This window comes from Macaca mulatta, chromosome 4, assembly GCF_049350105.2.
Source record: "Macaca mulatta isolate MMU2019108-1 chromosome 4, T2T-MMU8v2.0, whole genome shotgun sequence".
Taxonomy (NCBI): Eukaryota; Metazoa; Chordata; class Mammalia; order Primates; family Cercopithecidae; genus Macaca; species Macaca mulatta.
The window spans coordinates 171,544,616-171,688,794 of NC_133409.1; the positions used below are offsets into that span (position 1 = coordinate 171,544,616).

General features: G+C 38.4%; 2 protein-coding genes, 2 long non-coding RNA genes and 1 other non-coding gene across 7 annotated transcripts; 4 read left to right on the top strand and 1 right to left on the bottom strand.

Moving 5' to 3' along the window:
- Nucleotides 1-4,224: 4,224 nt before the first annotated feature.
- Nucleotides 4,225-43,284, bottom strand: TMEM170B (transmembrane protein 170B). 3 transcript variants are annotated; one of them, XR_013416008.1, is made up of 4 exons: nt 42,619-43,240; nt 34,778-34,970; nt 17,128-17,298; nt 4,225-7,603 (listed from the first exon to the last, which is right to left on the bottom strand). XR_013416008.1 is itself a non-coding variant. In NM_001261045.1 (3 exon segments), coding segments are annotated over 3 exon segments (399 nt in total). In that variant the 5' UTR covers nt 42,716-42,720; the 3' UTR covers nt 7,283-7,472.
- On the top strand, nt 43,215-72,769 carry LOC144340568 (uncharacterized). The gene is made up of 3 exons (XM_078000957.1): nt 43,215-43,706; nt 72,230-72,296; nt 72,695-72,769. The coding sequence occupies exons 1-2, from the start codon at nt 43,345-43,347 to the stop codon at nt 72,243-72,245; spliced, it is 378 nt and encodes a 125-aa protein (XP_077857083.1). The 5' UTR covers nt 43,215-43,344; the 3' UTR covers nt 72,246-72,296; nt 72,695-72,769.
- Nucleotides 72,770-77,637: 4,868 nt separating this feature from the next.
- On the top strand, nt 77,638-77,801 carry LOC114677934 (U1 spliceosomal RNA). Its single transcript, XR_003729349.1, has one exon. It is a non-coding gene; the product is annotated as a U1 spliceosomal RNA (small nuclear RNA).
- A 29,113-nt stretch (nt 77,802-106,914) lies between these two features.
- On the top strand, nt 106,915-111,108 carry LOC144340569 (uncharacterized). The gene is made up of 2 exons (XR_013416821.1): nt 106,915-107,121; nt 107,880-111,108. It is a non-coding gene; the product is annotated as an uncharacterized LOC144340569 (long non-coding RNA).
- A 6,793-nt stretch (nt 111,109-117,901) lies between these two features.
- Nucleotides 117,902-121,488, top strand: LOC144340570 (uncharacterized). The gene is made up of 2 exons (XR_013416822.1): nt 117,902-117,975; nt 120,913-121,488. It is a non-coding gene; the product is annotated as an uncharacterized LOC144340570 (long non-coding RNA).
- The last annotated feature ends 22,691 nt before the right edge of the window (nt 121,489-144,179 follow it).

The window sequence follows — 144,179 nt, forward strand, 5'->3', positions numbered from 1 at the left end:
GAAATAAAAAATTGCTTATATAAAATTAAAAATCAATAATATACAATATTTACAGCTTGTTAGGTATTATATATAAACATAGTTTTTAAAATAATCCTTCAAAATTAAACTGTTTTATGTAAACATGCAGTACACATACTCATACAGTGTAGTTTATAGTCTTAACTGAAGGGGAAATTGTGTTCACATAACACAGGGTACTTCATCAAATATGCCTTTGTTTTTGTATGTTACCCCTCCAACATTTATTCTCCTGTCTTTAAGCTTCACAGTACATTTAGTATTTCTATAGTAAAAATAAATCCCTGATGGTAAACATATTTCTAAAGGTTAAAGTGTGTGCCCTGTACTACAGTATAAAACTAACACTGTTCACTAGAATCTCTAGTTTACAACAAAACTAAATTTTAAAGTCTCACACTTAATTTCTTAACTACATTTTTTTTTCCATTTCATACTTGGAAAAAGAAAAAATAGAGAAAAATACCACATCATGAAAATATAGTGAAAGTAGCTGTCATCTGTCACAGTCAATGACTAAGTAACTGATTTACATTGAACCATATGAAGTTAGTAGCTACTATTTGTTAGGCTTTCTAAACTTTGAATTCCCAGTCACGGGTGATGTGTACCTAGCCAGCTCACTGGTGCCAATCCTGAATCTTGCTAAATCCACTTTGCACAAGTATCTTAACTTTCAAGGCACTAAGGCTTCATTTAGCTTTTAAAATCTGCCTGTGATTTACTAAATGACTCATCAGTGGTCTGAGAGTTAACACAATTTGAAAGTGAGACTTTTAATACCTGTCAGGTAAACTACATTTTTGCTATTTAAATAGACATTTTAGCTAGTTAACTTTCAAGATCAAGTTGATTCCCTCATCTCAGAATAACTAGAGTCAGGGGCTAATATTTACGGTAGAATCCTACGAATTTTGGAGGGCTAAAACAAAAAATATTGTTAATTTCCTATTTGTTCATCTAAATGCGTGGAGCTTAAGTCTGAATATGTGTATTGGTGAGAGGGCCAAATCTTTTTAAAAAAATTCTTCCATTGTAAATGCATCCAATATCACAAACATTAAGAAGGTGTTAACAGTTAGACTATCAACTCATCTGCTATTAAATCATTTTTATGATGATTTACTCAACAAGTGCCACTATGTTGCTTTCTGTGGAGAAAACTTTAAAATGTTCCATTCCAAAACTACTTAACAATGATGTGTCAATACTTTAAAAACAAGAGAAGCTTCATCATCAGTAGTCCTCTCGAGTTAACACTCATTTAAACAGGGCTCTAAAAAAAGTGATTTCTGCTTAATTCAGCAAGACAGAATAAAATTTTTAAAGTGATTTTTAGTAACTACCGATTTATATTTAAGAGAAAAAGTGTTACAGTTACGGGACTCAGATGATTGATGATGCACCGCAATGCTGCTTTCTGTGTATTTGTGTCAAACTGCTTTTCGGTTTCAGTTATCCACCTAAATCCATTCCCAAAAAGGGTAGAGTCACGTTACTACCAAGAGTAGATATATGTGGGTGCAGTACATAATCTTAAAAACATATGTATGAGGTTCATGCTCTGCTGACTTGCCTAAGTATTTACTTTTCAGTAAGATTAGAGCTGCACAACCGTAGGTGTTAATATTCTTTCCTAAATCAGCTCCTTGGATTCTATCAAAAAACTGTACATATGTTTAAACTATAACATATGACATCTGTATGGAAAGAGGAGGAAGATTTTTAGGAAACTGCTAAATTTGTTCTCAAAATCAGGGAAGAGTTATTATGTAAGTTCAATATATGTGCCATAAATGTAAAGAATGTGAAAACAACTTCTCTAAACTCAGGGGAAGAGATGATTATAGTTCATAGCTCACTCAGAAATGCGAGTGTTTCCACTAATTTAAAAGTATTATCTGATATATCTCCACGTTTACTGAAAATACTTCAGATATTAAGCATTATTTACCCCAAATTCACGGATACATTTTTAGATAACTAATTCAGCAACCTCCTTAACACTGTACTGCCTACACAGAACAGAGCTCCTTAAGCAAGAAGAACAAACCTATCACCACACACACACAAAATGTAATACAATTTCAAAATGCACGGTGGTCAGTGAAGCCTCACATATAAACACAGCATGTGTAAACATGCAGTATACATACTCATCCAGTATAGTTTCTAGTCCTAACAAAAGCGTGGAAATTGTGTTTCACAGGATGTAGGGTGCTTCGTCAAATATGTTTTTGTTTCTGTGCGTTATGTCTCTAAATGCTATAATTTTTAATCAAATAATATCCATTTTATCCTGAAGAGTCTTCTTCCAAGATGTTATAACAAGGACGGGAAGTTAAGAAAGATTATAAAACCATTTGATTATTGGTCCATTTTAACAATTAAGAGTTTCACCCCTGATTATTAAAAGAAATAGTAATTTACCCAGTTACCCAAAAAGTGTTACCAAATCTCTCTGCAATGGAAATCTGCTAGAATTTCTTCAGTAATTTTCCTCGTCCTTCACATCTTAAAAACAAATAATGACTGCAGAGATTCTGATTGAGACTGAGAGAAAAATCTGTAGTGTCAAGAGTGAAGTGGTTTGAGAATATTTCAGAAATTGCTCCAGGCATTTTGTTACTCCTTGAATTATATAATGAACATAAATTTAATATAATTGTACTTAAAGTTAAAAAAAAAAAAAGGGGCTGGGTGCGGTGGCTCACGCCTGTAATCCCAGCACTTTGGGAAGCCGAGGTGGGCGGATTCCTTGAGGTCGGGAGTTTGAGACCAGCCTGACTAACATAGAGAAACCCTGTCTCTATTAAAAATACAAAATTAGTCAGGCATGGTGGTGCGTGCCTGTAGTCCCAGCTACTTGGGAGGCTGAGGCAGGAGAATGGCGTGAACCCTAGAGGCGGAGCTTGCAATGAGCCGAGATCGCGCCACCGCACTCCAGCCTGGGCGACAGCGCGAGACTCCATCTCAAAAAAAAAAAAAAAAAGAAACAAAAAAACAGCTAGGGCTTAAGCACCCTTGGCCAGTGGAAGAAAGGACTTGGTAGACACTGAATATCATTCTATTTTTCTACAGAATTAGAACTACACTGTAGAGCCAAAGGCCCAGGGCCAGCAGAAGAAAAAGACATATAGAAGACAGAAGGGTTATATATCGCTCTTACTTTTCAAGAAGAATAATTAGCTAATAGCAGAAAGTCAATGAATCAACATGGCTGAATGAATCCAAGGGAAGTGAGTGGGATTAGGTAAAGGAGTCAAGGCTGGCTACCTCTCTACCTTTGTCCTATTTTAAGCAGTGGTCAACAGAACTCCTAATTTAATCCTCCTTGCACTGGCCATTTCTGCCACCACCAATTCACAAAAGGTTCTTAAAGATCTGCTGATTTTAAAAAGAAAAGGTGAAAAGGAGATGAAGCAAGATTATAAGAGAACGTTTTTAGTTTCTTTCCTAAAGTATATGTAGGGAAAATAGAGAAATGAAAGAAAATTGATGAATTTTACAAAACAACATATTCAATTGGTAATGCAATTGCAAAATATAATTTTAAAAAAATTCTAGAGACTATCAATTGATCATTTACTGTCAAATACATACTGCTTTGCCATTCATAAACAATCTCACATAACCCTCACAATAACTACATGAGGTATTAGTCACATTTTACAGAGTATGAACTGAGGCTCAGAGAGGTTAAGTGATTCACTCAAGGTCAAAAAGTTGACAAGTGACGGAGTCTTAATTCAATCTGTGTTGCTGGCTTGGAGTCTAGTATTCTCTTCACTATGTCACAGCCGTGATATCTCAGTTATGGAAATTCTATTTAGTGGATGAACCAGGAAAATGAGAATTTGGAGAGACAAAACCGGCTAACTCTCAACTAAAATCAGGAAGCAAAATGTTGTCCCACACTTTTTAGGATTTAAAATCATCTTGCTAGCTCTTGGTGGACTCAAGGTAAAGAATTCCACCTTGGTAATTCTTGTACTCCTTACTAGAGAAAACACTTGGTAGAGCACTTTACATAGTGGATCCACAAAAAGTGTTTACAAAAGAGAATTATTTGGTGTATGAGTGGCAGCCTAGGTACATCAATGTGGCAGCTGCACTTTCTTCATTAGAGGTTTTTTAAAGACCTTTTCCACAACATTCTGTGATTTCAAATTATCCCGTTCCTTATATCACAAATACAAGATATAGAGGCCAACTCATTTCTTTATTTCTCTCATTTAAAGTACAAACAAAACCCAACCCTTATACTTTTTCGAGCAGTGAAATGTATGCTGCAAATACTAAGAAAGTATATTGGGTAACAAACTGTAACACTGTTTGGTAAACATTAAGATCTAAAGAATAATTCAGCTACAGGCCCTGAAGAGAGCCATCATTTAGGACTCTGTTTATCCTAAGCAAGGTAGGGTATTACCTTGGAACTGTCTCATGGGGAAGACTACTAGTTCTCCTTCTTTTAAAGTTTTAAGCATTATTTGTAGTTTATTTGGGGCCTCCTGACTAGCTGTCAACTATGGGCATTTTTAATCAGTATGTTAAACAATAATTAGTTTGGACATGTAGGAGTTCTTTCTTTGGGGAGAAACAATTATTTTCTGTAAACAATATTTTATTAAACACTTTTTAAATAAAGGAGTGTCCACTATAGAGGATCCTCCCTCCCTTCCTGCATTTGTCACGAAGAAAATGTACTGCTAAATCATATATAAATTTTAACAAAGTATATAACCCAAATACATCAATAAGGGCTTTTGTCATGTCCCAAACAAGGGTCTCCAGCTCTATTAAATGAAGAAAATTTTCCCAAAATTCAAAATTCTCAAACATCCTCAAAGCTATTTAAAAGATCATTACACTGAACAAATTTTCCACTAGAACATGAAAGTGTTCATTGAAAAAAAGCTTTCCAAGTAGACTGTATTCATATATAGCAGCTCTCTATATATGTATATAATGATATATATGTGTGTGTATATATATCATTAAACATTTCTTGTGTCTGTAGGAAAGCTACTAACTTTTAAAAAATCTCAGCATATAAATAGCTATTAAGACAATTCATAAACTCACACTATTCAACTGCATCTCAAAACATCAAAAGAGTGACAGTTGCACAAAATCTCCATGGAAATAACTGAAAACAGCAAAGGAAACAAAAATAACCCCTAAAATTGAAAGTATATACATACACACACAATTCATAATGTAAAGCAACTTGATAATGAGATAACTGCAGGACACTCTACAAACCATTAACCATTCAATTATACTTTCATTCTAGAGTAAAAACAAGAGTTTAAATCTCTTTGGTCCACACATTAGTACATTTAATGTACCCAAGTTATTTTCTCGTTAATTTTGGATTATGAATCGTGCTCCATATTACTTTACCATGATAACTTTCTTAAATCATAAAATAACCATATGTTAAAGTAAGTATTCCTTCTGTAGATCTGAAACAATTTCCACATGCTATTGGTAATTCCTCTAGAAGAATATGAATGCTTTAAATTATTCACAGAATAGCCAAAGTAAAGGAAGAACACAATTCAAGTCTGGCAGAAAAGAAAAAATCAGATCGACTTGGAAAAGTTATGCCTATATTTAATTTGTAAAAACAACAGGAATATAAAGAACACATGAAAACAATTTCAGGCTTGTACATAATAAAAATAATCCATTTTAAGATTTACTTCAAAGATCCATGCATAGTTGCTTATTATTTTTTTTAAACAAATTTCCAAGCCAGTGTTAGTAAATCCCCTAAATTGGCTTCCATACTGGGAAAAGTACTGCCTCTCCAACTTCTCATTGATAAGTTGTGGATATATTCTGCGTCTGGCTAGAGAAAAAGTGGTACGGGTAACAAAGTTCTTAAATTTGAATGGAATATAACCAAGGCCTACCTTTACAGCAAATTGGATTAAACAGCAAGGCTACCAGGTTATTTTTTGATTATCCTTAACTTTAACATTCTCTGCAATGTCTCCTTTGAGTTAGCACATTATAACTGTATCTGTTGCCAAAAAAAATCTCATTAGGAGACCAGTTCAACCCTACTTCCTATACTGTTACAATTACGTATTGCCAGAACCTCTTAAAATGTTTTATATAAAGGGCATTTCCACTTTTAACATACACCCTCACAGATTCTTCTAGTAAACTTAAATCATAACTTCCTATCATAAATCAAGAACTGAATAACTGAAATGAATTACTCAAATACACGTTCAGTACTGTATTGATATGCTGAGACTAACTGCCAAATTTTAAAATTACCTACTATATTTCCCAGTTTTCACTTAGCAAAATTATGATGTTGCCACATGTCCAAAGTAAAAGTTTATTACTCTTCCTGTATAACTTACTTGTTACTTATATCTACAAATGAGGTCTTTATTTCCAGAGCCTAATTTAGGCCACTCTCTAAAAACAGTTAATACTCCAGAATGAAAGACTGTTTATGTTTTGTCAAAAATCAAGATATATGCAACACGTAATATAATCCCACTGAGATACTAGTTATAAAGATGTTTTGTCCGTGAGATACAAGGCAAAAACTTTCTTTAGAAGGGTCAAAGAATGCAACATGCATTTCAGACTTTTTTCTTACAAAATTTTTAAGAAAATTTTCAAATTACATTTTTATGACACACAAACTACAATCAATGTGTATGACCCTTCAAGTTTCTGAATTTGTATAAACAGAATATGTATGCGTGAGGGAAGCTATTAAAAGGGTGTTAAGTTAGTGAAAGTATGCACCCTATAGAGCTACTCTGAGTTCTTAAAACGGTTGAGCTAGTCTTCAGTTAAGAAGACTTATCATCCACATCAATTAAATAACAATAATACCTAAACATATTGAAGCCCTAAATCCCAGAAACGCGCAACATTAAAAACCAAATAATTTCTCTCATATTAAAGAATTCAGTATTTAGCACTCATACGGGATTTAGTGTTACGGAACAAAAATCTTAGTACATTACCTGAATTCATGTCAAATATGTTCACAGCACTCAGCTACATCTACGCTTGCAAATTGTCACATGATCAATGTTAACAAAAAGAAAAGAGTTTGGCACATATATCAATACCTCGAAACGTCCCTGTAACTTAACACAACACTGTTAGGAACGATGATTTCAACACCAATGTTAACCTGATAGGCAGCTAAACAAGGTGCTTTTTCTTGTAACTTTACATAGTGTCTTAATGCACCTTGCCTGAGACAGAGGCACATAAGGTGCAGTGCGGTAGTGCAATCACTTGAACACCAGAGGGCAATCTTTCCACACAGCTCAAGGTCTTCCTTATGCTTTGACCTGCTCAGTCCACATTCTTGCACAATTTCACTTCCACTTGTTAACGCCGTTTTCAGGGAATCTATACATCTGTTTCCTTATGTGAAGTAAGACATTCCCACAGAAACCTCAAAGTGTAGCGAGGATCCTTGAAAAGGAGATGATTAATGTCAGTACAGTCTGTCCAACGCCCCATACCAGCGCTTCCAAAGGGGCCATGTTCTTCCCAGCTACTCTGTAAATGCCCGCTACTGCTGCACCTAAAGAGAAACGGGAGAAAAATGAAGGGACAGTCACTCGTTTTATAACACACTGCATGCTGCACCTTAAGAGCTCTTTTCATTTCATCAAAACTTAAGTCATCGTATTTTTTCATTTTATCCACTTTCTATGAGAAACTTTCCCTGTGACTGGTGAAAGTTACACCTTACCATAATACACTTAGCCACTTATTTGAAAAACAGACTTTTCTATTGAACCAAAAGATATGTATTTATGGTATATGCTCCATACTTGATAATAAATACATTCATAAAAATAATTCATTATTGCAACCTCTCACCTGGGCATTCAATTAGCTATACCTCTGTAGCATTTTTGTAAACATACAACATAACATACTGATACTTACAAATGATAATGCAGAAAAATAACATAATTTAATGTAATTTCTAAATTAATATTTTAATATTAAAGGTATCTTTTTTGAATAATATGAATTCTTAAATGTCATGTAAAATATAATACCTGACTAATCCATCTCACAATTCTCACAATCTACCATATAAAATAGTTCATTGCTTTTTAAATAAACCATCCAACTCTAAGTTATCTGGAGACTAGTATCTTGATGTCTAATAAGAATAGAAAATGAACTTGACATCTATTCTAGTGAGGTTCCTTAGGTAACGTACACTTCCAAGAACGGGAGAATCTCAGCATATGAGGAACCTCAGTGCCCATCTGATTCAACATCTGATCTTCACAGACCATCCACAATGATGTGGTATCTAAGTGGCTAACTTTAAAAGCACATTTAGGAACCAAAAAGGAGGAACCATTTAAATTATAATACGCCATCTCACAGATGCAGATGGCCTGAAAACTATTTTTCTAGCAAAACTGTCTATATATCCTAAAATGGTTAGATAAAAGAACATAAGAAAAAGAAAAGAAGTTATCTGAAGATACTGAATTGACAATTACAATTAAGACTGAAACCTAGTCATGAAAATTCGAATATAATTTTTACTTGTCAACTTAGAAAAAAATTAGCTAAAGATTAATTCTTTGTACTTCACCCAAAATCTTCCAAATAAAAGTTATTGTATTGCTTTGTAAGAGATGCAAACAGGAAAAAAAAATTATTAACCTAAGTCAAGGACTTTCATATACATGTTTTAAAATAAAAGGAAATTAAAATAGTGTACTTACCATATACTATGTATTTTGCTAGGAACTTTAAAAATATTTTCATATTTAAATATCATACCACCCCCTCAGTATTATAATCTAATTTAAAGATGAAAGAAACAGAGGTTCAGAGAGGTTCAGTTACTAGCCCCAGGAAATACAGCAAGTACAAGAGCTGGGATTTTTCAATCCAGGTTAGTATGGCTATAAATCCCAAAATCATTCTATCACTTCATATTTATACTAAGTGAAAATGAGAACAAAGAATTCAGAAAATGATAAAGTAGCTAATAAGCATCTCAAAACTCCTAGTAGCACCAACATTTACTTAATCAAACAATAAAATCACTTGTATAATTGGTCACATATCCAAATTGTAGAACTGGATGACATTCTTTAAAAATATTAAGTATCCTACAACTTTGTTATCAGAAATTATGTTAAAATAAATTAGAGTAATACTCTTTCTCTTTGGATGCATCCTAGATTTATGTGACTATCTTCCATTTTAAAAACCACCATTTGGCCTCCATCCCTCTGATACTGTTTTCAATCAGGATACACAAGAAGGGGAAAATCAAAGCAATTACTAGCTCAGGCTGCCACGAAATGGAAAACAAATGTATCAATTCAAACGTTACATGCTTACATAAGGTGAGGAGCATGGGTTCTGGAGCTAGACTCCTGGATTAAAATCCAAGCTCCACTACTTAGCAACTGTGTTACACTGGGCAATCACTTAGCCTCCCATGCCTTGCTTCCTCAACTGTAAAATGGGTGGGCATGAAGATTAAGAGATGACACTTGTCAAGTGCTTAAAATAGTGGATGATCCTAGTATGTACTCAACAAATTTTGGCTAGCAGTTGTCATAGTAGTAAAGGATAAAGATAATTCCAATCAGTGATTCAGCATTCAATAAATGGTGTTGGAACGACTGGTAGCCATTTCAGAAAAATAAATTTAGGTCCCTGCTTCACACCATTCCCGAAATAAATTTCAGATGGATTAAATAACTAAATGTTAAAAACAAAAGTACATATCTAAACTTTAAAATGTAAGATAATTATATTTATGATCCTAGGAAAAGAGATCTTCTTAAGACCACAAAAAAATAGTAAAACCCATACAGGTTTCACATCAAGGAACAGACTGGAAAGTATTTGCTATATGCAAAACAAACTGATGATTAGTATTTAGAAGATAAACACACACATACGCATGCATAAACACATAATCAATACAGCACTTTTGTAACCAAACAAAAACAAATGTCCACCATCAGTTGGAGATAAACTATATGAAGTCCACACCATGAACCCATCCAATTTCAAAAGGAAAATATAGATCTGTATGAACTGAAATAAAAATAACTTAGACATATCATCTATGTAACAAAGAAAATAAAACATAAAACAATACGTATTCTCTACTAGTACATACATACATATGTATGTGTGTATGTATGCATGTATGTATGTAAATATGTATGAGTGAATGTAATGCATCAACAAATATCTGGTGGATATATACCAAACTGAAAATAGGGCTTGCTTGTGAGAAAAGCACTAGTTTGAGAGTGTTGGTCAAAAGGGACTTTGCTTTATCTACAATGTTTTCAGTTTTATATAATGAATATAATCATATATTACTCACGTAATAAAATTTTTTAAATCTAACTTAACTTCTATACCTAACTTGCCTGAAATGTCCCTAAAATTCCAAGAAACTTTCATCTTAAATGTCAGGATATGAAAGATATTTCATTTTAAATGCCAGGATATCTTTCAATCCTATTTTTCAAACAAAAATATTGGTATATAATGAAAAAGTTAAATAAATTCTTGATTTAAAAAAGCAGGGCACAAATATATCATGGAATATAATAAGAAATAACTATATTCCTTGTATGCAGCTATAACTTATTCATTTTCACTGCCATACAGAATTCCAAGTATGAATATACCACAATTTATTTATCCATTCTGTGGCCAACAACATTACTTTGTTTTCAGTCCCTTACAATCACAAACGCTGCTCCTGTTCTTGTCCACGACCCCTAGCACACACATGCAATTAAGAGTTTCTCCATGATCCACGGGTAAAACCGGAATTGCTCAGCCCTGTGGTATGGGCCTTTTCCACTTGACTAGATAGTGCCAAATTATTTTTCCAAATTAGTTGTACCAATGTATATTTCAGTTACTCCATATCCTCAGAGGCAGGTGATATCCATTTTTTTTTTTATTTTTTTGCCAATCTAGTGAGTAAGACATATTATCTATCTGATTAATTTATAAATCCTTGGCAATTAATGTGATTAAGTTTCTCTTCACATATAATTAACCATTAGGATTTCTACTTCTAGGAAATGCTTAAGTCCTTTATTCATTTTTCTACTGGGTTGTCTTTTTACTTAAGTCACAGGGTTTTTTAAAAATATATAGTCTAGATATTAATCTTTTGACAATTATATGAAGTTATATATTGTTTTAACAAGTATCCAGTTTGTTCTTTAGTTTTCACTCTCCTTAGGGTGTCTTGCTGAACAACAGCTAGCTGAAAGAATACATTAAGATCTTTATTTTCATGGTGATATGAGGCTATAATATATGCAGGCATTTAAAGAAGTGGGATAGGGTGCTTGAAATAAATAATACATGTGGATCTGCCACTATGAACAGTGGCCAACACAATCAATTAGACATAAGGGAAGATCCCAAATGAAGTGGAGAAAGCAATACTGCCAAGATGACTTGAAGGTGAGTAAAAGATACAAAACTACAAGGATGAAGAGGAATAGAAGAGTCAACAGTAGACAGAAAACACTGATACACAATATAAAAGTGCCTGCAAATGGGCATTCCAATAAAAAGTGATGTGATCTGCCCTGCGTATTTCCTGACAGAAAGCAAATGATAGCCTGTAGTCCTAGCGACTCAGGAGGCTGAGTTGGGAGGATCACTGGAGCTCCGAAGTTCAAGGGTACAGTGAGGTATGAGTGTGCCACCGCACTCCAGCCTGGGCAGCAGAGCCAGACCCTATCTCTAAAATGGAAAAAGAAAAAAAAAAGCAAGCATATCATAAAGGTTAAGTGTGAAGAGACATAAAGAGCTATGGGTAGAAAAACAGAAAAAAAATAGAACAAGGATAAGGGAATAATTAGTTTTAATAATATGTTCATTCTATCCGTTTGCACAGTTAGATCGAGGTTGGCAAACTACAATCCACAAATCTGGCCCACCCACCTATTTTGTACAGCATGTAGGCTAAGAATAGTTTTCACATTTTTAAAGTGATTTTCTAAAATCCAGAGAATAACATTATATGATACATGAAAATTATATGAAATTCTGATTGTAGTATTCATCAATAATGTTTTCTTGAAATACAGCTGCACTCATTTCTGACATTGAATTATCTTTTGCATCCCAAGAACAGCAGTTCCTAAGGTTCTGGTGTAGTCCTCATCTTGTTCAGCAACAAGATTCCACTGACCTCTGCAAATAAGCTGTGCACAGCTTTTATTCTATTTTCTGCAGTAACTTGGATCAAATATGAACTAGTTGTTCTTGAAAGTTTGGTAGAATTCTCCTGTAAACCCCTTTGGGCCTGGAGTTTTTTTGGAAGAAGGGTCTGTAATATTGCAATTGGCAAAAATAATTATTTTCCTATTCACATTTTCTCTATTTCCACTTATGTCAATTTTGACATTTTATATTTAGGTACAGCTGTTCATAAAACTATTTTATTATTATAATTCTCTATCTTCATTACTGAGATTTAGTTATTTCTTCTATTATGCTCTGTATTTTACTCTTCTGCCTTAATCCTTTTTTCTTAGTTTGCCAGCAGTCTATTCATCTTATCTCTCCAAAGAACCAGTTTTTTGTTAATCTTTCATAAACCTGACTTACAAAGCTTAATAGTATTTCTCCACACCAATAAAACTAAACAATGTAATCAAAAGATATCCATGCACAATAGCCGTAACAGGTGTTTAGGAATTAACTTAATAAAAAACATACAAACTTCCTATTGAGAAAAGCATTTTTAAACTCTAATAAGAGACATAAAAGATGATCTCAATAAATGGAGATACACTACATGTTCCTGGGTGATATAATATGCCAATTCTTCCCAAATTATCCTCTATATTCAGTTAAATCCTAATAAAAATCATTATCATACTTTTTGAGTGACCCATAGACACAGTCTAAAATTTATATGAAAGAATAAAGCTCCATCAATAGCTATAAACTTTGAGAAAGGAAAGCAACAAGAGGGACCTATTCCTGACAGATATTAAGATATACCACAAAACTACTGGGATAAAAAAAAGTGACCCTTCTATAAGAATAGACAAAAAAAAAAAACCAATGAATCAGAATAGAGTTCAGAGACAGATCCCTGTACTTTGAGAATGTAATATACAATAAAGGTAGCACTACAAATCAGTAAGGAAATGATGATTTTTTTAAGTGTATGGTATGATAAAAACTGATTTACTATATGGCAGTGGGGGAAAAAACCACATAGAATCCTATCTAATACCTAAAACAAAGGTAGACTCTATATGGAGGATAAATTATGGCCTGAATGCCCGATGCCTTTTTTGTAAATGGAAATAAAGTTTTACTGAAACAGGCCATGTGCATTACTGAAACAGGCCATGTGCATTCATCTACGTATGTCTATGGCTGCTTTTGCACTACCTTGGCAGAACTCAATAATGTGACAGAGACCAGTAGCCTGAGAAATCTAAAATATTTATTACTTGGCCCTTTACAAAAATGTTTGCCAATTCCTGCTACAGGCGAATTAAAGACCTTAATACAAAAGGAAAAACTGTAAAATTAATGGAAGAAAATATATCAGAATATCTTTTGGCACTGGTATGGAGGATAACTTCTTTAATAAAATCTTTATGAACCGTAAGGCAAAAACTCTTTAAGCTGATCACATCGAAATCAAGGATTTCTGCTCTGTAAATGATATCATGGATGAAGGTAACTGATAAAAGACTGAGATAAATTATTTGCAAAGTCCAAAACCAGAGGTCAATATCTCTAATATATAAAAATATCTGTAATTTAAAAAGGAAACAAGAATACCAAAAGAAAACCACAGAATATAAAGAAGTCATCTGTAGAAAAGAAAACCTAAATATATAATAAACATAGGAAGAGATGCTCAAACTCATTAATAATCACAGAAATGCAAATTAAACCAACAATGAGAACTTACTTTACACCTTTAGACTGGCTAAAATTAAACAGCTAAAATTAGACATTATATAGAAACAAGTTTCTCCCAATTCTGGTATTAACTAAAAATACTATATGAAAAATCACTCTGGTTTCAAAATAAAATTTAAGAAGTAGCAAAATATAATGAACATGTAACTATATTCAGTCAGCAGCATCTTATTGAATATAGATATTTGGCAATCAATAACTAAACTGAAGATACAGCTATGAGTGCACTAGTATTCATAACTTGTATTAAGAAAATAAATATCACTACTCACATTGGCTAGTTTTCCTAACTCACCTGTTTGCAGGTCAGATAATTAGCCAGAAAAAAATTAAATGTTTTATTGCTAATACACACACAAATTTTTACTTGAAATTGTGTCAGACTTATATTTTTAAGGATTTAAAAATATAACACTGCAGTTTCTAAAATCACTGGCTTACTTTATTCTTGACTGAATTGCAAATGGGTTACATATACACACATATCATCAGAGATAAATGGAAGAATTCAATTTCTCATGCTCTCTTTAAAGTTTTACAGTAATATATGCAAATAAATACATATATATACACACACATACCACTTAAACTTCCAAACAAGCTGCTCCTTCTTCCTTCTCCTCTGTTAATGGTTCCACAATTACAACAGTGGCCATGTCAAAAACTCCTGGCAGCCCCTTTCATATCTCTTTGTTATGCCACCACAATTAATAACTAATTCAGATTTTTTGTCCTTTGTATAGTTCTCACATTAACTCCTTCCTTCCCAACCTATGGCCATTATTGTAGTTCAGAACCTGGCCTCAAGTATAGATTACAGTTAATGCCTCTTAATTCCTCTTCCTTCCTCTTTATTCTCTCTCCCTATCCCCTCTTCTTTATTTCCTTTCCTCCCTCTCTTCCTCTCTCACTCCTCCTATCCATCCAACCTATATGTTTTGAGTATAAATTATGCTCTAGGTACCGTTTTATTTTTCGGGATCGAGCAGTGATGAAGACAGACCAGGTCCCTGCTCTTTCAGGGTTTTCTCTTGCTTCTATACATTAATTCTGTATTCAATTATAAAACAAAATTTACCACTGAACTGCTTTGTCCCTTGCCAACTGCATTCAAAAATATCCATTTGTTTTCCATGACCTGCAGGATAAAAGCCCAAACTTCCCAGACAGCTTTCCAAGGCCCTCTGGAATCTGGCTCTGTTCTACCTTTCCTATGTGCTTTAGCTAAACCTGAGTACCTGTTTAAAACCCTGTCTATGACAAAGCATATGAGGTACCATTCATATCATCAAATTATAGGTTGAATGCAGAAACAACAAAAGCAATTATAAAAACTTAACACAAGATAACACAGAAAAAAACAGCAACTGAAGAATAAGAAAACAGACTCCTCCCCATTTCCCACAAGTATTTTATGGTTGCCTTATTAGTGCCTAGGACATACCCAGGGGCATGGGAGCAGGGCTCTCCTCTCAAGACAAAGGATGTCAATCACTCTGGAAAGGATAAAGAAGGGAATCCCTTGCATCATAAAGATAAGGTTGCCTTCTTATCTCTGAGGCAAGAATCAACTAGAAAGGAAGAAGAAACTGTCAGAGAGTCCCAAAACAGATTCAGTGGTAGCAGTGAGCTGACCCTAACATATGGGAATAGGCCAGATGTGAAGGGCAACAGACACTTGTACTCTGCACTGGCAGTCACAGAACCGATAGCAGCACAGAGTGGCACCCGGTTTCTGGCACAACCACACTAAGCAAGCAGATGTGGCACACTCCAGTCTCAACAGGGTGTACACCTAAGCTCTGCTCAACCAGCAGCTGTAGAAATTGTTACACTAGGTAAGTTGTCAGCAGTGGAGCAGGAGAGGAATGTCAGGTGACCATCAGGTGATGGTCCAGCAGTTGTCACACTAAAATAATTGGTCACAGGCACCAGGGAAAGGCAATTTTCCAAAGGATAAAAACACTTGAAACTGGTAACCAGTAGCTTCCAATGAAACCTCAGGAAATGGGTAAATGGGCTCGAGCATGTGCATTAAGACAAAATGGTAGAGTATGAGCTTCGGGGGCATTCCACTGGAAAAGGGAAGAAAGCCTCAGATGAGCATGAATACAACTTCTTAAACACACTGCGCATGCTCGCCTCCCAAGTGTAAGGAGGGCACCGCACATGCGGGTGGCTCACCCTAAAGGAAGAACGAAGGAAAAGGGGTGCAAGACACTGGAAATGGGCCAGCAAGTCATAGGACCAAGGTTAAATGGGTCACTTGACCTCCAAAGTGCCCGCCTGGGTCTCTTCCAAGTGTACTTTCCTTTCTTTCCTGCTCTAAAGCTTTGAAATTCCACTCCTGCTCTGAAACTTGCCTCGGTCTCTTTTTCTGTCTTACACCCCTCAGTCAAATTATTTCTTCTGAGGAGGCAAGAACTGAGGCTGCTGCAGACCTGTCTGGATTTGCTACTGGTAACTTGGATACCTTCTGCTGATAACAAAACCATAACTAATTCTTTGAAGTCAGGCTGGAGTTTGGGCCTAAGTACAGTGTTAAGCAGAGAAGGCCAGAGGGGATGAACCTGAAAACTTGTCTGAAAAAGCTCATGAGGCAGCACAGCAGGGAACCTGCAAAGCACTAGAGGACACTCTAGCACAGCTTATTTCTAGTAGGCCATAATAATGTGTGCATAAGAAGAAAGTGCAATTTTGTTGTGTAGTCACAGGCAGATGACAGTAAGGACCTCAGGGCTATACTTCTGCTTACGATAATTATCACTGACATATTTTCATGCCTTTCCTTTTTCCTAGAAAGTGAGCAACTTTAAAGCAGAAACTATAATGACTGTGAATTTTCCCACTGAACTGCCTTGCCTCTTGCCAACTGTTATGAATTTTTCTATTTCCCACAAAACCTTGTAAAAGGACTCTTCACATTGCAGAATTACAACTATCTGTTCAGTGAATAAATCAGCTCATCTTTATCTTCTAGGTGGAGTGTGTTAAGTGTTGACAAATAATCTACATAAAATATCTCACTAATGTTACATGTATAATAAGAATACAGCTACCAAAATGGTAAGTGCATACAAACTTACATCCTCAGACAAAACAAAATCAACTTACTGGTAATCATCGCTCCAGTTACAGAAGCCAGAAATCCAATGCTGACTGCAATGACAGAGATGACTCTTCCCTGCCTATGCCTCTGCAGCATCACAAACATCAACACTCCTGCAGCACCATGGACAAACAGAGAAGAGAAGAGAGCCCAGAGGAAGATCCAGTACCACATCTCTGAAAGGAAAAGCAAAGTGTTAATCATCTGTTGAAACACAACTTAGAAAATTCAGTTTAACAAATAGTGAGCACCTATGGTTTGGGAGGTTACATGACATAATACATAGAAAAATGCCTCACACCATGCCTGACACAAGCAGCACGGAATACATTATAAGGTTTACCATCATTGCTGACGCCTGATGGGGAAATATTCCTCCTATGGCTTCAAAAGGTTAATACTATATTCTAATTTTTTCTAAATGTCCCTATTATATAGCTATCATCCATCAATTTCATATTAAACCTCTGATATATGTGTAAACTTCTTAGGATAAATTATAAAAGTTAATTCCTATTTGAAATAGAACCTTTTATTTTCTACCCTAAATAACAGTGTTAAGAATGTTTTTAACTACCTTCTAATTCTAATTCAAATCATTCCAGAAATCAGTCAATTATTTTTACCTTTTATTTTTAAGAATTTCAGGCATTTTCTCCTTGTGGCCCTGACCTTGGTATACTAAAAAATCAGTCAGATTTAAAAAAAAAATCATTTGCCTCTAGTCATCTTAGTGTTCCTTACCAAGAACTTTTCAAGCTCCAATATTATCTCCCCAGTGTGACCTCAATCGACTGTTCACTGACATCTCAGCTTAGAGACAGTGGACAAGCGCACTTTTCATTCGCTCTCCCACACTCATTCCCTTTCCTTCTGGCCACCTGACTGCCTCCCAGTCACTCCATATAGTTTCCACAGATGTCCCTGCACTGACTCCTTCTCCCTGACCATACTGTAGTGAGGTATGAAAGAAAGGCAAGTGATCCAAGCTGGGCCAATCGTCCCCTTCCCCTGGGACTTCTGGATTGGGGTCAACTGAGCGTCCTTGCTCTTTGGGTAGCTAAAGCTGAAAGGCTCACAATTTGTGACGTTACTTCATCATCGCAGGATGAAAGCCACAGTACAAAAAGAAAAAGATTCATCAAAGACAAGAGAGAATCAAGTCCCGTAATGAGTTATTTCTAAGGCCCTGACACATTACCATCCTTAGATTCAATGTCACATCCCAGTTCCCTTGTAATAAAATCCCTCTTTTTACTTAAACTATTCAGGTAAGGATTCTTTCACTGATACCTGAAAGAGCTGACTCTAAAATATTTAGATGTTACCTTGAGGGTCATCCTTGATATGCAAACATTCCATAATACAAAGTATCTCATCTGTGATTTGGGCTAGGTAGTCACTATCAATTGTAAAAGAAAAGTCAATAAAATAGTCATTAATAGAATTAAAATGGATGAATCAAAACCTATGTATCTAAATATCGTTAAATATGGATATACACTGTTGGTAGGAATGTAAAATGATACAGCTGCTGTGGAAAATAGTATGGAGGCTCCTCAAGAAGTTAAAAACAAAACTACCATATGATCCAACAATTCCACTTTCTGGGTATATACCCAAAAGAACTAAAAGCAGAATCTCAAAGAGATATTGGCACACCCATGTTTATCAGTATTATTCACAATAGCCAAGAGGTGACAGCAACTCAAGAGTCCCTGAATGGATAAACAAAACACAGTACACATACAATGGAAAAATTACTGAGTTTTAAAAGGGAAGGAAGGAAATCCTGTCACATGCTACAACATGAATGAACCTTGAGGACATTATGCTAAGTGAAATAAACCATCACAAATGAATACCATATGATTTTTTTTTTTTTTTTTTTTTGAGGCAGAGTCTTGCTCCATCACCCAGGCTGGAGTGTGGTGGCGTGACCATAGCTCACTGCAGCTTCCATCTCCTGGGATCAAGTGATCCTCCTGCCTCAGTCTTCCCAGTAGCTACAACTACACATGTGGGCCATAAAAATATTTTTTGTACAGACAGGATGTGCCCGTGTTGCCCAGACTGATCTAGAACTCCTGGCCTCAAGTAATTCTCCTGCCTCAGCCTCGCAAAGTGCTGGAATTACAGGCGAGAACCACCACACCTGGCCTCAAGTTGTAACCTTTAAAATCAACCAGTAACCATAACCAGTGAAGTGGCTTTCTACTGGTGTCTAAATGGGAGTCGTTTCTGGGACTATGCCTTTAACTTGTGGGACTGGATGCTAACACCACCAGGTAGATGTCAGAACTAAATTGAACTGTAGGACACCCAGTTGGTATCCTAAATTGCTTGGTGTGGGAAAAAAAAACCACACATCACTTGTCACAGAAGTGATCTGTGTGAGGGTGGAGAAAACACTGAGTGCCTTTTTTTGGGGTGGAGGGGGCCTGCAATAGAGTGATCTCAGCTCACTGCAACCTCCACTTCCTGGGTTCAAGCGATTCTCCTGCCTCAGCCTCCCAAGTAGCTGGGATTACAGGTGCCCGTCACCATGCCTGGCTAATTTTTGTATTTTTAGTAGAGAGAGGGTTTCACCATGTTAGCCAGGCTGGTCTCGAACTCCTGACCTCAGGTGATTCGCGCGCCTCAGCCTCCCAAAGTGCCAGGATTACAGGTGTGAGCCACCACGACCAGCCAACAGTGAGTGTGTTTCCTCAGATATGTTTTTACCAATTTTTTTAAAAAGGTAAAAAATTTAAAAGCATGGATATAAATTTGAAAAATAATTAGGTCAAGACCACAAATGACTAAGAATTTTAAAACAAAACAAAAACTCCTTAAAAAGGAAGGAGGGTATGGTTATTAAAAAGCAACTGAGCGATCTCTGTGGTAATGGATTTCTTCTTTGACTACAGTGGTGGATATACATGTAAGTGATACAATTGTATAGAACTAAATACATATAGAGAAGAGTACAAGTGTACATGAAATACTAGCAAAACCTGGATAAGGTTGGTGGATTGCATCCATGTCAATATCCTGGTTGATATATTATACTGTGGATTTCTGAGATGTTCCTATTGGGCAAACTGGATAAAGAGTACATAAGCTCTCTACGTGTTGGTTCTTACAACTGCGATTCTTACAATCTCAAAATAAAAAGTTTAATTTTAAAAAACGAAAGAGGGAATAGAAAGATTTTTTTAAAAATCAGCTTTACCCTGCCAAATTCTTAAGAATTGGCACATAGAATGGACTCAGGCAATTTGAAATTATTTCAAAGAAGAGACATCTGATATATTTTATAGTGTGTGTTAAGCTACCATGCATGCTTCTCAATGGCATAAGAGATAGAAGCTAGTGATTACAGAAAAATAGACAGTGTTTGCCTTTTAGAGGCTTTTCTCTTCCAGCATTCAGGCAAACAGTATTTCAGACCATCACTCTCAAACACATGGCTTCAATTTATAATAAATACATTAAAATTTAAAAACCCCAACTTGCTCAGAAGATAATTGCATATTGAAAGATACAGTTTTCCTAAGTGAACCTAATAAAGTAAAAATATAAGGGAGTATAATATGGGGGTGTATATTTTCATCAAGGGAGCTCTTTTCTCAATTTACCCTGAGACAAGGAAAGGCTCTGCAACAACCACAGACTCTTCAGTACAAAAGTCAACAATCCACCTTGTACCTCGAGCCCATTTAAAAAGTTCTTATAATACAATTAGAGGAAATAATTTATTGACTATATTTAACACTATGAACAGGAGATTATCTGACATTATAAAAAAAGTAGTGTTGTTTGACTACTGAATATGTAGCTATGATCTCAACAATAAATCTACCTAATAGAAGGCAAAGTAAAATTTCAGTTTAATGTTTTATAAAAACCAAAGGCATAAAAATAATCATAAAATTAAAACAGAATCTTAAATGGTCCTCCAATGACCAGTCCAGGATTATTCCTTCATCAGACTCAACATCAACAAAGTACCCTAATGTCAGATTTACTTTTACATTTCTTTCTCTTTTAAAAAATCATACTCTTTATGATGGAAAAAATGGACTACCTTGAGAATATTTACAGTTATGTTAGGTTTTGTGTTATTACTATTATTTTGAATTACCTGACAGATCAACATAACCTCCTGAGTGAACAGGGCCTCTAAAGATTTTGATCAACTCTGGATAAGCAAGACTGTCGAAAGCCCAATCACTATTGGCAAATACATGAAACCTACTGGATTAGTTCAGGTGAAGAGAACTGCAGGATCCTAAGGACTAGAGCAAAAGCAGATGCCTAAGATCCTGGGAAGAAGAACACCTAGTAAAAAGACAGGAGTGGACTATCACAGCCTTTCCTTAAACTGTCTATGCTAAAGTGAACACCCAGAGGCTCACAGTTTTCTCTCTCCACCCGTACCCCACCTCATCCAAGCTTCTAGCAAATGGGTGACAATGAGGGGAGGAAGCCAGAGAGACTCTGCTAGTGCTGAAAAAAACACAAAACAAACATTTAAAAAATGTAATACACAAAACAACAGAAACGTTGAAACATCCCATGCCTACAATCACCATGATTCTCTGGAAGGGAATATCCCTTCTTTCTGAACATATCTCAGAAATTCCTTTTGTAACAATTCCCCACTCAAGACTATCTACAATCCTCACCTTAGACTAATTTTGTCTGGATTGTTGCAGTGCGTTACCTTTTGGTGGGGTGAAAGGCAGCAGAGTTATGATCTGTTCCAGCCTCCAAACAATACTAGAAATAGCTCTGCTCCCAATCTGTAACTTTCATCAGCTCTGGTTGCCAAGCCACTAAAAAATTATCTTCTGTGCTTTTGTTTTTAATCCTTCAACAACATTATTTATGAGAAATGAATTTCTCTAGATGTCTAAAATATACTGAGTAAAAACAAGTTAAAGAATGGTACGTATTGTATAATCCTATTTGTTTAAAAAAGTACATTTTCATATCTGTACAGAAAACGTATAATCAAATGGAAGAATACCTAACAATGGCTATCTTTTAGAGATAAGATATGAGATGAACGATACTATTTTATACATTATTTACTATTTTAAACAACCAGTCTGAAATATTTTACACACATTTTTACTGCAAATATAATATTTTTAGAAATTAGCTTTTCATTTTTTTTTTTTTTTTTTTAAAGAGATAGCAGTCTTGCTGTGTTGCCCAGGCTGAACTCAAACTCCTGGGCTCGAATGATTCTCCTGTCTCAGTCTCCTGAGTAGCTGGTACTACAGGCATGTACAACCATGCCTGGCTCTCATTCTATTCTTATCAAAGGAGAAGATGCTCTACTACACTAATAACCATTAGTTATCTACTACACTAATAACCATTAGTGTAGTAGAGCATCTAATACACTTGGGCTGCTCATGAGAACGACTGCATACTGGGTATGCAGTAGAGACAGAAATCACTACTCTAGGATAAAGTTACATAAGAGGTATTTTTTTAAAACTCCAAAAGTCATTAAAACAACAAAACCTATCTCATGAGACTAATTATTTTTTTAATCCTCAAAAATACAGAGAATCCAACTTCTCTACTAAAAGTCATTAGCAAGTCAATACTGAACACTTACTGTATACTAAACATTCTAGAAATCAAGCTGAAAATACCATTTATATATCTCATATATATTATTTCTTTATACCACAACTTTCTTTATAGAAATGCTCCATATTATATATTTAAATAATCTGTGTCCAAATTGGGTTATTTCAAGCTTTTTGTTATACCAGCAAATCCAGTGTAGAACTTGCTCCCATTTTCTAACAGCAATGACTTCTGAATCTGGGGACACGTCCCACATAGGGGATTAGACTCTCAGAGAGATGATACATTTACAATTTGAAAAAGTGTAATATAGATGAAGGGGTGGCAACATATAGCCCATGAGCCACATCTAGCCTACCACCTGACTCTGCACAGTCTTTGAGAACGGTTTTTAGATTTGAAATGATTTTTTAAAATCAAGAAGCTGGGCACAGTAGCTCACTCCTGTAATCCCAGCAGTTTGAGAGACTGAGGCAGGAGGGCTGCTTGAGCCCAGGAGTTCAAGACCAGCATGAGGCCCTATCTCTACAAAAAAATAAAAAAATTAGCCAGGCATGATGGTGCGCTCCTGTGGTCCTCACTACTCAGGAGGCTGAGACGGGAGAATCACTTGAGCCCAGGAGGTCAAGGCTGCAGCAGTGACCCATGAGCATACTACCACACCACAGCTGGGTGACAGAGTGAAACCCCATCTCAAAAAAAAAAAAAAAAGAAAAGAAAAGAAAAGAAAAGAAAAGAAAAGAAAAAATATATATAGAGAACAATAATTTGTGACATGTAAAAATCAGAGGAAACTCAAATTTCAGTGTTCATAAAGTTTTATTGGAACAGACACACTCATTCATAGTAGTCTATGACTACTTTCAAGCTACAATGGCAGAGCTGAGTAATTGTGACAGAGACTATATGGCCCATGAAGCCAAAAATATTAATATTTACTACATTTTCTATTTAAGTAAAATAAAATACTACTGCTAAAAGCAGAATACTGCATTTACAGAAAAAGTTTGCTGACTCCTGGGCTGGGCTTGGCTGTCCCATCCCCCATTGAAAATTACAGTCAAGGTGGTTTCATATATTAGGAAGAGTTGGCACTTTGAGTGTTCAATTAATGATATTTCAATTACATATGTTCTAATTCTTCAGTTTCTACAGAGTACAGTATGCAGGTTATGCTATGGGGTACATAGCCCTGTGCAAGGATGTGGGTTGTCAAGAAAGGTCCCAAGAAGAGTCATCACCACACATGAATTTTTAAAAAATTAACAAGATTTAAACAAATTAGATAATCACGTTGAAGGTGCAGTAAGAGTGGGGAGTGGGAGGTGGGACTTGGCTGTGTGCTGGAGTTCCCTGGGAGAGCCTAAAATAAATGATGCCTTGATACCACTTGCAGACATTCTGATTTAATTGGTTTAGGATGTAGCTTGGGCACTGGAATTTTTGAAAGTTTCCCAATTTTAAACGTTTCTTATGCTCCTGTATAGCCAAGAATGAGAAACCACTCCTCTAAAACACAATGTTCAAATCATGAAATTGTATATAATAGAGAATATGAAATTGCAAGAACTCTGGGTTTGACTAAAATCAAAAAATATGGAAAGATGAGGCTGTAAATTACAGTGGTATGAATTTCTCTAGATGTCTAAAAAACACTGAGTAAAAACAAGTCAAAATTACTCTGGCTAGAGCCAGTAATTTTGGCGAAGAAAGAGGAGAGGCTTATAGACCATACAGAATGAAGAATTTTGGTGAAAACTGAAGACCATGAGGACCCAATAAAGGCTTAAATAAAGAAGTTATAGAATCATATCTCCTTTTAAAAAGATGACTCTGGTAGATATGGAAAAGTGGGACTGGATGGAGATGAGAGACTATAAGAATATTTCAAGAGTACAAAGAGATTAGCCAGGTGTGGTGGCAGAAGCCCATAGTCCCAGCTACTCAGGAGGCTGAGGCAGGAGGATTGCTTGAGCCCAGCAGTTTGAGGCTGCAGTGAGCTATGATCGTGCCACTGCACTCCAGCCTGGGCAATGGAGAGAGACCCTGTCACTATTTAAAAAAAAAGTAATGATAATAAATGAGTAAATAATAACAATTTTAAAGAGTACAAAGATAAATTAAGGCCTGGATTTCTGTACTGGACTTGGGATTGAAAATAATTTCAGAAATATTTAGAACTTGCAGATGGCCTGGATGATAGAGATGAGGGAGGTGTGATGTCTGGCCTCCCAGATTTCTTGTGTGAACACCTGGATAAATGATAATTCCATTAGGTTTGGGAGTATAAAAACGTACGTTTAGTCCATCTACCAAACAGTTCAAACGTTGGTGAGAAGCAAGCAGTAAAGAAACTAAAAGTAGGAAAATAACAAGTACAAAAATGTGAAGATTACCTGCACAATTACATTACTGACCATGTTCTAAAAATATCTAAATTTCTTTTTAAAATTATTTTATTTTTTTAATTTCTGGGGTACATATGCAGGATGTGCATGTTTGTTACATAGGTAAACGTGTGCCATGGTGGTCTGCTATACCTAACAACCCATCACCTAGGTATTAAGCCCAGCATGCATTAATTTCAGGTTTGTAGTGTCCCTGATTTTTTCTTAAATCCATGATTTTGTTGAATTTAAAATCTATGATTACTAAAACAGTTCAGTTATTCTATTTAAATTTTAATATAAAAAGTTGCAAAAAAGTCACTCCCATCCAATGAGAAAAAGATAAAATTATAAAATCATAACTTTTCCTTAGCTCATTAGTGAGGTGAGGATGCAAAAGAGTGGGGGACACGTGTTACCTGGTAAAGCTCAAGAGCAGGCAGTGGGCAACATACAAGTGTGTAAGAAGAAATCCGCTACAATTTTTACAGATTGTTAAAGACCAAGCATGGGTTAACATACCAGCCTTGAGTTAATGACACAAGTAACACACACAAATGCACACTCGCTTGCAAGTGCTTTTCCACAGGTCTCTACTGGGTGCTCCCTGGAAAGACTGGATCATAGGCCGGGACTGGAGAGAGCCACCACTGGCAGTGTAGGCCTGCGGGAAGTGACACTGGCTGCTGCGGAAACAGAAATCTTGCTTCTTGCGACCCTTCTCTTATTCAAGGCAAAAGTCTTAGCCATTAGGGGAGGGCAGCAAATCCTGTCACCCTAAAGGGACAGGCAAAGCTATAACAGAACTCCAGTTCAGGGAAGGGGAGAAGAATAAACCCTCTATTCCTGGGGGAAAAGCAGAAAACCATCCAGGATCCAGGACCCAATTCCAAGCAGAGGTCTGTTACTGCTGATGGAAGAACGGGAAACTCCTGCCTAAGAACAATCACGAATGTAAGAAGAGTTTGGCCACCATGGTTCAGAAAGGCAGGAATGCTGACAAAGCTCCCCACTTCCTGAGATCCCCATACACAGAGCATGCCTAACACAAAAACAGGACAGCTCCCCTCAGGAGCCCAGCAGCAAGTAACAAGCATCAGCATTCCACCACTGGGGGAGGCCCCTTCTGAGGCACAGTTGTGAACAAATGGCTAAAAGCTACAATGGAGCATGGCCACCGAGAATAACCCTGCAGTACAGAGCTCCCACCCTAAACACAAGGCAACAACAGCAACCTTCAGAGAATGTGAAGCGTGCGGTGCGCTGAAGGTAACCACAACCACTAAATTCAAATTCGGCTCAACTCTGAAGTAGATTAAATCAACTGTCACACTACTGGTCTAACAGAAGCAACAGACCATCTCCAGACATAAACACTATGTACCTCAGTCTTTAGTGAGATTTTTCAATTAAAAAATTATAAGAAGCACTCAAAAACAGGAAAAACAACTCACTGTTGAGAGATAAAGCAATCTATAGAACCAGAGTCAGAGATGGCCCAGTTTGTAGAATAACCAGACATGGACTTTATAATAATTATTGTTAATACGTTAACGTCTCTAGGGGAAGAAGCACACAACACACAGGAACAGATGGGGAATCTCAGTAGAGATGGAAATTCTAAGAGCCAAATGAAAATGCCAGAAGTTTAGAGAAAAAGATATGGAACAATTTCAAATGGTTTAACATATATGTAATTGGGGTCCAGAATAAGAAAGAGACAATGGAGAAGAAAAGACACCTGAAGGGAAAGTGGCTAAAAATTTTCCAAAAATAATAAAAGTCATCAAACCACAAATCCAAGACTCTCACAGAATCCTAAGCAAGATAAATACCTCCCACTTCCAAGAACCAAAAAACAACAAAACAAAAATAAACCACACATACACCTAGACACATCATAGTGAAATGAGTGAAAACCAAAGATAAAGGGAAAATACTGAGGGTAGTCAGAGGTTAAAAGACATGTTACAAACGGTGGAACAAATATAAAAAGTAAAGGAAACTTCTCGTCAGAAACTTCTGAGCCAGAAGACAATAGAGTGACATCTTTAAAATATTGAAAGGGGAAAAAAAACTATAAAGCCAGAAATGTATATCCAACAGAAATGTCTTTCAAAACTAAAGGTGAAATGAACATTTATTTGTCAGAAAGAAAAAAGCTCGGAGAATCAACTGTCAGAAGATCTATGCTACAAAATATATTGAAGGAAGCTCCTTAGACAGGATTATGATACCAGATGCAAACTTTACACCAAGAAATAATCAACAAAGAAGGCTAAAATGAAGGTAAACATAAAAGACATTTTCTTCTTATTTTTAATCTAACGTTTCAACCAGATTTAAAAATAAATTGTATTTATCAACTGCAACCACATTTAATACATAAGGTAAAGCTACTGTAGATATTTAATAGTTTTCTACTTTTGCCTCTTGAGAGCAGAAATACTAGCTTTTAAACTTAATTATGACACCTTCACAAGAGCTGCTTTAACATAGTGCCCATCTTAAAATTCATGGCGATACTGTTTATTACCCACTTAAACTATAATACCCTTTTGCTTGCTAATTATATAATTTCAAACTGTAAATAACAATAGCCATAATTAAATAGAAGACGATCCTTAGAAAAACAGGTTTTTAACTAAAACCAATCAAAATATCATTTGCTTTAAAGAAATAAGGTTAAAGCTATTTAAAATAGTTCAAAAATTGCTCTATATTTAAGCCACAGCACTATCTTCCTAAAAGATGCCATTCAATTTGTTCTTCCCCATAACTGATTAACTGAATAATTAATCAATTATAATTCCAGTGATTTTTACTCAGATAAAAAGTGTCAAAATCTGAAGCTAGTATGAAATTATAACAGTAACTATACAAATGGTTTTAATTGTTATTGTGTGCCCTCAAGCATCTTAAATTATATGTATCATACAAAAAAATATTTTTTTTGATTCATGGTTTTTTGAATCACTGACCTAAAAAATCTTCTCAATGAAGAATAAAATGTTTTACAATCTCATGATATAATATTTCCATGGGATATTTATACTAAGTACTGAACATTAAACTTTTTACACCGATGAGCATAACTTGTAATGAAATTCTCAATATAATACATTCCTGAAACTAAATATAAATAGGTGACCAAATGAATGACAGATCAGGAAATACAAGCATAACCAGGAAAACTGCAAATAATGCAAAGTAAAGTCACAGTAATCACACCTTAAATATCATTCTGACTAATTGTAAGGAAGTAATTATGCTGTACTGGGATTAAAAGAGAGAGAGAGAGAATTTCATAACTGGAAGGAATCTTTAAATATTGAATCAAGTTTCCTAAACCATATTTCAAGAAGGCCTAAGTCTAAGAGGTCAGAGGTGTTCAGAGAGCAAAGATTTTCTTGGTTCTAAACCTTACCCTACAAATAAGTATATTAAAAGTCTGAAGAAGTCCCACTTGAAAAAGAAAGTTGCTTAACTTGAAAGATTAAAGAAACAAGTTTATGTACAAATGCATACATTTTTCTTAACTCCTAGTAAAACTTCTAAACTTTTTTTCTTAACTCATAACATTTCTAGATCAGCTCTCCTTTAATCAATATGAAAACTGTTTACATTAGATAGTATTATAAGTGAGGAAACAGGCCTGGGAAATACATGACTTTCAAGGATTCTATTACTTCTTTAAAATCTTTATTTTTAGGAAAAAAAAAAAAATAGCGGAACTCCAATTACCCAAGAAGGGAGGTGGAAATTCCAATAGCTGCTCACCTAACATTTTTACATAAACATTTTTAACGTTTGATTCTCCCATATACTTCAGATTTAATATAACTAAAATGTTTAGAATTTTTAAGATACAGTAGACCCTTGAACAACACAGGTTTGCACTGCACGAGTCTGCATACATGTGGAATTTTTTTTTTCAATTAAACATGGAGCAAAAATACTCTCAGGATGCAAAACCCGCCTACAGGCAGGGTCGACTTTTCACATCCAGGGGTCCTGCAGGGCCACTGCAGGAGTTTGGTATACGCAGTGGTCCTAGAATCAATCCTCCATATATACGCTGAGACCAAAATAGACACCTCTTTATCAACTAAGACTGACCCTAAGATTAAGGAAGCAAAGTTACCTACAGGTCAAGGGTTCAGGGCCCAGGTGGCATGGCAAATTTCTAAAGTCCTATGGCTCTAAACTCCCTGACAATAGGAGCTATCAGACCACCCCTAACTGGTTTACAACCCAGACCACAACTCTGATTAGACACAGGACCAGCCTTACAAACATTCTTTTCTGATAAGCAATTGTAGACCTTAAGCCAGTCTCTAACAGTTACAGCATGCCATAGAGACTGCGCACAGACTGCCTTTGCGTCCCATAGTTCACCTTTTGACGTAGTCAAATTCTACCTTATTTTAATGCTAAAACCTTGCCCCAAAGTTAACACAGAATGTATGTTACACGTTTACCCACTGAGCATGCACTCAGCTCCTCTCATAAATATGTATAGCTTTTCCCCCAAACCTGCTGAATATGTATGACTATATTGTGTAACACAAACTGAGAGGCAACAAAACCCAACTCAACTTCCCTTCTATGAAGAGACAGTGTCTTCTGCACATGCACATGCACATGGCAGAGACTGTCTCCTCCTGGTTTGCAAATTGATACTGCTGATAAAACTATCCTTTCTACTACTCAGCCAGCCCAGGGGTCTTTTGGATGACAATACTGAGGGATAACTGTATTATAATTTAATAAGGATAATTTTCTATGGCTAATACCACATACAAATGAAGAAAACATTCTCAAAAGATAAATTTAATATAATCTGTTAAATGACAGTCACTTTTTTAAACAACTGGGTTATTATATGCTCTTAGAAATAAGTGAGTCATTTATACTGAATTTTAGTAAGTCTCAATCGCCCATATTGACTATTATACACCATAAGATAGCTATAAGTCTGTTATAAAAAAAACTTTTTTTAAAATCGGGTGTTCAAAACCCCTAAGCTCTCAATAACAAAATCTCCTCAAGAGTTGGTTTACAATGCAGCATCCTAGGCCTTGTTCTAAGATCCTAATTCCACATATATCGACTGGAGCCACGGATCTGTATGAAAAGTTCCAGGTGATTCTGATACGTAGGCCTGGAAACCACGACAGATTCAAGTAATTCATGGGTAGGGAGTGATAGAAGGAAAAAACTGTATAATGAAAATCCAGTTTCATGTTACTGATGAAAACATCTTTGCTATCCAAGGCACCCAAGAGCAGCAACATAATCATGTCCTGGTAGTACCAACCCACAGGCAGTTCACATCTCCTGCCTCTCTACCCTCCCAGAAACAGGTTCCTCCTCCACCCCCTACCTCTTCTTGTGCTGTCTTCACAATTCCATTGCCTGGTTCTTCTGAACTCAACAAGCCACAAAAGAACTACTCAATCTAAAGGTTAGCTTCTCCAGATCACTGAGCTCCTTACTGATGACTGACATTTTCACTTCTGTTCATCAGTGTTTACCACAGAGACTGGCATATAACTCATAATCAAGAAATATCAGGATTAATCCTTGAAAATGCTAGACTGTGCTATTTAAACATGATTCTACCTATCAAGACAGCTTTTTGCTTTTCTAACCACCTTGTTTTTACAGACACTTCATCCCCTCACCTGCTATGATGTCCCTAGTCTTCCCTTAGCCTCATTCCTTTCTCCCCATACCCACCTTTAACACTGTCTTAGCCAGTGTTGAGCAGGCCCCCAGGAGTCCCCACCACACCCTTGTGCAGTCTGCTCGCACAATGTTCCAGAGCTGGTCTGCGTATGACCAACAGAATACAGCAGACAGGATGGTGTATCACTTCCAAGATTAGGCTATCAAAGACTGTGGCTTCCATTTTGGTTTCTCTTCCTGTGTGTTTGTATTCATGTGTGTGTGATCTCTCACTCTGAAAAAACCATGTTGTGAGTAGCCCTGTGGAGAAGGCCTCCCACCGCCTGCCAAGAGCCACAGGAATGCACCTGGGAGCTGACCCCCCAGCCCCAGGTAAGTCTGCAGAGAATGCAGTAGTCCTGGCTGACAGCCTGACTGGACACAGTAAGACCCTGAGCCAGAACCAGCATTCCTGACCATCGGAGACTGTATGAGAAAATAAATGTGTCTTGTGTTAAGCTGCTGAATTTGGGGGTAATGTCATTCAGCAATAGATAACTAATACGAAGATGTGTAAGTTAATACTCAAGAATATAAGCTTCTTGCAAATAGTTACCATGTATTTATCTTTGTATCTCTGACATCACCATGTCCACTGTAAAGTTACTCAAATGTTTGCTCAACTGGACTGACAGTGGGAATTTTTCAAGTCACGGCTTACATACTCTGTAAGCAAGGGCAAAATATTCTCTGCCTGTTTCCTCACTTTTAAAAACCGAATTAATAATAGTGTCTACCTTGTGGGATTATTGTGAGGCTCAAATGAAATAATACATGTAACATTCTTAGAACAATGCCCAACATATTAAAAGGTGTTAAAGAAATGTTAACTACTAAAAGTAAAATTTCTAAGAAGGAAATCACTTTCGTTCCTTAGTACTGAAACCCTGGGTATATATTTTTTTATATAAGAATCATAAAATCTGTCAGGGTAAAGTGTTGGTTTAAAAAAAAAAAAAAAAAGATGTGGCTGGGCACAGTGGCTCACGCCTGTAATCCCAGTACTTTGGGAGGCTGAAGCGGGTGGATCACCTAAGGTCAGGAGTTTGAGACCTGCCTGACCAACATGGTGAAATCACATCTCTATTAAAAATACAAAAAATTAGCCGGCCATGGTGGTGTGCACCTGTAATCTCAGCTACTCAGGAGGCTGAAGCAGGAGAATCACTTGAACCCAGGAGGCACAGGTTGCAGTGAGCCAAGATTGCGCCACGGTACTCCAGCCTGGGTGACAAAGCGAGACTCCGCTTCAAAAAAAAAGAAGAAATTATATAAGCCATGGCAGGATTATGAAAAAAAATTAGAGGCAGGGTACAGTGGATCGTGCCTGTAATCCTAGCATTTTGGGAGGCCAAGGCGGGCAGACTGCTTGAGTCTGGGAGTTTGAGACCAGCCTGGGAAACACAGTGAGACCCCGTCTTTATTTCTAAAAAGTTAGAAAACCTGATGTACATGTAAGTATATGGGATAACATATCAAATGAAGGGGAGTAATGGAGTATGTTAATAAGCTAATGTTAATTGATCTAGTAACCTACATTCCTCAAAACTATTTTCATTTTTTTCAAGTCCTACTACAACAAGTAGACAAATGCTCTTAGATTATATTCCATGATTATCATAACACAAGCAGCTGGACTCCAGTTAGAAATTGTGTTCTTCCTATTTGCATAAAGTTTGATGAAAAAAGTCTTTTTCTTTCAAGGCTTAATCTACTTAGCTAAAGTCAGGAAATGGAATGTGACAGTCTAATGAGGCGTCCTTTAAATGTGTTGCTACTGCCACTGTTTATTCTATGATTATTTTATTGTGCATGTAGTCATTAAAAACATAAAATTAACTTATCACACTTGATATAATCACATATATTAAATAATAAATTATATGCTCACTTTATAGAAAATTAGATGCATGCAAAATGCTTTATAAAGTGTCTGATACATAGTGAGGGTTCAATAAATATAGCCACCAGTAGAATTATTCATCTGATACTATAGTAAGTTCAACATGCTACACTCTCTGGGCTCTCCTCTTACCTCTGACCACTCTTAATTCCAATTTCCTTCCTTAGTTTCAATTCCTTGTCCCCATCCCTACCTCCTCCCTCTTCTGTTTAGGTTTCTTTTCCATAGAAAATATATCCCTAGAAATTGTGACTCCTCTTCATGAACTATCTTACTTTCTTAGACCTTCCTTTCAATCACTAAGCAAAGATAAATATATTTTATTATCATAGTTAATATTAAAGAATCAAAATTATAACTCAAGCAGTCCCAATACTTATCCAGAAAATGGTTCAGATCTAAGAAATGTCATGTGGACCTTGCACTTGGTATTGCTAGAGGATATGAATTTATGATTCAAAAATAATGAGACAGAAATTAAGAAAATAAAAACTTAATGACAAATGGTAAAAACAAAAAACAATCTCTAATGACAATTTTGGTTTTTAAAAATTATAGCATCTTCATTCTCAATAAGATATACAGGTAAGCCTCCTAAGAAGTTAAATCCTATGAAGGACATATCATACTGGTACTTATTAATTGACTCTGTACCATCAAGGGTAAGGACTTTTCACATTTTTTTTTAAAAGTAAAATGGAGGTCTGACACAAATACTGAAAAGTAGCACATATCTTTAGGGCTACCTTTACAAAACATAAATAAACTCTAAGTAGACATTTGAGGTAACTTTACCTACTTAAACTCACCTCCTATAATAGGGCATCGAGGAAGAGGAACTTAACCTAATGGTAAGCTAGAATACAGAGTAACCCCGAGAGAAGCATGCCTGCTTGGGAATACTACTGAAGGAAGGTGCTGACTATACCAGTATGAATGTGAACAATTCCAAATACATATACCAAATATTCACTTTCTTTTATTTTTTTCTTTTGACTGACACTAAATATTAAAACAAAAACGGCTTAGCAACTATAATGCCTCAAAGGGAACTCTAATGTAGTATGTATATGTGCATGTGTATACACATCCTAAATATACATATATACAATACAATACTCCCCGTTTATCTGCAGTTTCACTTTCTGCAATTACAGTTACCCACTATTGACTGTTGTCTGAAAATAGATGAGTATAGTACAACACAGTATTTTGAGAGCGAGACCATATTCATATAACTTTTATTACAGTATATTGCTATATTGCTCTATTTTATTATTGTTGTTGTTAATCTCTGACTCTGCCTAAGTTCTAAGTTAAACTTTATCATAGGTATACACGTGTAGGAAAAAACAGTACAGGCATGTGTTGCTTAAGGACGGGGATACATTCTGAGAAATGTGTCATTTGGCCATGTCATTATTGTACAAACATTATACAGTGTACTTACACAAACCTGGATGGTAGAGCCCAACATATATTCCTTTGAGGCTATACGGTCTAGCCTATTGCTCCTAGGCAACAAACCTGTATAGCATGTTACTTTACTGAATACTGCAGGCAATTGTAAGCCAATGGGAAGCATTTGTGTCTCTAAACATAAAAAAGGTTCAGTACAAATATGGCATAAAAGATTAACAAATGGGATATCTGTATGGGGAAGTTACCATGAATGGAGCTTGCAGGCCTGGAAGCTGCTCCAGGTGAAACTGTGAGTGAATGTGAAGGCCTCGGATGGACATTATCGTACACTGCTGTAGACTTTATAAACACTATGCACAGGCTACACTGAATTTACTTTTAAAATATTTTTTGTACTTCAATAATTAACCTTAGCTTACTGTAACTTTTTTACTTTATAAACTTTTAAGTTTTAACTTTTTAACTCTTTTCTAATCACATTTAGCTTAAAACACAAATATATTGTACAGCTGTATGAAAAATACTTTATATTCTTATTTTATAAGCTTTTTTCTACTTCTAAAACAAAAAAAATTTTTGTTAAAAACTAAGACCCAAACAGACATATTAGCCGAGGCCTACCACAGGGTCAGGATCATCAACATCACTGTCTTCCACCTCCACACCTTGTCTCGTGGAAAGTCTTCTGGGGCAATGACAGGCAGGGAGCTGTCATCTCCTAAGGTAACAATGTCTTCTTGTGGAATTGCTCCTGAAGGATCCGCCTGAGGCTGTTTTACAGTTTTGGGTTTTTTTTGGTAAGTAGGGGTACATTCTAAAATAACAATTAAAAATCTAGTAAATATATAAACCAGTAACACAATTGTTTGTTACCAAGTATTATGTACTGTACATAACTACATATGCTCTACTTTTATACAACAGGCAGTACAGTAGGTCTGTTGACACCAGCATCACTATAAACATGTGAGTAATGTGTTGCACTATGACATTAGGACGGCCATGATCTCAGTAGGTGATAGAATTTTTTTAGCTCCATTCTGAAATTATGGGACCATCATCATATGAGGTCCTTCTTTGACTGGAAAGTTACATGGCACATGACTGTATATATGCAGTTCAGAAATATCCATGGTTTCAGGCATCCACTGGGGGTTTTAGAACATATTGCCCTTGAATAAAGGGGACTACTACTAGTACTACTACTACTACCACACACACACACACACACACACACACAGAGAGAGAGAGAGAGAGAGAGAGAAAGCCTTTTAACCTTCATTCCAGGTTGAATTCCCAGCCTCCCAATGCTTATTACCAATAAAAAGAAGGGAACACCTGCCCCCACATTGGCTGCTGACACTGGGAGAGACCAGCCTGAAGCAGCCCTCATCTTTTTCCCACGGAGCAATTATCCCTTTCCTAACACCAGCCAAGTTTTGTATTTATACTGGGGTTTACAGACCCTGCCCTTTTCTAAATAAAAATTCTTCTCTAAACTCTTAGCAACCAAATTTGGGTCAGAACACTAAGATGGAAGCCAAAATAGTTAAAGAAAATAAAAGTAAAGCAAAAAAAAAAAAAAAAAATTAATTGTAGATTTTTTAAAAGTCTAGTTACCTAAAAAACTGTATATACAATATTGACTCTCGTTTTAGATTGGGGTTGGGAATTTAGAACATATTCAAAGAAAATCTATTTGAGAAAGAAAGGAAGCTATTTATCTCTCTACTTTAGAAGCATATAACTGATACAGTTAAACAATTTAGGAATCTTGTGAAAAACGCACTTAAAGAAGTGATATATACAGAAAGATAATTTTGGCAATAGTTATTAAGTGATAGATATGGGGTTTCGAGGGATTAATATGCTCGATATGGAATCCCCATACAAGTGTCTCCAAGGTAGAGGAAATAAATAGCAGGCTGAACTTGGTGGGAGTTCTAAAACTGGCTAGATGATAAATATGGATCACTAGCTTTTACAAAGGCAATGGCAACTTAAAATTTAGAAAGCCTAATGTATTACATTTTCCAGTATATTTCATTTTCTGGACAAATTAGTTCCATTCATACATATTCAGGCTCGCTGATGCAAATACTTACCAGGGTACCCTTAAGTACAGGATGAATATCCCTTATCTGAAATGCTTGAGACCAGAAGGATTTCAGACTTCAGATTTCGGAATATTTTCATGCGATTTACTGATTCAGCATTCCTAACTTGAAAATCTGAAATCTGAAATGTTCTAGTATTTCCTTTGAGTGTCATGTTGGTGCTCAAAAAGTTTAGGGTTTTGGAGCATTTTGAATTTCGAAATTTCAGATTAGGAATGTTCAACCTGTACTGTAATATTTATTCTCTCTTGACCTGCCTGAGTTAACAAGCTATGTAGGAGAACAAGGAAAGGCAGAGAACAAATGGCCAGGAAACTCTGGTTCCAGTCCTGCCTCTGTCATTAAATAACTGATCTCAGCCATGTCACTTCACTGATGGAGTGATTATTTCAATATTTCTGAAATTAAGTCAGAGTTCTGGCTGTAAAATGTTAAGATGTTTGTAGTTCTCATGATTACTTTTTAAGAATTTATTTTTGTTAATGTGGTACATAAACAAGACTACTTTCTAGCGGTCAGTCTCCAAGATAAAAAGGTCAGTATATTTTCCCACTTCACCCATTGGGATAATACAAAAAGTGAAGAATCACATCACATCTCTTTGTTTGTACATGGGAAAAAAACACTAGTGACAGCATATTTTCCTTTCATTTGGTATTTAATTAACCAGAATGCCTATTAAGCAAATTTGTGCAAATCCTTCACACAGTTATTTCTTAAATCCAAGTAGCCCTGGTTCTACACTACGCTCCTTTCTCTTAGTTTCATTTCCAAGTTTATAATGATGATAAAAATGCCTTCTGACTTAACAGTATGTGTTATCATATTATGAAAAAAGATAATGACTTTTTCATTTATTAGCTATCAGATCTAAGCAAGTTACTCTTTGCTTCAGTATCTGAATCTGTAAAATAAGAATAATCTCTCTCAGGAATAATACACTCTCTCAGGAATAATAGTACAGAAAACTACACTCAATAAGCATTTGCATGTTTTAAAGGTATGTATAAAAACGATTTACGGCCGGGCGCGGTGGCTCACACCTGTAATCCCAGCACTTTGGGAGGCTGAGGCGGGCGGATCATGAGGTCAGGAGATCGAGACCATCCTGGCAAAAACGGTGAAACCCCGTCTCTACTATAAATACAAAAAAATTAGCCAGGCATGGTGGCGGGCACCTGTAGTCCCAGCTTCTAGGGAGGCTGAGGCAGGAGAATGGTGTGAACCTGGGAGGCGGCAGAGCTTGCAGTGAGCGGAGATCGCGCCACTGCACTCCAGCCTGGGCCACAGAGCCAGACATCGTCTCAAAAAAAAAACAAAAAAACAAAAACAAAACAAAACAAAAAAAACGATTTATACGAGTTGCTTAACACTTCATTCCTCTTAAACAGCATATTCACTCCAAGAGATGCAGCTGAGCAACAATGCAATGTAGAATGTTTAAATCATACAACTGTTAAAATTTTTAAAATTCACCTCAATAAACACGTATTTATCATTTATTATGTACCAGGTACTATAATGCTAGGGTATAAGAATTCAAAGGTGAGGCAATGGATGGACCCTCAAAAAGCTCACAGTCTAGAATCGATAAATACAAATTATAACGTAATTGAAAAACATAAAAAAGGTATGTACAAAGAGCAGAAGCAGCAAGATAAAGCAAGAAACTCATTTTGCTTGAAGAAAGTAAGGAGGAAGTAGCTGAAGTAGCATGGTAAAGAAGAAAGAGGAGTCTAGAGGCAAAGACTTGGGTCTAAAGCCCAGCTCAGTCATATACTGGCTATAAGATTTGGGACAATTTAATTTACCTCTCTGAGTTTCCTTTTAAATGTACTTTGAAGAGTTACTCTGAAAATTAGAAATAATATATGTAAAGTGCCTAACACATAGTGGTCATTCAACAAATGACAGATGTTTCAGAAGTTGTGTTTACTTGCCTCTTTTTAGTAGACTAAATTGTAAATGGCACTGTAGGCAGCATCTGTTAACTAATGATTAAGATACACATGGGATCACTAAGGTCACTAGCATGGAGAAAGCCACAATGAATCCTATCAGAATATTACCACTTACAGACTGCCACTGTTGAGATGTGGTTCCTAACATGTTGTACACTCAACCACTAGTGAAACATATTTCTAATCTGGTTTTTTCTGCATTTTTACTCTGACGCCTAGAATTTTACATATTCAGACAATAGTTATTTCCTAGTAGAGGTTCCCATGTTCCTCGGTCCCACCGCAGTCCAAGTTTGGGATGTTCGGCATATCCTTTATGAAATGGCAAGGTCCAATGAGCAACTGGCAAGTATTAAGATCATATTGAAAGACAACTGGAGCTAACCTTGGATGAATAACTACAATTATCAGCTTCATGGCTGACTTGTGGAACTGGCGGCAATTATAATCATTAGAATCTTACTTATTTAAAAATATTGTTGAAGCTGGCCAGGAGTTAAGTTACATTTACATTTACTCTATGGCTCCCAAAGCTAACTTTCTCTAAAAGCCCTTTGATGAGCTAAGCCAGTGACTAACATCTACAGGCATACCTTGTTTTATTGTACTTCACTTTATTTTGGCTTTTACAAATGGTAACTTTGAGGCTACCCTGTGTCAAGCAAGTCTATCAGTACCATTTTTCCAACAGCAGGTGCTCACTTGGTGTCACATTTTGATAATTCTCACAATATTTCAAATTTTATTATTGTATCTGTTATAGGGATCTGTGATAAGTGATCTTTGATGTTACTATTGTAATTGTCTGGGGGTGCGACAAACTGCGCCCATATAAGACAGGGAACTTACTCGATAAATCTTGTGTGTCTTCTCACTGCTCCACCAGCCAGCCATTCCCCAGTCTCTCTCCCTCTTCTCAGGCTTCCCTATTCCCTGAGATACAGTATTGAAATCAGGCCAGCTAATAACCCTACATTGGCCTCTAAGTGTTCAAGTGAAAAACAGAGTCAGATATCTCACTTTAAATCAAATGCTAGAGATGATAAAGCTTAGTGAGGAAGGCTCGTTCAAACATAAGTTAGGCTAAAAGCTAGGCCTCTTGTACCAAACAGCCAAGTTGCAAATGCAAAGAAAAGTTCTTAAAGGAAATTAAAAGTGTTACACTAGTGAACACACAAATGATAAGAAAGCAAAACAGACTGCTCTCAGATATGAAGAAAGTTTGAGTGGTCTAAATAGAAGACGAAACCAGCTACAACACTCCCTTAAGCCAAAGCCTCATCCACAAAAAGGCCCCAACTCTCTTCAATTCCGTGAGGAAGCTGCAAAAGAAAGTTTGATACTAGCAGATGTCGGATCTTGAGATTTAACAAAAGACACCTCTATATCATAAAAGTGCCAGATGAAGCAGCAAATGCTGACGTAGAAGCACAAATTATCCAGATGATCTAGCTAACTGATGAAGGTGGCTACCCCAAACAACAGATATTCCATGTAGATGAAACAGTCTTATATCAGAAGAAGATGCCATTTAGGACTTGCATAGTTAGAGAGAAGTCAATGCCTGACTTCAAAGCTTCAAAGGACAGGCTGACTCTTTTTAGGAGCTAATGCAGCTGGTGACTTTATATTAAAGCCAACGCTCATTTACCATTCTCGCGCCCTTGAGAATTAAGCTAAATCTACTCTGGCTGCACCCTATAAATGAAACAAAAAAGCCTGGATGACAGTACATCAGTTTATAGCATGGCCCACTGAATATGTGAAGCCCGCTGTTGAAAACTGCTCAGAAAAAAAGATTCCTTTCATTCTAATGAGTATTTTCTTCACTGACAATGTACCTGGTCAACCAAGAGCTGTGATGGAGATGTCCAACTAGATCAATGTTGTTTTCATGCCTGCTAATACAACATTCATTCTGCAGACCATGGATCAAAGTGATTCTGACTTTCTAGTCTTATTATTTAAGAAACACACTGTGTAAGAAAGCTAAAACTGCCAGAGATAGTGATTCCTCTGATGGATCTGAGCAAAGGAAATTGAAAACCTTTTGGAAAGGAGTCACCATTCTACGTGCCATTAAGAACAATCGTGACTCATGAGAAGAGGTCCAAATATCAACTTTCATAGGAGTTGGAAAGCAATTAACTCCATTCCTCATGGATGACTTTGAGGGGATCAATACTTCAGTGGAGGAAGTAACCACAGGTGTAGTTGAAATAGCAAGATAACTACAATTAGAAGTGGAGTCTGAAGATGTGACTGAATTGCTGCAATCTCATGATAAAGTTTGAATGGATGAGGAGTTGCTTCTTAGGGATGAGCAAAGAAAGTGGTTTCTTGAGATGGAATCTACTATTGGTGAAGATTATGTGAACACCAGTGAAATGACAACAAAGGATTTAGACTATTACATAAACTCGGTGGATAAAGCCGCAGCAGGGTTTGAAAGGATTGACTCCAATTCTGAAAGTTCTACTGTGGGTAAAATGCTATCAAACAGCATCCCATGCTACAGAGAAATCTTTCATGAAAGGAAGAGTCTATTGCTCTTCCTTAGTGGCAAACTTCATTGTTTTAAGACACTGCTGTCATCCCAATCTCCAGCAATCATCACCTTGATCAGTCAGCAGTCATTAACACAAAGGCAAGATCCTCCACCAGGAAAAAGGTAACATCCTTGCTGAAGACTCAGATGATCATTAGCATTTTTCAGCAATAAAGTATTTTTAAATTAACGTCTGTACTTTTTTTTCAAACAATGCTATTGCACATTTAAAGACTACAGGTAAAATGTAACTTTTACATGCACTAGGAAAACAAAAAATTCATTTGACTCACTTTATTGCAATATTTGCTTTCTTGCAGTGTTCTGGAACTAAACCTGCAATATTTCCAAGGTATGCCTGCACGAATATATGTTAAGTCCCTACTTTTCATTTGACTTCAACAAAAATTGGTACAGTTCAAATACCAAACAGTGGATAAATGCAAGAAAAATCAGAAGTAAGATAAAGCAGTCTACTTCGAAATTCAATTGAATCATGAGATGATCTTTATGTCCATTTAGTTTTCCAGAATTATAACAATATGCTCCTTACCGGCAATCAACACGTACAGTCAGTCTGTTTCAAGTTAAATAACCACAGCTTAAAAGTGAGGATAGCATCAAGCAATCCAGAATCTACTTTAACTGTATAGTTTCTATTCAAAGAAACCAGTGTCCTTCAAGTTGTCTTTTGTGGTATATAATTCCATAAAATTTTCTTCTATGAATGTATTCTATACCATGCCAGACTTTATATCTGTTATATATGTGAACACATGTTATATTTGTAAAATACTCATAACACTCTTAACCAGTTTGACAAAATGCATTTTGAAATACTAACGTTCTATTGAAATTAACTGCCTTACACATTTTCAAGAATTAAATCCTGAGTATGTTTTTAAGAATTTTTTTTCTCTGAAAAGCAGGCACTGAGGAGTCACCAAATCGCAACTGAATCTCTTTCTCGTAAATTCTACTTTAGAGAATAATTTTTAAATTCGGAACTCAACGTATAACGTAAGCATTTCCACACAACAAAACCAGAAGTTTCTTCATAAAGCAAATCTACAGACTGAATAAAAATATTGTGTGTATTATCACCCACTTTTACAAACAGAAATTGATGTTGTAAGGCCAATTCCTGACAGCCTTAATAAATGAACGGAAATACACAAAATTATCAAAAGTCTCAGAAGCAGCAGCTGGAGGCCTGAGGGAAAGAGACAGACAGACAAAAGGAAATGGGAGGAGAAGGAGATATATGAAGCTAACATGCTTAGACTGCACTAGACCTTAGCTCAGCCCCGATCCACTGTAATTTGCTCAGTTATCTACATCGCCCAAAAAAATTAGCGGTTGAAAAGCAAATCGACCATTGTGGGCAGTGATTTTAGGTCCTACATTTGGCTTGAGACTTGCCAGAAAGAAAAAGAGCTAAATCAGAAAAAGATGTAAATAGCAAGAAGCGATGTGTGTGGAAGGGGGAGGGGAAGAGGGTAATGGAATAAAAGCGAACCGCGCTCAAGTCTCAGCACTAAAGCTACTCCGCGCTTACTACAGAGGCCGGGCCGCCGCCGGGAGCTCTCCCAGTGCAGGGCAGGAGCGGGGGTCGCGGATGCTCACCCCGCGACTCAGGGAAGGGGGTGGCGGGCGCCGGCGCCCCCAGGACACGCGCGGAGTGGCTCCAATTAACACCTTCCTCGCCGTGACCTGGAGCTCCGAGCGGGGCGCGCACGGGGGTGGGGCGGCGAGGAGTGTGTCCCCTCCCCGGGAAGGAGAAGACAGGAGCGGGGAGGACCGCATCCCCGTCACCAGCCCAGGCGCGTCAATTACCCGTGAGGTTCCTCAGCACCGTCCCGTGGGCCCAGAGGCTCAGGACCTGCTGCACCGACAGGTTGATCATGGAGTGGTCGCCCCCCTCCGCCTTCATCTTCCCCGAGGGGCGCCCGCCGCACTCTCCTCGGGTGCCGGGCGGCGGCGGCGGCGGCTGCGAGGCTTGGGGGGCGGCGGCGGGTGCGCGGCTCCTCCAGGCCGCCGCCGCCGGTGGAGGCTGCGGGACGCCGGGCCGGGCGCTGCTGCTGCTGCAGCCGGAGGTCCTCCGTGGGGCGGCCGCTCAGCGAGTCTCCCAGGCAGCCCCCTCCCCGCCGGGGAGACATTGAGGACGGCGGACGGAGGAGGGAGGGGAGGGGGCCGGGCGCCGTCCCCGCGCGGCCGGACTCGGGGCGGAGGAGGCCGCCGCCGCGCCCTCTCAGGGGCAGCGCCGCGCCGCGGGGGCCGGACACGCGAGGAGGCCGAGGTCACGCCGGGAGGCCGGTGCTGACGGGCAGCCGGCAGGTGCAGCCCCCGACAGGGCCCAGCTCATCGCCGCCGGAGGACGAAGAGACGCGGGACCGGCCGGAGGCTGCGGCAGCACCTGCCGCCCGCCTGCCCGCCCTCGGGTCGCCGACACTCGAGGAACCGCCCCCTCCACCCGCAGCCGGCGGCGGGCCGCTCGTGCGCGCGCGCGCGCGCCTCTCAGCGCCGGTCCCTCCTCCCCTACCCGCCCCGGAGCCGCTGCGCATGCTCACTCCCCCGCTCCCCGCGACCCGCCGCCCTCCGACAGCCAGTCGGCCCCAAAGCCCTCCTTCTCGTTCTCCCCTCGCGCTCCAGCTCGCGTGGCTGACAGCGCCGAGCGTCGGCCCGCAGTGGGGCGGAGGGAAGTGCGGTCTACGTCACTGGCGCCACCGCCGGGCCTTACTGCTGATTGGGCGCTCCAAGGGAACCGCCTCCACACCCCCCACCCCCGGACCCCGGGCGCGCGCCCTGGGAGACCTGGAGACCTGGAGCCCTCGCCCTGGCCCTGCTGGGTGCGCGCTGTGCGGGCGGCGTGGGCGGTGCGGGCGGTGCAGGAGCCCGCGCTGCAGGGGCAGCCCTGACCCAAGGTGGGGTTGCTGAACTCGGTGAGGTGGATGCTGTGACAGTTCACATTTTTGCCTTAAAATGTAATGCTTTTGGTAAAGATGCTTACGTGTAACTTTTTAAAAGGTATAAATATCTCAGCATTTAGATGTATTAATTTGCGGGGTTTTTTTTCTGAGCCTGAATCGAATGACCTGGATAGGTCACTTACTTGCAGAATGCGTGTTAAAACCCCTAAAACACAAATAGACCCGCGTTATCATTCTGCTAATCCCTCTTCCCGCAGCAAGAACTTGGGCCTCCCAGGGTTCCAGGACCTGACATTACCTGTTTACTCCAGGCTCAGCAGGTGTCCTAATCCTCACGGCCATCGCCGGCTCTAGTCCCCCGCTTTTTTGGTGGTAGTATTCTTTTATCTAAATTGTGCCTGTTATTTTTTTCCCTCGAATTTAAACTCGACCTCTCTCCCCATCATTTGCTGTCTTTCTTCATGTCCAGCGTTAGCCAGAGAAGCATCTAAAATCCTACTACAAGTTAAACTCCTCGAAATGTGAAACTTTAAAAAATAAAGATTTAAGTTTTAGCAATAACACAAATATGCAGTAGCCAGCCCCTCCCCCCACCTTTTTTCAACCCTTCTGCCATCTGGATAAAGAAAAATTTACAAAGAGAAGTGAAGAAATACCTGCTATAGCTAAATCATCAAATATATTTGACAAAGCACTGAAGGGTTGAATTACCTGTCAAATGGTGCTCTTGGTGGTCACTTTAAAATAATATTTACCTACACACATTTATTTATTTATTTGTATTTTCTTTTTGATGTCACAACATAAGAGAAATTTTTGCACCATTAATAGGAATTGAGCCAAAACTCATAATGTAGAATTTATCTTCCTCCTAGAATTTAGACTTAATTAGATCTATTAAGATTACAGAATATCAAACCTAAAAGAGGCTTTAACATTTTTTATAGTTTTATTTTACAGATAGGGAAACGGATTCTGTGAATTAAGTGACTTGACAGAGATGACAGCACTTCAGAGCCCAGTTTCTGAATTCCTGGTCTATTATTCTTTCTAGCAACCCCATTATCTTTCTTAACCCACTATTAACTCCCTCACCTTAAGATTCTCGATGGGGAAGTGCAGGTTACCTAATAATATTCTTAAGGGACTTGGCATTACATAATTACTGATGTTAGGGAATGTGACCACATTCAGTGAAGGGTTCACAGCAAACTCCCTGAGCAGGGACTCATTAAACTCTCATATCAGAAACCTTTAGTTAGTTTAAGTTCTTCAGATTGCACACTGTTATTTAAAACACAGTAGCATGCAGTGAAAATATTCAGAACTTGGGACAGTGCCTGGCACGTGTACCACAAATATTTGTTGAATGAATCACTGAGTGATCTTCATAGAAAATTAAGCATTGTTCCTGTTCTGAATAAATATTTTTTACAGAATCCAAGTGTTCATGTCAGGAAATGAGAAAAACACAGCAATGAAGCCTCAAGTCAGTAATGTTCTTTGCTACCCAACAACTTCTCCCCTGCTGTTCAGTTCAATTTAATTGGCGTCTATATTTTTTTGGCATCTACTATCTGTAATGTTCTGTGCAAGGTGTTATCTGTAAGATTTGAAGATAAGGTCTCTACTCTCTAGGCTATTTAACTCAGGTTTGCGTTGATAAAGGTAATGATCTTGGATAAAGGTAAAGAATCTTAAAGTTGGAAGCTTATATCCTTAAGAGAATTAGACATTTTCCCAACAGCCAGAGTTATGAAACCCAAAACTGAGTTAATACAAATGAAAGTTATGGAATTTATTTCCTACAGATTTTTGATACTGAATAATACGCCAATTCAGGAATGGTTTAGTCACCATCCTGTTGGAAATCAGGGAACACCCCAAGTGAATCCAAAAATTTCCTTTCAACTCTGTGCCCTTCAGCATGAAACAATTCACAAATGTAGTTCATAAACCAAAATTCCTGGTTTATTTCTCACACATAGGTGAGGGAACACACATTAGCCTTAGTCATTTTAAAAACTGTCCAGAGACAACCTAGAGGAAAGCTCTTAAAATCAATTAAAATATAAAATGATATTGATCCTTTGAGAAAAACATTTTCAGGTATCTTTTCAGCAGCACCCCACTCTACTGGTATCAACTTACCGTATTAGTCCATTTTCACGCTGCAGATAAAGACATACCTAAGACTGGGCAATTTATAAAGATAGAGATTTAATTGGACTTACGGTTCCATGTGACTGATGAAGCCTCACAATCATGGTGGAAGGCAAGGAGGAGCAAGTCTCGTCTTACATGGATGGCAGCAGGCAAAGAGAGAATGAGGAAGATGCAAAAGTGGAAACCCCTGATAAAACCATAAAGAGTCAATATCATTCCTCCCCTGGCCCCTGCCAAACCTGATGTCCTCACATTTCAAAATCAATCATGCCTTCACTACAGTCCCCCAAGGTCTTAAGTCATTTCAGCATTAACTCAAAAGTCCACAGTCCAAATTCTCATCTGAACCGAGGCAAGTCCCTTCCGCCTATGAGCATGTAAAATCGAAAGCAAGTTAGTTACTTCCTACATACAATGGTGATACAGGCATTGGATAAATACAGCCATTCAGAATGGGATACATTGGCCAAAACAAAGGGGCTACAGGCCCCGTGCAAGTCCAAAATCTAGATTGATTCAGCCTGATTCAGCTCAGTCCAGCTCCACGGGTCTTCTTATTTCATACCTGAGGCTGAGGAAGATGTCACGCTCTGAGTATGTGCCATTCTCATGGTATAGGGCTGGAACCAGGACTATAATGGGACACTGGCCTTGCTTGCAAGTCTTGATAACAGACTCTGAAACACTCTGTTATCAAGATAAATAATACACTAATGTAATATTTTTAAAAATAAAAATTCATGCAAAAATCCATGATTAATGAAATACCAAAATTGTAAATAAACACAGAATCTGACCCTGCACTTGCAAGACCTTGTCTCACCCATCTCATCCTTATCACAGCTCTGGCATGAAAAAGAGGGGCAGGGCTAAACTACACAGGTGCACTTAAAGTTCATGCTTAGATATGGGGTCCATGTCACATACATGTCACATGTCCACATTCCCTTGTTTGAAGCAAATTGCATAGTTAAGCCCCTAAGTGAATGGGATAAAAAAGTATATTCTGCCTACAGAGAAGGATGGAAAGAATGAATGGGAAGGGGCAACAAATGATAGTGAACAAATAATGCAGTCTAACACAGGCTGAGTGAGGTAAAGTCTTCTACAAATAATATATTTCAGCGTATATTTCTGTGTACTTTTTGTAGTTTGCGCTTTATGAATTTTGATTCTATGTGTTTTAGTGAACACATATGTATGTAAGATTTATGATTTTGTTTTTTTAAATTAAAAATATATTAATTTCCATTATAAAACGCTTTTAAACTTTAGGTGAATCTTGTCTGATGTTAACGTCCTGAGTCCTGCTTTCTGTTTGTATTTGCCTGGCATGTATTTTTCCATTCTTTTTCAACTTTTGAATAATTTTGTTATAGGAGTTTGACATCGTAATCCAATATGAAATTTCTAATTTAATAGAACTTCTAGATAATTTCGAGTCATTGATATGATAAATATGTGGTATTACTTGTATCATAGTTATATTATTCTTTCTATTTTTGTTGCTTCTTTTAAAAAGGTATTTCATGGGTATGGTTTGTGTTTCCTTTGTTTATGTGTTCCTTATAATTTGAAAGGATTGATTTGGTTTTTATATTTTATAGTAATCTCTGTTACCATAACCAATACACACTTTGTCCTCTGTTTAGAATGTATCTAGTGACCATTCACTCTCAGCAATCCTAAAATCATATGACTCCACTTCCTTATAACCTGCTCTTCCTCCCCTTCTCCATCAGATTATAATACAGTATATATTTTTTTCTATTTCTTACTTCTACAGCTAACCTACCTAAGTTTTAATCCTGATTTTATTGCTTTACCAGGAGTGAATATTCAACATTCAGGAGTTACTTAACCTCTGTAACTTTCGGTTTTCTCCTCTGTAAAATGTGAACTATAATGTTCCATTATATGTATAATACACATGTTATGCATTATAGATAGTGTATATTTAATTATAATATTTCCTTGAGATATTTTGAGGATCAAAGTACTTAGTATTTAAGTGCTTAGAGTGGAGTCTGGAGCAGTAAATACTCAATGAATACTAGTTTTTATTACTGTAACATTTAAATGTTAATAGATTTTTTAGAACTGTATGGGAATGGCAATCTTCTAAATAATTATTTGTTTTAAAGAACAAGCAGAAAGAACTTGTGAAGGATTCTCTTGATGGGCAAGAATCTACCTCTTTCCCACCTTTTTTTTTTTTTTTTTTTTTTAAGAGTGATGAATTCATATGACTGTAAACTCTCATGATATGACATGTGATCAGTGAAAAGTCTCCACCGACCCCTGACCCCCAGCCACTTAGGTCCATGCTGCCTGGGAGTTACTTGCCCTTCCTGGGCCATAACACTGTTTCCTTTAGTAAAAGTGTAGAAAGTGATGTTTGGGCATGAAGAAATAATTTAATGTAGGATGGAAACTGTAGTATTAATAGAAGGTAAGTGATAAAATAAAGAATACAGGAGAAATGCAAGTTTAGTGACAAATGTCCATTAAAAATAGCCCTATTCTGCTCCCAAACCTAGACCGTTTACACAATATTGGTAAGAAAATGGGTTTTAGGGGCTCCCAACTGTATGCAGCATTTTAGTTAGGGAAAGAGTATTAGTCAGGATTCTCCCAGAGAAACAGAACCAATAGGTTGCATATGTATAGAAAGACATTTATTATGAGGAATTGGCTCACATGATTACGAGACTGACAGGACCCAGTATCTGCAGGGTGAGTTGGCAAGCTGGCAACCAAGGAGAGCCAATGGTATAGTTCCAGTCTGAGACTGCATGCCTGAGAACCAGGAGAGCCAATGTTTCCATTCAAAGACAGGGAAGAATTCTCCCTTACTTGGGGGAGCCTTTTTACTCTATTCAGGTCTTCAGCTGACTGGATGAGCCCCACCCACATGAGGGAAGGCAGTCTGCTTTATTTCATCCACCAATGTAAAATTACTCTCACCTAAAAACACCCTCACAGAAACACCCCAAATAATGTTTGACGAAATAACTGGATATTCCACGGCCCAGTCATGTCGACACATAAAATTAACCATAATTCTATTTAACACACAAAATTAACCATCTGAGAAATTCAGGAGATTTGAAGACACCTGGGTTATACAGTATGTTCAACAAGGCATGACCCTCCTATTATTGAAAGAAGCCTTGAAACGAGAAGTGGAGTTGTCATGAACAGCTTGAAAACCATCGTTTATTTAACACTTTCTATCTTTCATATACCAATCTATAAACTGTTAACCGTCACAACACACTTTTAAGGTTGTGCTGCTATTAGCTTCACTTTTCAAATAAGGAAATTGTGACTCTGAGCAGCCAGTAACCTGCCAAGGTCACATAGCCCAATACTGTCTGAATCCAAATCCCCAAAATTTAACCATTACTTCCTCAATTTGCCCCTTGTTTTAATAAGACTTCTGAGGCTCAAAACTTACAGGAACTTTAGATCTGCTTGTTGAATGACTTTTGAGGCAGAGATATTCACTGTTCACTAAAATCTCTTCTTCCTGGGCATACAACCTGATACATTTCCCAGCCACCCTTGCAGGGAAGTATGGCCTTGGAACGTGCCCAGATGTGATGTGTGCCACTTCCATGCCTGGCATATCAAAACCTCTTTTAACTGTTGCTCCATACTCTTATTACTTTTCTGACTCATTGGGATGGTGACACTCCAGTATTTTTGAAAGTCACATATCAAAGATGTCAAAGCCAAAGATATCAGCCTGGGTTCTTGAAAGAGTGCATAGAACAGGACACGGAACCCCCAGCTGATCTGGAATCCCCTTTGAACTTCCTTAGTATAGAGCTTATAAAAGAAAATAAAATTTTAAGACCCTGTGAATTTATTATGCCAACAGGGAAGGTAAGCCCTGGAGACTGAGTCATGTCACCTGTTTGGAATTCTGCTTCTTAGGTTGTAGCTTAACTCTCTTCCTCATTGTTCTTGTTCTGTAAATGACTAAGAGAGCCCAGAGCCCAGATCTTCCCTTCCAATCACTGATCTTTGTTATAGATTAGCTGCCTCCTTTATTGTCCTGTGTCTAACTTAGACCAGATGGTGCTCAAGACCCCATAACAGTTACATCTTCCATGTGGAATGTTAAATGTACCTTTCCCAAGGGAAAAAGACCACCTTTTGCTAATCAGATCATTGTAACTATGCATTAAAGCTTAGATAACTTCTACACTTTGGAACACTGGGTTCCGTTCTTTGGAATCTGTACTTCCCAGGTGGGCCATCCCCACATTGTACTTGAACACACTCTCCTTAAACTAGATTTTGACCATTTTGATTATTTTAGATTAGCAAGCTATTGTATTTTGGGACTTTTCCTTCAGTGGTTTAGCTTCCCTAATCAGTATTCCAATACTGCTCTGATAAGAATGCATTATTTTGTATTCCAGGTTTCCAGTGATTCTATTTTTGAAGTCAGTTGGTGAATTCAGCTTACTAATCAAAGCTAGATGATCCAAATTTTCTATAGACACAAACAATTTGAGCATATCTTGTCTATCCACAAAATCCTGCCACCTTGCAACTGGCAAAGGCTGTTTCCTAGAGAATTCATCCACACTACCTTTCTTCACTTATATGACTTTCTAAGTTTTTATATAATGTACATAATAAATGTTACTCCAACACCCTTCTCCATATTAAAGTTCTGTCCAATTGGGTACCTAACCCAATCCATCATAAATTGAATTCAACTAGAAATATTAGTTGCATTAAAAAAATTGAAACTCTGAAAGTAAATTTTCCCAATGGTCTTTTTTTCTTTCTTTTTTAAAATTATTTTTTAATTTTTTAATTATTATGAATACATATTACAATTATTTTTAAATTAAATTTTAATTTTTAAATTATGGGTACATAATAATTGTATTGATGGTGTACATGTGAGTTTCGATACAGGCATACCATTGATCATGACCAAATCAGAGTAATTGGGATATCCTTAGTCTCAAGAATTCATTATTTCTTCGTGTTAGGAACATTTCGATATCACTCTTTCAGTTATTTTAAAACATACAATACATTTTTGTTAACTATGGTCACCCTATTTTGCTACAGAATACTAGCTCTTACTCATTTGATCAAACTATAATTTTTGTGCCTGTTAACCATTCATTCTTTATCTTTTTTTTTTTTTTGAGATGGAGTTTCACTCTTGTCACCCAGGCTGCAGTGCAGTGGTATGAACTTGGCTCATTGCAACCTCCGCCTCCCAGGTTCAAGTGATTCTCCTGCCTCAACCTCCCAAGTAGCTGGGATTACAGGCATGTACCACCATGCCCAGCTAATTTTTGTATTTTTGGTAGAGACGGGGTTTCACCATGTTGGCCAGCCTGGTCTCAAACTCCTGACCTCAAGTGATCTGCCTGCCTTGGCCTCCCAAAGTGCTGGAATTACAGGCTTAAGCCACCAGACCCGGCCTGGTAACCATCATTCTAATCTTTATCTGCACGCATTTAATTATTTAATTTTTAGCTCCCACATATGAGTGAGAACATGTGACATTTGTCTTCTGTGCCTGGCTTATTTCACTTCACATGTCTTCCAGTTCTATCCTAGTTGTTACAAGTGACAAGATTTGATTCTTTTTTATGGCTGAATAATATTCCATCGTGTATATGCATCATATTTTCTTTATCCATTCATCCATTGATAGACCCTTAGGGTGATTCCATATCTTGGCCATTATGAATAGTGCTGCAACAAACATGGGAGTGCAGATATCTTGTCAATGCTTCATGAAAAGCATTCCTTTGGAAATATACCAAGCAGTGGGATTGCTGGATCATATGGTAATTCTATTGTTAGTTTTTTGAGGAAACTTAATGCTATTCTCCACAGTGGCTGTACTAATATACTTTCCCACCGATAGTGTACAAGTGTTCCCCTTTATCTGCATCCTCCCCCAGCATTCATTATTGCTTGTCTTTTGGGTAAAAGCCATTTTAACTGGTGTGAGATGATATCTCGTTGTAGTTTTGGTTTGCATGTAACTGATGATTAGTGATGTTGAGCATTTTTTCACATACCTGTTGCCCATTTATATGTCTTCTTTTGAGGAATGTCTATTCAGATCTCTTGCCCATTTTAAAATCAGATTATTAGACTTTTTTCTTATTGAGTTGTTTGAGCTCCTTATAAATTGTGCTTATTAATTCCTTGCCAGATGAGTAGTTTGCACATATTTCTCCCATTTTGTGGGTTGTCTCTTAACTTTATTGATTGTTTCCTTTGCTGTGCAGAAGCTTTTTAGCATGATGGGATCCCAGTTGTCCATTTTTGCTTTAGTTGCCAGTGTTTTTGAGGTATAGCTCAAGAAATCTTTGCCCAGATCAATGTCTTAGAACATTTCCCTGATGTTTTCTTTTAGTAATTTCATAGTTTGAGGTCCTAATTAAATTTAAGTCTTTAATCTGTTTTGATTTGATCTTTGTATGTGGTGAGAGATAAGGGTCTAGTTTCATTCTTTTGCATATGGATATCCAGTTTTTCCAGCGCCATTTATTGAAGAGACTTTCCTTCCCCCAATGTATGTTTTTGGCACCTTTGTCAAAAATGAGTTCACTCTAAATGCAGGGATTAATTTCTGGGTTCTGTATTCTCTTCCATTGGTCTGTGTGTCGGTTTTTATGCCAGTACCAGACTGTTCGGGTTCCTATAGCTTTGTAGTATTAATATAATTTGAAATCAGGTAATATGATTTCTCCAGTTGTGTTCTTTTTGCTCAGGAGAGCTTTGTCTATTTAGGGCTTTTTGTGGTTCTATATAAATCTTAGGATTTTTTTCCTATTTCTGTGATGAATATTGAATAGTCATTTTTTTATGCCTTCTTAGATAACTTTTTCAAGCTCATATTGTAAATATCTGGGTTAATTGGGAAACTAATGACAATATCTGGCCTATTGTAAAAGTATGAGATTGAATACAAATTTGTAATTTTTATCACTTTCATTTCATTATACTAATTATGTGTGTTAAAAAATAGAATACTTTTTTCCTACCCTCGAAGACCTTAGTATCTATTTAAGGGAGAATAAAAGATACATTAGAAACAATAAAGAAATAGGTAACAAACAGTTACTGAGAACAGATGTATATATGTATATGTATCATATCAAATATATTTATATAATACTAATAAATATATTTGCATTCTATAATCCATATCACATTATAATTGAACATATTGTATGCAATATATATAATATGTATGTATTATGTTTTATTTGTATAATGTATATAGTCATGCATCACTTAATGAGGATTCTTTCTGGGAAATGCATCATTAGTCAATTTTGTCATTGTGTGAACATGGTGGAGTGTATTTACACAAATCTAGATAGTATAGCCTACTTCACACCTAGGCTAGATGGTACAGCCTATAGCTCCTACGCTACAAACCTGTACAGCAGGTTACTGTACTGAATACCGCAGGCAATTGTAACATAATGGGAAGTATTTGTGCATCTAAACACATCTAAATTTAGAAAAGGTACAGTCGCAATACGGCATAAAAGATAAAAATTGGTAGAACTCTATAGGGCACTTACCATGAATGAAGCTTGTAGGATTGGAAGTTGCTATGGCTGAGTCAGTGGGTGAGTGGTGAGTGAGTGTGAAGGCCCAGGACCTTACTGTACACTAGTATAGACTCTATACACACTGCACTCTTAGGCTACCTTAAATTTATTTTAAAAATGTTTCTACAATGATAAATTAGTCTTAGATTACAGTAACAATTTTACTATATAAACTTTTAAATTTTAAAAATGTTCTGACTTTTTGTAATAACACTTAGTTTAAAACACAAACATATTTACAGCTATACAAAAATATTTTCATTATTTCTGTCCCTTTTCCATAAGCTTTTTTCTGTTTGCAAAACTTTTTTTTTTTTTTTTTTTTTACCTTTTAGATTCTTTTGTTAAAAACTAAAACACAAACATACGCATTAGCCTAGGCCTAAACAGGGTCAGGCTCATCAATATCACTGTCTTCTGCATCCACATCTTGTGGCATGGACAGTCTTCGGGGGCAGTAACATGCATGGAGCTGTCATGTCCTATGGTAACAATGCCTTCTTCTGGAATCCCCCTGAAGGACTTACCTGAGGCTGTTTTATATTAACTTTTTTCTTTTTTTGAGACAGAGTTTCACTCTGTGGCCCAGGCTAGAGTGCAATGGTGCAATCTCGGTTCACCGCAACCTCCATCTCCCGAGTTCAAGCAGTTCTCCTGCCTCAGCCTCCCAAGTAGCTGGGATTATAGGCGCCCACCACCACACCTGCCTAATTTTTTGTATTTAGTAGAGACGGGGTTTCACCATGTTGGCCACGCTGGTCTCGAACTCCTGACCTCAGGTGATCCACCGGCCTCGGCCTCCCAAAGTGCTGGGATTACAAGCATGAGGCACCGCACATGGCCCATAGTTCTTTATTATCATTCTTTAAATACAATTGTGTATTATATGTAATTGTATGTGTTCTACTTTGATATGACTGGCTCTAGGGGAGGTTTGTTTACATCAGCATCACCATAAACACATAAATAATGCATTGTGCTATGACATTAGGATGTCTACAATGTCATTAAGCGATAGGAATTTTTCAGCTCCATTATAATCTTATGGAACCACTGCCATATAAATGGTCCATTGTTGACCAAAATGTCATTATACAATGCATGACTATGTATTATATGTAATATATATGTATTATTATTTGTATTATAATATATATGTGTGTGTATATATATAGCACATATAATGTGTTTACTCAGCAAATGTATTACATTTATTACATAATATATATAACATATATGTGTGTACTCATAATATATATATAAATGTGTACCCAGTCACTGATATATATATTGCACAAATGCTTAGGGAATTATACAAATAGAATAAGATGAATGGCCTTCCTCATAGCCATGGTCATGTCACCTAATTTCCAGTTTGAAAAAATGCTTGTGTCAGCTAGAGCAGACTGTCAACCATCTTGGTTTCTTCATCTTTCCAGATGACCAGAGGAGTTTAAGACAGTTGTAAAAGTCAAATTAACAAATATCTCTTGAGTAAGACACTGAGTTAGGCAATGGCTGAATAGATGTCATCTTTCAAAATTAGGCCAAGGGTTGCATGTAAGCCAACAAGTTGCACAACAAAATGTGACTTCCTGCCTGCAACCAAGGAGGGTTGCTTGCTTCTGAGTCTGGCTGCCAAGGGAGCTTCCCCTTTAATTTCAACTTCCTTATATTCGTCCTGGATTTTCAACATCCAAAGTGCAGTTTAGTATTTTATTGTAAAACACAATACATAAAATACAGTAGAAGGATGAATAAAGATTTTAATTGACTCCAAGGTGAAGATTAGGCCCTGACAAATTCCTGGTCCATGTGTAAAGAGAGGCCCATTTAAAGGATCTCATTGCTAAGAGAGCAGATCTTATGTTAGGTTCTTATCAAAGTTAAAAAAAAAAATCTCATTGTGATTTAGTTAATGACCTTCTTTTCTCTTTCTCTGGAACCTTTGGAAAAGTTACTTAAAGAGAAGACAAAAAGGCCCTTTTGCCTTTTGCCCATCTTCCTTTCCTTCTGAAAGTTCGAACATGGTGTGAATAGATAATTAAACATTTTTGAATTATTGTTTATTCCTTTCTATTCTTTGTAAACCTTTGAAAAGCAAGACCATTTCCTTCTCATATATACTGAGGTCTAAAATATAAGGAAAATAATAAATCCGTGAGTTTAAATTGATCACTTACTTTGAAATTACTGAGTAGACGTCCACCCCTTAAAATAGAAATACACTCCTTGAAAGTCTTATTATTGCTCCAGTCAGAGTAGCCTGTTAGGGCTGTTAATGACTGCAGAAAGATTTATGTATAATACATAACTTCAAAAAACTTATATTGAAAAGCTTGCCTAGTTTGAAGTCATTGGGAATTTAAGCCAACAAGGTTGATTTTCCATTTAAAATCAGAATTTCGTTTTTCATATTTGGGTATTTTAAAACAGCTTTGATAAATATTTGGTCCATTTTTTAAAAAGCCCTCAATGGTGTGAATGTGTATAAAGTGAGGGTAGATTCGGTGTTTGGATATAGTCAGAAGTTGTTTGGTGTTGTGTCAGTTTAGTGACCAGCCTGGGAAATAGTTATTTTGATCAAAACTGAGGTGTGTCTTAAGAGGTAAAACCTTTGAGTAATTCACAACCTGGTTTTGAAGAAAATTTCAAAAATGTTTGAGCTAGGCCGGGCGCAGTGCCTCAAGCCTGTAATCCCAGCACGTTGGGAAGCCGAAGCGGGTGGATCACAAGGTCAGGAGTTTGAGACCAGCCTGGCCAATATGGGGAAACCCCGTCTCTACTAAAAATATAAAAAAATTAGCCAGGAGTGGTGGCAGACGCCTGTACTCCCAGCTACTCGGGAGACTGAGGCAGGAGAATCGCTTGAACCCAGGAGGCAGAGGTTGTAGTGAGCCGAGATCGGCCATTGCACTCCAGCCTGGGAGACAGAGCGAGACTCCATCTCAAAAAAAAAACTATTTGAGCTAATGGTAACAACATTAGAATAAGAGTCATACCTTCCAGAGTGTCTTCTCTGAAGGGTAATATCAACTGGGAATTATAAATGATACAAATGTGACTATAAAGTAAAATACTAACTAACTAAAAATATTTTACTTCACAGTCACATCTCTTGAAATCTTTCATTTGCACCAGATTTGGTCTTTGATAAAGATATCATATCATCTCCAAATTTTTTAGCTATTTTCCTCTCCTTGGAGATCTTATTTATTTTCTGTGTTTAAATATACACGAATAACTCCTATTAAAAGAGAAACAAAATCAAAAACAACATTTACTTTATTGTTTACCTGACTCATCTAAGATCACTTTTTCCTTTCCCCTACAATAAAAATTCTTCAAAGAATAACACAGTATATTGCCAACATTTAACTGAGTTCCCTTTTTTCCCTGGTGATGGGGGTCCTGCTCTGTTGCCCGGGCTGGTCTCGAACTCCTGGCCTCAAGCAGTCCTCCTGCCTCTGCCTTCCTAGTGGTTGGGATTACAGGTGTGAGCCACCGCACCTGGCTTTAACTGAGTTCTTTCTATGGGGCAGACACTGTGCTAAGCATTTTTCATGTTATATTCAGCCTGCCTATGAGCAAAGTGTTATTCTCCTTACTTTAAGGATGAGTATATTAGTTTCCTGATGCTGCCATAATAAAATACTATAAACTGGTGGCTTACAATAGCAGAAATTTATTTTCTCATAGTCCTAGAGGCTAGTAGTCCAAAATCAAGGTGTTGGCAGGCCCCCTCTGAAGCCTCAAGGGGAGACTGTGTTCCATGCTTTTTTCTTAGTTTCTGGTGTTGCCAGCAGTCCTTAGCGTTCCTTGTCTTGCAACTGCATAACCTCAGTCTCTACCTCTGTCATCACATTGAGTGTCTTCCCTGTGCATGTCTCTCTCCGTGTCTCTCTCTTCTTCTTATAAGGACACCAGTCATATGGATTATGGAGCCACCCTTCTCCATTATAACCTCATTTTAACTAGCTATGTCTGTAATGACCCTACTGCGAAATAAGGTCACATTCTGATCTGGGAAGACATGAATTTGGGGGACCACATTCAACCCAGTGCACTGGGACTTAGATAAACTTCTACCTGTTAAGTTGTGCAGTTTGGGTGGAATCAGGATTCAGGTACTGTGGCCATCAGAGCCTGTCATCATAACTGCTTCACTATGTGACCTGACCACTGGCCCATCGCCTTTCCTCCTTCATCCATGTGATGCCGTTTCCAGTCCCAGATTGCCATTGAAACTCTTCTCCCAAAGGACCTCACCTTCTGGATCATCTGATTTCTTCCTGCCCTGGTGGTGACATCCTCCTCCTTAGCAGTCTGCTCCCTTGGTTCTCTGGCCACACTCTGAGCCTTATACTCCAGACCGAGTGTTCCCTCTTGCGCTTGCTCATCTTACTTAGCCTATGTCCTAAATGTGGGTGCTTCCCAACTCACATTTCTCTGTCCTTCCCTTCACATTCTTTCTTTCTGAAATCTCTTCCATTCTCAGTTTCAGTTGTAACTGCTATGCCATTGGCTCCCTCATCTATGTCAGTCTGTTTCTGCCTGCTGCCCTCTCCCCTAATCTCTAGCCCCATACCTTTAAACTCCTGTTGGACAAGAAGTCCTACCATCATCTGTAGCCCAGCATGCTCAAGCCAGGTATTTTTCTTCCTTGAAAAGCTTTCATCCTGTCTCACCATGTGCACTGACACACATGTCCTGGCCCAAATCTTTGCCGTCTCATGGAAGGAACACTACAGCAATGCCCTAGTTAACTGACTTAATGCCAGTCTCCACCCTTCCGGTGTGTCTTGCATAACCTTGACCAACTAATCTCTCTAAACCCAATTATTGTTATTCCCTGTGCTCAGCCATTCCCTGTGTTCTGCTGCTTCATGTTTACACTCCTCTGACATCTCTTTATCCACCATCTTCACCTAGTATAATTTCCCATGGCTTCAACATGCACTTGTAGTCTAGTTAGGCATTGCTTCTCTGCAAAACTGAGCATATTCTCATTTCTATGCTTTGACTTATGTTATCCACTTGACCTTTTATCCTCTCCAATCTTACCTCTTCCATCAGGCCCTGGATCAAATCTCACCTCCTCTAGGCAGTTCTCTCTGACCATTTCAGGTTTTATTCATTTCAGTGGAGCCTCAAGGAAAGAATAACAGAAAAGTAGTCAGAAATGCAGGATGGACTTGCTCTCTCTGTGTCCTCTGTTCTTGGCTTCTATGTTTATATTTGCTCCATCTTTCTCTCTCTCATCTCAGAACTTCTAAAAATCAGCATACACATTACTCTGAGCTGTCCTGTTTTATTAATTGTTGCTTTATGTCTCTTCTCAACTATTTTATCAGACAAATGAGGGCAAAGGCCACAACTCATCTTTTTTTCCTTAATACCTATACCACCTAACACGATATTGAATATGTATTAAACAGTTTTCACTTAATTTACTTAATAAAATTTCACTTCTTACAGAAGTGCCAAAAAGCTGTTTCCGAAACCTAATGTGTTCTAGACACTAGTTTTCTAAGCCAAAAATATTTCACCGAAGGTAGACAGAGTCTGTAATGTGAAATGTGAAGATAATTTCCTCAATTGTATAAGCAAAAATTAGTTTTCAGGATATTTTAGAGTTGTGTTAATTCTCTGCTATCTTCAGTTTTCTAGAAAAATCCTTAAAGCTATAATAAACAATATAAATTATATTGGTAATACTGGAAAATTTTTATTCAGCAATGTTAGTGAATGTTATTCTTTTTGTCTTAATCACTAAATATATGTCACATACATTTATGCTGAACCCATGCCAAATTTCTGAAAATGGAACTCATTGACATTCAAAAGACAAAAAATACTCAAGTGCTTCATTCCAACAGTGTTGAAACTATTGTCTATATTGTAAATAATAGGCAAACAAAACCTGATTTCTTTTCCATGAATAACATGAAGGGATTAGAACTTTTTGAAAATGAATCTGAAAGACTGGGCACAGTGGCTCTCACCTATAATCCCAGCACTTTGGGAGGCCGAGGCGGGTGGATCACCTGAGGTCGGGAGTTTGAGACCAGCCTGACCAACATGGTGAAATCCTGTCTCTACTAAAAATACAAAAATTAGCCAGGCATAGTGGTGGGCGCCTGTAGTCCCAGCTACTCGGGAGGCTGAGGCAGGAGAATCACTTGAACCTGGGAGGCGGAGGTTGCAGTGAGCTGAGCTTGCGCCATTGGACTCCAGCCTGGGTGACAGAATGAGACTCCATCTCAACATCTCAAAAAAAAAAAAAAAAAGAAAAGAAAAGAAAAAAAAAGAATCTAAAGAAGTCACTGAATGTCAAATCATAATCATTTTCTGGTAATCTACTCTCTGTACTCAGGAAAATATACGTAAACGTTTGACACTGAACTTTTATGAGAGCAGAGATGGTCTAAATAGTTCTACATTCAGCACTTTGGTGAGTGTGCAGGAAGCACCATAAGTTTACAGCTAAAATGGACCCTAAATTTACTATCCAGAATCGGTAAGGAACTTGAAACAACTCAGCAAGAAATAAAACAAGTAACCTCATTAAAAAATGGGCAAAGGACATAAACAGACACTTCTCAGAAGAAGACATATACATGGCCAACAAACATGAAAAAAATGCTCATCATCACTAATTATCAGAGAAATGCAAATCAAAACCACAGTGAGATACCATCTTACTGTACTGTACCACCTGAATACTGTACTGTACTTTACTGTACCATCTGAATAGTAGCCATTCAGAATGTCTACTATTAAAAAGTCAAAAAATAACAGATTCTGGTGAGGCTGCGGAGGAAAGGTAATTGCTTACACACTGTTTATGGAAATGTAAATTAGTCCAGCTGCTGTGGAAGACAGTTTGGAGATTTCTCAAAGAACTTAAAACAGAACTACCATTTGACCCAACAATTCCATTAACTGAATATATACCCAAAGGAAAAGAAATCATTCTACAAAACAGACACATGCACTCTTATGTTCATCACAGCAGTATTCACAAGCACAAAGACAGAATCAACCCAGATGCACATCAATGGTGAACTGGATAAATAAAATGTGGCACATATATACTAGGAAATACTATGTAGCTGTAAAAAATGATAAAATCATGTCCTTTGCAGCAGCATGGCTGCAGCTGGAGCCCATTATCTTAAGAAAGTGAATGCGGGAACAGAAAACCAAATACTACATGTTCTTGCTTATAAGAGCTAAACATTGAGTACACAGGATATAAAGATGGGAATAGTACATACTGGAGACCTCTGGAGAGAAGAGGGAATGGAGCATGTGTTGAAAAATTACCCATCGGATACTATGCTCACTGCCTTGGTGATGGAATCATCCATACCCCAAACCTCAGTACCATGCAATATACCCATGTAACAAGCCTGCATTTATACCACCTGAATCTAAAAGTTGAAATTATTAAAAATAAATAAAATGGGCCCTCAGATTGAGGGAATAGATAAAAGAGGGGCTATCACCATGGGTGAAGCCAAAAATATATGGACTATGATTAAGGCTGGTTGGTTGTTTATAGGAGAAAACCTCCCACAAGCCACATTAATTTTTGTATTATTTGAGCCTTTTTAACGGAAACTCAACTTGACCAAAAAAAAAAAAAAAAGAAGAAAGGTTGGGATTTGGGTATTATTATTATTATTTTTGAGATGGAGTCTCTCTCTGTCACCCAGGCCAGAGTGCAGTGGCACAATCTCGGCTCACTGCAACCTCCGCCTCCCAGGTTCAAGTGATTCTCCTGCCTCAGCTTCCCAAGCAGCTGGGACTACAGGCGTGCACCACCATGCCCGGCTAATTTTTTGTATTTTTAATAGAGATGGGGTTTCACCACATTGGCCAGGCTGGTCTCAAACTCCTGACCTCGTGATCTATCCTCCTCCATCTCCCAAAGTGCTGGGATTACAGGTATGAGCCACTGTGCCTGACCTGGAGTTGGGTATTATTAATCATTACAATGATTGAGGGGTTTCACAGAATCAAAAGGCGGGAATGAAACTGGAGTTCTGGAAGGAAGTGAAACCAGCAACTGACAGCTGACAGAATCCAGGAAGTACTGTGTGTACATCTTTGCTTCTCCTTTTTGCATCTTCTCCTATCTTCCTTCTCCTTAAAGACTTCCTTTCTCTGGTCTTCAGGCTTCACAGTGGGCTATGGCTACAGGACACATGAAGAGATAAACTTTACTCTTGGACTTAATTTAGAAATTCTTGGGTGACAGCCTAATTGCCCCAGTTAAATCAGATTGCCTGAACTTGAACAATCAACTGTGGCCATGGAACTGATTATCTACTATAAATTTGGTTGCCCAGAGACTGCTTCTGTGGTTTTAAGCATAATGTTGAAATGTTCAGTTTTGTGACTTGCCCTAAATTTCATCAGGGTCAAGGGAAGAAATGAGCATACAAAATAAACTTAATGTAACAGTAGATGACAAAAACAAATTTGTTTCATAATTAATTCCTTGAATCATGCTTGTTTAACATTAAAGTTACATTTTGGATAGGGGATAGGGAATAGAGTTATTTTCATTAAAAAACAGTCATTATAAGTTTGGCAGATACTTCAGAAATAGATGTCTATTGGAAGTACAATTTGGATATAACTTAAAATTAGAATTTATGTCTTCAGTAAATAGAAATGCAGAAATCATGAAATGAAAGCTAATATTGCTGTAGTACATGAATACAAAAGTAATTGAATCTCAAGGAGTCTTGAAAAAAAATTACATGCAAGTTAACATTAGGTTGAAAAATGCATTATCCAAATGTTTTCTTCCCCCATCTCCTATGATCTTGTATGATATTATACAAATTTTATGACATCATATTCAGAAGATTAGGAAGACCACCGGAGTAATATACTGTGGGCAAAATAAAATATTGTGGGAAGACTACCTCAAAATGTCACTTTTGGTGATTTCTGGGTTGTGTGATGATGAGTAATTTTTTTTTTAACTTTATATATTATTTTTGGAGCTGTTAGTGAAAATCTGTTGCTTTTATAATTTAAAAAGATTATTTTTATAAAAAGAAAAAGAGTACCCTGCAGTAGAAATATCACTATATTCGTGGAAACAGTGCTTTGATTAGCTGATATTACATTACCAATATAGAAATAGGAAAGATAACACATCAGATTACCATACCAGACAAAAGCACTGCTGAACATTCAGATTCCTTTTGCATAAACTTTTCCATTTAAATATGCAATTGTTTCAGCACCTTTTGTTGAAAAAATTTTCCTTTGTCCCCAGTATAATTACTTTGGTGCATCTGTTGAAAATTAATTGACTGTGTAAGTGTGAGTCTGTTTCCAGGCTCTCTATTCTGTTCCATTGACATTTGTTAGATCTTATGCCAATACCATATACTATCTTGATTAACTTTAGCACATTTTGAATTCAGATAGGGTAAATCTTTCAATTTTCTTCTTCTTTTTCATGTTTGTTTGGGTCTTTTGGGTCTTCTAATCTATGAACACAGTATATATCTTCATTTATTTGGGTTTTCCTTAATTTATCTCAACAATGTTTTGTAATTTTTAGTGTAGAAATTTTGTATGGTTTTATTTAATTTATTTGTAAGTATTTTACATATTTCTAATTGCTATTGTAAGTGGATTTTTAAATTTTTTTCAATTGTTTGCTGCTAGTACATAAAAGGACGATTGTGGAGTATTGGCCATGTATCCTGTAATATTGTTAAATTTGCTTATTAGTTCTAGTGGTTGCTTATACATTCTTTAGAATTTTCTACATCAACAAACATTATATTCTTTATTTCATTTTCTTGCCCCATTTCATAGGCTAGGACTTCTATTACAACATTAAGAGGGTACATCTTTGCCCTGAGTCTAATCTTGAAGGGAATACGGTTAGTCTTTCACCACTAAGCATTATATTAACTGTAAGAATTTCATAAATATCCTTTATCAGCTCAAGGAAATTTCCATCTTTTCTTAGTTTACTTAGAGTTTCTTAGGGTTTTATGTATGTATGAACTTAGATTTAGAAGATACAAGTTCAGTTTTGTTACATAATTACATTGCATAGTGGGGAAGTCTGGGCTTTTATTGTACCTGTCATCCAAATAGTGAACATTGTACCCAATAGGTAATATTTCAACCCTATCTCCCTTCCAGCCTCCCACCTTTGGAGTCTCCAGTGTCTATTATTCCACTCTGTATGTTCATGTGCACCCATTGTTTAGTTCCATCTTATAAGTGAGAGCATGCAGTATTTGACTTTCTGTTTCTGAGTTATTTCACTTAGGACAATGGCCTCTAGTTCAATCCTTATTGAGCAAAAGACATGATTTCATTCTTTGTTATGGTTGAGAAGTAAAAGATATGTATATATAATATGATATCCTCTTTGTCAAATCATCCATTGATAAATACTTAGGTTGATTATATAACTTTACTATTGTGAATAGCACTGTAATAAACATATGAGTGCAGTTGTCTTTTTAGTATAATGATTTATTTTCCTTTGGGTAGATACTTAGTAGTGGGATTGCTGGATCAAATGGTAGTTCTATTTTTAATTCTTTAAGAAATCTCCATACTGTTTTGCATAGAGGCTGTACTAATTTACGTTCCTACCAACAGTATATAAGTGTTCCCTTTCTATTGTATCCTCATCAACACTTGTTGGATTTTTGGCTTTTTAATCATGGCCGTTCCGGCTAGTGTAAGATGATATTTCACTGTGGTTTTAATTTGCATTTCTCTGATGATTAGTGATGTTGTACTTTTTAAAAATATGTTTCTGGGTCACTTGTATGTCTTCCTTTGGACATGTTAAGATGTAAACCCAACAAATGAATGTAAACAACCAGATGTGGAACATCTTTGGATTACTTTCTATTCAAACTCTAATTCTGTCTTTATGGCCACATAAAAAAGATGAAATCTACATTGAAATCTCGGTTTGGTGAGTTCACAGTTTCTGCTGCTGGTTGGTAATTTCCTTAACTACCCATTCCATATTTTTAACTATACTAAAACACCCATTAGTCAATGATCAATCCTGTGCTTTATTGTAATATTTTACAAGATATATTCCTTCTCCTCACACCTCCTTAACATTTACTTTGTGAAAGAACTGGTAACTAATAATACCTGATAATTAGATTCATGACATTATGCTCAAAATTACTTTACTAAAATATCCCTAGCTTGCCAACAAAAGAAATAGAATGTTCTTTTAATGCTGTATTCTGAAAGGAAAAGTCTTCAAAGAAGGAAAGGTCAAATAGTGGCCACTCAACAGCAGATTTTTAGTGTTTAATATATTCAGTGAAAGATCTGTGGGTAAATATTCAGTGATTAAGTGGCCTACATACAACTCACAGCTTTTCCTCTAAATATCAAATATAAAAAGAAAAACTATTAGGCATTTTCAATAGTTTTTAGGTACTTGTAGGAAGTTCTGGCTTTATGTATAGTTTTTTAATATATGTGTCTACCGTTAAATTAAGATCCTATTTTTATATCAACATTTATGTTAAGCAGTGCAAAGTTACTTGACCTCTTGTCTGTTGAAGTGTTTCTTAGTTATGGTTTGAGACGCTTTCATCCAATTTCATAACTTTCATTCTCAAACTTCATCAAAAGGAAGAATACACAGGACCTTCAGTAACATGTAAACAGTAAGAAAAAAAAAAACTTTAAGTGAGATAAATAGGGAGTTTTATATGTGGTAGGTGGAAGCTCTTTGTCTTTTTTTCTGCGTTTTGGCCTTAACCTCCAACATTGAAAGTTGGCAGAGAATGTATCAGGATTGAATAAGTCAGCTCAGTACACATTGGCGTGGTGTTCAGTGTAAGCTATTCTATGACCGAGGCCACCAGTGAACTGCTTTTGACTGTTGAAGAACATTTAAGAACTGTGAGGTACTGTTCTAAGAAAACATGTTTAAGGTCCTGGATAATGTGCCTCATTGTTGGAGCACATTTCTTTATAGTAATTCTCTGTGGTTCATTGAGATTCTAGATTATCTTGCGGAGCCTTGAGGAATTTCCCAGCATGTTTCATTTCAGCATCAAGTATGGTTGTCAACCCTGTGGCTTCTTCAAATCAAAATTTACAATAAATATAAATATCTTCAAGCTCTTTCTGTAATGCAACACTGCAGTCAAACTGCCTATTTTTAAGAAGACATTGGAGGTGTGGCCCTGGAGATTTTTTCCAAATGGTCTTTCTGAAAATAGGACACTTTTATGAACAACAATGATTTATAATTAAATCAAAATGTTAATGCACTACAGAGAACAAAAGCTCAACCAGCTAGAAAGGTATTCCATCTAACATTGGTGTCATCCTTTATATGATCTAAACACAAAACAATTGCTAGCAAAAACATTTCAAAAGCATCATGCATGCCTGTACATTGTGAATAGCAGATTTCTTTCAGTTCACTTGCCTTTTCTTTGTTGTTCTGAAAGGGGACAGACATTATATTACTGAGCTCTAAAGCACTTGTGATCAACATAGAAAAGAGAACTGACATCTTTAATTGCTCCCAAAGCAATAGATGATCCTCCCACAACAGAAAACTGATTTTGACTTCTACATGTTAAAGGCAGAGGAAGAGCAAGGTGTGTAGATATGTTGGGGTTATTTCTCTAAAGTTCTAGTTATCATGATTGCCATTTTGAAAGAAAGTCTACTAGATGTAATCTAAGCCAGATCACACCAGAATTCCTTGTTCATTTCCCACTTCTCAGTTATTGTAGTGTGAAATTTCACAGCCAAACTTCCTGCATCAGCTTCAGAAGGGAGAAATCCCGCATCCTTCTCTCTGGCCCTGAGATTCATCAGTGAGCCTCACCAATACCGGTGATTGCTTTTTCTCAGCTTTTTATGTCCTCCATATTAGCGACAGTAGGAAAGAAGTGAATCTCTCACTTCCCTGTTTCTTCCCAGTGCAGCTGCTGTAGATCTCAAGCACCTGATTCTGTTGTGTTTTCAAACTGAATAATGTGTTTCAAAGAACTTTCTCAGAACTGCCTCACCAGAAAGTACACTGCACTCCAGCAGTGCTGAAACATTAAAAGGAGAAAAGAAACCCTTTGAGATTTGGTCAACCTCATCTTCATCCAAAGATGTATTTTGTAAAAACCAAACTTCAAATAAAGATGTTAAGTGATCTTTGTTTTTATTCTCTTCAAAGTTTAGGGGTTAAATGCCTTCATTTTGTTCTTCACTTTCTTCTTCTGCACTGGAGTTCTGCGTATTGCTGTTGTTTCTTTATTGGTTTGTTTCTGTTCAGAAGTTTCATCATTTTTTTCCATTTGTGTCCTGATTTAATTATCACTCAATTATCTTATTTTCAGTGTCCACCATGTGGATTGTTCAGATGATCAGCAAAATCAACCATTGCTAGCATAGCATAATTGCAAAGAACTCTCCTACAAGTACTAGTTCTATAAAGTGTTTGACAATAATGTTTACTCAGCCAATCAGGTGTTTTATCTTGTAAGTTAATTTTTCTACATTTCTTCACCCACTTCAGGCTTCTTTCAAGGTCTTGTAGTAACCTGAAGGCCAGATTGGGCTTCATTTTCTTCCATGTGCAGTTGGGAACTGCATACAAGTTTGATGTTGTAGCCCTACCAGCCAGCTAGCCCACATTCCCCACCCGCAGACTCAGGCCCTCCTGCCTTCCTGTCAGTGATGGGGAAAGAAAATCAACTTAACGTGACCAGTGTTTTAATTTTCTTTATTTGAAATGTCTTTGTCAAGTTTAGTATTAGGATCATGCTGACCTCATAAAATGCACTGGGATGTGTTTCTTCCTCCTGGGTTTCTGAAAGCTTTTGTGTAAGACTGTTAAGTTTTTTCTTACCTAAATGTTTAACAGAGTTCAGAGGGAAGATTTTGATAACAAATTCAATTTCTTTTATATATATAGGACTAGTTAAGAATTTTTATTTCATCTTGTGTCAGTTTAGTAAGTTGTATTGTTCAGAAAATGTGTCCATTCCTTCTAAGTTGTTGAATTTATTAGCATACACTTGTTCATATTTGTTGGATCTGTAATATATTCACATACTTATTCCTGATATTGGTGATTTCTCTTTTTTTTTCTGGATAAGTCTATATATAGTTTATAAACTTTGATGTCATTTCCCCTAGGAAAACCTCAAAATGGTTTATACCTATTAATTTCCTCTATCATTTGTCTATTTTCTGTTTCATATGTTCCTCCTCTTATAATATCTTTATTGTTTCCTTCCTTCTACTTTCTTTGTTTTTTGTTGTTGTTGTTGTTGTTGTTGTTATCTTGAGATATAGTCTTACTCTGTAGCCCAGGCTGGAGTGCAGTGGCATGATCTCAGCTCACTAACCTCCACCCCTCAGGTTCAAGAGATTCTTCTGCCTCAGCCTCCCAAGTAGCTGAGACTACAGGTGTGTGCCAACACGCCCGGCTAATTTTTGTATTTTTAGTAGAGACAGGGTTTCACCATATTGGCCAGGCTGGTCTCAAACTCCTGGCCTCAAGTGATCCTCCCACCTTGGCTTCCCAAAGTGCTGGAATTATAGGCATGAGCCACCGCACCCAGCCCCTCTACTTACTTTGGATTTACTTTTCTCTTCTTTATCTGGATCTTACTGTGGAAACAAAAGTCATTCATTGTATACCTTTCTTCCTTCCTATCCTAAGCATTTAAAAGGTATAAATTTCTCTTTTAGCACTACTTTAGCTGTATTCCACAAATTTTGATATATTTTCATTATCATTTCATTTGAAATAGTTTCTAATACGTCTTATGACTTTTTTCTTTGACCCATGGATTATAGACAATATGTTTTTAAATGTCCAGATATGTGAATTTTATCCTCCTTTGATATCTTATTGTTTTTGGTTTCTAATTTAATTCCACTGTGATCCAAAAACATTGTCTGCATTATTTTAATCCTTTAAAATGTGCTGAGACTTGTTTCATGGCCCAGCATTTCATTTATCTTGGTAAACATTACATGTTACTTGAAGATGTTTATTCTGCAATTGTTGGGTGTAGTGTTCTATAAATGTCAATTTATTAGGTAAAGGAGATTGAAAATTATTCAGGTCTTTTATCTGCTTGTTCTGCCAATTGCTGTTAAAAGTAATGTTAAAATCTCCGACTATATTACATAAGCAGAATAGGCATAAAAAAATCTCCAACTGTCATGTGGAGTTGTCTCTTTCTCCTTCAATTATGTTACTTTTTCATATTATGTATCTTAAACCTGCTTTATTAGACCCATATACATGTATAATTATTGTGTCTTGTGTAAATTAATTCTTTTATTATTATAATATGTCTGTTTTTTACTTTTTGTCTTGTAGCATCTATTACATCTGATATTAATACAGCCAATCCAGCCCTCTTAGGCTTACAGTTTGCATAATAAATCTTTTCCTGTCATTTGCTTCTGACATATCTGTATTTTTATATTTAAAGTTCATCTCTTATGGAGAAACTGTGTTGAATCTTACTCATTTATCTCCTTTGAGAATTTCTTAATTCTAATTGGAGCATTTAGTTCATTTCCATTTAATTAAATTATTGATAGAGTTGAGTTTAGACCAACAACTTTACTACTATTTTCTGTTGGTCCCATCTGCTTTTTTTTTTTTTAATTCTCTGTTACTACTTTCTCAATTTTTTTTGTTTAATTAAATTTTTTGAGAATTACTTTTTAATGAATGTTGGCTTTTTAATTATATCACTTTGTATTGTTTCAAGTGGTTGCTCTAGGGGTCACAGTTTACATCCTTGATTTTTCACAGCCTACTTAGATTGAATATTGGACGACTTCGTGTAAAGCAGAATCTTTCTGAAAATAGAGATTCATTTACTTCTTCTGTTTTGGTTGTCATATGTACTTCATCTAAAAATGTTATCAATCCCACAATAATGTGGGGTTTAAAGCAAATATAGATTTTTCTTTAGTCATGTTTGTTTATGACAAATTAGGAGAAAGGGATAATCTTAATATTTAGCCACACGTATATCATTTGGGGCATTGCATTGTTTTCTAAAGACTGAGTGTCCACCTGGCATTAATTCCTTTTGCCTAAAGAACTTCCTTTGTGTTTCTAGCCGGGCACTCTGGCCCATTCCTGTAATCCCAACACTTTGGGAGGCTGAAGTGGGTGGATCATGAGGTCAAGAGATCCAAGACCATCCTAGCCAACGTGGTGAAACCCTGTCTTTACTAAAAATACAAATGTTAGCTGGATGTGGTGGTGCACCCCTGTGGTCCCAGCTATTCGGGAGGCTGAGGCAGGAGAATCACTTGAACCCAGAAGGCGGAGGTTGCAATGAGCCAAGATTGCACCACTGCACTCCAGCCTGGCAATAGAGCAAGACTCTGACTCAAACAAACAAACAAGCAAAAAACTTCCTTTGTGTCTCTTGTACTGTAGGTCTGCTAATAAAAATTATCTTAGTTTTCATTTATCTGAAAATATCTTTATTTTGCCTTCATTCTCAAATTTTTTTTTTTTTTTTTGCATTTGGTTGACTTTTTTCCTCCTTTCATCATTTTAGAAATGTCATTCCACTGTCTCCTTGTGTCCATTGTTTCTGACAAGAAATTATTGTTATTTCATGTCATTCCACATTATGGAATATGTTAATCTGTGGTTAATCTGTGGTTGTTTTCAAGAGTTTCACTTTAACCATGGTTTCAGAAGTTTGATTCTAAAGTGCTTACATATGGTTTTCTTTGTATTTTTCCTACTTGGGCTTCACTGGGTTTGTTATAGTTACATCTGTAAATTTATGCCTTTCACCAAACTTGGGAAATTTTTTCCAATTATTTTCTCAAATATTTTTTCTCTGTCTCCTCTGTTTTTGAGACTACAACTACACATATGTTAGACCTTTCCACATTGTTTCCATAGATGACTGAGACACTTCACTTTTTTCTAATCTTTTCTCTTGTTTTTTTTTTTTTTTTTTTTTTTTTTTTAGATTAGGTACTTTCTATTGCTCTAGCTTCAGATTTATTGACTTTCTCATTTTAAGTTATCTGCAAATTTTAAATACAGTTTTTAAAAAATTTTTTTGGATTTTCATTTGTTTCTCTTTTGTAGTTTTGATTCCTCTGCTAAAATTTTCTATCCTTTCATTCATTGTGAGCATGTTTTTCTCTAAATCCTTGGAATGGTTATAACAGTTGTTTTAAAATCCTGTGTGCTAATTCCAACCTCTGGGTCATCTCAGAGTCAGTCTTCACTTATTTGCCTTTTGTCTTGAGATCACATTTCTCTGTTTCTTCATAAATCTAGTAATTTTGGATCACATGAGTATTATAAATGATGTGTTGTAGGGACACTGGAATCTGTTATGTCCCTCTGAGGAATTTGTTTTCTTTGTGTTTGTTTTTAAGCAGGCAATTAATTTAACTTTAATTCAAACTCCAATCCTGCTTTTTGTGGAGTGGAGCAGCTGAAAACTCAATTCAGTTATTTTAGACTCATAAGGCCTATTTGGAGTTATCCCTGTGCATATGTAGTGCAGGGTCAGCCAAAGATTTTATCAAGGTTCACATATAGAATCCCCCTTGCCCTGCCCCACCCATGGCTTTTATCTTTTGTGGGTTTCCTTCTCACTCTCCAGCTGCCATGGCCTCCAAAATCTGTCCTGTCATTCTCCAAGCCAGTAAGACTGGATTTCTACTAGAATTTTACCCACCTAGAAAGCTGCAACTAGGGCCTGCCCTCTAGCAAAATGTTATATCAAAACAGGAAAACTACATGGCCATTTCCTTCTTTCAAGTATAAGTTTACTCCCGATTTCTTTCAGGTCTTCTAGAGTGCCTTTAGATTAATCTAATTCCATTTTATATTTTGTATGGAGCTTATATTTGTTACCTGAGAGTGGGTTGACCCGATAGCAATTACTTCTCCATTTCGTTCTGGAAACCTATTTGCATTAAGTTTTTATTCACCAAGAAATCAGTGTTTATTAGTTTTCATAGTACCTCTATGTAATAGTTCGCTGGTACTTGTGTTAAGTAGATTTTTCTCTGTTCTACCACTGTAAAATATTTATTCATTCATTCACTCATTCTCCATATATATTTTTAGGATCTGCTGTGTTCTAGGCATTGGATAAAAGTGAATAAGATATGGTATTTGCCCTCACTGAGCACAGCTACACTGTGCATTACAGTAGTTACTAGCCACATGTAGCTATTTAAAAATTATTTTTACATTCAGTGAAAATAAATAAAATTAAGAAGTTAGTTCCTCTGTTGACAGACAGGTATTATGTTAATACCACTAGCCACATTTCAAATGCTTAATATGTAACCACATGTAGCTATTGACTACCATAGTAGACAGCACATATATAGAACATTTCTATCATCCCAAAAGTTCAGATGTACTGTGTTAGTGTAGGAGAAGAGAGAAATATGAAAATTTTTCACTAAAATATAGTATGATAACATATAAATAGAGTTAGATACAAGGTATGGCAGCTGAACAGATGTGATACTATTTAATTGATATTGCAAAGATCCAAAGGGGAGATAATATGTAAGCTGAATTTTTAATGATTAGAAAGATTTGATCAGTTATCTTAGGAAATATAAAGAACATGTCAATAAGCATTGAAGACTTAAATCAGATTATGAAACTATTTTTTAAAAGCCCTGACTCTCATATTTCTATTTTAGGCATCTGAATAAATGATAATATTCATTGTTTGGAGATCATAAATGGAGCACATTTATGAGAAAAGTGGTAAGTTTGAATGGGGCCATTTTGAATTTGGCATGCCTGTTGGACACTTAAGGAAGCTGGATGTATAGTTCTTGAGACTAGAGAAAGGTGGTTTGAGTTAGAAAAGCAGATTTGATGGCATAATATATTTTAGGTGGTTGTTAAATTTGTTAGCATGTTTGAGATGTCCTAGAGGATGTAGAGTGAGAAACAAAAGGACCTAGCATATCGTGATGATTTAATATATGTCAGACATTCTGTTAGGCACTTTACATGTATTTGGGAAGAAATGCAATTACAATTACAATTGTATTTTGGTATGAGAGACCTGGATTTGAATCCTTGCTCTACTACTTTACTGTGTGTGACCTTGAGCAATACACTTAGTTTCTCTAAACTCCAGTTTTCTCATCTTTCAGAAAAGGTAATAATAAGGCCTACCTCATTTGGTTGTGTGAGAATTAAATACAAAATTTGGAGTGTCTAGCATATGGTAAGTCCCTAATACATATAATTCACTCTTTTTAATTATTAATATTATTATTATTAATGACATATTATTTAGCCTTCATAACAACCTTATAAAGTACCTTTATTGTCTTCCTTTAACTGCAAGTATTATGACTTGACTAAGGTTTCTAGTTGGCAGCTAGATGATCCAGAGACAGAATCCAGGTTTAAATTAATTGAAATTTAAGATTTCTCTCCAGGGCTCTTTTTATAAAACTGCTCTGTGGTAGTTCCTTACAGACATTTGAAACAAGTATTTGATGAAATTATATTCATAAGAATATATATATTCTTCATTGTTGTTATTTAAAGAAAAACAGGACAACTCCAGACACGACTCCAAAACAACTATGTAATCATATTTCAGTACATGTAACGTCTCTCTTTGCCAGGATAGTTAGTGCCATAAAAGTAATACCTGTCAACAGATTTGATTACCCTCTGCTTTTAGACAACTGAAAATAATAATCTTAGATGTCAGAATGTCAACCAAGAACTACAAAAATGTTCTTCTCCATTAAGTTTTGGACAGATAACCTATACTTACTTTGAAATATCTTGCTAAGACTGAAGTCTTAATATATAAATATAGTGGAAATAATTTGTGCCACCCACCAATTTCAAAGGCTAGTTGATAAGTGATTAGAGCAGCTTTATGTCTCTGTAGAGAGTTATAGGAACCTAATGATTTATTAGCATTTCAACTGCTGCCTTCTTTTTCCTTTCATGCTCTGACAGTTCTTGTCATAACACCCTTAGCTGGTGATTTAGTGGAATCTCCCTTAGCTGATGATTTAGTAGTAAGCAGATCGTAGATTTAATATTACACAGCTCCCCTATTTAAAGCTGCAGGTATTTGTTCCAACGGAACTTTACTTATGTAGCAAACATTCATTGGTGCCTTGTATACCAGATACTGTCCAAGAGTGGAAACCCCAAACTGAAAAGGCATAGTCCCTTTCTTTAATTCTAGTGAACATAGTGGACTTCTCTACAGAGAAATCATTGCAATCAGTTTTGTAATAAAGGGATGTTAAAGTTGTATGTGGAGCTTAGGCAAAGCAGTCTTCAAAGAAGAGGTTACATTTGAGTGTAATATTATAAGTATGTACATTTTTAAAGGCCATTAAATTGAACACTTACAATTTATGCACTTCAGTTATGTAAATTTTATCTTTAAAACTATAAAGAGATATTTAACTATAGTTAGCAGGTTTGCTTTTCACAAGGGTATGGGCTGGCAATTCAGAAACATTCTCTGTATTCTAGACTTAATAAAATGCATTTATTATAGTAATATTTTATAATTTTATATACATAATATATGTATAGTATGTATCTCATATCTATGATAATAAGAGAATGAGAGTCAGGTTTCCCACTGTTGAGAAGGGAAATGCATATGGACATGGGTAAAAGGCAATGTACTCTGTAATGTTTGATTGCAATTGGAAATATCCGTATAAACTTATGGTTTTTAGTAGTAAAACTTCAATCTTAATTTTTATTTTTTTAACTTTGGTTTTAGGTTTGGGGTATATGTGCAGATTTTCTATATAGGTAAATTGCATGTCAGGGGGGTTAGGTGTACAGATTATTTCACCACCCAGGTAATAAGCATAGTACCTGATAGGTAGTTTTTTGATCCTCACCCTTCTCCCTCCCTCCACCCTCAAGTAGGCCCCAATGTCTGTTGTTCCCTTCTTTGTATTTATATGTACTCAATGTTTAGCCCCCACGTAAAAGTGAGAATATGCCGTATTTGTTTTCTGACCTTGTGTTAGTTTATGTAGGATAATGGCCTCCAGCTCCATCCATATTGCTGTAAAGGACATGTTCTTCTTGTTTTTTTGTGTCTGTGTAGTATTCCATGGTGTATATGTATCATATTTTCTTTATCTAGTCTACTGTTGATGGGCATTTAGGTTGATTCCATGTCTTTGCTGTTGTGAATAGTGCTGCAGTGAACATACATGTGCATGTGTCTTTATGGTAGAATGATTTATATTCCTTTGGGTATATATCTAATAATGGGATTACTGAGTTGAATGGTAGTTCTGCTTTGAGTTATTTGAGAAATTGCCACACTGCTTTCCATAATGGCTGACTTAATTTACCTTCCCACCAGCAGTGTATAAACATTCCCTTTTCTCCACAACCTCACCAGCATCTGTTATTTTTTGACTTTTTATTAATAGCCATTCTGACCGGTGTGAGATGGCATCTCATCATGGTTTTGATTTGACTTTCTGTAATGATTAGTTTGTTGAACATTTTTTCATACGCTTGTTGACTACATGTGTATCTTCGGAGAAGTGTCTATTCATATCCTTTGCCAACTTTTTAATGGGATTTGTTTTTTGCTTGTTGATCCATTTAAGTTCCTTATAGATTCTGGATATTAGACCTTTGTTGTATGCATAGTTTACAAATACTTTCTCCCATTCTGTAGGTTGTCTGTTTGCTCTGTTGATAGTTTCTTTTGCTGTGCAGAAGGTCTTTCATTTAATTAGGTCCCATTTGTCCATTTTTTATTTTGTCACACTTGCTTTTGGTGTCTTCGTCATGAAATCTTTGCCAGGTTCTGTGTCCACCATGGTATTTCCTAGATTATCTTCCAGGTTTTTTATAGTTTGGGGTTTTACATTTAAGTCTTTAATCCATCTTGGGATTAAAGATGGATATAAATGGTGTAAGGAAAGAGTCCAGTTTCAATCTTCTGCATATGGCTAGCCAGTTATCCCAGTACCATTTGTTGAATAGGGATTTCTTTCCCCATTGTTTTTGTCAACTTTATCAAAGATCAGATGGTTGTAGGTCTGTAGCATTATTTCTGGGCTCTCAATTCTGTTCTATTCATCTGTGTGTCTGTTTTTGTACCAGCACCATGCTGTTTTGGTTACTGTGGCCTGGTAGTATAGTTTGAAGTCAGGTAACTTGATACCTCCAGCTTCGTTCTTTTTGCTTAGGATTGCCATGGCTATTCGAGCTCTTTTTTGGTTCCATATGAATTTTAAAATAGTTGTTTCTAGTTCTGTGAAGAATATCATTTGTAATTTGATATAAATAGCATTGAATCTATAAATTACTTTGGACAGTATAGCCATTTTAATAATACTGATTCTTCCTATCCATGATAATGGAATGTTTTCCCATTTGTTTGTGTCATTTCTGATATCTTAGGGCAGTGTTTTCTAGTTCCAATTGTAGAAATCTTTCACCTCCCTGGCTAACTGTATTGCTAGGCATTTTATTTTACTTTTTGTGGCTATTGTGAATAGAACTGTGTTTTTGATCTGGCTCTCAGCTTGGATATTGTTGGTGTATAGGAAAACTGGAAAGAAAACATAACATCTACCATAACAAGAAAGCTCCAGATAAATGATACAATTATAACTCTTTTTCCATCACAGAACTAAGGTTGCAGCACAACCAAGAAGCCTGAAATTTAAAGAAAGGCCCTTATTGGGATGTAAGCACTGTCATACCTGAGTCAAAGCATGAGATGAAGAGATGTTAGCTGCCATACAAACAGGATAAAAAAGAAAAAAGTGGGTCAGATGAAATATTTGAAAAAATAAAAATAATGGAAAACATCAAAATACATATCCAAGAAATGCATGGGACCCCATGCAGCATATGTGAGGGAAAAAATCTAACTAGACAAATAAAATCCAAACTGCTGGAAACGAAAAGTCAAAAGAAAATCTTGAGGACAATCCAAATAAGAATTACAGTAGATATCGCATTAGAATTTGTGCAACCCAGAAGACAATAGAGTGACATCTTTAAAGCATTGAAAGAAAAAAAAAAAAAAACTAGCATCTCAGAATTCTATATTTTTTTATCCATTGCTAGAATCAGCAAGAATTCTATATCTTTTAAAATAAAATCAAATAAATATTGTTTAGAACAAACAAAAGATGAAAGAATTAACTATCAGCAGATCTGTGCGAGACAAAAAATTAAATGAGTACTTTAGCAGGAGGAATAAGATCCTAGAAACATAGTTGTACACAAAGAAATGAAGATTACAGAAATGCTGAAAAGGAAGGTAAATATCAAACACATTTTTAAGTTGATAATTATCCTGAGAGATAACTGAATGACTAAAGCAAAAGTAGTAGCCATGTAGTATATGTTGGTAGAATATTCACATCTAAAATATATGAAAATGATAGCACAAAGGATGGGAAGGTGGACTTGGAAGTATAGAGCTGTGAGTTTGAGATCCTTAAACTACATGTGAAACATAATAGTTTGAAGGTAGATTGTAAATAGTTAAAGGTATATATTAGCAGACCTACGGCAACCGTTAAAAAGTTATAAAAGATGTTTGTTTTTTTGTTTGTTTTTGAGATGGAGTCTCGCTCTTTGGGCTGGAGTGCAGTGGCGCAATCTCAGCTCACTGCAACCTCCACCTCCCGGGTTCAAGTGATTCTCCTGCTTCAGCCTCCCGAGGAGCTGGGACTACAGGTGCCCTCTACCATGCCTGGCTAATTTTTGTATTTTTAGTAGAGACAGGGTTTCACCATGTTGGCCAGAATGGTCTCGATCTCACTTAGTGATCCACCCCGCCCCGACTTCCCAAAGTGCTGGGATTACAGGCATGAGCCACCGTGCCCGGCCCCCAAAATATATGTTTTTTAAAAGGCGATAGTGGGTGTAAAATGGAATCATAAAAATACTCCATCAATTCAGAACAGAGGGAAAAAAGGAACAAAAACTAAATAGAATACATATAAAACAAACAGCAAGATGGCAGATTTAAATCTAACTGATGTCAATAATTACATTAAATTTCCCATGAAAATGCAGAAAGTATCAGATTGATTTTTGAAAAGCAAGACCAATATTTATCTGGTGAATGAGATTCCGTGACCATGAACGTGGTTTACCCAGTGCAAGGCTTGTCCATTGCACGTTGGGTGTGCTGACCCCTGTGATTTCCCCACATGTGGAAAACCTGACTGTGGAATTTGTGCTGGTTGGGAACTGTGTAACTGCTTTTCCCTGAAAGAAAAAATAAAAAGAGCATGGTACTCTTGTATGCTGTCTACAAAACAAACCCGTTGTACATATAAAGGCAAAATATGTTAAAAGTGATAAAGAAGGACCTTAAATAATAATAAAGGAGTAAGTTTAAAACAAGATATAAGAAGAGATAAAAAGCATAAATGTGTATGCAATTAACAACAGAGCTTCAAAATACATGAAGCAAAAACTGCTGGAGCTAAAAGAAGTAGACAAATTAATCATTATAGTTTAAGACATCTATGCTCCTCTTTCAGTAATCAATAAGACAATAAAGGGAAAATCAGTTACGATATACAAGGCAAGAACAATATTATTAACTGGTTTGACCTAATCAACGTTTATAGAACATCCAACCCAGTAACAGTGGAATATACATTATTTTCAAGTGCACACGGAGCATTCACCAAAGAAAGACCATATTCCCGGCCATAAAACAAACCTCAATAAATTCAAATAGAATTACATGCAAAGTATCTTCTGTGATTTAAAGTAGGAATTAAACTAGAAATCTATAACAGAAAGATATCTGAAAAAATTCCCAAGGATTTGGAATTTAAGCTACACAATTTTCAATAACAATTGGGGCCGGGCGCAGTGGCTCACGCCTGTAATCCCAGCACTTTGGGAGGCTTATGGCGGGCCTGAGGTCAGGAGTTCAAGACCAGTCTGGCCAACATGGCGAAACCCCATCTCTACGAAAAATACAAAAATTAGCCGGCCATGGTGGTGCATGCCTATAATCCCAGCTACTGGGGAGGCTGAGGCAGGAGAATCATTTGAACCATTTGAACCCCAGAGGCAGAGATTGCAGTGAGCCAAGATCGTGCCACTGCACTCCAGCCTGGGCAACAAAGCGAGACCTCGTCAAAAAAAAAAAAAAAAAAAAGGAATATATTTTAAATTTAATTAAAATGAAAAGCAACATATTAATATTTGTGAGATGTGGCTAAAGCAGTGCTTAGAAGGAAATCTACAGCATTAGACAACTCTATTGGGAAAAAAACCCTACCATTTCAATGACTTCAATGTCTACCTTAAATAAAACTCATAGTAAGTAAAAGGAAGGAAACAATAAACATAGGAAGAGAAATCAATAAAATAGAAAATGGAAAAACAATAGAGAAAATCAATGAAAACAAAGCTTTTTTTGTTTGTTTGTTTGAGAAGAACAACAGAAAAGATAAACTTTTAGCCAGACTGATTACAATAAAAAGAGGAGACACAAATTGCAAAAAAATATCAGAAATAAAAGAGGAACATCATTACTGACCCCAAAGACATTAAAAGCATGATCAGCAGGTATTACAAACAACTTTATGCAAATACATTCAATAACTTAGATGAAATAGACATATTTCCCTTCTAAGTATACCAACATATGCTGAAATAGACATATTTCTGAGAAGATTCAAATTATCAAGTTTTCTTCAAGAAGAAATAGATAATCTAGACCTATATCTAGTAAATAAATTGAATTTGTAATACAAATCATTTTATGAATAAAACTCCAGGTCCAAATGCATCACCTATAAATTCTACCCAATTAAGGAAGAAATAATACAAATTCTACACAAACTCTTCCAGAAAATAGAAGAGAAGGAAATATTTATTTGTCCTTTATCAAGCTAGCTTTATTCTAATAACAAATTAGACAAACATACTATAAGAAAAAAATATATACTTACCCCTCATGAAGATAACTTCATAATTAAAATTTTTTTTTTTTTTTTTTTCTGAGATGGAGTCTCACTCTGTCTCCCAGGCTGGAGTGCAGTGGCACGATCTCGGCTCACTGCAACCTTTGCCTCCCAGGTTCAAGCGATTCTCCTGCCTCAGCCTCCTGAGTAGCTGGGATTACAGGGACACACCACCACACCCGACTAATTTTTGTATTTTTAGTAGAGATGAGGTTTTACCATGTTGGTCAGGCTGGTCTCAAACTCCTGACCTCAGGTGATCCACCCGCTTCAGACTCCCAAAGTGCTGGGATTACAGGCGTGAGCCAGCATGCCCGGCCATCAGTTCTAAAAAAATTCATCCTTTAGTATGTGAAACATAATATATGATGACTAAGGGTGGTTTATCCTAGGAATAGAAGGTTGTTTCAACTTTAGAAAAATCAATCCATGTAATTCAAGCAGACTAAAGAGAGAAAAATATATGATCATCTCAATAGCCGATAAAAAAAGTATTTGGCAAAACTTAATATTCATGTGTGATTTTAAAAAGATAAAATGCTCAGCAGTCTAAGAATAGAAGGAAATTTCCACAATTAGATATAGTGTGTCTACAGCAAACCTAAAACTGTCATACTTAATAGTCAGATATTGAAAGCTTTCTTCCTAAAATTTTTAAACAGCAAGATCTCTCCCCTTACCACTCCTAACCAGTATTGTACTAGAGTTCTTAGCTAGTGAAATCAGGCAAGAAAAAGAAATAAAATGACATACAGATTGGGAAGAAAAAAATAAAACTGCTTCTACTTGCAAATGACATTGTCTATACCGAAAAATCCCATAGAATCTGTAGGAAATGTTATAAAAATTTTAATTTGGTTTAGCAAAATCTCAGGATAGAGGTCAGTATACTAAAATCAATTATATTTCTATATACTAGCAATAAGTAATTAGAAAATGAAATTTTAAAACCAGTATCATTTACAATAGCATCAAAAGCTGAAGTATTTAGCTATAAATCCAATAAAACGTGCAAAATCTCTATGTTGACAACACTGACATAAAAAATGAAAGAATATCTGCTGCTGTGAATTTGGTCACCTGGTTCCAGTTCCATGTCTTCCTCTTTACTTACTATGTGAATTTGAGCAGTTTCTTCAGTTACATTGTACTACTCTTGCTCATTTGTAAAATGAGACTGATAATAATAAACATAATGAGGTAGTGTTACAATATGTGTCTAATAGAGTACCTGGCATATCATGAATGCTCAATAAATGTTATCTCTCTTTATTTTTATTAAAATGACAGTGTGCATAAAGTCAGTATTTTACTGATTTTGCCCAATGTTGTTTCCACAAGGGTGGTTCTTTTAAAATAAATCATATATGTCATGCTTTTCCATATGTGGCAGTCATGAAAATGCACCATGTTGGTCTGCTGCTTCAGAAGCATAACTGACTTATGGCCCAACTGCTGTCCTTTGTGATCCCCCACCACCTTTATGCTAAAGCCACGCTTCCTGCCAGCTCCCCGAGCCAATGACTCAGTGCAAATGCCTGAGTTTCCCTGGCAGAAGCTAGAGGAAAGCATAAAGAGGTGAGATGTGCTAGAATGGATATATTATGTGAAACCTGGACACTAACCAGAGAGTATGTTCCACGGGAAGGCCCATTCACCAAAACATCAGGCCTCACCTACATTCAGTGGTTGCTGTCACAGAGATAGGTAATTAATATTCATGAGGAGAGTAAGGCCTCAAAATGAGAGACCAAGTGGCCAAGCTTAACCACTAGAAACCCAGAGTCCACAATTACTGTAATGACCGGGAAGATCAGAGGCATCAAAGGGGGCTTGACCGTCAAGGAGTCAGAGGGATGGATACTACAGCATGGCATTCCCACAGCCAAAATAGATAAGGGCCAACAAGGCTGATGCTTAACATCTACAACCAGAAAAGGCAAGAAAGGAGGAGCAAGAGGCTGACAGCAATTGCCCCAGTAAAGTCATGATACTTTGCTCAATTCTAGGAACTGAGCCAATTTTCAGGTCCAAAATCCATTGACTAAAAAGACAGCCGGGCCCCTAAGAATGAGTACCCTGCAACACTGCAACAAGTTTATATCGAGATGACTTGTCCCCTCCTTCCCCAAAGGGACCCACGACCATTTGCTTGGGTGACTGTATGCCAGGGAAAGGGAAGGTCTAGACTATTGCACACAAGTTCTGAGTTGACCTTGACACCCGGACACCTTGTTGAAGTGGGGGCTTATAAGAGTCAAGTAATGAATGGAGTCCTAGCTGGGTGTGGCCTAGAGTGGGCCCACAAAACCTGTAGACTCACCCAGGGATCATTTCTCCATCTCCATGTATCACTGGAATGAATGTACTTGTCAGTTGGAGTAAACCCTACATTTGTTCCTTGGTCAGTGAGGAAATGCTATTGTAGTGGGAGAGGCCAAATGGAAACTCTGAAACTGTCTCCCAGGCAACATGGTAAATGCAAAATAGGGATTGGTCATCTCTATCATATCTCTTTTTAATTGCTAGTGTCCCCCAGCAGGAAGTGGATGGACTCTGAAAAATGACAACAGATGACTACAGTTTCAATCACATGGTGGTGGATTGCGGCTGGTGTGCCAGAGGTGGGATCACAGCTAGAACACATTAATCAGGCCGCAGGTCCGTGGCATGTGGTTGTCGATTTGGTGAATGTGCCTTTTCTATCCATATTAGAAAAAAAGATCAGGAACAATTCACATTCACGTGGGACAGACTCCAATATTTATTTATTGCTTTGCCTCAGGGCTATCTTAGCTGCCCTTCGCCATAATAGTCTGAAATAATCTAGATCACCTGAACCCACTGAACATCAAACCCATCCATTGCATCAGTGACATCATGTTCATTGGCCAGAAGAAGCAAGAGGTGGCTAGTATGCCGGAGGTCTTGGTAAAACACTCATGCTCCAGAGGTGAAAAGATGAATGAGGATTTAAGGAATCCAGTGGTTAAGTTCATGCTGGAATATCCCCTCCAAAGCAAACAACAAATTGCTGCATCTTATATCTCATACCTCAAAGAAGGAGTGCCTGGTAGGCCTCTTTGGGTTCTGAAGGCAACTCCTGCCACACCTAAGACTGCAGTTCCAGCCCACAAATTGGGCAAGATGATTATTGGAAGCTTTGAGTTGTGCCTGGAGCACAAAAAGGCTGGAGATGCAGGCTGTGATGCAGGTCTGTCACCTGTGAAAGGGGAAGGAGAAGGAGGGTTAGTTAGGAAGAGTTTCAAACTGCAGTGCTGCCCTGCAAAAGTCTCAGCCAGCCCAACAGGGAGCTCCAGAGCAAAGGCTGCCTGTTGGAGAAGTTCCATGATGAACAGAAAGGGCCAGGCCCAGGCACCCCCACTGTGCTCATTAGCTGTTGAAGGTCTGCCTAGGAAAAGCATGGCCTCAACTCAACTGCTGTGGCAAAACAACCAGAGGCACTGCAAACAAGGCTATCACCTAACTGCACCCTCACAGCTAATCTGCAAGTTCTTTCTTGAAGGGAGATCGTAATAGCTCCATATCCCCATATTGGAGAGAATTCTCACTCTGCATTCTGCCAAGGAGCTGGTATGTGTGTGTGTTTGTGTGTGTGTGTGTGTGTGTGCGCGCGTGCACACATGTGACAAAGGCATATTTAATTCATCAATGAGGGAACCAGCAAGATGAAGAAAGAGAAGAAAAATTACTATATATAGTTAATGAACAAAAAGAATGCTGGAATAAGATTGCAAGTTAGATTGAAACTGGTAAATTATGAAACAACAAAACTATAATCTGTAGGATTTATATTTTCTACTGGACAGAAATGAACTGCAACATAATGATCTTCCACAAGTTAACATTTAACTTTACAAGAGTCTCACCTTAATCAATAGCTAATAATCAAAGTAAATTTCTTCCCGTAAAACTTCCCAACTGGGGGAACATTTGCCCTCTCCCCACTCCAGAGATATTTGACAATGTCTGGAGACATTTGTGATCATCACAACTAAAGGGATGAGGGAGTGCTACTGGTATCTGGTGGGCAGGGGCCAGGGATGCTGCTAAATGAGCCATTATGCCCAGAACAGCCTCCAGAGCAAAGAATTACCCAGACCAAAATTTTAATAGTGCCAAGACTGAAAATCGTGTATAGATGACACTTTTGATGGCTTATTAGGCAATGCTGTAGTATGACATTAAAAGGGCATAAGAAGAAGATCTTTAATATTAATTTCTGCTTTCACTTAAATGTAAAATTGGGATAATGATAGAAGCAACTTCATTTAGGGTGAAGGATATTATTAAATAAAACAATTGCGGTTGACTGTATTTTTACAAAGATGATGCACAAATATATATCCCATCCCACATGCTCTTCTTCTGATATGACACTGACATTCCTATATTGAGGGGTGGAGGCTGTGTTCCCTTGCCTTGAACATGGGTAGACCTTTGCAACTACCTCCATCAACAGAACACAGCAGAAGTGACACTTCCTGACCTCTGAGGCTGGATCATAAAAAGCAACACAGCTTCCTCCTGGCTCTCTTTCTGGGGACACCACCTTGGATGTTCTGAGCCAACATCAAACAAGTCTGGTTATGCTGGAGAAATCCTAGAGAGGGACTACATAGAGATCGAGAGAGGCTCCCACCCAGCCTGTCCAGTCTTATCAGCTCAGACACCAGACATGGGAGCGAATGAGGCTTTACAATAACTCCCTAGTACTGTCTGACTGCAATCTCCTGTGAAAGAAGCCTCCAGGTAGAACCACTCGACAGAGCGGCTTCTGAATTCCTGGCCCACAGACACCGTGGGAGATCAATGATTTTGTTGTCTTAAGCTTCTCTATTTTAAAATGATTTGTTCCATAGCAATAGACACTAAAACAACAATACAAACATAGTCCTTAGCACCCTGCATGGAAAGTGAGTTAACTGGTCACTCTTTTGGGGTAGTTTTAGTATTTTTAAGTAGTATTTACCTAGCATGTTTACTGTTTCCGTGCGCTAGAGGGCACACTGTCCATTGACAGCCCTCATACATGGAGGTGTAATTTTCTAACCAAAGCACCAGGTGGAGCCAGCCCCTAATTTTTCACTGTCCCTTTCCGAGGGTGAACTTGACAAAATGGAAAAAAGGCTTCAGAATCAAAATGCTAACATGTTTAGGGAGATGTGTTAGAGAATGCTCAGTATTCTAAATTCTCAAATTCTAAAACACAAGGAAGCTTATTTTGATGAATAACTCATCCCTAGGCAGGGTGTGCACACATAGAAAAAGAAAATCCTTTTTTTTTTTTAAATTTTTTTTATTTTTTACCTTTGTCGCATTCTTGTTAAATGCAACAGAGAAAGTTATGTTTTCTTTAAACCCTGAAAAGGAGAAGAGATCTGCAAGCCTATGATTTCTAAACAATACTGTACTTAATTTTAGCCATTATCTAGACACATAGCTAATGCAAGTCTGTTTGCTGTTTGCTTCTGACGGTAAGACGTTATTTCTGAATACTGATTTATAGGACTCAGATAACATCTGTACCATCATTTTAGCTTAAACATTTTTAAGTTTGCATGTTTTCTAGTCCTTTATTTTGTATACACAGAATTTAATGCTCTAGTGGCTCTGAAAATGGGCCATGATTCTGATTGCAGGAAATCTGGGAACCAGATCCCTTAAAATGAATTGGGTGAACCAAATACATTGTATCTCCCTCTCGTCTGAGAAATTCAGAGCAGACTTTATCCATCATCATTCACTGTAACCTGAGCAGGTTGGCCACCCGTGCTTATTATGACGATCTGCCAGTGTCTGTGTTACTCCTGAAGGCTGATGCCTCTACCCTGAGATGGCTCAGGGATGGTTAGGGCAATAGAGCAGTGGTCTTGAGAATAAAGATGGTTTGTGATCCGCTTATCGGATTAGAGGTTTATATTATAAAGTCAAGGCTTCATAGCCTGGTAGGGGATAAATCAAATGGTGGAAAGGATGGAGGCAGCTTGAACTCTGAAGAGCTGATTCTGTGAGGGTATTTCTACAACTTTTGGCTCCACCCAAACCCTAGCTGACTTGTTACCTTGCTGATTAACCACAAGAACTGAGGGAGAAAGTAAGGTGTGATCAGCTCAAACCCTATCTATCTCATGCTGGGACTGACACAAAACAAAGCCAAACACAATTATATGGTAAGTCAGTAGAATCATGTTCCTATGTAGCGTGTCTGTCAGGGATGAGACTGATTCCCTATGGCCCTGTCTCATCACTTTCTGCTCACAGAATGTATATGTAACGTATTTTTCTCTGACACACTAGTACTGGCAAAGGCTGTCTTCTTTGGCTTAACCACAAATTGTAGAGCATGAGAGCCTCAGAACACCTCCAATCTCTCCCAGCTACTTTTGGAAATTCCCAGGGACAATTGTGCACATGCTCTCAAGAAGTTCCCCTGGATCCTCAAAACAGCCCTGTGAATCCACAGTAGCAATGGTGACAAGCCTGCTGCAACCCTTTAGAGGGTACTTGGCTGGGTCCCCCGGTCACTGATACTGACAGCAGGATTTTCAGGTCACTACTAAGCACTTCCCACAAATGGCCATGACTTCATTCCATGCCCTTGGTAGCCTGTCAGTGCAGGGGCTGGAGCACGATGAGGTAGGCAGGGAGGCAGCCTCTGTCCCTGTGACTATTATCCTCCGTTGCTAGGCTGTCTTCTCGGGGATCATCTCCTTAGGGTCCCTTATCAAGTCTATGAGGGGCTGGTCAGGCATACAGCAGTATGAGCAGCCATTCGTCCCACCCAGCCTCTCCAAGAATGATGAAAAACCATGGTGTGTGGCCCAGATCTGGATACTCTACCTGGGGATGACTTCTTTCTCATAAGTCATTCCCTCCTCGGGCAAATAACATACTATGGTAAGCTAAGCCCACCCTATTACCCTTGCACCCCAGATGCACCCACATTAGCAGGCTCAGCCCATGCTAGATCTCAAACGGACCTTGGATTACTCAAGCAACTTTAAACCCAAACCTACAAAGCTGATGTGTAGTTCACAATTTGATGACTATGCAAATTACATCCTGAAATGTCTCTACTAAACATGTGACTGGACACATCTGAATTTACAATGGGCACACGGCATCTTGGCTTCATAGGTGAAAGACTCTGAATCAGGACCTTTTATGCAATAGTTCAATCTGAAATGGATTAAGGCAAGATTTAGAATCTTTAAGCAGGGTAGTACTTTTTTCAAATGGGCATGTGTCCAAGAGATGGAGTCACTGGATGGAGTTTTCCAGCATGGCAGGCCTTCTTGGGTGGAGGCAGCTTGCTGAGATCAGGAGGGATGTTCAAAGCAGAAGCCGGCTCCAAGGTTCTGCTCCTTTTTATAACAAATTAGCATAATTCACACCCTCCCCCTCTACATGCCAGTGTTAGAATGATCTCACAGGCAGGCCAACTCCACCCCGTTCTGTACCTCTAGACTTCCATTCAACTCATAGAGCTATGCCCTCTTCCTGTACTTTTGCCAAACAAGGCCTTGCAAAATTATTCCATCACTCATGGGTGCTAATGAAGTGGATCAGAAATTGACTACCTGGATACAGAGAGTTTACTCAAGGCTACTGGAGTCATCTTTTCCTTGCCTGGCCCCTTTGCTCACATTCTTTCTCTCATCTCTTTAAAACAGTAACCAAACTGGCCGGCCACGGTGACTCATGCCTGTAATCCCAGCACTTTGGGAGGCCGAGGCTGGTGGATCACCTGAGGTAAGGCGCTCAAGACCAGCCTGGTCAATATGGTGAAACCCTGTCTCTACTAAAAATACAAAAATGAGCTGGGTGTGGTGGCATGCGCCTGTAGTCTCAGCTACTCAGGAAGCGGAGGCAGAAGAACCACTTGAACCCAGGAGGCTGAGGTTGCAGTGAGCCGATTGCGCCATTGCACTCCAGCCTGGGCGACAGAGAAAGACTCCGTCTCAGAAAAACAAACAAAAAAAAAACCCAAAACACGCACACACAACAACAACAAAAAAAAAACCAGCAACCAAACTGTGCTTCACTGTGGTTTGGTAAAGTGGAGCATGTGTCTACCAGTTTTTCATGCAACCTGCCCAAATGGCCCTTTCAAACTCTTAACGGTGTGAGAAGCTCAGCTCTGGTAGGGGAGTATACATTTGATATTTCTCCCCTGTTGCTTACAAGTTCAAATGCTCTGACAGCAGCAGGAGGAGGAAAAGCCAAACACGGTGGTGTTTACTAGAGGAATCTGTCCTCTGTAGTTGTAATTAAGAGGTTTGCTAGACCATATGGGACTGCTGACCAAGTACTACAAACAGCAGCTATGTCAAACACAACACCAGTGGTTTTATTTACAGCCAAGAAACCAGTGTGTTTCATGTGCTATCCCAACAGGGACCATCTCCACATCTTTAAAGAACAATGTGCTGATAAAAGAAGTAGAATGAAGGATTGCAGCTCCCCCCGCCCCCACGCCCCAGCCCCCTAAGCCTCTCTGCCTTCTGGTGACAGATGCATTTTAATCGTCACCATCTGTAGAAAATGTTCTCTTCCTCCAGACAGGAATTCTACAGTGTGGGATGGAGAAGTATTTGGAGATGATGTGGTTGCAGTATCTCTCAAGTTATTCTGGAGAGGCCATTTTCACTCTTCCTATACTTTGTGTTGCCCTATTCCCAGTTTTACTTCACCATGTTTGGAGACATGTTTATGAGGTCCCAATCCTACACCCACATAATCTCTCTCTGCACTGCCTTTCTCTCCCTAAACCTGTGGCTACAGCTCCCCGCGCCAGTAGGCTCAGCCCACACTAGTTCCCAAACCAACCTGGGATTGCGTAAGCAACTTTAAACCTAAACCTACAAATCTAGTGTGAAACTCACAGTTTGATGACTCACAGTGTGCAATGACCCCAATTCTTGGCTGCCGTGTTACATCTTGAAATATCCTTACTACAGATTTAGGATGGGATATCCCCGAGGTATCCATTGAGATCCTGCATCCATAATAATAGTTGCTCTCCACAGGGAATTTCTGATAAGAGCAATCCTTTAATCCTGACAATAGGGACTTTCACCATCTTTGTCTTCAGGGGCCTGAAAGAGGCTATGTAACTTCCCCAAGTCAGTGTCAAGCTGGGACTAGAAGATGAGTGTTCCAAAAATTATACGCTGTGGGCTGTGATTCAGCCTCGAGGGACTCTACTTGGAACCACTGTCTAGTCCTCCAATTTGAGACTTGTTCTGAGCTTCTTCCTCTACCTGAGTCTCCAACCAGGTTCCTTCTTGGAAACTGAATTAGCTTAGTGACCAAGACCCTGTACCCCAGGTTCATCTTACCTGGCATTCTATCATTCACCAAAATTTCTTACTGCAATGTCTCCCTTCTCTTGGGACACATGACTGCTTAACATAGGCTTTTAATGCGTGGCTCCTTGTCTGTGAGAGTTGGGAGCGAAGTAGGCCATGGGCATGAGGAAGGCTATATTGTAGCAGCCTTGCTATCAGGGTCAACATGGTGCAGGCAGGCAGTCGGTCCTCTGCAGCCCTGGAGGACTGCAATGCATACCTTTAATGACTCTCAGCACACACATGCGTGCACACACCACACACAACCCAATACACATCACATACACACACTCCACATACACCACACACTCACACAAACATACCACACACACCACACACACATCACCCTCCACATGCAACCCTACACACATCTTACACACACACCACATACACAGCACACTCACACATATATACCACACACCACACACATCCCCCACACACACAACCCTAAACACATCACATACACACACACCACATACACAGCACACTCACACATACTTACCACACACCACACACATCACCCCACACACACAACCCTACACACATCACATACAAACACCACATACACACCATGCTCACACATATATACCACACACCACACACATCACCCCCCACACACAACCCTACACATGTCACACACACACCATATATGCACCACACTCACACATACATACCACACACACCACACACACATCACCCCCCACACTACTCTACACACATCACACATACACCATATATGCACCACACTCACACATACCACACGCACCACACACACAACCCTACACACATCACATTCACGTACGCACACACCACATACACACCACACTCACACATACATACCACGCACATCACCTCTGTACACACAACCCTACACATATCACATACACTCTGAATACACACCACATACCCACACATACTTACCGCACACACCACGCACATCACCCCCCCACACACCACCTACACACCACACACACATACATACCACACACACCACACACACATACATACCACACACACCACACACACATCACCCTCACACACAACCCTACCCATATCACATACACACACACTGTATATGCACCACACTCACACATACATACCACACACACCACACACACATTACCCACACACACAACTCCGTACACATCACACACACATATACACACCACATATACACCACACACAACCACATACACACCACACCATACACAAACAACCCCATACACATCACATACACACACACCACATGTACACCACATTCATACATACCACACATACCACACATCACCCACACACACACCACCCTACACACATCACACACATATACTCACCACATATATACCACACAACCACATACACATCACACACACCATACACACACAACCCTAACACACCATACACATACAACCCTAATGTAGCAGCAAGTTGGAGGAGAGAAAGACACACACATATACACACCACACACAAAACTCTACACACATCACACAAATATACATATACACATCACACACACACCATATACATACACAACCCTACACACATCACAAACCTATGCATACATACACATACCATATATACCCACACACACAACCACATACACAGCACACACACTACACACCATACAAACACACACAACACATACACACGACCCTACACCCATCCCACACATGCACATATCACGTGTATACCACACACACCATCACATACACATCACACACACAACTATGTACACATCACACACATAAACACGCATATACACACCACATGTGTACCATACATACAACATACACAGCACACAGCACATGCACCATAAAAACACATTCCCACACATGCACATACCACATACATAGCTTATACACTACACTCATATACACACATGCTATGCATGCACATAGACGCACACACACACATTTTCTTCCTAGATTCCCAAGTCTTACACTGCACTCCCACCTCTCCTGACTGGGATAGAGGGCTGATTGTATCAAAGCCTGGCTGAAATGAAAAAACCTGGTTCGTTTGGTGGCTGTGACAATGGCATCATCAGGCATCTAAGCTGCAGTCGATGTTCCCGAGTATTCCTCTCTAGATATAAGCTCCTTCGCTTCTGAAGCAATCTCAAAGCTCCTTTACAGTCTGGGTGAACGAATTCGCACACTTGTACAACGTTCAGTCCATAAGTAGTGAACATCAAAGCCAACAGAAAACCCTAAGCATAGGTCCGTCTAGTCAGAGATTATCTCAGTTGACAGCAAGTGACTTGACCCACCCAAACCAATGAGTTCCATGACGAATTCTTCTCCAGTACCTAATATCTTCGGGATAATGCATTCATTCACTGAACAACTCTTGGCTGATTGCCTGTGTTAGTTAGGTCACTGAGGGAGACGTACATCTATGATTCATGTGACCTCAGCCCTCCAGGACCTACCTTCCAGTTTGCTGAGTGTCATAGCAGATGCAGTAGGCAGCCTGCTTGGACCAGCTCCACATCCATCCTCCATTCATAAGAAAGGCTTCTTGCTGTGAGTACCTGCAATTCTCTGCTGGAGGGGTTTTCTTTACTGGCCAAGTGTGCCTGTGCTGAATGCAGGACAAAATAGAAATACCCAAGAATGATTTTCCCTGGAAGCCCTCAAATAAATAATGGGCAAGGCATTGGTGAATAAACATTTTAGCCTCCCTGACCTTGGTTGGGATAACTGTGTTCAACACTGTCCTCCAGTGCGATTGAGGTCTAGTCCTCCACATCAGTAACTGAACTGATAATACATCCTTAATTGATTTCCTTCGCCTCCCACTTTTACTAACCCCCTCCCCTACTGATGATTCCTGGGATCACCTCTCAGCTAAACTACTCAGATTTGAATCCTTGTCTCAGAATCAGCTTCCAGAAGAACCCCTACTAATTAAAGGGCTAAAATACATGTATAGATAGTTATAATTCTAGAAGAAATGAAGTAGATGACATTAGAGTGCTTTACTTAAAATCCTGTAAGAGTTCACAGGAAGAGTAAATTACTTTTGAGTTGGGAAATTAGATTCATGAAGGAGAGTCCTTCCATGGGAAGTAGGATTGGGGTGTTCAGTGATGGAGCAAAAGACACTCTAAGTGGGGCTGGGTAATTGGAGGCATGACAGCAGGAATTGAGTATGGTATGTTTGAAAACAGTTCAGTCTTACAGAAGCATTATATGAGGAAAACAGCAGCTGAGGAGCGAGGTAAAGATAAGATTTTAAATCCTAATGCCAAGGCGAGAAATGTTTGTCAGGCTATCTAGCACAGCTCTGTCCAATAGAAATTTCCAGAATGATGGAAATGTTCTAACTATGAGCTGTTCAATATGGCAGCCACTAGATACAGGTGGCTATTTAGCATTTGAAATATGGCTAGTGCCACTAAGAATTTTTAATTTAATTTAATTTAATTTTAACGAACTTAAGTAGTCAAATGTCTGAGGGCTACCATTTTGAACAGTGGATTTCCGGGCAGTGCAATATGACAGGATCAGAAATATGCTTCAGGATAAGTAATCAGAGAACTGACTCTAAGATCGATTGTATGGGAGGTGATCTGAAGATAGAGACCAATGATGAGGCAGAATCAGTAACTGGATAAGTGTCGTTTCTTATTAAGGTTAAAAATAAAATATTTTCTTCAAGTAAAAAAAACAAACACATAAATAAAACAGATGAAAGTGGAGCTAACCTTGTTAAAATGAAGAGAAATCCCTGAGGAATCTCCCTGGAAATCCTAAAAGCTGCTCAGAACTCAGCTCATTAACTACTAGGCCAAGTCAAAGGTGGTGAAGAGTTCTACCAAGGTAATAAAAATGAAGGAGGAATAAACCTGGGAGACATGATAGAAGTGGAGTTAATCTCTCTTAGCATCTAATTAGGTATAAGAAGTAAGCCTTCAATATCTACACATTTATTCTCTTATTCACCTAAGCCCAAACCCTGGTGTTATCCAAAATTCTTCCCCATTACTCAGTCATCACAAATATATTCTTCCCCATTACTCAATCATCACAAATATACTAGGTGCACAAAAATAAAGCTTATTGAACAAATTTAACATGCACAGTGTGACATAGATAGTGAGTATTGAGAAAAATCAGGACTCACATCCAGATTCATTGATGAAAGGCTTTCCCTGGGGTTTGCTGCCCACCCCCAGGATAATGCAGTCATAGAAGCCAAGGTAGGGGCCTTTACAAGTAGGGTTGTCAATCAGTAGTTTTAAACACAGCAGCAAGTTGGGGGAGAGAAAGACAAATGGATATTAAAGTTGGGAGTTAATTTCAGTTAGAGTTAAGAGAAAGAAGGTAAGCTCTCAGATGTCAGACTGCCAGGATTTCAGGGATATGGTAAAGAAATGAAGTATAAAAACAGTGAAGATGCAAAAGTGAAGGCAATGAATATAAACTACTCTTTAGCTTTTTAGTAAATGGAAGAAAAGGATGGAATACCCTAGGAATACTCAGTGAGGTGCTTGCTGACTTGCATTTTCTGCATCTATGAAATCTTAAAGTATCAAGAACACCTAATGTCTGTTTTTTGGGGGGTTTTTTTTGTTTGTTTGTTTGTTTGTTTGTTTGTTTTGAGACCGTTTCTCTCTTGTTGCCCAGGCTGGAGCCCAGTGGTGCAATCTCGGCTCGCTGCAACCTCCACCTCCCGGGTTCAAGCAATTCTCCTGCCTCAGCCCCTTGAGTAGCTGGGATTACAGGCATGTGACACCACATTCAGTTTATTTTGTATTTTCAGTAGAGACACGGTTTCTCCATGTTGGTCAGGCTGGTGTCGAACTCCCGACCTCAGGCTATCTGCCCGCCTCAGCCTCTCAAAGTGCTGGGATTACAGGCATGAGCCACCGCGCCTGGCCAACCCAATGTCTTTTCAAAGAAAGTCTTTGGTCATCTGTCACTTTACTTAAAACTAAGTGGCCTCATCATCAGGTTGATAGGACCAGAGGTAAACAACTGAGGGAGTCATCTCTTTTAGTCTCACTTGTGAGAATGGAATGGCCTGGTAGAAGAGTTCTTTCCAATAGAGTCAGGGTGCACTGATGGCCAATTGTCCACAGCACTCACCCTCCCTGTCAAAGAGTTGGAACCCACCAAAGACAACAGAGAGTTGCAGGTAGAAGCAGGGAAAGTAGAGCCAGAGACATAAATGGAGGATCACTTTGTCTCCTCAAGTCACCTGAAGCAGAGAACAATCAATTTATTCCCTGAAGAAACAAGAAGACCAGATGCGTGCAGCTTCATGGTGTCTTGAACGATGTTGCATTCTCCACAAAGCTTTGCTGAAAGTGGCTGAGATCTTGCCTTCCTTATCTTCTCTTGCATCCTTATGAAAAAAACAGAACACGACAAATTCTGTCTTTTGCAATCTGAAAGAACATAGCCAAGGCATGGGATAGTCCTGAAGACAGTGAGGTGAAAGTGTTGATGCCTTTCAAAAAGTAATCCTAGAAAATTCTCATAGGCAAGCCTCTTTCAAAAGAGTTTCCAATGGCCGTAGGTGCAATGGTCTCATTTTTGAGAAAGTACAGAAATTTTAGGTTTACTCACAGACTCTCTGGAACAGTGCCCTCTGCCCTACAGAATAGCTTTAAAAAACAAACAAACAAACAAAACGGAGTCTTGCTCTGTCACCCAGGCTGGAGTGCAGTGGTGTGATCATAGCTCACTGCAGCCTTGAACTCCTGGGGGACTACAGGCCCACACATCACCATGAGCAATCCTCCTGCCTCAGCCTCCCACAGTTCTGGGATTACAGAGATAGGCCTCCATGCTGGGCTTGGAATGGCTTTGTTTTAAAGAGACCAAGGTTACAGATAGCTGAAAAGTACAACTTCAGTCCTTTGCAATCTTTTCTAAACATAGCAGGCTGAATCTTCCCTGTTAGTATTGGAAAGATAAATTAATAAAAAATCAGTACTTGAAAGAGAAAAAATTCCAGTAACTCTGGAACGGAAACCAACCTTGGAGATTATTATCTGAAGTGTATCCCTTCCCAAATTTGTATGTGGAAGTCCTAACCCCTAGTTCCTCAGAATGTGACTGTATTTGGAGATGGGGTCTTTAAAGAGGGAATTAAGGTAAAATGAGTTCATGTGGTGGGCCAAAATCCAACCCGACTGGTGTCCTTATAAGAAGAGGAGATGAGGACGTAGACATAACAAAGGGAAGACCGCGTGAGGACGCAGGGAGAAGACGTCATCTGCAAGCCAAGGAGAAAGGCCTCAGGAGAAACCAGCCCTGTCAAAGCCTTGAGTGAGGACATAAATTTCTGTTACTTAAGCTGCACAGTGTGCAGTACTGTGTTACTGCGGCCCGAGCAGGCAGAGACCATGCAGCCTAACCTTTTCACTTCACTCTCGAAGAATCTGAGTTCAGAATCACACTGCTTGTATTAGCACTAAGTGCAAGCCTCAAGGGTCTTCAATCTCAGCCCAGAGGCCTTCCCACTTACCATACCCCTGACTTTGACAGACGTGGTTTTCCAGAAAGGAGAGAGGATGATAGAGAGAGCAAAGGGATAGAATCTAGTTAATCATGAGAAAGGAATGGATGGGAAAATGACTCCCTGATTCCATAGCTTCACATAAAAGCCTGTAACTCTTGGGCTACCTTCTTCTTAATGACTTTTGCTTGTTTTGCATTCTTATGCTCAGTCCTAACTTTGTTCTTAACTGGGGCAAATGACTGGTTGTAAACATTCCAAAGTGACTCCAGCATGAATTTTAACTATCTGAAGCCAAGTTGGACTAATGGGCCTAAACTTAACCAAGAAAGTCTTATTCTTTCCTTTGGTGTTTGTATCTCCTACCTGTTGATTCTCTTCCAGCACCTCCTTTTGTGAGAGACATCCAGGGCAGCTGGGAAATTTATGAGGGGGTGTGCGTTTAAGTATTTATAATTACATTTAATTTAGATTTAGTTTCTGGGTTTTTTTTTTTGGAGCAAATTTTTTTTAGTATTTTTTTAACACTAGGTCCTCAGAATGTCAAACTAATTTTCTTTCTCAATCCTCTGTTAGTTTCAGATGACAAGCTTTTAAAAGCACAGCTCTGTTAGTTTTAGGGAACCTTAAGCCTCATTGTCTTGGAGCCTTCCTGTCCCCTGCTATACTGTTGTTGTTGTTGTAGCCTAGGGTGTCCTAAATCTCTGATTTCCACCCCCCTGAGTGGTTGTCTTCCATGTATTTTATTTAGAGATAAGGCCATGCCTTTGAGTTTGAATGAAGCATGGCTAACTGAGCTTAGTTTATTGGGAAGTATCTCTGGATCATCCCAATATCCCAAAGGAAGGAGGAAATGGCCAGACAGTATTTCGGCCTCTGTCAAAAAACCCATCATTTTCCCCATGATGCTATGGGTGAAATTCAAGCTTCTCCTCTTCGTTTCCATGGATTCATGTAACTGACACAATGCCAGGCATTGTGCTGTGAGCCTGGTAGCTTGTGACCTAGATTCTGCCTGTCACAGATACCGATATACGCAACGGAGACCACCAATCCAGTCTGCACAAATTATCTGTGGTTATTATGCTCGTGAACACTATAGATCAGAGCTCTGGTGGCCATGAATTGTGCTTCATATTCACTCTCAGTAAATACAGAATCATAAGAATGAGTAACACAAAGGTAGTGCTCAGTTAAAAACAGGATCCAAAACAAAACATTCTAACCAAGGCTTTTACGTTGGAACCATAAAATAGTTTCACTGCCAGGAAGGATGTATTATAGAACAAAATACTGCTTTTAATTGGTGGGTTCTTTTTTATTTTTCTTTTGAAACACAACTTTAGAGCATGTTTTAATTTAAGTTATAGCCCCAGAAAAATTTTCTCAGTTATAAAATTATCAGCAAGTGATACATGAGTTAAATAATAATACAAGCTTTTCAAATTAGCTATTTAATAATAATAAATGAGTGCACTTTTTTCCAGCTAGGAAATAGGTATTCTTCATTACTGAATTTCTTTTATACCACTATACCGAGACATGAAAACAGTCCCCGTCCACCTAATTTCTTATTAATGTATGGGTTTCTGCCCCAGTAAAGAGAATAAAGTGAAGCTGTGAATTAAACCAAGAAACTGCCTTCCTCAGGTTTTATTAATCACGGCCTTGAGGGAAAGACAGGCAGAGTTCTTGTTGCTTCTATCTGCAATCACTCAAGCGACTTTTGGAGAACTTTCTTCAATGCATGGCTCAACTTTTTGGAACACTGGAGAGCATTCAGGAAAAGAGAGCAAGTGATAAATAGTTTGGAAATGAAGATCAAAAAGAAAGCATTAGGAGAACTAGGAATGTTTAGTCTAGAGAGAAGGAGAATGAGTAGAGACGTATTTTTCCTTACTGTCATAAACAGGACAAAAGCAATTCTTCTTTTTCACAAAGGGTAAGGAAATAAGAACAAGTGAAAATAAGCATAAGCAAGGAATTTGACTTTTTTTTTTTTTTTGAAACAGAGTTTAGCTCTTGTTATCCAGGCTGGAGTGCAATGGCACAATCTTGACTCACCACAACCTCCGCCTCCCAGGTTCAAGCGATTCTCCTTCCTCAGCCTCCTGAGTAGCTGGGGTTACAGGCATGAGCCACCACGCCTGCTAATTTTGTATTTTTAGTAGAGATAGGTTTTCTCCATGTTGGACAGGCTGGTCTTGAACTCCCAACCTCAGGTGATCCTCCAGCCTCGGCCTCACAAAGTCCTGGGATTACAGGTGTGAGCCACTGTGCCCAGCCTGATTTTAATTGATATAATTTCTTTCTTTAAAACAATAATGGAATGCTTAGGAACTTGGGAAATTATCCTGGAATAGCTTCAGAATGCTATTCTGCAGGTCAATCTAAAGATGAAGATATAGCGATATCTATCAAGGGGAGTGGAGAATTAATGTCATCCGTATAACACAGAGTCAAGAATACTTTGCATGGATAATTGCAGTAATGACAGTGTTTACTTCTAACTTTAACATTCATCACACATTGATCAAATGCCTTTTCAGGCCAGACACTGAAGCATTCATGATCACAAGCACAGTGTGCTCACCACATGGGTACTTTCTAAGTGCCTTACACACAAGTTAGTCCTCGCCACAGCCATGTGAAATAGATGCCGTTCTTTCCCTACTTTTGCAAATAAGGATACTAAGGCTGAAAAGAATTTAATTATTTGCCCAAAGTCACACATTGAGGTTGCAAATAAGAGTCAAGATTTGAACCTGTGTCCTCTGAGAAGCAAACACCAAAATGAGATGAGAGATACATGAGCTTTATTGGGAGCAACACCCATGGAGGATAAAGGGAGCAGAAACAGGAGGAGGGGGCAGGAGAAGCCTTCAGACTGAGATGCAGGTGTGAAATCTGTGAAGGGAGAGAGGGAAGAAAGGACTGGGTAGGAAGAGCCTCAGATGACTTCACAGATCTTCTTGGCTGGGAGCAGCCTAGAAGTTTGTGTTGCCATGAATGCTCTGGTGAGGGGCAAAGCAACATTTGGGGTCTTGGCCTATGTAGTAGGTTCTTGTGAAGGGAGGTCTGAGTGGGGCAACACAGAACCCAAGACATCTGGCACAAAGCCATGCTTTCGGTCACTCTGGTGGGCTTTTTCTGTGGGCCACATCCTTTAAGGGTGTGTGGTGAAAGATGTAACCCTGCGGTTATGAAAGATCCAGGTAGTAAAAGGGGATGCTGCATTACAAAGCTCTACAGAACCCTGTTCACATAGCGTACAGTGTCTGCAGTGCCTGCTGAGTCCAGCAAGCGGTGACCGGTAGTGAAGAGTTCGATCATAATCTTCCAATCCAAACATACTTGTAAGTTTTGCTCTGGGACACCTTCATCGCATAAACTCTCATAAAACTTCTCAGCCAATGTTTAAATATTTATGCAGCACTTACTAAATACAAAGCACTGTCTTAAGTGCAGTGGGAAATACTGTTCTAAGACCTAAAAGCCTCAACCCTTCCCTCCAGTGGTTTATCCAGTAGAGAAGATGTCACTCCTATACATAACCAGAGACATTTGAGGTGAAGAAAATTGCCACGTTGGGTACAGATATGGTACTGAGGAAGTTTAGGGATTAGAGGGCCTACTTCCTGTTGGAAAGATTGGGGAAGATTTCATGAAGGAAAAAAGCAATGATATAATTTCCTCAAATACAAATATGGTGCCTGGGAGAAGCAATATTTAATGCAATGGGAGGAAGACACGTAAGGCTGTCACTGACGTAGGAAGCCAAGCATTAAATGACAGTATCATGATTATCATAAGTATAAGAAATTTCTCTTTTAAAACTTCAGACCCTAAGGGAGCTAGAAATCTACTCATCTGTTTTAGTATATGCAGAAACAAAGAGATTTACTTTCTATCTCTAGTCATTTTTTAGGGCCGTTATAACAAAGTACCACAGAAAGAGTGGCTCAAGGCAACAGAAACTTGGCGAGTGCGGTGACTCACACCTGCAGTCCTAGCACTTTGGGAGGCCAAGGTGGGTGAATCACCTGAGGTCAAGAGTTCAAGACCAGCCTGGCCAACATGGTGAAACCCCGTCTCTACTAAAAAAATACAAAAATGAGCTGGCGTGGTGGCGGGCACCTGTAATCCCAAATACTCGGGAGGCTGAGGCAGGACAATCCCTTGATCCCAGGAGGCAGAGGTTGCAGAGAGCCAAGATCATGCCACTGCACTCCAGCCTGGGTGACAGAGTGAGGCTCTGTCTCCAAAAAAACCCAGACACTTACTGTCTCACAGTGCTGGATCCAAGATCAAGATGTTGGCAGCACCATATTCCTCTAAACCTACAGGGAAGGACCTTTCTCTGTTTCTTACAGTTTCCAGGTAGTCCCAGATGTTCCTTGACTTGTAGAAATGTCTCGCCAATCTTTGCCTACATCTCGATATGATGTTTTTGTGTGTCTCTATCTCCATGTGGCCATGTTCCTGCTGTGTCTTTGTCTATTTGTGAGGACACCAGTCCTGTTGGATTAAGGACTCACCCTAATCCAGCGTGACTAACAAAAACTGTGCTGTGCCTATTTATTTATTTGTTTATTTATTCATTTATTTATTTACTTACTTATTTTTGAAATGGAGTTTCACTCTTGTCGTCCAGGCCGGAGTGCAATGGCGCGATCTTGGCTCACTACAACCTCCGCCTCCCGGGTTCAAGCTATTTTCCTGCCTCAGCCTCCCAAGTAGATGGGATTACAGGTGCCTGCCACCACACCCAGGTAACTTTTTTGTTTATATTTTTAGTAGAGACGGGGTTTCACCATGTTGGCCAGGCTGGTCTCAAACTCCAGACCTCAGGTGATCCACCCACCTCAGCCTCCCAGAGTGCTGGGATTACAAGCATGAGCCATGGTGCCCGGACACTGTGCCTATTTCTGAATAGGATCACATTCTGTGGTTCAGGGGCTTAGGACTTCAACATATCTTTTGGGGGATACACAGTCTGACCCATAACCTTATCCTATTAATTAAACTTTGGCACCATTCTTTGTTGTTTTATTAAATTTAATTTTGCATGAGCAACAGTTTTTTCCTTGGAGTTGCTAGGTACTGAGAGCTCTGCAGTGAAAACAGGCTTGAAGCCCTTCATCTTCATATCACTAAATTAGTATACATCTCTACACACTACAATATTGAGACTTCTGAATAAAGTTTTAAAAAAATAAAAATAGTTTTCAGACATTTGACAAAAATAGACATCATCATTGCTTCCTGCTCTTCCCCAATCAGTCCGGATTCACACTCAAACACGCTGTGAACGTTTGCTATAGTTTCAGGGCAGATTCTTCATGTAGAAATTTCCAAGGTAAGAGTTGAGGTGCCCTTTCAGGTCATAAGAATCTGTCCTGTCTTTCCTGAGAAACAGAAACAACAAGATATCCTTTCCGACTCCAGGCAGCTGGAGGATACTAGGAATAAGCTCTAGATGCAACTTGGGACAGGCCAGTAAACTGGTTTAAAGATGAAGTTACCCACTTTTGGCAGATCGCATTTCCCAAAGATTGCCGCAGAAAAACATAGCCCATCCCACATGCTGTTTATAATGTGAGGCTGGCACTCCTCCATTGAGAAGTGGGAGTTTAAATCCCCCCTCTTGAATATGGGCAGGGTTTAGTGACTAGCTGCTAATCAACACAATGTCCTGGAAAGAAAGCTAGGTGACTTGCAAGGCAAGGTCACAGAAGCTGATACGGTTTCTGCCTTGTTTTTCTCTCTCTCCCTTTTCCTCCCACTCCTCCCTGCGCATCTCCCTCTGTTCGCCCCACTCCTCTTTTGCTCTGTCTCTCCCGATCTCTCTCACCATGCAGAGCTCAGGCACAAGCAGAGGCCACACATGGGTATGTGAGCCAACTCCAACTACCTTCTTGACCATCAGCCAGTGTCAGGCTCCCAACGAGGACATGAAGGAGCCTTCAGATTATTCCAGCTGAGCCCCCCGACATTAGGAAGCAGAGATAAGCTGTCTGCATTGTGTTCTGTATACATTCCTGTCCACAGAATCCATGGACTTAATAAGTGGTTGCTTTATGCTACCACGTTTTGGAGTAACTATTACATAGCCGTAGTCACTGGAATACCATATATCCAGCAAAATAACAAGTTGTGAAGCTAGTTTCTTAGGTGTCATATTTGTTGATGTTTCTAGGATGTTCTCCTGACATCTGAGAAAGATAAGCCTTTAGAAGCAAAGGGGAAGGAGCAATAATGCTTAAATGACCTTAAAGCCTAAGAAGTTTCAGGCTGTCAACGTGAAAAAGCATTTCGTACAGATACCTCTCCCCACAGGGTCCCATGGCCTAACTACTGCTTCTTAATCTGTGGTGGTCCAGGCAAGCGCTTAACGCCCTTGAAATGAATTAATATCAGTTTCATCTCAGGTAACCACATGCAGAATATTTATTAATCATTTTTACAAAGAGTGTAGCTTGCTAAAAAGGTGACTCTAATTTGGGAGATTTTAAGCTTGTTGGGATAGCTAACATACTCTGTCGTCCTGTTAAGAAAAAGTGTGCTCTCTTTTTCCTTTCCTCCCTCCTTTCTTCCATTTCCACCTCATCCCCCTTAGTTCCTTTTATTTATTTATTTATTTATTTGAGTGGTTTCTATCTGCATACAAAAAGCAAAGATAAGTGAACAAAGGTAAGGGGGAAGGAATAAACTTATTTTCTATTAAAGTTGGTGTTAATATGTTTTTGAGTTTATAAATCACCTTTTTGTGGACCTTACAATTTGCCCCCTTTTCTACCTGGATGTTATTGAACTTTTCAGTTGAAATAACACATTCATCTCAACCTTTCATTTGAAATGTATAAAACCTCCTAATTAAGTGCAATGATGCATTAACATGGAATTCAACAGTTCCTTTTAAATCATGGTCTCGACATCTGCAAGGTCACCACCACTAACGCACTGTAGAATGATAAACTGTTAAAAGTGAATAAGAACTCAGAGGTTGTCTAATTAACCCCTTTATTTTACCTGCCATCAAAGCGAAGTTATTTGCCCAAGATTAGAAATTTGAAGCTGTCTTTAAACTCTGTATCTATCTAGTTCTCATCATCTTATGCATCAGTCTTTGGGAAGCTCATGGAGACAAATACCTTAGGTTAGAAAGTTTGAGTTCAGATCTTAAGATTGAGAACAGTGACATTCTGGTGGTAGTGGTGGAAGGCTGGAGGGAGACCAGAGATGGGAAAGAAAATATAACAGTCTGACTACTTACCATTTTCTGTAGCAATAGTAGTAGTAGTAATAGTAGTAGTAGTAGTGTCTAATCCTGGAATTCATTTTAACATCAGAGTTATGCTTCAAGAAAGTGCCACATTTAATATTCACTGCACCTGAACTGTAGCAAAAATGTGTGATTTTCTGTGCCTTCTTTAGATGCTGTATAATACACTTTCTTGTTTTTTTAACATTTATTTTAGGTTCGGGGTACATGAGAAAGTTTGTTACATAGGTAAACTCGTATCACGGGGGTTTGTTGTACAGATTATTTTATCACCCAGGAATTAAGTCCAGTACCCACTGGTTACCTTGTCTGCTCCTCTCCCCCCTCCCACCCTCCACCCTCAGCAGGCCCCAGTGTCTGTTGTTTCCTTCTTTGTGTTCATAAGTTCTTGTAATTTAGCTCCCATTTATAAATGAGAATATGTAGTATCTGGTTTTCCGTTCCTACATTAGTTTGCTGAGGATAATGACCTCCAGCTCCATCCATGTTCCCACAAAAGACACGATCTCATTCTTTTTTATGGCTGTGTAGTAATCTGTGGTGTATATTTACCACATTTTCTTTATCCAATCTGTCATTCATGGGCATTTAGGTAGATTCCATGTCTTTGCTATTGTGAATGGTGCTGCAAAGAACATTTGCCTGCATGTATCTTTATGGTAGAATGATTTATATTTCTCTGGCTATATACCCAGTAATAGGATTGCTGGGCCAAATAGTAGTTTTGCTTTTAGTTCTTTGAGGAATTGCCATACTGATTTCCACAAAGATTTAACTAATTTACACTCCCACCAAAAGTGTTCCCTTTTCTCTGCAATCTCGCCAGCATCTATATTTTGACTTTTTAGTAATAGCCATTCTGACTGGTATAAGATGATATCTCATTGTGGTTTTGATTTGCATTTCTCTAATGATCAGTGATATTGAGCCTTTTTTCATATGCCTGTTGGCCAAGTTTTCTTTTATATGTTTTCCTGGTGGCTCAGTGGGATCTTCCCAGGTCCAAGTTTCTCTCTTCTTCTAGTGAAATAGTGATTTTAAAAACACATGATTAATTTGTCAGAAGTTGTTCCGTAATTTTTTAAAAAATGTAATACATTTTGTTGATTTTTTCTTTTGTGTGTTTTTTTGTTTCCTCAGCTGAGTTTATATTTAATCAGTCTCTAAACTTAGAGCCATTTCATTCAAGGAAAAAAATTATTTTATTTTCAGACATTTCCCAAGGTGAGTGAGGATCTAAGTATAGGGAATGGCATCCTCTTGTATTTCAGATTAAACTTTGAAAAAGCATTAGCAACTTTTAGATCTCATCTCTTCTCACTTATGAGCTACTACAAATAAGTAGGAGAAATGAATATGGTATTTATGAAGCTTTGAATATGAGAGCTAAAGATTCTTCTTTATATCATTGCTATATGATTTTAGAAATTTTAGAAGATAAGTTGTAGCACTTTGATTCAGATTTTATATTTTTATTACAGAAGTCAAAAGATGTGTCTTAGAATACAAGTGTCAGGCTTGGATGTTTCCTACGTTTGAGAACTCCTGCTCTCATTTGGGTAGTGTAATCAACTCTGTTATTGAGGGCTGGCTGCACTTCTGTAATTACACACCTTCCTGCACCATCAGCCCCACTAGGTCATTCTTCTCAGCATGCTCATATGCTTCACTGTCTCTCATCTTTAAACAGAACATGCAAACAAACCAAATCCCTCCTTTGACCCTACATCTTCTTCTAACTGTTGTCTCATTTCTCTTCTCCCTTTTCTAGCAAAATTCTCAACAAAGTCACTCATGGTCTCTGGATCCACTTCCTTACCTACTGTGATGGGGTTTTGGTCCCCATAACTCTTTTTAAATATTCTTGTCTACATCCCAAAGAATTGCCACGTTGTCAAATCCAATTGCCCTCTCCAAGCCCTCTTCTTACCAACCCCTTCAGAATCTCTCTGCACAGCTGATCACCTGCTTTATTGAAACCTCTTGCTTCTTTTCATTTGTATTCATCTGGTTTTCCTCATGCCTCTCTGGAAGTTTCTTCTGTCTTCTCTGCTGGAGTCTCCTCTTCAGCTTAACCTCGAATATGTTGAAGGACTCCCAGGACATAGCTCTAGGCCAGCCTCTCTACTTACATTGTCTCTCCAGTGAAATAGTCTGGTCCTAAGGCTTGAGATGTCATCAATATGTCAGGGACTCCCAGACTCTCCTTTTCATCCCTGGCCTCTCTCCAGGGCTCCAGACTCAGATATCCAACTCAGTATCTCCATTAGGTTCTTTAACTGGTGTCTCAAATATGAATTCATTCTCTCCTACCTTCTAACCTGTTCCTCCTCCAGTCCTTTCAGTCTCAGGTAACAGAATCGACTACCCACCCAGGGACCCAATACTTGATTTTTCCTTTCTAATCCATCAGTGGGTCTGGTGGCTCTGTCTTCAACGCATATTTCAAATCCACCTGCCTCACCCATCTCCATTGCTGTCACACTGATCTCAACCACCGCCATCACTTCCTTGGATGACCACAATTGTCTCTGCATGTCCTTCTGCTTCTACTTTTCCCTCCACAGTCCATTCCCACACAGCAGCCAGAGAAGTGTTTTTAAAATATAAATCAGATCATGTCATTTCTGTGCTTGAAAGCATCCAGATATTTCCTTTCCAAAAGCACTTAAAATGCAATGTGCAGCTTTCCCCCAATTCACAGTACTCTAGTTGACTTAGACCCTATGAAACTCCATTTCACCTTGTACCATTTGCTGCCCCCTCCCTGTATCCCAGCCATTCTGACTGTCTTTTTGCTCCTCCAATATGCCTTCCACTTCTGGGTGCTTGCATATTCTTTCCCCTTTGCATAAAGTTGGGCCCTTCTCATTTGTCAGATCTTAGTTTAGATGTCACGGCCAGCTCCTTGGAGCAAACTTCCATGATGACTCTTTCAAAGCAAGTGCCTCCTCTCATCACCATGCCTGGTTCATTCCCATTAAAGCTCTTACCGTAATTATAGGCTTATTTTCTCATTTATTCTTGTCCATCCCCCGCAAGAATGTGAGCCCCATAACAGCGTGGACTTGCTTGGTCTTGTTCATCCCTGCATCGCTGCTGCCTAGAACAGTGTCTGTCCACACTAGGCATTCAATAAACATTTGTTGAATGGATCCATCAGTTTTTAGATTACTCAAGCCATTTGTTTTTCCTTGATTGCTTGACAATCTACTTGTTGGCAAAGTATCCCTCTATTAGAGGAAATAACATGCTTCATTTTCACCTTAAACGTGTTCAAAGAGGACATAGGATTGTAACAGGTTAGAGGGAGATCTTCGCTTTTAAGTCTGAGCTTTTAAGTAGTATATCCCTTAATGATGGCAAATAATTAAAGATTAAGTTATGAGACCAATCAGATTTCCACTAGCAAACATCACCAAATATTTTCTATTTTTCATCCCTTTTGTGAATTTTGTTTTATCTGACTATAAACATAGTCATAACTATGAAAGCTGTTGCTTAAATATAATTTTCAATTGTTGGCATTCTAGAAATGCTACAAAATTCACATTTGTGATTATTTCAAATTCATTAATCTCAAGACTATGTGATGCTAACTCTTATTCTCAAGAATTATAAAGTAAAGATGATGATATGGAATGTATTGCTACAATGCCTTGGGATATGAAATTGTATCTATAAAACACTGATGTAATGCTATGAGCTCATATTATAAATAGATACTAAATCATCTGTGCTTTGTGGAACATTGTATCTTTATAATATCTTTTGTATATAATTCTAAAGAAAAAATAAAACAAAGTTGCAACTAACAGGTGCGTTGCTTCAAACATACAACTCTTGGCATTCCAACATTCTGACTCCAGGAAATGCCTGCAAAAGCTGGTAGTCAGCTTAAGATAGCACATTTAGTAACAAAGTAATTTTAGAAATCAATTTCAGAGGAGAAATAGAAGACAACATTTTCTGTAATATGCCATCTTGCTTCAGTATGAAGTGTTGACATTGTTTTATTTTTTAAAGTGAAAGCAAAGGATGGAAAATAAGTATGTTGTGAAAATCCAACAAAAAATACATTGAAAAATTTTAAGATAAATTTTAAGATAGCATGTTTAACACTCTAGAAAATAGAAAAGAATAAAGTACCTCTAAAACGTCTTGGGGGAAAAAAGGTAAATGTAAAACTTTGCTGATCAAGATAAAGATCCAATGTAAACTACTCTTTTATTGGAAGAAAAAAGAAAAAGAGAAAAGAAAGGGCTAAAGAAAGACAGGGTTTGATTAAGCGGTGCCACGCCTGAGCTAGTTTAAGTGGTTGAACTCAATCTCCTGAGCTGTGCAATCAGAAAAATCATAGTCTTTGTTAACCATTTTTCTCTGTGTTTCCATATTTTGCAGGAGTCTTCAGCCATGAAAAGTGTGAAAGCATGGTCAGGATTACAGGTACAGCTGGAGCTCAGCGAGGAGCTAAGGTCAGAGTGGACTGGAGACGTTGGGGACTATTTTCTGGGAGGGACTGGTCTGCAGCTAAATCCTATTGGATGCACACTGATTTTGATAGAGAGAGAAAGAAGTGGGTGGTGAGGCAAGATGGGAAGATAGAGACACGTACAAAACAAAAAGCAGTTAGAAAAACTAAGTTAGACTTTCCTACCTCCAGGAAAAAGGGTTTAAAAGGGCACTCCGAAGGAAACAGGCAACATTTAATATAGTCATAGAAGTGGAATGGGATGAAACTGTGGTGGGTTTTGAGTTACAGCTAGTACGGACAGGCAGTAAGAAGCTACTGGAAACGTCAAGCAAGGGTGGTATCAAGGGGGTGGTGTTTCAGGAAGGGAAACGTTTGTCTGTGTCAGGCTAGTTGCAAGGACATAAGCTTGGAGTCATTCCTTGATACCGTTTCTGCAACTGGGATGTGAAGTGTAGTAAACTGGAGATCTGCATTCTGATGGTAATAATTTTAATAGAGATAAAGGAGTAATTCCAAGAGGCAGTATATGGTATTTTACTTAATTCTCATAATAGCCCCCTCCAAATAGGTATTATTATTCCAATTTAGAGGTAACTGAGTCTCAGTGATTTATTAAATAAGTTACTCGAGGTTAAACAGTGGAAGCGAGGTTCAGAACCGGCAGATTCAATGAGTGGTGGATGAGGATGAACTGAAATGTTTTTATTAGCATGTTTTATAAAACTGATTTTTATTTTTTATTTTCCTTATTTCTCCTAGGCCTGGGAGCCTAAAATTGGTTTCTGTACGTATGTATATCAAAGACAAGTGCTGGGTAGGTAATGCCAAAAGTGAAAAAGGATGGCCAGGTATTTTTTAGTTTGAAACTAAGTATTTGGTTTGACATAAATCAAAGATGAGTATCTGATAATAAACAACAGTCTAATAAAGACTGATAATAGGCGATTACCATCTGGTTAAGGCAAGCACCCTTCACTAAGTTTGCTCCAAGTGTGTCCCTCTGGGTAATGGTGACTCTGGGCTGAGAGTAATCGCAACCAGAGGTCTCAAGAGCACCTACTCTGAGCAATATTGCAGTGCTGAGGGGAACCCGGGCAGCCCACCTGGCTAATTCAGAAGCAGCACAGCATCAACTTGCAACGCCAGGGTGACAGGGCAAAGCTGAGCTGAGAGTTGAAAACACAGCTCAAGTTTTAGAAATCCAGATTTTTAAAACTGGGAAGCCCTCTTTCTAAAGAAAAACAGAAGCTCGCAGTTTTGTTTCATTAGCCACCGGTGCCTTGGAGCCATGAACTTTCCCCCACTTCGGAAACGTCTCTGGAAAATTCATTTCATGCTTGTCTACTCCAGTAAAATCCTTGACTGAACTGTTACAAAACAGGAGGCTTGGCCCTGGGAATGTGAGAAATCACCCGATACGGTGGAGCCAGTTGGCATCCTCGGGAGCCCTGGGCTTCTGACCTTGGGTTTACCTGTCATCTTGGACCATGACCTTCTCCCAGCAGAGGTGACTTTCTGATTGTTCCCGTGCCACGGGACAGGGAAGTGGACAGAGCACATGTATCACATTCTTTGACACCCTAGAAAATATCCCCTAGCCGAGGGAGGGCTGTCGGTGCCCTGGCTTCAAGGCTCTGCATTCACCAGCATCTGAGCGGCAGTCTTGGAGACTTACTTGGTAACTATCAAATCTCTCTGAAGGCCTCACCTTGTGTTTTTTCTCGTATAAAGACGAGTCTTCATCCATTACCTTATTGCTGTGAATGCTGCTCTTAAAAGAATGTAGTGAACATCCCTGTCTCCTCTGGTGTAGATTTTTACCCAACAATCTTTGAATAGATTCTTGGGCAGCCACCTGCTGATTTCCACCACACTCGTTTCAGAACTCAACTCCTCAAGTTCTCACCCTCGCACTCTCAGAAAATGATTGAATTTCTACTTCCCTCAAGAAAAAGTGTGGATTCTCAATAAGAATGGATTGAGCATCTGCTAAGAAGCAGGAATTGTGCTAAGTTCTCAGAATACGGAGAAAAGTAAACGTCATCTCTGCCCTGGATGGGCTTATGGCTTGGAGAGGGAATAGGCATGAAGACACATACTGGTGTCAAACTTTGTAGGTGAATTTAATGGATAGAAATACAGGGGGCGGGGCCGGGCGCGGTGGCTCAAGCCTGTAATCCCAGCACTTTGGGAGGCCGAGGCGGGTGGATCACGAGGTCATGAGATCGAGACTATCCTGGCTAACATGGTGAAACCCCGTCTCTACTAAAAATACAAAAAAACTAGCCGGGCGTGGTGGCGGGCGCCTGTAGTCTCAGCTACTTGGGAGGCTGAGGCGGGAGAATGGCGTGAACCCGGGAGGCGGAGCTTGCAGTGAGCCGAGATCAGGCCACTGCACTCCAGCCTGGGAGACACAGCGAGACTCCGTCTCAAAAAAAAAAAAAAAAAAAGAAAGAAATACAGGGGGCGGGGTAGAGGAGGGGTCGCCATTTCCACTTAGGAGGGGAGGACAACCTTCCTAAGGACTACTTGGGATGAACATCCTAAATTCCCTTCCCTCTGCTCCCTAAATAATCCATAGCTGTATGTTTTCCTAACATCTTTCTCCCTGTCTTAGAAGAGGTGTCTACAGTTTCCTAAGGTTAACCCTTTACGTATCTCTTAAAGATAAACTTCATCTTCTAATGTAAAAGCGGGGCAAAAATTACAAAAGTATTATCAACAACAACACAGAAAAAGTTAAGAAAGAAAAATATCTACCATTACCCAACTGACTTTTTAATAGCCCTGCCATGGTTCCTTTTTGTCTGTTTTAATCTGTATTTTCCTCTATGGTTTTAAAAAGCTGTAACCAGAACCGCCTGTGTTCATTGCTCATCCTCTATGCCCTCCTTTGGGACCTGACCTGACCTCCTGACCTTGTGATCCGCCCGCCTCGGCCTCCCAAACAGTGCCGGGAGTACAGGCGTGAGCCACCGCACCCGGCCAATTCCTTCATTTATTAAATCTTTTCTGCTAATTAAAATGGAGTAGCAACACAAGTATCCACTGATGGGAGAACGGATAAGGAAAATGTGGTCTGTACATACAATGGAATGTTATTCAGCCTTAATAAGGAAGAGAATTCTGACCCATGCTACAACATGCACGCACCTTGAGGACATCTCAACCTGTTTAAATCAAAGGATTTAATCTGCACTGCAGTACACAGCTTATTTGTGATCATTAAGTGAAGTCGTGAAGAGGGGAACAAACGTGTACTCAGAGACGCAGCCAATGTCATCCCTCTGTGAGACGTGCTTACTGGCTTGTGTGTTAAAGAGTGACTGGACCCCTATTCCTATAGGCTGAGGTTTCTCTAAACTCCAGTTCTGCCTTCCCAATCAACAGAGGCTAAAGATACTAAGCAACATTTTTCGTTTTGTTCCTCTCTGTACATAGTCTTTCAGGCACCCAGGTTTTGCAACTTCACTACCTCTTCTTTGCTATTGTTACGAATAAATATCAGGGAGGTGGTAAGGGGACCAAAGGGCATACTGAAAAGGGGATGAGAGAGGAGAGAGGATGACAGATCCAAAGCTCGGGGTGGGGAAAGAGCTTACCTGAATGATTTAAGACCCAGAAAAAGATGAAGACAGATGCCCTGGGTGAATGTATCAGAGACTAGAGGCTGGTGGATCACCTCCGGAAAACCTGTGCCTCAGGCCTGAATGGAGCAGAATTCCTAAAGTCAGCCAAAGGAAGACCAGTCTGATGGTTCACAGAGGTGACCCAAGGAGGCAGCCGGCACAGAGGCCGGGTAGGAAGTGCCGCAATACTGGCTGGCCCCTGGCAGTGCAGGAGAATCATCTGGAGCTTTGGGAGACTGCCAAGGCCTGGAGAAACACATATCTGTTATGAAGTTCAGAAACAGGCAGAAGTAAATAATGTATGTTTTAGATATACATACATTTGCATATAGGTATAATAAAAGCATTTTCAAAACAAAGACGTAAAAATTCAGGGTCATGTTTACCTCTGGTGTAGGTAAATGAATGCATTAGTTGAGGATCACATGGATAATGAACTAATTATGATGTCCTGGCTCTTAAAGCAGGTGGCAGGTTCACGGGTATTTGTTACATTATTAAAATCGGACTATATGAAAGATGTGTCCATGCAGTGGTGATGCCTGTGCCATGAATCAAGATTCGAACTTTTCCAGTTTTAAGCACCTGAGATCTGATTTAGAAATTTACTAATGCTACTATTAAAAAAATTAGGACGGCTACTATTAGGCCATCCTAATTTGGATGGCTACTATTAAAAACATTAGAAAATAAGTGTTGGTGAGGATGTAGAGAAGACAGAACCCTCATGCACTCTTGGCGGGAATGTACAATGGTGCATGCAGCAGTGTGGAAAATAGCGTGTGATTCCTCAAAAAATTAAACGTTGAATTACCACATGCTCTAGCACTACCATTTCTGGATATATATCTAAAATAATCACCACGCGCAGTGGCTCATGCCTGTAATCCCAGCATTTGGGGAGGCTGAGGCAGGTGAATCACTTGAGGTCAGGAGTTTGAGACCAGCCTGGCCAACATGGTGAAACCCCATCTCTACTAATAATACAAAAATTAGTCAGGCATGGTGGTGGGTACCTGTAATCCCAACTACTTGGGAGGCTGAGGCAGAAGAATTGCTTGAACCCAGGAGGCCAAGGTTGCAGTGAGCTGAGACTGCAGCACTGCACTCCAGCCTGGGCAACAGGGTGAGACTCTGTCTCAAAAAAAAAAAAAAAAGTAAATAAAATAAAATAATTGAAAATGGGGTCTTTTCAAGATGAGAGAGTAAGACTTCCTTTATTCAGGGTTAGCCTGGTCCCCAGCACAGGGAGTCACCTTCTCGACGAGTTCAATTGTCTCTGGGGTTTCTGTCCATGTCCCGGAAAAGCTGTGCTCTCTAAAGACCAAAGAAGATGATGGTTGAAGTGATCTGCTTTTTGTTTGCCTCTTGGGGAAATCACATGAGTCCATGGGAAGAGAGTTGGGATATTCCTTCCTGTGGTTCTTTGGTTGTAACATTAAAATTTCCCCCCTCCCAGTCAGGTCTATGTGTCAGGAGCTTTCCAGTTCTACCAAGGCCAAGAACAAATGGACAGACAAGACGAATGAATTGAAATGAAATGTTCTCTATGCCATTGCATTGGGACCCAGAGGTTGAGTCCGCTGAATAAATCTAAAAGATGGCATGGGCAGGGTGCAGTGACACTCTGTGTTTAAAAAAGACAAAAACAAAAAATAGTATGATGTTTGTAAGTAAAGAAAAACTCTCAGTACTCACAGTGAATTTTTTATGGTTCAAATGAAAAATATTGGCGGGGCGCAGTGGCTCATGCTTGTAATCCCAGCTCTTTAGGAGGCCAAGGAGGGCAGATCATGAGATCAGGAGTTCAAGACCAGCCTGTCCAATATGGTGAAACCCCATTTCAACTAATAATACAAAAATTAGCCAGGTGTGGTGGTGTGTGCCTGTAATCTCAGCTACTCAGGAGGCTGAGGCAGGAGAATCACTCAAACCTGGGAGACGGAGGTTGCAGTGAGCCAAGATTGTGCCACTGTACTCCAGCCTGGGCAACAGAGCGAGACTCCATCTCAAATAATAATAATAATAAATAAAAATTAAAAAAGAAAAAAAGAAAAAGAAAAATATTATAACAGCTTAGAGTTAGTCTCAGAAAATAAAGAAGGTTCTCATTTGAGAAGCAAACGTTCACTATTACTGGAGTGAATTGGAAATCAGAGTTAATTAAACTGTCTTCTTGGAGGCTTCAATCTATTAAATAACATTTAAACATAATTTCTAGGCTGTGTGCGGTGGCTCATGCCTGTAATCCTAGCACTTTGGGAAGGTGAGGTGGGTGGATCACCTGAGGCCAGGAGTTTGAGACCAGCCTGGCCACCATGGTGAAACCCTGTCTCTACTAAAAATACAAAAATTAGCCGGGTGTGGCAGTGGGCGCCTATAATCCCAGCCACTCGGAAGGCTGAGGCAGGAGAATCGCTTGAACCCCGGTGGGTGGAGGTTGCAGTGAGTCGAGATGATGCCATTTCATGAAACTCCAGCCTGGATGAAAGAGTGAAATTCTATCTCAAAAAATAAAAATAAAAAGTAAACATCATTTGTAGGAATTTTTAAATCCCCAAATTCTTTCCTGTGACACCCAAGCCACCTACCAACCTGTTCCTTAGGGTTTTTAAGCAATAAAGTCTTTTTTTGTTTCATAAGTTGGGTGACCCCAGTGCTCCCCATTTCTCCCTCACACACGTGCTCTTTGCGGAAACATGCGTATGTCCTACATCCATACCCACATGGCTGGCCTGTCCATGCCCTGGGTCTAAAAGAAACCCTGGCATTTAAGGTTGTTTTCTTTTTCCTTTGAATCATTATCTTAATGTTGAATCCAAAGCCCGAACAAACATGATGCCAGGGCGAGGCACAGCAGGCCCATTTGAAGGGATTAGATTTCTTTAAATTACAAAAACAGTAAAAGCAGGAGGCCTTTAAAGTCAACATTTAATAATTTGAGTCATGCTCATGTTTTTGCTTCTTGGCTTAAAAAAACAATATTGCCAGAGTTGACTCCAAACCTCCTTAGCAATGCCTGTGACAGTTGAGAGAGGTGTGCAAACACCAAGTAGCATCTAATGAAGGGCCCCCTGCCCTTTGGATCTTGGCCAAGGCTGGAAGTTCTGAGACTCTTGAGAATAATGTTTATTCTCTTTGCTCACAGGAAAACAAAGAATAGTGTATTAAATTATATTTTTATTTAATAGTTTTTAAAAGGTTGTCTTAGTCCATTTGCATTGCTATAGTGGAATGCCTGAGGCTGGGTAATTCATAAAGGAAACAGATTTATTTGGCTGATGGTTCTGCAGGCTATGCGGGAAGCATGGCGCCAGCATCTGCTCAGCTTCTGGTGAAGTCCTCAGGAAGTTTCTACTCATGGTGGAAGGTGAAGCGGGAGCAAATAAGTCACATGACAAGAGAGGAGGAGGCCAAAGAGAGGGGAAGGAGGCAGCAGACTTCTCTTAACAGCCAGATCTTGCAGGAGCCAAGAGTAAGAACTCACTCCATCTTGTGAGAATGGCACCAACCCATCCCAAGGAATCCACCTCATGACCCAAACACCTCCCACCAGGCCCCACCTCCAGCACTGGGGATCACATGTCAACATGAGACTTGGAGGGGACAAACATTCAAGCTATATAAAAGATTCACTATTCTGAACAAAAAAAAAAAAATGAGGATAAGTGAACAGATCTGCCACCAACACTCTACCAGCAAAATTGTCTCTGAACTATTTAGTTCCAGGAGCAGCAACATCAGCATCACTCAGGAAGTTGTAAGAAATGCAGATTCTCAGGCCCCTGCCTGGACTTACTGAATCAGAAACTCCAGGGGTGGGACCCAGAAACAGGTGCTTTATCAAGCCCTCCAGGTGGTTCTGAGGCAAGCCCGAGGCTAAGGACTGTTGGTCTCACACAATTCACTATGTGAAAGACCCAAGGTGTCTGCGTATAAGCCAAGCATAAGGCACTGCTTCATTGCTTACTGATGAGACAGGTGAACCAATAGGATCTCAGAGAACCTGACCTATATTGCTAGCATTTTGTTTGTTTGTTTTTGTTTAATTGAGACAGTCTCGCTCTTGTTGCCCAGGCGGAGTGCCATGTCACGATCTTGGCTCACTGCAACCTCCGCCTCCCGGGTTCAAGCGATTCTCCTGTTTCAGCCTCCCAGGTAGCTGGGATTACAGGCATGCGCCACCATGCCCAACTAATTTTGTATTTTTAGTAGAGATAGGGTTTCATCATGTTGGTCAGACTGGTCTCGAACTCCTGACCTCAGGTGATCCACCCATCTCGGCCTCCCAAAGTGCTGGGATTACAAGTGTGAGCCACCTCACCGGCCTACCATGTTTTTCATGCCAGAGGAAAGAGAATCACGTGGAGGTGAATACACTGTTTCATTTTGTTGTTTTCAACCAAGGCCCATTGGTGTAAAATATATAAAATCAACTGAGTGTCACAAAAAGGTAAAAAACAAAGCCACTTAGATGATCTTTTTTTTCTTTGCAATAGGAAATGTAACATACTTAATTTTCTTTCTCTTTTTCAGTTAACTGTGAGAAACATAAGACAAAGCCAGGAAAGATAACTCAGTTTTCTATCATGGTTAATTAAAAGAGAGACAACAGATTTTACAAAGGTGCTGATTTTCTTGAAGGGCAAAGACTTTCATTCTATCTCTTTAGTATCCAGCCCACTCTTTAGTTTGAAATAGTTGTCCAATAAATATTCACTGAAATTATGGCAAAATGTAAATAAGAGCAAGGAAACAAGTAAAAAGAAAAAACATAGAAAAACAGCCCAGAGAGAAATATAAACATGAGATAAAGAAAAAAAAATGATAGAAACGTATACAGAGAGAAAGAAGACAACAAGGGGAAAATAAAGAAAAAAATGACAGAGGTAAAAAGCAAAGAGATGACACCTTGAGATGCAAAGGACTAAACTGATTTATAAATTATAGGGGCAAGGCTCATGATCTTCCAGTTCAATAATCTAGCAATGCAGTATTTCCCTTTAAAAAAATTATTTATGAAAACTCTTGTCCCAAAATGCTGGCCAATGTCAAAGCCCAAGAAGTAGATTCTTAGGGGCTCTCCCTACTGGGAGGAGCACGTTTTGTCAAATGGAGATACTGGATCTGCAATGAGTTGCTGTCCCAGGGTGATCAAACCAAGGAGGGTGACTAGCTATGAGAAATGGGGCAGATTCTTGTATGAAGAGAAGAGAGGAAGGGAGATTTTGGTTCTTTTAAAGTATTCCACTTTGCGGAGAATATTTCTCAGAGTTTCAACTGCAGCTGTTTCACAGATCTGTAAGCATGGGAAACATGGCTCAGTGGACCAAAGTCTGTGAATTCTCACCTTGAACCGCAATTCACTGCTAACCTCTCAGCCAGTCAGTATCCTATCTCATGCTTAGTTTTGTCTCTACAATGGGAATAGACTCTAATATTATAAGGTGCAGAATAACCAACAAAATTGGTCCTGAGAACTTAGAGATGCAAATAGTAATTACGTTTTAAAATTTGTGAATAGTGTTTTATAGCAGTAACCTAATAGTTCAAGAGTGATTGTAGGCAGAGTTGGCCTAAGGGAAAAATATGATCTGATGTAAATGTTGACAGGAGACATCCAGTCACTCCAAAGGAGGGATATGGTTGTTCAAGAAAAGATCATCAGAGCCAGGCGCGGTGGCTCACGCCTGTAATCCCAGCACTTTTGGGAGGCCGAGGGGGGTGGATCACTGGATCAAGAGGTAGAGACCATTCTGGCCAACATGGTGAAACCCCGTCTCTACTGAAAATACAAAAAAAAAATTAGCTGGGCATGGTGGTACGCTCCTGTAGTCCCAGCTACTTGGGAGGCTGAGGCAGGAGAATCACTTGAACCTGGGAGGCGGAGGTTGCAGTGAGCCAAGATCACGTTACTGCACTCCAGCCTGGTGACAGAGCAAGACTCCGTCTCAAAAAAACAAAAAAAAAAAAAAAAGAGAGAAGGAAAAGATATCAGAAAGCACAAACTACCATAATACACCACAAGAGCCATGTCTTAAAAGTTGTAGGACTTCATCCGTTTCCAGGTAAGGGAAGTTTTTCCAGTTAGCACTTTCCTTCAGTAAAGCACCAACCCTCCATGCAGCGTTACTGGAGGCTGGACATGCATTTTGCCAACTGGAAATCAACAAGAGAGTCCAATGAAGAAAAACAACCCACACTTCCATTCCGACCTTTCACACTCAATCAAATGTCCTTATCTCTCTGTAGGCTGGAACTTCCAATAATGTGGATAACAACATATTTCATCCGCAAACAGAAAATAGAATCCATCTTATAGACAGTTCCATAGCTTCTTAAGCTTTTTTGAACTTTACGATTCTTTTGATATTTAATGGAAATCAATCACTAAACATCATACAGAGGAAACAAATTGAAGAGTTAAACTTTTTGCTCAAAGAAAAACATTACAAAGAAAAGGTAACAGTGAGAAACAACATGGAAATATTTGTTGTCTACACATGTATGGAGATGCAAGTATATCCACATAGAGAAATATGCTATCCTTTAATCTCAGTGAAGAAACTTCTTTATCTTCCTTTTAAGAGTGGCAGATCTGAATTTCTGTGCATCTCACATTGGTCTCTTGGTGGCTTACTGTGTACATCTTCAAAGCAAAGAGTACAGGGGCACTGGGAAGACATTTTTCCTTGTGAAACATTATCCTAACAAGTGTGGCTATTATTGAATCAATTAAGCTTATAAGGATCATTTTTGAATCAACTTATCCAACTGTACAAATAATATCTAAGCTTCCATGTATTATTTTTTATCAAAAAAATGTACTTATACCATTTTCTATTGATCAAATTGTTACACTATTTTTAAAAAATAAAAAGAAGAGGCAAGACTTTGATTATGTGATGGCTAAAATGTAATGATGACCTTGGGTGAAGCCTGGGAGACAGCACTTCCCTTGCTGACTTATGACGAATATTCAAAGGCATGGAATTCTGGGGCGAAGGGAAAGAGAATGTAGGTTTAGCTCATTAATAGAGTCCCTGTCTTGTCATTTAAAGCTCTTTCTTCGCTTGAAGAAAATACAAGGTTGATTTTACTAGGACCTATTGTTAGGTTTCCAACATCACATGTCTCTTGCATTTGTGAACAGATTTTGGCAGAATGCAAAAGAGAGAGGAGGCAATCCAAATGTTAAGTTCCTCGTACACGAGGAAAATAAAGTGGTAAGTGTTCATATTTAATGGCAATAATTTTAAAAAGTGTTTATGCAACATATGCCTTTATGAAAACGTATTTCTGTTTTGTTTTTGTTTTTTTGAGGCAGTCTCCCTCTGTCTCCAGGCTGGAGTGCAATGGCACGATCTCAGCTCACTGCAACTTCCGATTCCCTGGTTCAGGCAATCCTCCTGCCTCAGCCTCCCAAGTAACTGGGATTACAGGCACGGGCCACCATGCACAGCTAATTTTTGTATTTTTAGTTTCACCGTGTTGGCCAGGATGGTCTCTATCTCCTGACCTTGTGATCTGCATGCCTTGACCTCCCAAAGTGCTGGGATTACAGGCGTGAGCCACCACACCCGGCCAACATATTTCTGGTTTTTGAGATCATATTCTTCTCTTGCCCCAAAAGACTGAAGAGAACTAACATTTATTGAGTACTTACTATAAGCTAAGCACTTTACAACATTATTTTCTTAATTTTCCACAACTGAGTTATGTGAATATTATTATTCTTATTTTCACATAAGGAAACTGAAGCCAAGAGAATAAAAACTTGGTCACTGTTATCAAACAGCCGCTGGCTGAGTTGGGATTCCAATTAGTTGTGTGCAATTTAAAAACCAGAGGACTTTCTATTTTATGTTGTTGCACCATTTTTAAACAATATTGATTTGGAGTTCTAAGATGTCTCCTCTCATTGTTGATTGTCAAAAAACCCGATCATGCACTTTCTCAGATACATCTATCCATATATATCCCCAGTGTCATGGTCAAGTGCGTGAACTCTGGAGTGAAACTACCTGCATTCAAACACCAGCCCCGACTGACTTCACACACTAGGCAAGGGACTTAACCACCCAGACTCATTTTCCCATTTGTAAAACAGTTATGATGATGATAGTGTACGTAGCTTAAAAATGAGGTCTAGAACATTTTAAACACTATGCAAGTGTTAGCCACAACTGTTCTATCAATAAGGGTGGAACTTTTGGGTAATATTCATTCAGTGTATCTTGGCTGGAACAGTCTGGGCAATGAAAATTTAGTGTTAAGGAGGCCAAGATTTAAATTTACATCAACTTTTAGACTGGTTCCCTTTCTTTCTGCTCTATGCCTACAGATTCTCTAACTCCACTCAGCTATATTAATGAGTATCATGGGTCTAAAGGGATCCCTGAATTAGAACAATCGTATGCTGTCTACAAAACACGTGACTTATTGAGGATCATAGAGTGGGTTAGTCATGCAATGGAATATGAGCCTTTTAGTGTTAGAATTAAATACACTGATTCTATGCCCCCATTCATAGCAGCATCATTCACAGTCTCCAAAAGGTGGAAGCACCCACATATCCATTGACAGGTAAATGGATAAACCACATATGGTATATTTATACAATGGAATATTGTTCTGCCTTTAAAAGAAGGGAAATTCTGACACATGCTACAACATGGATGTACCTTGAGAGCAAAATGCTCAGTGAAACAAGTCAGTCACAGAAGAACAAACACTGTATGATTCTGCTTACATGAGGTACCTAAAGTAGGCAAATTTGTAGAGACAGAAAGTTGAATGGCAGTTGCCAGGGGCTGTGGAGAGTGGGAAATGGGAATTGCTTAACGGGGATTGAGTTTCAGTTTTGCAAGATGAAAGAGTTCTGGAATTGGTTGCACAACACTGTAAACATACTTAACACGACTGCACTATACACTAAAAAAATGGTTAAGATGGTACATTTTATGTTACGTGTATTTCACCACAATTTAAAAATATTGTTTAAATACTGATTTCAGTCAAACCAACTATGGCGGTCACAGTGGCCACCAATTAGCGGGAGGGTATTCTGTTGTTAGTGGTCTATGAGACCTGATGAAATTATCAATGCTTTTCCCTATCAGCAGCCAATCTCAGTGATATGCTGCAGCTGTTGCCTGTACTCCCCAGTATGAGAAAGAGTCTGGGCCACCCACCTTTGGCCTTTGATTCTTTGCTAGAGGAGCCACACATAGGACCCTTGAATTAAGGAGGATGTGTGGAGAAAATGCGTGTATGCCTCCCTGAGAAGGTCACCCTGCTGAGCCACTTTACGTATGGGAGAATGAGCGGCAGTGTTAAAACCTTCCATGTAGGTCAATAGTGTCAAATCTCATGGTTGTCAAATGGAACGTTTCTGTTTCTGATGACATCTTTGGAGCTCTAGGAAATAGCCTAGGGTCTCTGTGTTTGAATCCATGTTTTTTCATGGCTTATGAATGTCAAGTCTACAGTTTGGAACCTGGGCAATTTCCTCAAGCAGAAAATGGTTGCACTCTCTCATTAATTAGGACCTATTTAGAGATCTATGATCAGTAGTTTCGATATGAGCCCTTTAGGTTAGAATTGCTGCCTATCAATTCTTTTAAAGTGTGTTTAAATTACACTAGTTTTTGTGAGTTGCAGATCTTTCATGTTTTCCAGGTGAGAGGGAGAAGGAGAGAGGACAAACATTTCATGTTTCAACACAAATGAGTCTCCTTCAAGTCCAGTGTATTAATTAACAACTGGTTAACCTTAAAAATTGTAGTATAGTACAAACAGGAATCTATTTATTTCCACTAATTAATTCATTTATTTAGACATTAGTATGAATTCTTTATTCTTCCCTCTCTGACTGCCTACACACTTCCACTCACACACACACACACACGTACAAGGAAATTTAATTTGTATTAAATTATCCATCATATATTACAAGGAAATTTAATTTGAAACAACCACAACTTACACCACTAAAAGAGTAGACACTTTATCTCTGATACCTTTGACACCTACTATTACAGGCTTATTTCAAGAACACAATTTTCAAATACATTGTAGTTGGCTCTACAAAAATCAAAATGCAAAATGACAGGTTTTTTTTTAAACCTCAAATGTCTCATGATTCAAACCCTCTTGAACAGTGTAGGCCACTCTGAAGATCAAGTGCCACCTGTTACGGGAAAGGGTACAAAAGACCTTTGACCTGTCTGCTGCTGGGGAGTTTTGGCCACATCTGGGATTTCCATCAGCACTCACCTTCTTCAGCCCATGAAGAGGCCATGGCAGGTGTTGGTTAAAGAGGGGAAGTTGCTTTCAAAAGACTGAGATGAAAGAACTACTGGAATCAAATAGCTTACTGTAAAGAATGATTTTCTTTTGCACAGTCCTAAGAAATGACCTGTCCTTGGCCTTCCAAGATCTTGCTTCCAGAATATTAACCTGTCAGGACTGGAAAGAAGCAAAAGCAGGTGAGACCATCCGAGGCGATCAGAGGGTCTTGATGGCAAAAACAAAGTGACTGTGTCCCTTTCCCAGACCCCAGACTCCCAGCTATGGTGGGACTAAGAATGCTGAATGCTGGTTCTCAGGCCAGTGAACCTAAGAAACTGAAGAGCGCGAAAAGTGCTCTTGGCAGGAACTATTTTAGTAGTGCTCAAAATACTTTTAATGAGAAGGGGAAGCAGGAACTTCAAATAAAGTTTCTCTTTTGCATTCCACCAAGAACAGATGTTTGCTTTATTCAAAGAAAAGTTTCATGGGGGTGATTTCATGCATAGCTAAGAGCAGTAGTAGGGTTTTTTAGCTGTTAGAGCTGGGGTTGATTTACATAATCAGGGTATTACCACTCCTGTGGCTTTCTACCTATATGCTATTAAACATATGTGTGTGTGTGTGTGTGTGTATATGTGTGTTCATAACGCTGGAATCAAGTAAAAGATCCACCATTATTTCCTCATCATTCTTGGGAATATTTACAGTATCAGGGCTGCTCTCTTATCCTGCAGTTGTAATAAAAGCAGCACTTTGTACAAAACATCTCATTTAATTATTATGACAATCCTATGAGATAGGAATTACTGTCCCCACTACATAGATGGGAAGACCGATGCTTAAAGAGGTTGAATACACATGCTGAGGTAGCATAAACAGGAGGTGGCAGAGTTGGGATCTGAGCTGAGAAAGTCCAGGGCTCTCAATTACACTCCCACAAGATAAAGAGCATACATTGTACAGGCTGCACGAAGTCATGAAGAAATCTTGGGTAACCATCTGCAAGCCCATTTACTGATTTTCCTCCCTTTAACAGGACTGACCCACAAGCCCACACAGTGTGACATCCGCTGTTCGCTACCACTTCACCCTGCGTCTCTCTACTTATGCTGATTTCCGTCCTTTCCAAGATTAGCATTTGGCCTGCCTTCTCTCTATGGCCTTACTGGCCAACCCTGTCAGCAGTGTGCCCTGAATAAAAGAATCAGGCATAAAGTCCTTGTCCATCTTTCCTAGTAGAAAGGGGATTCCTCCATGGACTTATGGAGCTGCCCAGTTTATGTAACCATAGCTGACTGCCTAGTCTCTTCTTTCACCGGAGCTCCATGATACCATATCCTGTTGAAAATGACACAAGAAGGAAGAAAAAGTCCCTTTAGCTGGTAGTCATCAACGTTTCCTTTCCACCCCCTCCAGTATGTCTTCATTCTTTCTCTTTCAGCTCTTCAATCTACTGGATTTTTAAAGAGGCTGTGCTGTGTTGCTATGTTCCAGATAGGTAGGTAGGTAGGTAGGTAGACAGATTAGATAGATGGATGGATAGATGAATAGATTAGATAGATAAATAGTAGATACATAGATGAATTGATTAAGTAGATGAATAGATAGGTAGGTGGATAGATGAATATATTAGATACATGATAGATAAGATAGATAGATAAATAGATTACATAAATAGACAAATGGAAGATAGATGAATGCATTACATGGATGGATGGATGGATGGATGGATAGATGTAGATAATAGATGGATGGATAGGTGAGCAGATAGATAAATAGATAGATGCGTATTCTTGGCTTGGGTTACCCCAGAAGCAACCTGAAATAAGAATTCACATGCAAGTAGGAAACACTGGTAGGGGAATAGAGAAGTGAGAAATAGGCAAGGGAAGAAAACACAACCAAAGGAGAATAATCAAGAAAGTTACCATTGAGGGCAAATGAAGCTTCATTCCATTGGGGGATTCTGAGAGACAGTGTAGAGCTTGCTACTCAAAGTGGATCATCATCATCATCATCATCATCATCATCATCATCATCATCTGAAGCTCTACCACAAATCCACTAAATCAGGATGTGAATTTTTAACAGGATCCCCAAGTGATAAACTTTGCAAAGTACCAAAGTAGAATATCCCTCAAAGTTAATCAGATGAAGGGGTGAGAAAACTGTGTCATTACTAGCTTCCCCCTTGATACTGCATGTGAGCTGTTTCTGAAGTTAATTCCCCTAAACTCCTGGCTTAGCCTTTGTATGAGCAGGGCATTCATGCCCCAGTGGTCAGAAAGAAAGTCCCCAGACTGAAAATCAAAGGTATTAGCATAGTAGAAAGCAGCCCTCAACATGTGCAGCTATTATGAGTTCAGCTGTTAAATAGTTAGATCTAAATATGATATTAAAACTGAGGTTAAATTATAATAATAATAACAGCCACAACTCTAATGCTGATTCAATGTTAAAGATACATTAAATAGATTGAAATAAGCAGGATTTCATTTAGGCATTTATTCTCAATAAAGCAGTTGATTTACCTAGTAGAAAAATAACCATTATCACAATTAACTTTAGGAGAATTCAAGTAAGATTAACATTATTTCTTACTCAGTAGTTATTTCAGGCCCTCTCAAGCAGGCCATGAGTGAGATCATGAAATATGTTCCCATATTTCATTGACTTATTCTAATTCCTAATATTAACCCCCAGGAGGGGTGGGGAGGCACATGACTGAGGTTTTGCATTGCAAAGACAAACTGTGTACTACATTTATTAAAGAGTACGTTCAAGATCTGAAACTATAGTGGGAAAAAAAAAAGACTTGACTCCTATTATAATGCTAAACACTGGTAAAGACATTTGGAGAATATCCAGAAAAATCAGTGACTTCTCCCAGACACAATATGCGCAATAAGGTAACTACAGAGGAAAAGCAGTTTCCACAAAGATGTTAGCTCTGTTACCTGATACTTGTATTTTAAAGGAGTATCAGAGTACTTTATAGCACACAAAGAAAAAATCTATTCCTTCAAAAAAATTTAAGATGCATTCAAAAATTTCTAAATCAACTTGGAAAAAAATTAAAATAGGAACTTCTTAGAAACATTGAACTTAAAAAAAGTTCCCAAGAAGATTTTCATGTTAAATAATAGGACTATAGAAAAGTGTAAATCCATCATTTTTAGGCATGACAGGATATATTAATTGATGAGCACGAATTATACCTTCACACTTGAACTTCATGAAATATAATTGAAAAGAAAACTGAGCTCTATATCCTTTCATAAATTTTTTGCTTGAAAACACCAAATAAATTCTAAAATATTCTAAATATTATAGTATAAAATTATTGCTCATTTATTAACCAAATACCAAAATCAAAAAACTTTTGCTCAGAAAATGAAAAGTTAATGCATACAGTATATTCTTAACATACCTAATTAATAAAATCCTACTGAATATAGTCTTTTTTATATATATACTTTAAGTTCTAGGGTACATGTGCACGATGTGCAGGTTTCTTACATAGGTATACATGTGCCATGTTGGTTTGCTGCACCCAGTAACTCATCATTTACATTAGGTATTTCTCCTAATGCTATCCCTCCTCTTACACCCCACCCCACGACAGGCCCCCAGGTGTGATGTTCCCCTCCCTGTGTCCAAGTGTTCTCATTGTTCAATTCCCACCTATGAGTGAGAACATGTGGTGTTTGGTTTTCTGTCCTTGTGATAGTTTGCTCAGAATGATGATTTCCAGCTGCATCCATGTCCTTGCAAAGGACATGAACTCATCCTTTTTTATTGCTGCATAGTATTCCATGGTGTATATGTGCCACATTTTCTTAGTCCAATCTATCAGTGATGGACATTTGGGTTAGTTCCAAGTTTTTGCTATTGTGAATAGTGCTGCAATAAACATATGTGTGCATGTGTCTTTATAGCAGCATGATTTATAATCCTTTGGGTATATACCCAGTAATGGGATTGCTGGGTCAAATGGTATTTCTAGTTCTAGATCCTTGAGGAATTGCCATGCTGTCTTCCACAATGGTTGAACTAGTTTACACTCCCACCAACAGTGTAAAAGCTTTCCTATTTTTCTACATCCTCTCCAGCATCTGTTGTTTCCTGACTTTTTAATGATTGCCATTCTAACTGGTGTGAGCTGGTATCTCATTGTGGTTTTGATTTGCATTTCTCTGATGACCAGTGATGTTGAGCATTTTTTCATGTATCTGCTGGCTGCATAAATGTCTTCTTTTGAGAAGTGTCTGTTTATATCCTTTGCCCACTTTTTGATGGGGTCATTTGTTTATTTCTTGTAAATTTGTTTAAGTTCTTTGTAGATTCTGGATATTAGCCCTTTGTCAGATGGGTAGATTGCAAAAATTTTCTCCCATTCTGTTGGTTGCCTGTTCACTCTGATGGTAATTTCTTTTGCTGTGCAGAAGCTCTTTAGTTTAATTAGATCCCATTTGTCTATTTGGACTTTTGTTGCCATTGCTTTTGGGGTTTTAGTCATGAAGTCCTTGCCCATGCCTATGTCCTGAATGGTATTGCCTAGGTTTCTTCTAGGGTTTTTATGGTTTTAGGTCTAACATTTAAGTCTTTAATCCATCTTGAATTAATTTTTGTATAAGGTGTAAAGAAGGGATCCAGTTTCAGCTTTCTACCTATGGCTAACCAGTTTTCCCAGCACCATTTTTTAAATAGGGAATCCTTTCCCCATTGCTTGTTTTCTTCAGGTTTGTTGAAGATCAGGTGGTTGTAGATGTGTGGTGTTATTTCTGAGGCCTCTGTTCTGTTCCGTTGGTTTATATCTCTGTTTCAGTACCAGTACCATGCTGTTTTGGTTACTGTAGCCTTGTAGTATAGTTTGAAGTCAGGTAGCGTGATGCTTCCAGCTTTGTCCTTTTTGCTTAGGATTGTCTTGGCAATGTGGGCTCCTTTTTGGTTCCATATGAACTTTAAAGTGTTTTTTTCCAATTCTGTGAAGAAAGTCATTGGCAGCTTGATGGGGATGGCATTGAATCTATAAATTACCTTGGGCAGTATGACCATTTTCATGATATTGATTCTTCCTATCCATGAGCTTGGAATGTTCTTCCATTTGTTTGTGTCCTCCTTTATTTTGTTGAGCAGTGGTTTGCAGTTCTCCTTGAAGAGGTCCTTCACATCCTTTGTAAGTTGGATTCCTAGGTATTTTATTCTCTCTGTAGCAATTGTGAATGGGAGTTTACTCATGATTTGGTGCTCTGTCTGTTATTGGTGTATAGGAATGCTTGTGATTTTTGCACATTGATTTTGTATCCTGAGACTTTGCTGAAGTTGCTTATCGGCTTAAGGAGATTTTGGGCTGAGGTGATGGGGTTTTCTAAATATGCAATCATCTCATCTGCACACAGGGACAATTTGACTTCCTCTTTTCCTAAAGAAATACCCTTTATTTCTTTCTCTTGCCTGATTGCCCTGGCCAGAACTTCCAACACTATGTAGAATAGGAGTGGTGAGAGAGGGCATCCTTGTCTTGTGCCAGTTTTCAAAGGGAATGCTTCCAGTTTTTGTCCATTCAGTATGATATTGACTGTGGGTTTGTCATAAATAGCTGTTATTGTTTTGAGATATATTCCATCAATACCTAGTTTATTGAGAGTTTTTAGCATGAAGGGCTGTTGAATTTTGCCAAAGGCCTTTTCTGAATCTATTGAGATAATCATGTGGTTTTTATCATTGGTTCTGTTTATGAGATGGATTATGTTTATTGATTTGCATATGTTGAACCAGCCTTGCATCCCAGGGATGAAGCCAACTTGATTGTGGTTGATAAACTTTTTGATGTGCTGCTGGATTCAGTTTGTCAGTATTTTATTGAAGATTTTCACATTGATACTTATCAGGTATGTTGGTCTAAAATTTTCTTTTTTTGTTGTGTCTCTGCCAGGCTTTGGTATCAGGATGATGCTGGCCTCATAAAATGAGTTAGGGAGGATTCTCTCTTTTCCTATTGAATGGATTAGTTTCAGAAGGAACGGTACTAGCTCCTCTTTGTACCTCTGGTAGAACTCGGCTGTGAATCCGTCTGGTCCTGGACTATTTTTGGTTGGTAGGCTATTAATTATTGCCTTGATTTCAGAGCCTGTTATTGGTCTATTCAGAGATTCAACTTCTTCCTGGTTTAGTCTTGGGAGGGTGTATGTGTCCAGGAATTTATCCATTTCTTCTAGATTTTCTAGTTTATTTGCATAGAGGCGTTTATAGTATTCTCTGATGGTAGTTTGTATTTGTGTGTGATTGGGGGTGATATCTCCTTTATCATTTTTATGGCATCTATTTGATTCATCTCTCTTTTCTTCTTTATTAGTCTTGCTAGTGGTCTATCTATTTTTTTGATCTTTTCAAAAAACCACCTCCTGGATTCATTGATTTTTTGAAGGGATTTTTTGTGTCTCTATCTCCTTCAGTTCTGCTCTAATCTTAGTTATTTCTTGCCTTCTGCTAGCTTTTGAATTTGTTTACTCTTGCTTCTCTAGTTCCTTTAATTGTGATGTTAGGGTGTCGATTTTAGATCTTTCATGTTTTCTCTTGTGGGCATTTAGTGCTATAAATTTCCCTCTACACACTGCTCTAAATGTGTCCCAGAGATTCTGGTATGTTGTACCTTTGTTCTCATTGGTTTCAAAGAACATCTTTATTTCTGCCTTCATTTCGTTATTTACCCAGTAGTCATTCAGGAGCACTTGTTCAGTTTCCATGTAGTTTTGTGGTTTACAGTGGGTTTATTAATCCTGAGTTCTAATTTGATTGTGCTGTCTAATAGAAACCTAACGCGAGCCACAAAACCAAGTCACTGTGCAGTTTTAAATGTAGTAGCTCCATTTGAAAACTAAAAAGAAGCGTTACAACTCTTTTAGAATTTAGAATTCTAAATTCTAAAGGACTAGTGTTAGAATTTCTGGCAGGTTTTTGGGTTTTCACTGGAAAAACCCCATAGGAAAATAAAAGTAAAAATAAACAGTTAAAATTATAATAGCATATTATTTAACCCAATATGTACAAAATGCTGTAGTTTTTAATATTTGGCTTTCTTGTTGTTCATTAGTCTTCAAAATCAAGTGGGAATTTTACATGTACAGCACGTCTTAAATGACCCAAAGCCGCCCCACGGGTCAGCTCAGGTCTAGACAATCTATTAAATGAACCAAATTGCCTTTAAAATCTTTACAGGATTTTTAATAGCCAGATCAAAAGCACTAGCTGAAATCATGAAGCTAAAACTGCATTTTTATCATAATGAGGTCTGACCCCTTTCATTTATACTTAGATTCCAACCACCTAACAGGCTTTCCCTAAGGATTATTTTGTCACCCAATTCAATTTCACAGGCTCGTTCATCTAAACTCATGTTATGAGCAGCATCACGTTCCTCCACACCACCCCCATGCACCACACACGAACACACACACACTCCCGTGCCCTCTGCAGCATCCCATCCTCTAGACCTTAGGAATTGCTTTAAAAATTATGAAACTACTTTAATTCTGATTCGCTTTTTAAGTACAAAAAGTATCAATATGTTCTGCTTTAAAATGTGATTTGCCTAAGGTGCAGCAAAACCCTTAGGTCAAAGCCTCATCTAGGTATTTGTGTGGCCACAGGGAGGACCCCAAAAAGTGAATGGCTCTGTAATTTGAAAAAGTTTTACAGTTGGTCCTCCGTATTCATGAGTTTCACATCCATGAATTCAACCAAGCATGGATTAAAAATATTTTTAAAAAATGAATGGTTGTGTCTGCACTGAAAATCTACAGACTTTTTTTCTTGTCATTATTCCCTAAACAATACAGTATAACTATGTACATAGCATTTACATTGTATTAGATATTATAAGTAATCTAGAGATGATTTAAAGTATACAAGAGGATTTGCATAGGTTATATGTAAATACTACACTGTGTTATACAAAGGACTTAAGTATCTGTGGATTTTGGTATCCATGGGGGTCCTGGAACCAATTCCCCAGGGCCACTGAGGGATGACTGTATTTGCTAGGATTCATTTTTGTGTACTCCGGGCCTCTGTTCAAATTTTGGAATTAGAAAGGAGACAAAGGGCAGCCTATCACTTGTGGACAAAATAATATATATTGTCATCGGCTGTGGGAGCAGCCTGAGCACAACTGACTGTCATTAGAGAAACTTCTCATCTTTATTACAAATCTCAGTTGTGATGTTTCTGGAATTTAATGTCTCTCCTGAGACAAGAATTACCTGTGAGATGACTGAGGAAGGCATATTTGTACATTACACTACCAGGGAGATCTCAGAGAGCACTGACCTGATCTCAGAGAGAACTCAGAGTGGCAATATTTGTCTTGACTGTCCTTAGGAAAACTCTTACGTCCCAGTGATATCCTAGCTTAACTTGGGAAGCTTCCTACCAGAAAATATTGTCCTAGGGATTGCACTGGTTGAGATGTGGAAATGGGTAGGATGAGAATTCTTGGACATGACTGATACCAGTGAGTAGGGGAGGGGTTTTTCCAAGGGAAGGATGAAGACTCACACTCTGGTTGTTACAGAAAGAAAAGCCTCCTTAGAGGGAGGTAGACCCAAGGGTCAGGGGGCAAGGCTGGATATGTGGTGTATATCTATGAAGGGTTTAACTCTGTGTCATTTTCTCTTGGACTATGGAAAGTACTCTTGTGAAGCATACACTATTGATTAATTTCCCCTCCTGTACTGTATTCCTTTACAGTTTTTTAAAAATAAAATTCTTGTATAATTAAATAAAATCAGGACCAGCTGCATAATTTTCAGGACTGGTGTGAAATGAAAATGTGGGAACCCTTTTGCAAAAATATTTTTCAGAATTTTCACCTAATGTGCTATATACATAGAGTGGAATGTTATTCGCCCTTAAAAGGGAAGGAGATGCCACACGTGCTACAATATGGATGGACCTTGAGGATATTATGCTAAGTGAAAAAAGTCAGCCACAAAAGGACAAACACTGTGCAATTTCACTTATATGAGATACCTAGAGTAGTCAACTTCAAAGAAACAGAAAGTAGAATAGGAATTAACAAGGGTTAAGAGAGAGGAAATGGGAGTTGTTTAATGGAGAAAGAATTTCAGTTCTGCAAGGTGAAAAGAGTTCTGGAGATTGGTTCCATAATGTTAATGTACTTTACTGAATATAGATGCAAAAATGGATGCAATAGTGCTATGCTTTGTCCCCACCAAATTTCATGTTGATATTTAATTTCCGTTGTGGTGGTGTTGGGAGGTGGGGCCAATTGGAAGGTGTTCGGGTCATGGGGGTGGATTCCTCATGATTAGATTACTATCCTCGCTCAGGGGTTAATGAGTTTTCACGCTTATTAGTTCCTATGAGAACTGATTATTCAAAGGAGCCTGGTCCTTCCCACACCCCTTTCCTCCTCTTTCACTGTGTGATCTTTGCACATGTCAGTTCCCCTTTGCCTTCCACCATGAGTGGTAGCTTACTGAAGCCCACACCAAAAGCAGATGCTGGTTCCATGCTTTTTGTATAGCCTGCAGAACTGAGAACTAAATAAACCTCTTTCTTTATAAATTACTCATGTTCAGATATTCTCTTATAAGCAACACAAAACAGACTAACACAGATGGTAAATCTTACGTTGTGTGTGCCTTACCACAATTAAAAATAAAATTTAAACAAATTTAAATTATTAGGAATTACAAGATGGTAATTGCAGAACACTAAAATAAGTTTGGGACCCACTTAAATGTGAAGTTCTTTGTGATAGCATAGGTTGCAGGCCCATGAAGCTGAACCTGGGTATATGAAACAAAGTAATAAAAGAAAATATGGCCTTTTCAAGATTACTTGCTGTCTGACTCCCAAGCGGTGGTAGCAGCAAGAAGGATTAAAGTACCAGAATTCCAGATGTTGATCAGTAGCATGCAGCAGGCTACTAAAGACAAATGAAAATTTTAAAAGCAATCAGTGTAAAAGCTAGATTATTTACAAAAGAAACAACTAGACGAATAGCAAAATTCTCATTAGCTATACTAGAGTCCAGAAAACAATAAAATAATGTCTTTAAGCATTAGAAGAAAATAGTTACCAACCTGGGAAGTTTTACCTAGCTAAACTATTATTCATGAGTAATGGTAAAATAAAGACAATTTCAAATGAATCAAACCTGAGAGTTTATGACTCACAGTCTTTCCATCACTGAAAGAACTACAAAAGGATGTATACTAGTATGAAGAAAACCAAACCCAGAAGAAAGAAACAGAATGCAAAAAATATTCTATAGTTTTCCATTCTACTCCATTTCATAATTCTTCATATTTTCTATTTCTTTTTTCCTGTGATACATTCTGAATATTTTCTTTGTTTTTTCCTCATTTACTAATTCTGTATTTATTGGGTTGCTAACAATTTTCCATAATTATTAAGACTAAGTTCAGGTAAAGGAATAGCATTTATGGCTTTAAAAAAAAAAAAGAAGGAGGAATTCAGCTTACATCCAAGAACAGTAACACAGAGTGGATTTGTCCTCCTGTCTGAAAAGAAAAGAAAAGAACAACAAAAGCAACAGTTTTTGAGATACTGGATATAAGAAAATAGAGTACAATGATCCTGACTGATGAGAAACATATAAGGTAAGCCCTATAATTGCCCCAGCATGCAGCTTTGAGAGAGTTTTTAGGCTGTGCCACTGGGAGATAAAACTCAAGGGGAGCCTACTGGACTCATTGAGTTGAGGGGATGGAGCTGAGAGTCTCAGGAGAAGAAGACTGAGCTCAGGAGAATAAAGACAGAATGCTGGAGAGAAGTGAGCTGCAAAGAGAGACAGGTTCCCCATCAATAGTCAGATGTATTCTTTCTGTTAAAAAGTTAAGAAGTAGCATGGAAAATGTATTCAAATGACCCAAACCCAACTTCAAGAGATGAAAACTAAAATGTCTGTAATAAAAAATACATTTCATAAGACTTACAGCATTACATATTGTAGAAGAAAAGTTTAATGAACTTAAAGGCATAGAAATAGAAACTAAAATAAAACAAAAGAAAAAAAATTTAAAACAATAAGAAGAGCATCAGTTAGCTGTGGGACAACTTTAGGTGCGTTAACATACATGTAACTGGAGTCTCCAAAGAAGAGGAATGAGAAGAGGGAACAGACAGAAAATATTTAAGAAAACAATAGACAAAAATTTGATAAAAATTAAATCCACAGGCAAATGATCAATAAATGCCAGTCACAAGAAATATGATAAAATTGCCACACAATGTGTCATAATAAAATTTCTCAAAACCAGTGATAAATAGAAAACTTGAAAAGCAGCCATAGACAAAAAATGTATTACCTACAAAAGAACAAAAATAAGGACAGCAGCAGATTTCTCATCAGACACAAAGCATATGAGATGACAATGAAATAATATCTTTAGACCCTAAAAGAAAAAAAAAACTCTACTAACTAGAAATCAATACTCATTAAAAATATCTTTTAAGAAATCTACACCCAGCAAAAATGAAGAAAATAACAACTTTTTCAGACATACAAATGCTGGAAGAATGCATCATCATAATATCCACACTATAAGAAATTAACTATATGGGTAAATATGGTATTATTAGTGCTTAAATATCTCTAAAAGATAATTGACTAAATAAAAATAATATCAATGTAGTATGAGGCTTTATACATATAAGTAAAATATATGACAACAATAGCAAAAAGGCTGGGAAGGTAGAAGTTTAAGTATACTATTACAGGATTTTTATACTCTACTTGAAGTGGTATGTTATTTGAAGACATGATATGTTAAGTTAAAGATGTATCATATGAATAAGAAAGAAACCACTAAGAGAACAAAACAAGAAGCTATTGGTAACAAGCCAACAAAAAACATACACTGAAGCTTTAAAGATACTCAATCCAAAAGAAAGGTGTAAAGAGGGAAGTGGAATTTAAAAAAAGAGGACAAATAGACATCACATAATATAATAAAAATATAATAATATTTACAATAATAAATAAAAAATTTAAATATAATTTAAATCTAAAAATATCAATAAGCACATTAAATGTAAATGATCTAAACACCTGAATTAAAAGACAGAGATTGTCAAATTGAGTAGAAGAGCAAAACTCAACCCTTTGCTACCTATCAGAAATACATTTTAAATACAAAGATACAAATATGTAAAAAGAAAAAAAGAAAAATATTTACTGTACTAACATAAATAAAAATAAAAATAGACCGGCTATACCAATATCAGATAAAGTAGCTGTCAGAGCAAAAAGTATTATCAAAGATAAAGACGGTCCATTTATAATGATACTTGGGTCAGTTCCTAAAGAGGACATAACAAAACTTTATGTAGCTAATAATAGAACCTAAAACTTTATAAAGCTAATAACAGAAGCTAAAAATATGTGAAACAAAAACTGATAAAAACCACAAGGAAAAATAGACAAGTTCTCAATTATATCTAGAGATTTCAATACTTCTCTTTCAATAATTGATAGAATGAATAGACAGAAAATTAGTGAAGACATAAAAGACATGCACATCGCTATCAACCAACTTGACCTAATTGACATTTAAAGAACTCTTCACCCAGCAGAATGCACATTTTTTAAAAAGTGACAACTATTTAATAAGATAGGTCGTATTTCAGGATACAAAACATGTTTTAATAAATTTGAAGGAATTCAGGCCATGCAAAGTAAATTCTCTGACCACAATAGAATTAAACCAGAAATAAATAACAGAAATCTTTGAAAATCCACAATTATTTGGGAACTAAATAACACACTTTTAAATAACCCACAGGACAAAGAAGAAATCAAGGGGGGAATTGAAACTATATTTAAAAGAATGAAAATGAAAACACAACAGATGAAAATTTGTGGGCAGCTACTGAAGCAATACTTCAGGGGAAATTTATACCACTCCACACCTGATTTAGAAAAAAAGAGGGGCCTCAAGTCAATAACCTCAGCTCTCACCTTATTGAGCCAGAACAAGAAGAGCAAATGAAACTCAAGCAGATGAAAGGAAATAATGAAAATCATGATAGAATTAATGAAATAAAAAAAAACAGTAAAGAAGATCAATGATATGATTTGCATCTATATCCCTGCACAAAGCTCACATCAAATTGTAATCCCCTACTGTTGGAGGAGGGGCGTGGTGGGAAGTAATTGAATCATAGGAGTGGATTTCTCATGAATGGTTTGGTACCATCCCCTTGGTACTGTTCTCATGATAGAGAATTCTTGCAAGATCTGATTATTTAAAAGTGAGTAGCACCTTTGCTCTCTCTCTTGATTGTTCTATGGTCATGTGATGTGCCTGCTCCCCCTCCACCTTCTGCCATGATTTTAAGTTTATTGAGGCATTCCCAGAAGCTGAGCAGATGCCAGCACCATGTTTCCTATACAGCCTGCAGAACCATGAGCCAATTAAACATCTTTATAAATTACCCAGTCTCAGGTATTTATTTATAGTCATGAGAGAACAGAATAATACAATCAATAAAACCCAAATTCAGTTCTTTAGGGTAATAAAATTGACAGAAGTCCAGCCAAACTGATCAGGAAAAATGAAGACACAAATGGACAATATTGTGAACACAAAGGTGACATAGCTACAGATTCTATGGATATTGTCTTAGTCTGTTTTCACACTGCTGATAAAGACATACCTGAGACTGGGTAATTTATGAAGAAAAAGAAGTTTAATGAACTCAGTTCCATGTGGCTGGGGAAGCCTCACAATCATGGTGGAAGGCGACAAGCACATCTTACATGGCAGCAGGCAAAAAGAGAATGCAAGCCAAGCAAAAGGGGGTTTGCCCTTATAAAACCATCAGATCTTGTGAGACTTATTCACTACCACAAGAACAATATGGAAGAACCACCCATGATTCTATTATCTCCCGCTGGGTCCCTCCTACAACACATAGGAATTATGGGAACTACAATTCAAGATGAGATTTGGTTGGGGACACAGTCAAACCATATCATTCCACTTCTGGCCCCTCCCAAATCTTATGTCCTCATATTTCAAAATCAATTATCCCTTCCCAACATCCACCAAAGTCTTAACTCATGTCAGCATTAACTCAAAAGTCCACAGTCCAAAGTCTTATCTGAGACAAGGCAAGTCTTTTCCACCTATGAACCTGTAAAATCAAAAGCAAGTTAGTTACTTCCTAGATACAATGGGGGTACATGCATTGGGTAAATACAGCCATTTCAAATGGGATAAATTGGCCAAAACAAAGGGGCTAAAAGCTGCATGCAAGTCTGAAATCAAGCAGGGTAGTCAAATCTTAAAGCACCAAAATGATCTCCTTTGACTCCATGTGTCACATCCAGGTCACACTGATGCAAGAGGTGGGTTCCCATAGTCTTGGGCAGCTCCACCCCTGTGGCTTTGCAGGGTACAGCCTCCCTCCTGGCTGCTTTCATGGTCTGGCATTGAGTGTCTGCAGCTTTTCCAGGTGCAGAGTGCAAGCTGTGGGTGGATCTACCATTCTGGGGTCTGGAGGATTGTGGCCCTCTTCTCACAGCTCACTAGGTAGTGTCCCAGTGGGGATTCTGTGTGGGGAATCACACCCAACATTTCCCTTCCACACTGCCCTAGCAGAGGTTCCCCATGAGGGCTCCACCCCTACAGCACACCTCTGCCTAGTCATCCAGGTGTTTCCACACATCTTCTGAAATCTAGGCAGAAGTTCCCAAACATCAATTCTTGACTTCCTCGTGCCTGCAAGCTCAACACCATATGTAAGCTGCCAAGGTTTTAGGCTTCCACCTTCTAAACCCATGGCCCAAGTTGTACCGTGGCCCCTTTTAGCCGTGGCTAGAGAAGCTAGGATGCAGGGCACCAAGTCCCTGGGCTCCATAGAGCAGGGAAGTCCTGGGTTCACAAAACCATTTCTTTCTCCTAGGCCTCTGGGCCTGTGATGGGAGGGGCTGCCATAAAGTTCTCTGACGTGCCCTGGAGACATTTTCCCCATTGTTTTGGCGATTAACATTTGGCTCTTCATTACTTATGCAAATTTCTGCATCTGGCTTGAATTTTTCCTCAGAAAATGTTTTTCTCTTTTCTATTGCATCATCAGGCTGCAAATTTTCCAAACTTTTATGCTCTGTTTCCCTTTTAAAAGTGAATGCTTTTAACAGCACCCAAGTCACCTGTTGAATGCTTTGCTGCTTAGAAATCTTTTCCGCCAGATACCCTAAATCATCTCCCTCAAGTTCAAAGTTCCATAAATCTCTAGGGCAGGGGCAAAATGCTGCCATTTTCTTTGCTAAAACACAAGAATTACCTTTACTGCAGGTCCCAAGAAGTTTTTCATCTCCGTCTGAAACCACCTCAACCTGGATTTCATTGTCCATATCATTATCAGCATTTTGGTCAAAGTCATTCAACAAGTCTCTAGGAAGTTTCACACTTTCCCACATTTTTCTGTCTTCTTCTGAAGCCTCCAAACTCTTCCAATCTTTGCCTATTATGCAGTTCCAAAGTCACTTCCACATTTTCTGGTATCTTTACAGCAGCACCCCACTCTACCAGTACCAAATTGTTGTATTAATCTGCTCTCACACTGTTGATAAAGACATACTTGAGACTGGGTAATTTATTTATTTATTTATTTATTTATTTATTTATTTTTTTTTTTTGAGATGGAATTTCATGCTTGTTGCCGAGGCTGGAGTGCAGGTGCAATCTCGGCTCACTGCAACCTCCGCCTCCCGAGTTCAAGTGATTCTCCTGCCTCAGCCTCCTGAGTAGCTGGGACTACAGGAGTGTGCCACCACACCCAGATAATTTTTGTATTTTTAGTAGAGATGGGGTTTCACCATGTTGGCCAAGCTCGTCTCGATCTCTTGACCTTGTGATCTGCCCACCTCGGCCTCCCAAAGTGTTGGCATTACAGGCATGAGCCACTGCACCCAGCCAAGATGGGGTAATTTATAAAGAAAAAGAGATTTAATAGACTCAGAGTTCCACGTGGCTGGGGAGGCCTCACAATCACGGCAGAAGGCAAAAAGCACATCTTACATGGCAGCAGGCAAAAAAAGAATGTGAGCCAAGCAAAAGTGGTTTCCCCTTATAAAACCATTATATCTTAGAAGACTTACTCACTACCACAAGAACAGTATGGGGAAGACCACCCCCATGATTCAATTACATCCTCCTGGGTCCCTTCCACAAGTGGGAATTATGGGTGCTACAATTCAAGATGAGATTTGGGTGGGGACACAGGCAAACTGTATCAGATCTTAATAGGCTATTAAGGGAATATTGGGAGTAACTTTATGTCAATAAACATGACAGCTTAGATTAAACAAATTTCTTAAATGGCACAAATTACTACAACTTATTCAAGAAGAAACAAAACTGCATAGGCCTCCACCTACGAAAGAAATTAAATTTGTAGTTTAAAACTCACAGAGGAAATTATGGGCCCAGAGGGCTTCACCAGTGCATTCTACCAGTCAAGAGAGAAATAATATCAATTCTGTACAAACATTTCCAGAAAGTGAGAAGCAGATAACACTTCCTAACTCATTCTATGAAGCTTGAATTACCTTGATAAAGACATTATAAAGCATTGTAAGATAAGAAAACTGTGTATCAATATTTTTCATGAACTTAAATGTAAAACTCCTAAAGAAAAATTTAACAAGTCAATCTAACAACAAATGAAAACGATAATACACTGTGACCTAGTGAGGTTTATCTCAGGAGTGCAAGAGTGGTTTAACATTTTAAACACAATTAATGTAATTCACCATAACAAACAAAAAAAGAAAAATCGTGATCATCTTTGTAGATGCAGAAAAAGTCTGAAAAATCCAACCTCCATTCCTGTTAAAACGTTTTGGCAAACTAGGAATATAAGGGGCTCTCCTCAACCTGATAAATGGCATCAACAAAAAAAAAACCCTGTAACTAACATCAAACTTAATGATGAAAGACTGAATGCTTTCTCCCGACATAAAGGAAAAGACAAGGATGCTTGCTTCAACAATTTCTATTCAACATTGTATTGAAGAATCCAGCCAGTGTAATAGGGCAAGAGGAAGAAACAGAAGGCATCAAGATTGAGAAGGAAGAAAAACTTTTCTTTTGCAGGCAATAATTGTCTATAGTTAAAAGACAGTGTAATCTATAAAAAACTACTAGAATCAGTAAGTTAGGTTAGCAAATTTTAGAATATAAAATCAATATACAAAATTTAATTGTATTTCTATAAACTAGCAATGAACAATTGGAAATGGAAAAAACGTTAAAAATGGCGTTATTTACAATTGCACAAAAAATACAAAATATGTAGGGATAAATCTGACAAAAGATCTGCCTTGAAAATGATGCGACTTTGCTGAGAAATTAGAGGGGAAAAAATGAAGAGACTTTGTTCATGGGTTAGAGGATTTAGTATTGTTAAGACATCAGTTTTCCCCAAATTGCTCTGTTTTGATCTCAATCAAAATCCCAGAGGCATTTTTTTTATCTTTTTCTTTTTTCAGAAAATGAAAGCTGATTCTAAAATTTATTCAGAAATTCAAGTGACTTAGAGTATCCAAAGAAAATGCAGAGAAGAAGAACAAAGTTGAACACTACTACTTTGTTTTGAAATGTAGGATATTACGAGTGAGGGTAAGAAGAAGAACAAAGCCTAAATAGTAAGTTTTCCCAAAGTTTCTTCAAACAAAAGGGTGTAAAACACCTGTTGTGTTGGGATATAGTAAAAGATAAAATAGAATTGCTGTGACCTCACATCAACTGGCAAAGTATCAAACTGACTAAACCCACTAAATATTTACTGGCTATAATCGAAGTCTATTGGGCAGTGAATGGTCTTGAATGTTACAAACAAGCTGCTTTCAAACTTGATAAATGCAATTTTATTTACTTCCATATAATTTTTATCTGACCCACTTCTAAAAAAACTTGAAGTAGCTAATAATGAACTAGGAAAACTGCCTAAGATTTATTACCTTACTTTTACATATGTACTTTATACTCTTGCATACTTCCTCAATTCTGCTTTGATTAGGGGGAAGATTACTGAGTGATTTCCATTCTACAATACTAAATAATAGGGAACAAACTCAAGTTTTATATACGTTTTCCACTGTCTAGACTTCTTATTTTAGATCCATCTAATGCATGAAGGACAATGGGACCTTTTCCAAATCTAGGAGGAGCGACATGTAGTTGTCGTCATAGTCTTTCTTATGGTAGGAAACTTCCCATCATCGTTCCAAAAGGGCAAACACATGGGAACCACAGTGCAGGAAATGAATGGTTTCATAGAGTAAATGGCCATTTGCCATGCAGACCACAGTGTCATCAAATGTCTTATGATGATGGCATCTCCTACTCAGCATCTTCCCTTCTTGAGGAAAGTTTGATTCTTTCTAGAGAAGAGATTGGTGACTGGGGATTTAAATTTTCTCTTGGAGTGAAGATTTTCGCCATGTTTATGAAAAATAATAGTAGCAATAAATGATACTTAACATAAGGCCTTAGGGCAATATTTCAGGTGTACCAGTGCTTTTCATAGGAATCAGAAAAATCTTATATGAGTGAATCTTATATGTTGAAGAGTGGGAGGAAATTTAATGGTGTCTGAGTCCGTGAGCTTTAAGTATACTTCTTTAGGATAATAAAGAGGGCTTTTCATTTAAAATTTTTAAATAATAATATAGAAGACAAACAAGCAGCTTACACTTTCTTCTTCATGGCCAGCATAAGCATCTTTATCTGTTACAGAGTTTGAATTTTGGAAAATTAAGGGCTGATTGCATTTGAATCCTGTACTCATTTGTGTGCTGCCTATAATAAATATACTTTCAAAATATAAATGTTTTCTTTCTGCCCCCAACTGACTATTGTTCAAACTCCATAGTATGTTTCACCAGAAACTTCATGATCTGGTAAACCTTGTTTACCTCTAGCTTCATTTCTTTATCCTCCAAAAACACACACACGTTGTATTTTTCTCTAATTTAGTCATGAGGTCTCTCTAGAGTGGCTAGGAACTCTAGCCCTGTGCTGATGGGGCTCCAGGGGATTTGATGATGGGTGTTTACAGTGTGCCTTTCACAGGGGACTTCTTTATCCTGGCTCATTGCCTCATGCTTAAGTGTCCAACATGTGACCAGCTGTCCCTCAAACAGGAAACTCATTTGTTCTGGAAGATGCCCTTGTGCTCTTGTCTAACTTGTGTCCAGTTTATTCCTGCCAAGATAGCCACGCTCTAGAGAGCTCTGACTAGGAAAGAAGTTAGGTTCAGGTGTGTTTCTCAGGTGAGATACAGAGGAAGCAACTCAACAACACACAGTCTACCAGAAGCAGTGTATTCCTTACAGATCCCAGAGAGCACAGAGCGTGTGTCTCACAGGGCCAAAGGAAAGAGGGCAGCTATCCAGGACAAACATGCACGATCCGCAAATGGGGAGCAAGACACAGAGAGACCTGTGGGCCAAAGCTTTTACTGGCGTCCAGGGCCTTCCCCAAGCAGGTTTCCCATGATGAGTTCTAAGTGGTGGGTTTACAGCAAGCAGGTATGAGCTCTGTGGTGTTGCACTGTGACTGAGAGGTGGTCACTGCACAGTCCATGTGGGGTGTGGGGGTCAGTGGGGAGAGTCAAGCAGGTTGTATCTAGCTGACCCACGGGGAGGTGGTCACCAGGCGGTGGTTGTTTAAGGCAAATATCTGGAATGACCACTTTGAGGAGTTGAGAAGACAAAGAACTGGAAACCATGTCAAGGGTGGTGAAGCCCTGGTTTGGGCATGAAAAAGTCCAACTTTTATTCCAAACGGATGCTGAAACAACACAAAATTATAAGAATTCACTACACTATACTACACTCCCTTCTACCAACTTTGTCACACCCTCCCTGACTACATACCACCCTCATACCCTATAAGGCAGCCACAGGGACACTATTTCAGTTCCACATATGGCCTAGGCTTTCAACAGACCCTTGGCCTTCACCCATGTTATTTCATTTGCTTAAAATACTATGTTACATGTAATTTTTGTTTGGTTAATTTCCACTGGTCCTCAGCTTGGTGGACATTTTCTTTGAAAAATTATTGATTGACTTTCCCAATGAGGGTTAAGGGTCCTCATACGTTCCCCTCTCTTCCCCTACCATAACACTGTCATTTTTGCAGGTTGTATTTTCTACAGATGCCCACAGCTGTATCTCCTATCACATGGGCTCCTACCTTGCCTCTCCTTCATCATTAGCTGTGAGCAGACATTAAAGGACTCAAATTCTCCATCCCCAGAGTCTATTCAGCCTTAATAACCAATACAATGTGAGAGAAGTGATGGCCAATGATTTCCAAGGAAGGGCCAGAAAAAGCCATGCATCTTTTGCCTGTTTCTATTGAGATGCTTGCTCTGGGGGAAGCCAGTTGCCACCTGAGAAACACAGTTACCCTAAGGCTATCCTGTTGGAGAGGTCACATAATGTAGGTATTCCTGGCAACAGCTCAACAGGGTTCCCAGATAACAGCCAGCAAGAACTCAGCCAAGTGAACAGAAACACCTCCAGATAATTTCAGCCTCTGGTCACTGAGTCTTGCTAGCTGGGCCTCAGGCATTAGGGAATGCTGTGCCCTGTTCAAATTCCTGAACTGCAGAGCCATGAGCATCATGCAAAGGTTGTTGTAAGCTGGTAAATTGGGGGATAATTTGTTACACGGCACTAGTAGCTGAAATATTATTAGATAAGTGGATGTTTACTCATCAAGGCCATAAAATTCCAGACCAGACTATAAATGCATGAGTATAGGGATTCTATATGATTCGTTTACCACTACAACCTCAGCTTTTAGCCCAGTGCCTGTTATAGCAGGGATTATAATTATAGAGATTTAGCGAACAGTCTTAGCTAAATGATAATCTTAACTAAATAATAGTTTCATAGATTCAAAACAAATAATAATAATGTTAACTAAATAAATAGATGAATAAATAGATGAATGTGTTCTTCGTCTAGTTTTGTGTTTATCTAACTCTTTCTTGCAGCTTAAATTTGGTGACCTAGCTACAAATAGTTGGTGTGCACAGGAATTGTTTTTCCTGTCTGCCAAGTTCTCCATCATTAATGTCTACTGTGTTCCTTGTCCCAGCATTTAGAATATGAAGTAACCAAGAGAAAGGCCTTGGACCATGTGGATCTCAGAAAGCCCATCTGGTAGGGCCCCTGGAGTGAGCAGAAGGGGACCAGGGTTGGGTGAGGCGTGGTTGGAGGCAGCACCCCTCCGAAGCCCATTAACTTGAGAGTGGTCTTTATGAGGATGCAGAATCATCCATTAGTAAAATGCTGCCTCTCTCTTTCCACATACCGTCCTAGGGCACAGGAATTGAGGAGACTGCAGAGAGATAACAATTAGACCAAATCAGCATATCACCAGCTCCCTGCTCAAGGAGTGCTAACTGCTTGGGCAGGGGCTATTCAGGTGCTGTGTTATGTGAGATAATATCCCTGCCTCAAAAACTCTGTGCCATCTTCCCCTTCTACCTCAAATCTTTTTCTTGCCTTTACATATATGTGTGTGCACGCACACAAGGCCATGAAGAGGCCTATGGCCTTCCTCACACCTGATTCTATGCAGGATGGATGTAGCCTTCCATGCTGGAGTACTTTCCCCAGTATAGACACAGAATAAGAAGATTAGGAAGAATAGGGATAAGAATAAGAATAGGAGGAGAAGATCAAGGAGAAGGAGGAGAAGATGGGAGAGGGAAAGGAAGAGGAGAAAGAGTTACCTTTTATTTGATGTTTGCTGAATGGCATGAATTATAATAAGAGCTTTTTGGCATAATCCCATTTAATCTATAACAACAATAACTCATAATTTCCGATTTGTAGATGAGGAGACTAATGCTGAAAGAATTTAAGTAACTTGCTCAAAATCTCACATAGTTGGGAATTGTTGGAACCAAAATTTTTAGCCGGGTTTGGCTATCTCTAAGTTCCTTGCTCTTTCCATTCAATGAAGCTACAGAGGGTTCTAGTATCACCTGGAAGTATCCAAATAGCCCACAAGGAGCAGTGCTCAAACTGGATCATGATGTGGGAGTCACTTTGATTCTGACACTGTACAGAATTGAATTCCTTGTTATAACACCTGTTTGAATTTTGCTTCTCCACACACTGCTCCTTGGGTGCCTAAGCACAGCCAAGAAGAACTCCTAACTTACCTAAAGTCCAATGTCCTGGCCATGCCTTGAGGACAAGAATTCAGGGTATCAGATTCCAACACAGTGCATTGCACCAAAGAGGAGCTGTTGAGTAATTCAGTTGATGGCTGTCAGCCATACATTGCTTCATGCACAAGAATGCATGTGTTACTGGCAAAAGAAAAATGACTTCCTAAGATCCATTCTAGTCAACCATGTTAGTTGTCCTGATCACAGCAGCCACTGTGAAATCGGTTGGTTTTGTTAACTCCCCATGATGCAGTATGTACACAAACTCTGTTTGCTAAGGCAACACAAAGTCAGTAATTTATTCAATGTTTACAGAGAGTGATAAGAAAATTAAGGACCAGAATCAAGTGTCTAGGCTCTGGATCAAGTTACTCCAAGGTTGTAAGGAATGTTCAGAGGCATTTCATAGCCTCTGGAGAATGCTTTCTTGAAATAAAGACTGGGGCTGGGCACAGTGGCTCACACCTGTAAATCCCAGCACTTTTGGAGGCCGAGACGGGTGGATCATCTGAGGTCAGGAGTTTGAGACCAGTCTGGCCAACATGGCAAAACCCGGTCTCTATTAAAAATGCAAAAAATTAGCTGGGCGTGATGGCGCGTGCCTGTAATCCCAGCTACTTGGGAGGCTGAGGTAGGGGAATGGCTTGAACCTAGGAGGCAGAGGTTGCAGTGAGCTGAGCTGAGTTGAGATTATGCCACTGGACTCCAGCCTGGGAGACAGAGCAAGACTCTGTCTCAAAAAAAAAAAAAAGAAAAATGAAAAAGAAATAAAGCTTGGGTTGCTGAGATTATGGCCAGGGTTCCATAACTGAGTCTAGAATTGTAAAGCAAAGAAGCACCAACACCTCCTTTTAATTGTTTTGTTTTATTTTTCCAA

Excerpts from the sequence above, each read along its gene's own strand:
- LOC144340568 (XM_078000957.1), top strand. The coding sequence starts at position 43,345 with ATGCTCACTCCCCCGCTCCCCGCGACCCGCCGCCCTCCGACAGCCAGT.
- TMEM170B (XM_077998461.1), bottom strand. The coding sequence starts at position 42,941 with ATGTCTCCCCGGCGGGGAGGGGGCTGCCTGGGAGACTCGCTGAGCGGC. Across the intron at positions 7,604-42,618 it reads GGTGCTGAGGAACCTCACGG|GTGCAGCAGTAGCGGGCATT; the intron begins GTAATTGACGCG and ends GTTTCTCTTTAG.